Below are 137,051 nucleotides of genomic sequence, written 5' to 3'. Positions count from 1 at the left end.
TACATAAAATTTAGGATAAAAAGAAAAATGGAAATGGGATAATAAATTTAATTATTTCATTCGTCCAGTGGCTCAAAACTTTCCGGTACGAGAATTAAAGAGAATGTGTAGATTGGTTAAAAATAGTAGGACTTAAGGGTTAAATATTTCTATTTGTGAAAATAGGCTACTTATAGTGGGACGTTCCAAAATAGAATACAGGTCACTTATAGTGGGACAAATGAAGTATTATTTTTTAAATAAAAAATTTGTAGTTGTTGAGAAAAATGGGGCACACCATTTCACGTGTGTGTCTTCGTATAATCGACATCTATTAAAATATTTGATGTAATATGATCTCTACATCCCTTCATCACTACACTTCCTTCATCTCTGCTGCCAAAAAGAAGAAATGAAGAAGATTGCTAAATGCGTTATGGGTTGGAACGGTTTGGACGCTTTGGGAAAAAAGAAACGACAGTCGCTTTCAAGGAAAGATTTGGGATATTGAGAGACTTGTTTTACAGATCAAGGGTAGACTTTGGAGTTGGAATGAGGTTTATAAAGTTTTGGAGTTGAGAATCCCTTTCACCATGTGGTGCTCAAAGGGTTTCAATCTTTCATTCTTGTTTTGATTGGCATCTCTTGTGCCTTGCTTTTTATCTCAATAAAAATTTAATTTTACTGATCAAAAAAAATGATCTCCACATCCCTTGTTTTCTGGCAAGGTATTATTTAGTAAGTTTAAGAAATTAAAAAAAAAAAGTCCATCATTCAGATCTATGATTAATATTTTTTTCTACATATAATATATCCTATTTTTTCTTTTTGGGACGTCCCCAAATAAGTTCATCTTTCTTTCTTTCCATTTTTGGACAACTACCCCACCACTAATAATACTTTATTTATTCTTATTTTTCACCACTCTTAATACTAATTATAATACTTTTTTCACTTTTTCACCACTCTCAATACTAATTATAACAGTATTTTTTTTTACTATCAATACACTTTACCATTTTTCCTTAAAACTCGTGTCGTTCTCAAAGAGGAATTTATTTCAGGGACGTAGGGAGTATGTTTCAATAATAATTTTTGGTGATATCAGATTTATATATATTAATAGGCAAAGATTTGATATGGTGATCAATTTGAAGATACAATACATGCGCACGTGGTGGCCAGAAAATTTTGGACTGTTTTAGAGTGACAATTCATCACAACATTAGAAATGCTGTAGGAAATTGGCACAATTTGATTGCAACAGCTGCAACATAATTATCATTCACTTCTCTTGTGAAATATATATCTCCTCACATTCAATTATGTCTACTTTTTTTTATTCTGCGAGCAATCAAAAAAGGAAATGCTAAAAAAAGTAGAAAGTAAAAAAAAGAAGAAAGTTAAAAAAAAGAAGAAAAAAAGAAGTAAAAGTGAGAAATGCTACCATGTTTTTCATAAACCCCTCTCTCTCTCTCACTTAGCCATTTGGCCCCATTTTCACTGATGGAATACAAATATAGGATTCTCAAGTAACAATCAGCTTTTTAAATAGGAGTTCTCTCTCTCTATATATATAGGGAGAGAGAGAATGGAATTATGGAATATATAAAGAGAATGAACATACGAGAAGGATCCTTAAAAAATAAAAAAATAAGATCATATTTAAAATGTTAGATATTAAAATTCCATGATTGAGATTAACGAAACAAGGTAATAAAACACATAAATAACATTTGATTCTGGGTTCAAATGGCTAAGGATGCGAAATTTTATCATATTAATTTAATACGGGTATTCGTATGTTTAATTGATTTGTTCATAAATTTCAATGACTTTGTTTGTTGATTTCATTAACTCTGTTCGTTATATATATATTTTCCAAATCTTATACTTGAACCGTAAATATAATGATCATATGATCTATAGTACTCCCTATGTCCCACGAATCTTGACACGTTTCCATTTTGGGTAATAATTATTACCTTCTCTCTTCTACTTTATCACTTTTATTACTCTCTCTCATATTTTATCACTTTTAAATTTTATTAACTACACACTTAAAACACTAATCTATAACTCCTTAATTCTCGTGCCGAATCCAAACGTGTCAAGATTCGTGGGATGGAGGGAGTATATCATTAATTTTGCTCATTCATTTACCAAACTCTTATAAATTACAATCATTTGACGCAGCAAATCGAATCATATACAACCGCAAGCTCCAATTCTAACAAATTCCAAATGAATGATGATGTTTGGGACTCTAAGCAAGCTCCATATAAAAAGTGTTCAAATTTTAGTCCCAAAGCAATTAGCTTTGAATAAAGATTCAATTTTTAATTATACAAAAACAGAGGAATGAAGATCTTGGAAGAACTAACAATCATGTTGGACCTACAACCGCAACCAACATCAAGATTTCTTCCTAAAAAGATCTGTTTACACCAATTTTAAAAAAATATAATCCCACCAGTTGCTTTCAGTGCTAGACAAGAGCCAAGAACATGGGCTGGAAAAATAAATCTCAAAAGATGAGAGAGAGAGAGAGAGAGAGAGAGAGATGGCCCCATCATGTTAGTCCCTTAAGTCAACTTTTCCAATCAAGGTTCCTCATCATCACTAGAGTGCCTTCCTACTACTTTTACTTATCCCCACCACTATCAAATCCCATCCCACAATTTGGCAAAAACACTAATGTGCCAAAGTTTCATTTCTACCCACAAATTTCCAATTACTTCATTAATTTGGATCTAAGAATAGTGTCATTATTACAAACATCACCATCCAATCCATTGAACTTTCCAAAATTCAAATGGAGGATTATAAGAGCTTAAAAAAGAAAAAAGAAGTTTTCCATCAATGTATGATGCAAAAATGAAGCATCATTCAACCTTAAATAATGCACCAAAAGAAACAAAAAAAAATAGCTTAACCTAAAGCAAGAATGCTCTGAATCTGGCTACTAATTCACAAGTTACAGAAAGCCCACAGCACAAAAAACAAGAAAAAAACAACTTCCCATACCCTACATTAGCCAACATGTAACAGTACTAACTAAAACCCTCCAAAAATGAAATAAAAATTTCCTTTTCATGGTAAAATTGCACTAACATCATTGGAATAATGTGAATTAGGGAATTTACCTTTCTTGCTCCACAGCCAAATCTTGGAAACAGAAAAGCTCTCACCTTTAACCCTACTGTTAATCTTCTTCCCATCCTCACCACCATCATCATCACCACCACCACCTGTGAAATTCCAATTCTGCCCTCCCCCTCTCACCCTCACTGGCCTGCTCATCACATCACCAACATTCCCATCCACAATCCCATGTTGTCTCCCTCTCTCCCCCCCTCTCCCACTGGGGCAGAATGCAACCTGCAGCTCAGAATCAGCCACCACATACTGAAATGATCCCATTGAGTAGCATCTCCTCCCATCAAGATTGCTGCAGCTGGTCTCCCCCACCTCATGATTCTCTTTCTCTCCCACCACAACTCCATTGCTGCACCTCAATTTCCCAAGCCTCACTGAAAAAACCCTCCTCCCACTAACCACAGAGCTGTTCTCATCCTCACCACACTTCACATCCTCCACCTCCTTGGAATCATCGAACACGAACACCGGGTTCTCGAACGAGAACCCGGGGCTCAAGATCACCCCCCTGCAGAGGGGGCAGGTGGAATTCGACAGCAGCCATGTATCAATGCAGTCAATGTGGAATGCGTGGCTGCAGAGGGGCAGCAGCCTCAGCTTATCCAATTCGGAGAATTCGCATAAGCAGACGGCGCAATCGAAGGGCTCCTTCAACCCCATGATCTCCTTGTACAAGAAGACCGGGAGCGCGTCGATTTGGGACTGGTCCAAGCCCGAATCGTGGAGGTGGAAGAGCTGCTGCAGCTGCCTCTGGAACGCGCCCGAGCCCGGCATTTCGGGCCGGCTGCGGGCCTGCGCGGATCTCCGCTTCACGAGGAAGCGGATGAGGAGGTGGAGGAGGGCGGCGATGAAGAAAATCACGGCCAAAACTACGATTATGAAGAGGATTACGGGGCTGATTCTGCTCCCGAAAGCTGATTGAATCCAAGACATTATGGATTTTTGTATCTTCCCCTACCACCACATCTGAATCGAAGCGGAGAATTCTTGTAATTTGGAGTAAAAATCTAATCTTTAGCAGAATTGGGTGAAGGTCATTTGGTCGAACACTTGGTGGGGAGGAATGGCGGAACCCTTTCTGTCGTGTTCTGTAAATGTGATTACGAGGTTGGAAGTGACTGTGGCTAGCTCTGCTGCTGCTTCATGAGAGAGCTTGTCTGAGTTAATCATGGAGTAGAGAGAGAGAGAGAGAGAGGAAATTGGAAATTGGGATTTTGTTTTAAAACTGGTGAAGAAAAGCAGAGGCCCAAATTGGGAAAGAAGAATTTTTACACTCAAAACCATGAGCTCTAGCTTTGTCGACGCTATTTCATAGACACACTAAATTTTAAGATAAAAGAATATTTTTTGTTTTTGTTTTTGTTTTTTAAAGATAATTAAAGTACTACTTTTATTCAGAATAATTTTAGTACTTTTATGTGTTCAAACAGCACATCCTTCTGCACATAATTTTTTTGCAAATATACAATTTAATTTAGCTCTAGTATTTTTGTGCTCGCATGCATTTGCTATAAATTTTCTGTCCCTTTTCTTTTACTGCTATCAACTTTACTATTTCAATAATTTTTTTTATTAAATAATAAAATTACCATGGTATAATAAATTCATACATATATATATATATATATATATGAGGAGTGGTTATTATAAATACCACATTTATTGTATAAAATGAGTCTATTCAGTGTGAAACATTGTCGTAAAAATTATGAATCCAAAAAAATAAAATTTTCGCCGCTCACGAGTTACGAGATTCAAACCTTAGCATGAATTTATTAAGCAAAATCATGAATTCATAGTAAATTTTACTATATAAGGACTGAAAATGATTTTTATTTTATACGATAAATATCTGAACTCGTTATTTGAATCACTCTATTCGTATATATTGAAAACAGAAAGATGGTTATTATCTATTATTAAATTAAAATATAAATTTAAAAAGTAAAAAAAAAATTGAAATTTAAAATGCTCGTGATTCATAATTATGAAACGTTTACTAGAAATTTAAAGTAAATTGTAAAGTTTTTGTTTACTGTATTTTTGATAGCGGTAAATAAATAGGGAATTACACGTGTACTGAATGCGACCTTACAGGACAAAATAAATAAAAAATGAATTATTCTTTGATATTATTATAGGAAACCTATTTAAAATCTTCAAGTAAAGAATCGTGAAACTTCGATTGATCAAATGTTTATTCTTAGCATTAATGTCTTCAACACGTAAAGTATTGGACAAATTAATAAAACCAACGCATAATTCTCATTTCTTTTTTTCTTTTTCAATTTGTTTGATAATTACAAGTGAATTATAAAGAACAACACACGCAAAAATTTACGCCGTTCGATCATAAAAATATTTATTTAATTATAATAGATCAACATAGAAATTCACTATCATCGGCAAAAACTACAATTCCAAGATCGAATGATAATAATCTCTCAATTATAAAGAGCTATTACTCCCTCCGTTCCACTGTATCTGAGACTCTTTCTATTTAATAGTTGCAGATTACAATTACTATAGATATTCTTCATAAACTTTTCACCAAATTTATATATTTATGCACTACCTATAAGAATGATTTGGGCCGTATCCAATTCTAACGTGGTTAATCAGAATTGGGCCTTTAGCCTAAACTTCTTAGCCCATGCTTCTTGTTAGCCCATCTCCTTCATTCAAAGTTTTACCAAAACTCAATATACTAATTGATTTAATTATTAAACTATTTTTTCCTTGAATTATTATTTAATTGTGCGTGGATCTTTTTCGACCTGGTTCCAACTTCCAAGTCGAGTCCGACGCATTCATAAGTAGACCTTTTTTTAAAGAAAAAGTGTGACTTTAAATTAATCAAGAAAATTTGTCAGTTTAAATTAATAATAAGAACTGTAATTATTATTCGGAACAATTGTGCTTTCCTTAATAAGAATTGTCATTTTTTTTTATAATTGAAATATGAAATTCAAAGATCGCATCATAATGGATTCAAATTCGAGACTTTTGATCTTAGTCATTAGACAATCGCTAAGAGCCTAAGATACACGGCGGCTCGATGAAGGCGTTACCGCGTTAGATCTGCACAAATAGTAAGAACGAGCTACACACAAGTTTTTATCTTTTTTTTTTCTTTATGTGTTTTGTTTTTGTTTTAATTCTTTTATATTTGTTTAAAGTTGAATTCCGTTTTAAAATTGCAATAATAATAATAATAATAATAATAATAATAATAATAATAATAATAATAATAATAATAATAATAATAATAATAATAATGATTGTTGTCATTATTATTGTTATTATTATTATTATTATGGATCGAGAGGGAGCCGCGGTAATAGAGTTTGAATTTCAAATTAAAACTTCCCCTTCATAGAAAGAGGTTAACTCAAATACTCAATGTGTGTTGATTATTTTCGAAAATACTTAATTATTCCCAATATATATTACTCCTCCATCCCAAGAAAATCATTCATTTATTTCTTTTCGGATATTTTAAAATATATTACTCCTCCATCCCAAATGACCTTACTCATTATTTGTGAAAAAAAGATATGCGTTTGCTAGTCTAGTAGTAGTGGTTAATATCGTAAAGCCAAATGTCTCGAATTTTAGTTTAGTGTGGCATGATTTTTAATTTTAAATGTTAACTTATGAAAAAGGAAAAAGAAAAAGAGACAAAACCCCAAATTCTCACAATTCATCGTTAATACTCCCTCCGTCCCATGAAGCATGACCCAGTTTCCTTTTTAGTTTGTTCCACGAAGCTTGATCTGTTTCTAAAAATGGCAAAAAGTTTACCCTTTATTCACCTTTTCACTTTTTCACTTACCACATTTAACACATAAAATACCAATTTCTTAATTCTCGTGCCGAAAAGAAATGAGTCGTGCTTCATGGGACGGAGGGAATATATATAAAGCTTAACAATTCCAATAATCATTAATGAAAGAAAAACTACAACATATTCAGATATTCTAAGTAAATATATAGTAGTAATAAAAACATAAAGAAAAAAAATACAGTGAATTAGGGTTCTTACGATCCCTTCTACACGATCAATAATCGAAATAGAGCAACATCCCTGGATTTACCTCATAACAATACTTCTTCATATCTATATATAAATATATAAAAGCTAAACATAAGGAAAAGAGAGAGAGAGAGAGAGAGAGGCTGCATCTGCATGAAATCAAGAAAATAGTCATATTGGAGTATGCAACTCAGAAAGAATCTGCAAAACCTTAATCTTGAGCCTGAGAAGCAATATATAATCCGCCGTTCTAAGCAAAAGTTCGTCGGAATCCAATCCTCCGCCGCCGGGGACGATTTTCTGCAGCTTCTTCACCTTCACATGGCCCGCCGCGCCTCCCATTTTCCGACCACATTCACCTCTTCCTCTTCTTGAGCTCAAGATTCCTCGTCCACGCCTCATGATTCTAGAGTAGTATGTCTGAAATAAAATAAAATATAATGATGTGTAGTTAATTAACTTGAGCATGAAAATATTGCAGAAAATGTTGAGGTATAAAATGAGTGTGGTACTAGGGAGTTGGGTGGGTGGGTGGGGGGGGGGGTGGCCATGTGGGTTTAGCCAAATTTGGTTATGTGACTTTAATTTGGAAACACTTGAGCTGTTTCAGTTAATAAACCCTTTTGTCGTTTTATTTTATTTTATTTTCTAAAAAATGGTTAATTATTTTTTGTGTCGATCTCGAATTTATAGCGTTTTTCAAAAAAATGTTCCTAATTTTCATTTTATATATTAAAAGACTCTCAACTTTTAGCACTTTAAAAAAATAGTACTCCCTCCGTCCCACGAATCTTGACACGTATTCCTGTTTGGGCCGTCCCACGAATCTTGACACATTTCCAAATAAGGTAATAATTATTACATTCGCTCTCCTACTTTATCACTTTTATACTTTATTACCTACACACTTAAAACACTAATCTACAACTCCTTAATTCTCGTGCCAAAATCAAACCTGTCATGATTCATGGGACGGAGGGAGTATCACAGTATATAAAATTTGGCGACGGAATGACGAGTCAATTCGTCTGATTCTTAGATGGAACAACGTTGTTTTACTGGGGTGCAGGGACGGACCTAGAAATTTAATAATGACCGGGCAAGATTTCACCGGATGATTCTAATAAAGTTTTAGTAAAGAAAACGAGTTGAATCTTGAATAATTATTTGAAATGACACAATTATGACCGGGCGAGATTAACATACATAGATAAAAAAAATTAAAATCATACATTTATAGGTAACAAAAAAAAAATTGACCGGGCGACGGCCGGGGTGGCCTGGCCTTTAGATCCGTCTCTGCTGGGGTGGTGGAAAAAAAATCACTTAAGAATTCGGCGAAGTGACTCATCATTCTATCGCCGGATTTTGTACTAATATATGATATTTTTAAGAAAATAATGAAAGTTGGGAATTTTAAATAGAAGATGAAAATTGGGGTGTCTTTAAAAAAAAAATTTTTTGGTGTTATTATTATTTTTATATATAGTAATAGTACGATATCTGACAGCTTTAAAATTGTTTGTGGTATGACAACGATGTCTGAAACTGCAACTAGTTTCGACTGTTGCAAAAGCGCTGAACACATTGCTGCAGCCGACGTTGCTAATCAGTTGAAGTAGTTTCCCACTTTAATTTCGTCGGCAATAAATATATTATTTCTTTCGTTCCACTTCATTTAGTCTAGTTCTCTTCGATATAATTATTTAACAAAATGAGATTATAGTAAGTAGTGTAAATTATGTGGATCCATACTTATTATAATAAATTATGTAAATATATATATTTTTCGAAAAATATAATTTAAATCAAGATTTGGGCGAATTTTAGACTAATCCAAGAAATTATAGTATACGAAGGCATAATATGATTTGATCAACCTATATATAATCTTAAAAAATGAAATAATGTAGGCAAATTAGTACTCTTTCATTTTATTTTATTTTGAAACGATCGTGACCATCAATTTAGAACAATTAATACTCCCTCCGTCTCACTGTAAATGAGACATTTTTTTGGCACGAGAATTAAGAAAGATGTATTTTGTATGTAGGTGAAGAAGTGAAAAGATGTTTAAAGGAAAAAAAATTTACCAAAAAAAAAAAATAGTCTCACTTACCGTGAGACGCCCAAAATAGAAAGAGTCTCAGATACAGTGGGACGGAGGAAGTATATTGATTTTCGATTTGGACCGACTATTTTATTAGGATTCTAACTTATTATGAGTCCAAATATAGAGGTTTGTGATTAATGTAGACTTTATATGTGGATAAATTTATAGTTGGAAGGGCTACTGTGAGAGTACCTCTTAAAATAAAAAATAAAAATTAAGTAAAATGTAGTATGTATTTTATGTAGAACTCGTATGAATTTGCTGTATAAAGGTATGAATTGCGAAAAATAAATTTTTGTTACCATTGAGATTCGAACTCAGGACCATAAATTCATCCAACAGGATGATGAATCAACCGTAAATCTCGATGATCTAAAGACTGAAAATAATTTTTATTTTATATTTTAAGAAGTGTACTTATTTAGCTCTCCCTATTCTTGTATACACATAAATATAGTTATTCTCAATAAGGAAATTAATGTATTAAATTACTTTCAAGATAGATAGGGCCAATGATTTTATGTAGGTGGCAAAACCACATGTCACAGCTAAGAGCTACGAAATAAATTTGGAATGCTATATTTATTTATTTTCACATCCCTATATATCGTGATCGTTACAGGATTAATGTGGTAAATCTTGCAAGTCTGGCATAGCAAATTCATATCTTCTTTAAAATTCAAGTACTCATATTAAATCAATACTTTATAAAACACACACAATAACGGTTTTTTTTTTAATCGTATATTGATTTCACATATCAGAATATCACTTTAGTTAAATAGACCAATGATATACACGTTGTGTATTTTTTTTTCCCTTTTAGTATTTTCTCTAGATTTTTTTTACCCCAAAATATTAGTGGTGCTATATACTACATGCATTAATCGGCTAGGGCGTTTACACGATTTATTGAAAAATCATAAACGAATTTGAATACATAGGTGTTACCATTGATCGATCTTTGTATAGCCTTCGATTTTGATAAGAAGAATTATTTTGTAATTTATAAAAAGAACTATCATAAAAGATTATATATTATACATATAGGGGCATTTACTTTGCATGATTGAGTATTTTTTTTTTTAATCTCGAAAATAGGATTTTTTTTTCAATCTCGCATTTTCAATGAGATATGAGTCAAGTAAAACTAGCTTAAACGATAGAAATAACCAAAAGGGTCTTGAAATATCCTAAAGTTTCAATTCATCTAAGTAAACAAATGATTAACCTTACTATTTTTATTTATCCAGACTAATCCTCCAAAGTAAACGTCCTCATATAAAAGTATGATACTGCGAGGAGAATGTTTTTATGCAAAATAACCACCCACATAGGATATTGTTCAAATGAGAACCCCCTTATTGTGAAAACTATGGGCATCGTGCAACAAATTAACTTCGCGATGTGCACAATACGTACATTTACTACATTGAACGTTAAGTTACTGCAATTTTCACAATATGTATGTATGAGAGAGAGAGAGAGAGAGAGAGATTGCATGATGTGGAAAAGGAATTGTGAAGCAATAGGAAGATGATGAGATGGGTATGAAAGCGTTTGGATGATAATAAGGAAAGAGATTGATGAGAGAGTTATTCGATCATGTGCATGCATTGCATTGTGTGGTGAACAAAGAGAAGAAAATGAACTAAGCAATATCCCCACAAACAAAGAGTTGCTAGACATTCCAACACAATCCCATGTGACTCTTCATTTCAGGTTTTGATAGCTTGGACCAATATGTTGTGAATAGTAGTTTAATTAGTCAATTCTATGCTAATTCGGAATACATGTTAGATTTCAGTCAAATATATTAATGATTTAATTAATTTTAAGTTGTGCAACATGTATCATATAGGTTTAGATAACTTAATGCAATATATCCGTCTTATATGAATTGCTACAAAACACACCTAGATTTATGTGGGGTTGTGCAAATAAATCAATGTAACATATGAATAGACATTTTCGTCTAGGCTGAAATCATGAAGGGGGTGAGATTTTCACCATATTAACTGGATACGTTTATTCGTGAGTTATATTAATTTATTCGTAGATTTTATTGATTTTATTGATTTTAAATCAATAAAATCTACGAATAAATTAATATAACTCACGAATAGACGTATCCAGTTAATATGGTGAAAATCTCACCCCCTTCATGATTTCAGCCTAGACGAAAATGTCTATTCATGTGTTACATTGATTTATTTGCAGAAATTATTGACGTGTTCTCAATTCTCACAACATTTAACATTCTCAATAGAATCCCCCCCCCCACCTCTCTCTCTCTAAATGGAGAATACGTGCGAATAAGTCAATAGTTTTTTCGAATAAAACAACGTTCTGTATGAACAGATATTTTTACCTGAGTTCAAATCCTAGAGAGAGCAAGATTTTTACCATATTAAATAGACATGGGTTATATTGATTTATTCATAGAATTTATTGATTAATTTATTCGTTATTTGTAAGTGTAGATACAAATTTTTCTTTTTCCAAAAATAAAATGTCATAAAAAATTCAGACCACAAAATTTATAAATAGAATATTCATGAAAGTGAGGACATTGATATAGATTTAGGGGCACACACAATAAATGGTAATAATAGGAAAGTCGTGTGTCCATGCGTGCGTGTTTTCTATAATAATTGATAAAAGCGCACACCTCGTGAACACGTTTTAATGCGTAGCGGTGACAATTATATAACACAACACCTCACCCCAAAATAATTGTTCTATGCTCGTCCAAAAATAGAAAAAGAAAAAAATTAATTAGTTCTATAATTTGGGTATACATATATGAACTTCAAATCACATAAACTTTGAATATATATAAACTGATCAATAATCATTTTCATATAAATTAGCTTGCCCATCTACTTGGCAAATATCTATATAAAATTGTTGATTATCAATTCTTGGTATTCTTAGGAGTAGAACTCTTTTATGTTCAACAAGAATTAGCTCAATAAAATAAAAGGTTTTAATTAACTTTCACATACAATTATAGCTAACACATTGGGTAAATATCACTTTAAACCCCGAACTATTTTCACACTATCAATTATATCCTGAACTATCGAAAATGATTTTTTAAACATTGAACTATCAATTTGTATCAATTGTACCATTGTTTCATTTTTTTTAGCTTCAAAAATTTGACGTGGCTCACCGGATACCACAATATATTTAGAATCATTCTTTTTTTGACCTATATTATATCAAACGACGTGATTATATACATTACTCATTAAAAATTCAAAGGATGAAAAATGGATAAAGGGTACAATTGATACAAAATTGATAGTTCAAGGTTTAAAAAATTATTTTCAATAATTCAGGATATAATTGATAGTGCAAAAATAGTTTGGGGTTTAAAGTGATATTTACCCTTTTTTTTTTTAGTTGATATTGAAGAATAGGATCATCGAAACTCTTAATATTTGAGAAAGAAACCCTAACTAGACATAGCTAGTAAATAGTTTATAACTATTTAATTTCTTGCTTGAATCAATCACTATTATTTTATTTTATTTTGGATGGATTGTTTGTGGGTCAGTTTCCGCATCGCACGCACACTAGCTCTACTCTATGATATGATTTGTAGTGGTTGTATTGATCACGTCTTGAATTTTATAACTTAAGATAATATTATAAGAATATAGATAGTCTTGAATCTTGATTGATATTTATAAGAGCTACGTCGGGGAGGATAAAAAAGACATTTCAATTATATTCACATACTCCTCATGCATGGACTAGGATTACAATCACTAATATCAAATATTCCTCTGAATTAATAACTAATTTGCAGCTTTTGTCTCATACTCGGGAAAGTCCCTAAGATAATTGCGGTAAATCTAAATATTTCTTGCACTGGGATAATTACTTAAACAATTACAATAATGTAAATTGAAATGGGGTAACTAATAATTAAAAATAAACTTCTAAGATATTCAGCGCTGACGTAGGAATTACTCCTCATCAGATTTTTAAAATGCTAATAAATCCTTTCAAAAATATGCCGCACGAACTTAATTTAGCTAATACATGAATTGCATATGAATTTTAATTTTGATATAATACATAAATTTTCAATTTATTATGATTTTATCATTGAAACAAAAATTTCTAAATTTTCGAAGAGAGTGGTGCATTAATTTCATTGTTTTGCATCGTTTTAGTTCAAATTTGTGCAGTGTTTTAGCTCGTTTCTTTAAATCTTTTCAAATCCTGAATTTGAGCTTAATTGACTTTGAAATAAAATTAAAAAAAATATTAAGATTTTAGTTTCATGGTCAAATTATACTAACAAACTAAAAATTTATATGTTATCGTAACAAAATTAAAATTTATATGCACGTCATGAATTAATTAAAATTTTGTGTATATATAAGCCAATATCCCATTAAATTAAAATATTTTGAAGCCATTGATTTTAGCTAGGTTATATGATAGTAAGAGATTTACCGACTACGGTTATTATTTGTGAATGAATTTGGCCTTCATGTGCAGTATTTCACAAAATACATGGAAACAATAGTGAAACTTTAAATATATCTATTAATTTTGAAACTTTAAATATATCTATTAATTTTGAATTTGTTTGTTGCAGAAGTCGCTCTTTGCATTGACCCACTATTCAATTATGTTGATTATTACACCTTTCAGCCCATACCGGAGCATGTGGTATGCCAACTAGATACATTACATAAAATAAAAAATTATATTAATATATAAATTAGAAATTATTTGCAGCAGTTATTCATCATTTTTCTGAATGAATTCGTGGTTCAAGATTCACAATATTTCATAATATTTCACATTTCGTAATTTATATACTTAATTTCTAGCATAATCTTACCCTATATAAATCGAGTGATCATATTTTATAATTTTGCGTGAGTATTTCTGAGCACCTTGATGTGGACTAAAGTGCGCAATAGCCTTAATTTGAAAAAAATATATATATAAAATAAAGAATATGCATCGTGACCAAAGTGGAAAAAAAAAATTGACATCGTTTATTATCAACATTTTCAAATTTTGATCCCTATTTCTTAGTGGCAATGATTATTTTACATGGAATTAATTACCTATAAATTATTGAACTTTTATCAAATTTTGATTTTGCATATAAACTTTAAAATTTGGTACGGTAATTATTAAATTCTTCATTTAATTTGATTTTGCACAACTTCAAGGTTTGGTAAATTAGCATGGTAATTATTGAAAGTATTGATTTAATCTGATTTTGCTAACAATTTGAATTTCAACCAAATTTATTCTTAACATGGCTAGTCGAATAATTGATGTTATGCTAACCGATTATCACGCGAGAATGATTATATCACATCATTTATTCTGCTAGTTATATCAGTAGTAAATTTGGATCGAATTCTAATTAGTAGTAAAATCAGATTAAATCAATACTTTAATAGTTATCATGCCAAATATTAAAATTTGTATACAAAATTAAAATTTAATGAAAATTCAGTAATGTTCAGGCAATTAGCCCTTGTACATATATACATATAAAGTATGGTCTACAACCTATGGTTTTGGCCCATGACTAATGGATCAGGCCCATTCTTCATTTTCAGTTGATGGGCCTTTCTTATGCTTCTTCGTAAACATATTTTTACGATTTTTGTGTGTATACTATAAAGGCTTCAATAGGAGTAGCTTAAAAAAAAAAAGGGATTATGGTAAAAAAAAATATACGAACTTTGAAAAAAATTGTATTTTTTAATTAAGCCAAAAATTACATGAATTTATATTTTTATTGTAATTTTCACCTAAGTTTAACTTTCAACTAATTTGAATTTAATTGACAGTCGAAAATTCATCTGATGTTAATTTAACTTCTAATGACGATGAATATTTAGAAGGCTCAGAAGTCTAAAAAGACAAAAATTAATATATGTGATTTAATTTTGACTGTCAATTAAGCTCTAATTTCGTTGAAAGTCAAACTTAGGTGAAAATTACAACAAAAATATAAATTCATGTATTTTGGGGTTTAATTGAAAGTTCAAGTGAAAATTACAACTTTTTTCAAATTTCATGTATTTTTTTGCCATAACCTCAAAAAAAATAAAAATAAAGAACAATTGGGCCATTATTATTTTAGACAATTTTTGCATTTTTTGTTAATTTCTGTATGTATACGAGATCCTCTATCCTATAATTTGGATGTCTTATTTCTCACAAGTGTACCACTTTAAAATTTAATATTTAATTATTATTATTATTATTATTATTATTATTATTATTATTATTATTATTATTATTATTATTATTATAACATAAAATTTGAATAATCAATACTAATTAACATTTGACGATCAATAATCAAAGTTAAAGAACATTATAAATCCGAAATAATCAGTCCTAATAATACATTATTAATTAAAAAAAAAACTAAAAGCTAATAATTTAAAAATAATCAAAGGTCATGAACTAAGACACTTAAGCTTCACGATGACAAGAAGAGCGGCGCGGCGGAGCCGCCAATTCCACTATCGCCGCCGCACTTTTCCTCCTCCACCTCCGCGGGCCCACCTCCGCTAAAAGGCGGTGCCGACGGCGGCTTTACCGAAGGCAATTTTGAGAGGAGGGCTTCGAGGCTGGCCATGGATGGAGCTATTTTCATGGGGAAATGATTAATGTGACAAATTCCATTTGAGATAAATGAATCATTATTATTTATGTGGAATTCATTTGATTTTGATCCATTAATTGCATCGATATTCTTCAAATTTGATGAAGATGGATGTGGCAGTAGAAATCCTGGGATTTTTTCCATGTAGCTCAACTTCTTTCTCACTAGCATAACATAGCTCAACTCCTCGTTTATCTGAAATTACATTAAAACATATTATCAACTGAGTTATGTTTCGTTGTCCCACTTAAATAGATAATTAGCGTATTAATTAAGAACCTTGTGAGCAGCTCCTAACTGAAGAACACCTTCTCTAACAGCAATCAAGGCAATAGTCTGCAATATAATCGAATCAAAATATGATTAAATTATCTAAAATTATAGATATTAAATTTGGATTAATGTAATATAATTTGATGTGGGAATTAATTACCTCCAGACCAGACTGAAACTGAGCTTCCCAAGTCCTAGGGTGCTATGTTTTGACAACAAAAATAACAACATTAAAGAACTAAATAAAAAACACATTAATTATAATAATTAATTGGTAAGTGAAACATAAATTAAAATTCATATTTCACTTACTGAATCTAGTAAGTTATGCCATGCACATGAATTCTTTTCCTCATCATTTTGGCCTTTATAAATCCATTTGTGGCTCTGATTAGCAGCTACTTTACCAATCAAACTGAAATTGCAACAAAAAAAAATCCATTAAAATAAGTTCTTCTTCTTTTTTTTTTTTAACTCTTTTATATATATATATATTTTTTTTTCAACGAGAAACTCGTAAACATATATATATAGTAGGTCTTACCCTTCACCATAATTGTGAATTTCATGTGACATTTTGAAGAAGACTTCCGGCTTAAGACGACGATCGCCGCCGTATATCGACGGCGGGGAGCTCTCGCCGGAGTTCATCACAGCCGTTGAAGCTGCAAAATTACAGAAACCATCTTCCCAAGCCAATATCCTAACCCCAAAAAAAAAACATATAATTTGAAATTAGAAATATTTTATGTAATAAATATCTTGTGTTACATAACAATGTTGCAAGATTTTATGTATGGACATAAATATGCATGATTTATTAAAACATACCAATTTCTCCTATTCCCTTTAGACCTGTCATGCACTTCTATTTCACTATCCCACCTATTATAAGAAAAAAAAAATCAAATAAGATGATCACACACACACACACACATATATATAATGAATAAATAAATAAATAAATACATGGGAGGTGGAAAATTTCTTGGGAGAATCCTCCAAAAAACAGCATAGACCCATTGAGAGTTTTGATGAATGCAGAAGCTTCTGAGGGTATGTTGAAGAAGATGAGTTGCAGCCAAAGGATTGAGATGATGATGTTCTTCCATTTTTTATTTTTTTTAATTCTTTATAAGAAAATCTAATGTGATAGTATCTCTTTCTACTCTTCCTTCAATAATTTTCTAAATATGTGAAGCCCAACATGTGTCACGCCATTATATAAGGTCGCAATATTGATGAATTTTTGTAATTTAATTTTACACCGTACCCGTTTGTATATATAACTTCTGCCAAAATTATTTCACGACATATACATTTTTATTGTCTACTTACCTATATATAGTTGTTCTTGGTTTTTGTTTTTTTTGCGAAAAGCCCCTAATTATTATTTGGCCTTTAACGAAAAATGTTCGAACTATGCATAATTATAATTAAATACTCGAGCTATTACACGACAGATAAAAATGTTCCAAAATATAATTTCTGATCACTATAAAATTTAAAATTACTTGACTCGTCATAAATTATTATTATTATTATTATTATTATTATTATTATTATTATTATTATTATTATTATTATAATTATTATTATTATTATTATTATTATTATTATTATTATTATTATTATTATTATTATAGAGTAGTAAGTACATTGCTTTTATGCTGATCACGTTTTGCCACTCATTTCAGCTAGAAAAAATAAATTCTGACCTCTGACTTTCTTTATTTTCTCTTCCACATTTGATTACACAAGGTCAAAAAAAAATTAAGCACCCTATAAAATATGAATTATTTTCAATACTTAGATCATCAAGATTTACGATTGATTCATCATCTCGTTAGATGAATTTATGGTCTTGAGTTCGAATCTCATAAATAGCAAAAAAATTATTTTTCACAATTCATACAGTTCCACAACAAATTCATACGAATTCTACATAGAATTCATACATTTTAGCTAGTTTGTATTTTATATGTTAAATAGTGTTTATACCCTATTCTTCCCCCTATATATATATATAATATTTTCACAACACATGGTCAAAAAAAGATTGAGCAGTGTACTCCCAATATATGTGTATAACATTCATCCTCATAAAATGTATTCAATCTATTTTTTGTAAGTTTTTCACTAACAATAAAGTGAGACCCTTATTCACAATAAAGTCGTGCCATTTAAAAATAAATATTTTTTTTTATAAAGACGGAGGGAATAATTCACCACACATTGCACCTATATATACATATTTTTAGCAATACGCCACGTCCAATCCATATTAAACACGATGTGTATATAAATTGCGATTGTATATTTATTTTCTTAGAGTTACACACTCACGCACACTAAATGATGATTCGAATCTCTCAATTTATTAATATGAGATATAAAAGTGACTTACCTCAGTTGATGAAATGGATGTTCATATGTTTCCTAATTTAGTAGAACAAGACACTTAGATTTGTAAAAGAAACTAAAAACATAAAAATGAAAATGATGCAATAGGATTTCCTTTGTTGACCAATCTAGGTTTCCTGTCGCCGAACTCCTAATTAACACGATTTCAGTTATAAGACATTGGAAAACAAAAATAAAATAAAATCCAAGAAACCTACAATATTTATATAGATGGGATGGAACAATGAAAAGGAAAAGATGATCGTGAATAAATACAAGTATTGAAATATCAAATATATCAAGTCTTTTCAATTTTGTACTATTTCAACAGTTCATGCATCACTCTCAAATCAAAGTTACTGACGTTTCGAGTGTACAAAACCTAGACAGCTTTCAATTGGAGAGTGGTCAATTTCTTTTATGTTTTACTTAGGGGTGGGAAGATAGGGTTCGGGTTATAGGGTAGCCGATACTTGTCTTGAAAAAATCGAGTATAGGGTACGTACCCGATACCCGAAAAATTAAGGTTCGGAATTGGGTTCGGGAATTTAGGGTATAAAAAAATCGGGTATTAGGTATACTCGAAATACCCGAATTTTTAATTGAATATATTTTAAATTATTTAATTAAATTTAATTAATTAAAAATATGAAATTAATTAATTAAGTTTGAAAATGAATTGAATTCAACATTCAACCCTAGTCTCCCGGCCCTAATGTGAGCACTCCCGAATAGGGGATACATTTTCGAATTCAAGGTATAAGGGATGCATTTTTGAATTTTTTTTTAGAAAATCAGGTATTAGGGTACCCGAATACCCTATTTAATTACCCGAATTCAAAGTTTGACTTTTGAAACTTCTAAACTTGACCGGGTAATTTAGGGTACCCGAATACCCGACTCGAGTCAGGTATTATGGTACTCGATTAAGATATCGGGTTCAGGGTCGGGTAATGATTTTCCATCTTATTCAGGATCGGGTACCCGATTTTTTCGAGTAGGGTACCCGATCCCAACCCAATTTCCAGCCCTAGTTTTCCTCCTTCCTTGCCCTAGTTTTGCAGCCCGATGATCGATCAATTTTACTAAGATAGAATAAGATTCGAATCCAAATATTATCAAACATCAATAAAAAATACTCTTCTAGATATGAGTTTAGATGTGAATATTAACTCGTCTCAAGAATTTTAATCGGTAGGATGATATCAATTTCTCACATGTGTTGTTTTTTTTTTTTTTTTTTGTGTATATGATATATCAATTTTATAGAGATAGATTAATATTCAAATTCATATTCTATCAAACACCCAAAAAATTACAAATAATCTACTAGATATAAATTTGGATGTGAATATTAACTTGTCTCAAGAATTTTGATCGATAAAGATATATAACATCAATTTCTCACACAAATTATTATGTTGTTTTTTGTTTGTGTATATATGTGATATATCAATTTTTTTGAGATAAGTTAAGATTCAGATCCAAATATTATCAAACACAATAAAATTACAAATACTAATCACATCAATTTATCACACAAATTCTTGTATTGTTTTTTGTTTATCTATATGATATATCGAATAGACATATATTATTAGGTTTCGAGTGATTTATTCGTTACTCTTGATAATGTAGTAAGTTTACCAACTATAGGTCATACAATGTTTTATGTTGTCTTTTATATGTATTTTTTTTCTTCAAAGGTTAGTTATTCATTATCCACATTAATTATGTTCACTATTATGTGGCGAAATCTCTTATATCACTTCTATAAAAGCAATAGTCAGAGATGAGCTATGATGATAGAATAGACATAAATTTAAAATATAAGATAAATTTGATAAGTTTTAAAAGTTGAAATATGATTTGATAAAACAAATCAAAGTTGTAACATGCTCCAAAACAATTTTATTCATACATAGGCTTTGACAACGGGCAAAATCTTTAATCAAGGATAAAATTTCGATCCCCAAACAATTTGATTCATACAACTTTTAACAATACTGTATGCACTCTGTGCAATGCACATAAAATTCTTTTATATTTTATATAAAATTGATATCAACTCAATTATCATATTGATAAATATAATAAAAAATTAATTTTAACTGAATATATTTGAGGTGAATATTGAAAAAAAAATCACAATAATAAAAACTGATAACTATGAAAAGGAAAAAAGATAGTATTTAAGTTTTAAAAAATGAAAATAAAAATAATAAATAAAATAGATTTATTCAAAAGAAAGATGAGAGATGAAAGATGAGAGATAATTTTTTAAAATTTTAATCTTTAAATAAATATCAATTTTACATTATACTCCAAATTAAAGCACTTATCGTGATCTTTAATTTAATATGCATATTAAATATTTTATAGATAGTCAAATTTCATATTTTAGAAAAAAATAAAATAAAAAATAAAAAGATAAAGAAAAAAATAAAAAAAATATAGTTTATAAATAAACTTTCATTTTTATTTATTTTTTTTCGGAAAAATAGAGACACTTTTATTGAACACAAGAACATGGTATGTGGAGATGACCCACCACAGCAATCAGGGGTTCATTCCAAACATGATGTGTTAAAATATCTCTCGCAGCCTTTGCTAAATAATGAGCGACGACGTTTCAATCACGTCTAACATGTTGAACACAAAAATCCGGCAACTGCAACAACTCTCCACAACAAAAGGAGGCAATAATGCCTAGCTCCAGAATATTTCTCTCCTTTGAATTTACAGCATCACACGCCCTCTTGTTATCCGATTCCACAACACCCTTCGTGTAGCCAAGTTCTTTAATCCAAGAAAGGGCTTCCTTGATTCCGAGCAGCTCTCCTTCCTCAACACTATAACAGCCCCGGAGCTTAAGAGATTTCCCAACCACAAAATCCCCATCATGATTCCGAATAGCGATGCCAACTCCCGTAGCATGATCAGCTTCAAAAAAACGCAGCATCGACGTTGCATTTAATGGATATCCAACAAGAATGGGATGCCATCTAACACAGGCAGCAAAAGGCGACATTCGAGAAATTTGTTGAGCAGCAAGGGTCCGAGCCAAACTCCAATCCGACCACGCATTAGCAGCGACCACCACCGACTGAGCAAGAACCGGAATACAATCTTTCCACACAACCACGTTTCGATCTTTCCATATTTGCCAAAGGAGCATGCAAACTTTTACTTTAACAACGCTATCATCACTGTCCAAAATCTAGAACAAAGCAAACTCAAAAGACTCACTTTGGTGAGGCAATATTGCTGATGAAAAACTGAACATTACTAAGTCTACAGCAGTCTTCCGCGAAAGGACAATGAATGAATGTGTGCCATAGATTCTCGAAACCCCTTTTGCATATAGGACATTCACCACCCACCCCTACACCTCGAGCCATAAGACGCTCCTTAGGGAGATTATTACGAGCCACCCGCCAGAGAAAGTTTTTGACCTTCGGCGGAATCTCCATCTTCCAAATGCTACCCCAAACCATCTTGTCGGGGCCAGAGTTGGTATGTTTTTTTTATCCCTAACTTTCAATTTTATTATAACAATAAAATTGTCACTTAATTTTAAAATTGATTTAAAGTTAATTTTCAATTGAAAGTTGTATTTTTAATATATTATAAATAGATTAGCTAAACAATCAATGAACAACATTATTAATTGATCTAAACATATCGAAAACTCTTACCCCAAAATTCTTATTATTTTTAGAGAGACAAAATCCTTATAAAAAAGCTCCATAGCGCTTGATGACATATTATTATTATTATTATTATTATTATTATTATTATTATTATTATTATTGGATCTTAATTTCTGTGATGTGACGCTTTGATGGCAATAATTGGACCAGAATAAATGTGAATCTTTTTTTGTTACATCTTGAAAATGAATGGATTTTTAAGCTGAACCTCTTAGAGCATCACCAACGCTGGGTGCGAAGGCCGGATCGAACCCGGCCTATCGCACCCAGCGCCGTTGCTGCACCCGGGTGTGAAGCGGGGGGGCGATGGATCGCACTCGGCGTTTGTGGGAGCGAAGGAGGGGGCGTGTTCACACGCGCCCCTTTTCAAACCAAAAAAAAAAAGGAAAATTGAAAAACAAAATTTAAAATCGGCAGTAGCCGTTTTTTCTATCCGTTTTTTTTTCCCGTTGGTTTTTTTTTTTTTTAATTCTATAGCACCTCTATATATACATCAACAAATACCTCATTTTCTTCTTCATCCTCAGACATTCATCATTCTCCTCATTTTATAATTTTATCTTCTACATTATTTCAACAAATAGCAATGGAAGGCGATTGAAGCAACTATTGGCGTGAACACCCTCAAAATCCATCCCCCGGCGAATCAAATGCTTCCAGGCAAGGATTCTCGCCGTTCACACAAGAATCGAATGCCTTTCAAGCGGCGGCCACCAATTTGAACCCCCGCTTTGCCGCCGTTGCCGACCCTGAGCCCGACGTGGAGGAGATTGCTTCTATGCCGGCGGCCAAACGTAGCAACTATTATCCGCCAGAAACGGTGCTAATTTGCCGTTTGTATTGCGAGCACACCCACGACTCTGTGGTGGGTGTCGACCAAAAATGGGCGAAGTTTTGGGGCTCCCTCTGCACCCAATACAACACTGAAAAGCCCCGAGGATCTATTTCACGCGACGTCACGCAAATCAAATCTCACTTTCAACGGGTGGCGAAGGATTCGAAGAGGTTTGAGGCCATGCACAAATAATGTCACGATCAATGGAAATCAGGCATGAGTGATGGTCAAATCCTGGAGCAAGCAGAGGCAATGTGGCTAGCCGAGTACCGTGTTCCGTTCCGGTATCCGCATGCATGGAAGATCTTGCGCGAGTCCAAGAAATTTGCAAGTCTCGGCGAGGATGTTCACTCCGATGTCCATTCGGACAAACGATCAAAGGGCTCCGACGGTCTTCCCACAACGACTTCTAGCGACGCGAGTATCTCCACCCGGCCCCAAGGGCAAAAGGCGGCCAAGAGAGACAAACGGAAAGGCAAGAAAAAGGCCGAAGAGACGTCGGAGGATAACCAAAAAGCTCTCGGGTACATGGCGAATATGGTGACTGCAATGGAAACGTTCTCCCAAGTTCAACGTGACCTCGCCGATAGCATGTTGATGAGCCGGGACACCTCTCAAATGAATCCCGACGAATTGGCGTTTCACATGTGCAAGGTGGCGGAGATCAAGCAACGAAACAACATCCCCTAGATTTTTAGGATTTTTTATTTTATGTTTGTTTTAATTTAAGTAATTTAGGATTTTAATTTCTTGTATTGTAACTTTATTTCAATCAATGTAGGATTTGAATTTTAATTCAATGAAATTTTAATTTATCAATTATTGTAAATTTATGATGGAAACTAGAATAAAACTAATTCAAAAATAAAATAAAATCTATTGCACCCAAGTGAGTGCAATACTATTGTTGGAGTGGGTGCAATAGAAATGAGACCACTCCTATTGCACCCACTATAGGTGCAAGCGTTGGTGATGCTCTTACGTGAATCGCATCCAATGAAATCTAGATACTTACATTTATTCATTCCTCAAATAAAAAACAAAAAGTATTACTAGTAATAATAAAAACGTTTTTTAAAAGTAAAATATTACAAAAAAAAAACGCAAGCTCAATCCCCATAGCATCAGCGGAGTCAACGCGAGTAAGCAGCTCGCGGTCAAAGATTGGGGCGGAGGCGGCGGAGATGGGGCTGCCGGAGCACGCTGCGACACCGTATTTGGGGATGGTGCTGGCTTCAACGGCGCAAGTAGGGCTGATTATCATCAGCAAAAGCGCTCTGGCTTCCGGAATGACTAATTACACCTTCGTAGCTTACTCCAATGCCCTCGCCGCCCTAATTCTTCTTCCTTTATCTCTCCTCGTTCACAGGCACCACTCATCTTCTCTCCCTCTCTCAATTGGGTGTGTGTGTGTGTCTTTTTTTGTGTGTGAAAAGGGGGAGTTTTTGCAGGTCATCAAATCGGCCGCCGCTGACATTCCTGCTTGTTTGTGGGTTTTTTTCGTTAGGAGTTCTTGGGTATGTTTTTTCACCCCTTCTTCGCATTAAATTGACAATGCAACGCGATTTATGAAGGAAAGATTATATCTTTGAGGAATTTTCTTGTAATAGATGTATGTAGAGAGAGGTTTTAGTTCAAGACTCCATCCAATTAGGAGAGAATGCTGTTGTAGTGAGGCGTTTTGCAATTTATTTTTTAATATGAGATGCTGTGATTACTGGATGTGGGTTGAGATTTTAGTTTAGGTTGTGTTGAATTATGAAAGAATGAGGTTCTGATTAAGTTCTTGCACCATTTCTCTTGGATAGTTCATGTGCAAAACCAGAATTGGGCGAAAGTTCGTGTATTTACAATTATCTCTTGAATAAATTGAGAACAACGAGATTTATGAAGGAAAGGTCGCATCTTTGAGAGATTTTCTTTGAATAGATGTTTGTAGAGAGAGATTTTAGTTCAAAACTCCGTCCAATTTGAAGAGAGTGATGCTTTAATGAAGCTTTTGCATCTCTTTTTTAAGATGGCATGCTGTGGATTGGGATTTTAGTTTAGGTTGTATTGAATTCGGAAAGAATGAGGTTCTGATTAAGTTCTTGCACCATTTCTTTTGGACTTAGTTGAGTTTGGTGAAAATCTTGATTTGTGTTTATTTCATGTTTTTGTGTAATAACATCGTAGGTGTTTGGCTCAGCTGACTGGATACACTGGAATCAGTTATACTTCTGCTGAATTCGCTTCAGCAATGCTTAATCTCATCCCCGGATTCACCTTTGTGCTTGCTGTCATATTCAGGTTCTTGATCGTGCCAAACGTCGTGCTTTACATTGATCTGTGGCTTCTCTTTTACGAGAGGGAATTGTCAGTTTGCTTAAACTTTGACTTTGTGGTGCTTACTGTTTAGGATGGAAGTGCTAAACTGTAGAAACTCGAGTTTTCTGGCAAAAACATTTGGAACGGTCGTCTCCATTTCTGGCGCCTTTGTTGTCACTCTGTACAAAGGCCCCGAAATCTTCACTCATCTGTTGTCTGCTAATGTGGTAGCGCAGTCAAGATGGGTTATCGGAGGATTATTCCTTACTGCAGACTGTGTCGTTGCTTCAGCCTACATAATTGTACAGGTATAATGAAGACATGAAGAGAAACTAGACAAGATAGGAATGAAATTGATTTTTTTAATGTATATATATATATATATATATATATATATTTATTTATTTATTTATTTATTTCTTTTGCAGGCATCGATTCTTAAGAAATACCCAGCAGAGCTGGTTGTAGTATTCTTTTACTGCTTCTTTGCTGCCATTCTGTCCACATTCGTGTCTCTGATTACTGACCGAGACCTAAGTGCTTGGTCGTTGCAGCCTAATATCCGACTGATTGCTGTTCTGTATTCGGTAGGTGAATAGACGAGCTGTTTCATAACTATAAACACAATTGATAATGTTAGGCAATGCAATTAGATCAAGATGAGTTTGTTACATTGGGAATAATGTCAGGCAAAATGCAATTCCTCTTCTTCGTAGGGAGTGTTTGGTTCTGCATTCCAAGTCGGTGTAACTTCATGGTGTCTGCGCAAAAAGGGTCCTCTTTTCGTTGCAATGTTTCATCCATTGGGAATCGTGATATCTGCTGTGCTCGGTCTTATCTTCTTGGGTGATATACTGTATCTTGGAAGGTGAGAGGTGGTGTGTGTCAACATTTTTTGAAGTTATTTAATTGTAAGTGATTTTACCACAACTATATTTGCTATCAATGGTTAAGTCATAGCTAAGTTGATGACTTCAGAAATATGACTAAAATTTCTAATTTGCACAAGAGTTTGGATTCTTTTGTACAGTGTGTTGGGGTCAATTGTCATCGTTATCGGGTTCTACTCGGTGATGTGGGGAAAGGCAAAAGAAGTTAAGGGGACTGAGAACAGCAACGATGGAAGCTCTGCAACCAATACTGCGAAAGCCCCTCTTCTGCCAGTCGAGGATGAACAGACAACAGTTTAGTGTCGATAGACAGAGCTTGATTCCATTCACTTGCTAATATAAGGAGGTCTCTCTCTCTCTGTCTCTCTCTCTCTATATATATATATATATATATTTTGATATTTTGAGATGGAAGTTTACATGGTCAGCAACAAGAATTCATTTTCTAGGTTCAAGAGCTACATTTTATTCAACTCCCGCCTCACTACGCTGTTCAAAGATCACATTTCTGTTTATTTCTTCCATTTATTTATTTTGCCTGGTTCTTTTATTTGACTTCTTGAAACAAATAAACTAAGTGTCGTACTGATAAAAGCCGTTGGCTCTTTCAGCATAACTCATTATCTTCTAAAAAAGTCAGTCGTATATTATTCGGATGAAGGAATGATGACCTAAGATATAGTATTACAGCAGTTTAGACATCCTAACCTATACTTGCAATATTTCGTGTTGTTTTTGTCGTGCTCAACCGTTGCTGTTATCATATTTTCCTTGTTATCGTTACAATTGTATCTTAAGAAACGAGCACAACAAAAGGCCTCTGACATTATACATTAGATGTCACAAAAGTGAAAACCATTAAGAAGTCTTAGCATCACCAAAGAGTGGTATATAACACAAGTCGACTTTTATCCTCATCGACACCATCACTGCAACATATGATTTACTTCCTCTTGTTCTTATAGATAGGATACAATATGGTTAGAACACATGAAAAAATTTTGAATTTTTATTTAGGAGACGAAGTTGTTCTTTAAGCACCACGGAAGCCACATTCATTTTCTGCCCTTTCTTGTAGAGGGTCAACAGCCCAAAGCTGGAGAGAGTCGACGTCTCTGTGAAGGAGGAGACATGTTTGACAAGTATTTCCCTTTCCTATCCTTTCACACACATGAAGTGTCATGCCTCATCATGTATACTATATGCTTTTTTTTTTCTCTTGTACTCTGTCAAACCTCTCTCGAACATTCGCGGATGAACTGCATCTTGTTCTACATGATATGACTATTTTTGGTGAATAACTCAGTCTTGGCTGCAGGTGGAAGAAGTCAGAATAGTGAGACATATTGTCTAAACATGGGAAGCATGATCTTGAAACTCTTTGTTTTGAATGGATTCAAATCTTTGTAGTATTTTATTGTTGAAGATTTTACACCTATGTATGTTATTTACTTTCAAGAGTATCTGTGACTCTGAAAATTCTAAGCAGTAGTGGTGGTGGGAAGTTTTTATCTCTGTAAAATGTGTGTAAAGCTTGAATTTTTATCTTTTGAAATCTATATACTATGATTTTTACCTGATACATTTTTCCTAATAATGTTTTTTTTTTAATAATGTTTTGTTTTTTTTTTTTTTGGATTTATTACTGCAAGATGAAACATGAGGTTTAATTTTAGTTGCTTAAGCCAGATTAGAGTGTCTGAAAATTATGGTGACTTTTGTATCTTGCTGCCATTTAATTGTTACTACTATTTTGTTTTTGTACTAAAAAAAATATTGTTCATTATTTTCCCTTTTTATTGACATATACCAGTTTATGTGTTAAATTTATATTGAATATTATACCAGTGTGAATCTATCCCTACAGAGAAGAGCTTTAATTTGTTTTACAAAAATTAGTTTTCCTATTACATCAGTATTATATACTCCCTCCCATTTTTAATCTAAGTCGTTTAAGTGTTTTGCACAATTATTAAGAAAAAAAATACTTTTTACCTATATTAACCTTATTTAATGTTAATTTTCACAATAATTATACCTATATTAACCTTATTTAATGTTAATCTTCACAATGATTATGGAGAAGTTTGATTGGAAAAAGAAAAGAAGAAGTATGAAGAGGAAGAGAAGAAGCAAGCCGTATAATGTGATTCATTAATTGTAATATTTGTACCTATAAATTGTAGTAATACCTATATTAATATCTTTACTTATTTAAATTTTCAAGGATAGTTTAGCAATACCACAAACATATAGTCTAGTGTTTATTGCATTTTATAACTCTTCAAAATTGTGAATCTATTTTTTACATGTAAATTTTAATCTCTAAATTCAATAATTTTACGCGCGTCGGCACGTATGTTAAAAAATTTTAAACTCTAGAATGAATTGTGTTTAATTAGCATAATTTAAGTCTAAGGAGAGTGACTAATGACGATATAAGATATAATAATACTTGAGGTAATTTACAAACATGATCACACTCTATAATCTATATCATTAACAAAAGCACAAAAACTTGGGTACAACTGGGTTAACCCACACCCAGATCCTAACCCGTATTCTGACCAAAATCGTGTAAATGACATTATTCGATTATACAAATGACACCGCCTACAATTGATACTATTCGGATATATAAATGACGCTATAATTTTTTCTATCTTATAGTGTCATTTAAAATATTATACTGCCATTTACAATATTATAATGTCAATTACAGAAAGTGTCATTTAGATTTCTAAACAGTGTCATTTATACACAATATCATTTGTATAACCGAATACTGTCATCTACACGATTTTGGTCAAAATGCGAGTTAGGGTCTAAATGCGGGTACACCCGATTGTACCTAAGACCAACTCCAACAAAAGTATCCCCTTATAACTTATCATCAAATTTCATGAGCTCACCAAAAGCTTAGATCATCAATTAAACAATAAATTAATTAAGCACTAATCCACGTAGCCAAAGACGTGACGGAAACCAATTCTGCTGATGCAAAACAAAAGGACATAACAAATGAAGATTAAAATTTGACTAATCACTCACTAATTAAGTATGTTTTGTTCTTGAAAATCACTAAAATTAAGTATGTTAAACAAACTATTGTCCAACAACCATCGGATTACCAATCAAGGGGTAGAAACATATTGCGATTGCGTACTTAATTATTTAATTAGTAACTAGATTATCTATACATGGTTGAAATTAACTGTTGTTTGTTGCGAAGATTTGTGAGACACATAATCATAATTAGAGAGGGGGCCCTTAAATTAATTATGATTATTGGTGGGCTCTCAATTGATATCAACCACGAAGTTGAAAACCAGATTTTTCTGTCATTGTTATATAAAAATATCCCTTTTTAAATTGGGATATATTAAGCCAACCTAAATTCAGACAAGAGTAGTATGTGCTCGCCACTTTTCAAAGAATAGGACTTATATCTCGATTTTACTACTATTAATTTTATTATTTTAATATTTTTTATTACTAATAAAATCTATTTATTAATATTTATTAAAATTTTGCAAATTAAATGTTAAAAGATAATATAATACTATATTTTATCGTTGAAAAAAATCGATTTTAGCTCCTTCAAAACTAATTTTTTGCGTTAGCCCTAACTCTACCACTGTAAATTGCCTGTGTGGGTCAGACACAATACACACACACACGCACACATATATATAAGGGTGTGTTAAAATAAAAACACCTCTTAAAATATAAAATAGGAACCATTTGCAGATCTACGGTCAATTCATTACCTTGTTGGATGAATTCATGATCCTGAGTTCGAATCTCATATATAACAAAAAACTTATTTTACGTAATTCGTACCTTTATACAACAAATTCATACGTGTTCCAACATAAAATTCATACATTTTTATTGGTTCGTATTTTTTATTTTAAGAACTATTTTTATCGTAGCCCCTCCCTATATATATATATAACTTGTATGAATATGTGTATGCATATACATATATATTTAATAAATAAAAAATTTGTGAATATATGGTCTTCCCTAAGTATGCATGGGGCACCACACGAGTTGCTCAGTCCCCTTTAAGTAGCTTCACACTTTCATGAAAGGTTATGCTTCATTTTTCTTCTCTCTCTCCCTTTCTCTCTCATCCTATTTTGAAATCACCGATATTTCAACAATAAATATACAGCAATTGAGATTGAGAGGGAAGAAATTAAAACTGAAACACGACACAAGTGGAAATATCTAGAGAGAGAGAAGAGAGAGATGGGCGGCAGCGGCAGCACGAAGGCGGCGATGGTGGAGGCGGCGCCCTGCGCCGCCATGGTGTTGGTGGAGGGCTCCATTATAGCATTGACTATAATGGCTAGCACCGCCATGGCTCGAGGAATGAGCCCTTTTGTGTTTGTGGTCTACACCAATATTCTTGGATCAATTATTCTACTCCCTTATTGCTTCTTCTATGAGAGAGAGAGGTATGCATCTCTCTATCTCTTTCTATACATACCTCGTACGTATGAAATAAGAACCATTTTCAATTCTTAAGTCGTGAAAAATGAATTCTTGATTCAGGGTTCGAATTTCATATATTTTTTTAAAAAATTTCTATGTGTTGCATGTAATAATTATTCACACTAAGAAATTATATTGATTTAATTGTTTTTGTTAGGTCGGAGGAGGCGATCTTGACCTTCAAGTTTCTGGTGCGAGTGTTCTTGCTTGGCTTTATAGGGTTTGTTTTCGAATTTCTTCTTAATTATAAATTGATTAATTTAATGTAATACTTGTTTAAGGTTGTAATATATTTTTGGTGTGTAATAAACATTTATTTGCAGGATAACTATAGCTCAGAATCTAGCATATGTTGGTTTGAGCTACAGTTCTCCCATTGTGGCGTGTGGCATGGCCAACCAGATTCCTGCTTTCTCTTTCATTCTAGGAATCATCCTAAGGTTCTCCTCAATCTCTCTCTCTCTCTCTCTCTCTATATATATATATAAATTCATTTTAATGTACAAACTACAAATAGCTTGCACTCAACTTATAAAATAATTACACTTCACCTATAAAGTATTTGTACTTTAGTGGTCTTGGGTTCGATTCCCAAAAGGAGCATAATTACGGTGCAATTTATTACTACGAAAATGCAGATACTTCATACGTTAAGTGCAGTAACTTTGTTGATTAAGTGCAAGGCTTTTAATTTTTATATTAAATGGGCTTGTACTGGAACTCAACCCTATAGTTAATAATCAAATTAAATAATTAATAGTTTAGTTTTTAATTATTAGTTCATCCCACTTGCACCAAATTTAATTAGCTACCCAACATATATATATGATGACTCAAAATGAAATTAAAGTCCAAGTTCATCAATGATTCATTGATTAATAGTAGTTGAAATGACATATAGATAATATGTATATGCAATAAAATAATTTTTAATTTATTCTAGCACACGAGACATATATAGTCAGAAATAGTAATACTAACTAATATACGAGAAGATACCTTTATTATTTTTATGAGTATTTCTATCATATCATTCATTTTTCGTATAGGGTGTAATTGAATCGAGTCGAATGGAATAATGGTGTGCCAAAATTTAATTTATTTAATATCGAGTCAAACTTTGTTTACCGAATATTTTGAGGTTCACAAACTTAATCAAACTTATACGAATTTTTTGAATTTGTATTTATATTCAAAATGTTAATTAGTATTTTCTTGAGAATAAATTAAATTATCTCATTCAAAATAATAAATATATTAAATATTTTTTATAACAAACATAGTTAATTAGAGATTTAATACAAATTGTTAGTATTAATTTTAGTAGATAAATACAAGTTGTACCTACTAATAATTTATATTTTTCAAGCTAAATCATTTAATTAACAAACTTGTTCACTAGCTAATGAGTCGAATACTACCAAGTTCGACTTTGATTTATTTATTTATCTAACTTTTCTAAATGAATTTGAATAAATTTTTTTTCGAACCGAATTCTGAATAGTTTGTGAGCGACTTGGATGACTTGTAATCCTATTTTTTTGGGTTTAATTGTTGACTATACGTATGCAAGATATCACGTGTGTGAAAACATTAAAAAAATAAAAATATTGTTATAATTTGGGAGTGTGATTGAAAACGTCATGATAACTTGTTAACAATATTGATAGCTTCACACATACGTTGAGGTATAAAATAGAACTAATATTTAGTGATATAAGAATAAAATATTTTATAAATATATTTTGCATCTACTAGAATGAAGTATATGTTGAGTATCTTGGAGCCACACGAGGGAATCAATTATGATTCCAATTTTCCAAAGTGTGTATGCCACAAATATATATATATATATATATATATATATATATATATATATATATATATTAATTAATTATGGTTCATAATTAGGTTGGACCACTAGTATCTACTGGTATCTTGGGATTTTTCTATTTAATTAAATAAATTAGTTATACACAGCTAATATATTGGTGGCCATATTATTTCAAACATATGGCACATATCAATAATATTGAAATAAGAAATTTATTAAATTTACCATAATTCAAAATTCTAGTGGATTGGGATATTTCTATAATTAAGAGCCCCTAGTGGAATCATAATTGATTTTCAAAGTATGTGAGCCACATATTTTGATGGCAATAAGTTGAAAATCTATATGTATCTTGGGTGTGGCTGCTCTTTTTTTTTTTTTTTTTTTTGCAATCTTTTGCTTTTCTTACTTTTTTAGATTTAAAACTATTTGATATGTTGTCCCTTTCACTAGGGCTGCTTCTTTTAATAAAAGAAGAAAATAATTCCTCTTTTTATATATCAAGAAGTTATATGGTGATATTTCTAGTTACTCGACCAAATTAATATTTTTGAAATATTTATATATTTATTATCTTACAAATATTGGGCTATGAAACAATCATTGTTTGAGTAAGTTGAATGATATTTATTACATGTATCATGCATGTCGGTCAGTGGGGGTAAGATTTTAAAGTTGATTAAGTAATTAATGATTTGATACATATTGTTGTTTCTATCTTAAAAGGGCCAGTTTAATTTCCTTTTGTCTAGACTTAATTTGGACTATATACATATTCTTGGAATTTCACCTACTTATTAATTAATAGTAGAAGTATACATACATAAATATTCAATCACTATTTTGTACCATCAATTTAAATCGGGTTCCTATTCATTTTGCTTTCTTGACTTCATCGTTTACTAAGTCATATAGTAATTAATTAGATGAATAATATATTATATGCGTCAAAAATAAATTATAACTCGATAATAGGATTTCACTACTTAAATATTTCTTAATTTAATTAGTAAAGCTATATCTAACTCCGGTGATTGGATGAATTTTATAGTGAAATGTCACGATTATAAATTAACAATAAAAAAATGAGCGGGCCAAAAAGCCCAAAACTTCGGACTTTTTTGCCTCAAAGTCTGATAAGTCCGGCGGACCATCTGAGCAGGTTTGTTAGGCCTAATTTTTTTTAGCCTCAATTTTATCGAGCTGAACCAATCCTAAATTCGGGTGGATCGGGTCGAGCCGACCCAATTTTACCAGCTCAAGGACTCATAAGTTCAATTCTGTATCTTACCCGAAAAATATAAATAACACTTCTAAAATATATTTCAGGACCATAAAATTCAATTGGAAAAGCTCAGGCAGCCAAGCAAGAGTATTAGGCACCTTGATATCTTTCGCCGGAGCAATTTTAGTCACTCTCTACAGAGGGCCCACCATAAAAAACCACTCATTTCCCTCTCTATCTTTTTCGGCGTCAGCAGTGGCACCGCCACGTCTATTCGTCTTCTTAGCACCGCATGAAAACTGGGTTCTTGGCTGCATTTTATTCGCAGCTTCGTCATTCACTCTAGCCATTTGGAACATTGTTCAGGTATCAGTCATTTGAACCTCGTCCTATATATATATGACAAATAGTAATGTCTCGACGTTTAATAAGTTATAAATTGATACACAACTTTTCAATATTTTCATACTTGCATCACAAGGTAACACTTCTAGCACCTGAGATTGATTTTCAGGTGCCAGATGTGAAATGTATCACCTTGTAGCGTGATTATAAAAATGTTGAAAATGTATTATATATTGGAACATTTTTGCAAAAATGCTAAAATTGGGACATAAACTGGTATTTAACCTGTAAAAACATATATTTTATATAGTTTAAATTTCCACTTCAGCTTATCAATTAGTGTAAAATTTGAAACAACTATTGAGTAATCTTATTGTTATTTATTGTTGAGTCAGGTAGGGACAGTGAAAATGTGCCCAAACATTATGAAAATCATCTCTTTTTATAGCTTATTTGGGACGATGCAATCAGCTGCGGTTGCCCTTTTCCTAGAGAGAAATCCTAGTGCGTGGAGACTCGACCTCAATTTTGAACTCTTAGTCATCGTGCTCACGGTAAAATCTATTTATAATTCATGAGTTATTATTAAAAAATATTTCAAACTATAACTTTTTATCTGAATTTACAAATTGTAACTATAACTTGAGCTTATCTATGTCGTTCAGTTTATAGTCTAACTTGAAATTTCGGCTAACTATGAGATGACGTGGCTCGTCAAAATTGACTTAGCAATTAAAAAAAAAACAATTAATTACATCGGATTTTTTAATCTCTACATCACCTCCCAAACGTCAGATTTCACATCAAATTAAAACACGAACTCTTAAAGTGAAACGGTGACGTTTGGGAGCTGAGATATGCAGAGATAAAAAATCTGATGTAATTTTTTTTAATTGTCAAGTCAGCTTCTGACGTTCATGTTACCCCTTAGTTGGCCGAGATTTTTGACACGGACTATAACTAAACAATGAAAATAAGTTCAGCCTAAATTTATAATTTTAGTAAACTCGGATTAAAAAGTCAATATGAGATCAAAATTCGATCTATTTTTTAATAATAATTTTTAATACATTTGTTTTGACATTAGTGTTGTGTGTTTTTTGAATTTGAATAGGCAATTTTCAGCAGTTTGATCCGTACAAAAGTATTGATATGGTGCACGAGATGGAAGGGCCCTTATTTCGTGCCTGCATTCAAACCCTTTGGAATTCCATATGCAAGCACCTTCGGTTGCTTGCTCTTTGCGGATACTTTCCATTTTGGGAGGTATGTTTTTCGACACGATTTTATTCATACTGCATCTCGTGAAATATAGTACACTCTCCGTTTACAAAAAAAAAATTATCACTTCATTTATAGTAGTAGGGTCCACACGATTCCGTTCATATTCAAAAGTAGGTCCCTTCATCCATTAATAATTCTGTTAATATTTTATTAAAACTCGTGTTATTCACGATGTGGTAATTTTTTATGGACGAAGGGAATATTTCGAAAACACTTATTTCTAAATTTAGAGAATGGGAACATCTACTGATTTCTTGTTGTCGAAGTTAATTGAAATTGTGATCTCAAACAAAGAAATTGTGATTAATGTAGCATGTTGGGAGCGTTCGTGTGTGGCGTGGGCTACTACACCGTGTTATGGGGAGAGGTCAAAGATGGCGAGACGCAGCGGTTAGATGATAGGCGCAGCGATTCATCTACGGCTGAGAAGGTCCCTCTTCTTCAAGATAGAGATGACTGCGAAGTATGAGATTACGATATCAAATCAAAGAAGATGGATTTTTTGTTTTTTGGCTTCTTCCTTTTTTGTGAATTAATGTTCACGATGAGTTTCTGGGATTCTGGATTGTATATACATTTGGAAGGGTTAGTTTTTTAGGATCCTCCATATTTTTTTATATGAAATGATCCTTTTTTTTTATTGTATAGTAGTATAATATCACACGTTGATATCATTGTAGTGCTTGAAAATAATATTCCAATCATGAGTTGTATATTGTAAATCAGATACTCTATTGTAATTTTGGATATTATTTTATATCAATAGTGAGTTGTGATTGCAAGTTGTATAGAATTATTGGCATTTAAATATATCAATTTTAGGTGTAGCTAGTTTATTTTTGGAGTCAGGGGATTTTTTAGGACAATAACTTATGTTGATTTGAAAATTAGGACAAAAACTTTTGGATTTGTAAAAATAGGACACTAATTTTTTTTTGAGTAAAAATAGGACACTAATTAATAAGTGTCGTAAAAATAGGACATTTCTCGGCCAATAATTGGCCGAAAAATGTCCTGCGGATGCAACACTTATTAATTAGTGTCCTATTTTACTCTTAAAAAAAATTAATGTCCTAATTTTACAAGTCCGAAAGTTATTGTCCTAATTTCCAAATCAATCTAAGTTACTGTCCTAAAAAACCCTCGAACTCTTATTTTTGCATATGAACTTTGAGATGAGTAAAATAAATAAATGAATTTTAATATTATAATAATTTTACCACAAATTCAATTTCAATAAATTTATAGAAATCCTCTCAAAACAATGTCGTTTAGAGATGACCTACACATCGACATTCCGACTTATCAAATCAGCTTTAATTTGAGCCAAAAATAAATTGTGGTAGAATTGCAATATTAAATTCATGTATTTTTTTTATTCATTTCAAAGTTCATGTGCAAAACCAAATTACCCCAAAATTGATGTATTTATTTGAATTTTTTCTCTCTCTCTCTCTCTCTTATATCTCATGAATTATGATCAGAATCATGATCAAACTTACAAAATCATATAAAAACCATCTTTTCCTCTTTAACATCAAAGTGAGGAATTAATAAAATCAATAAATTAAACTTTGATTTTTATATAATTTGCAAATCGACGATCCTCGTCATAATTCATGAGACACGAGTAAAAAATAATATAACGAAAATTTATTACTGGCATGACTAGCTACATGTCAACACTGTTAATGAAATCTTGAATAATTCATGCCTTGAGAAGATAAGTATCCATATCCTCAAAAATCTTAGCAACAAAACCTTTGAAAAAATCAGGATCTCCAACTTCTGCATTTGCCTTCTCAAATTCAACTGAATATTTAACCAAAGCCCCATCACTTTTGCTGCTGTTGCTCACACATAACATGGACTTGAAACTCTTGTAATTTTTCAAGATTTCACCTTCGATAAAACTGTAACTTAGTAATTTCTTATCTTCATCCACCATTTCAACCCTCTCCTTAGTGGGGGCCATCTCTGCATATAGGGACGGAGTTAGGATTTTAAAAATGGACGGACAAAATTATAATTTCATATATAAAGAATCGGAAAAAAAAAGATTAGGGTTTACAAATAATGCAATTGAGTTCGAGTTTGAGTCGAGCTTGAGCTTTATTTACCTGGCGACTTAAAAGTACACACGAAGATTGATCCGGCCGAACTTCCGTCACCCTCGATCACATCGATCTTTTCGTAAATATGTGGCAAAGCTTTGGGGAAGAATGTAATGAATTCTTTTAGGTTTTTCCATAGCTTTTCTGCTGAGGTTTTCAACTCAATATCTAGTTCAAGTTTGGAAACAGCCATTGTTGCAATTAGTGTTTAATTTTTTGAGAAAGAAAATGTGATGCTGGTGATCATGTAGAAGGCATCTATATATAGGCTAATCCAATTCTGGAATTGATGAAACATAGGTTGATTGCTTTATTTTATTAGTAGGCACTATCACATATGTAGCTAGCTTGGATGAATAATGTAATCTACATTTTAGGTGGGAAGAAATATTTAAATCTTAATTGATTAACTGGCGGCTTTTAGGCTTAATTATGCTCAACTGGTCTACAGTGATAGCTATGGAAAATCAATTTAAATTTATTAAATATTAGGGTTTTTTTTTTTATGGGTTATGGTATTAAGGATGCATTTTGTGTAGCTCAACTTTGAAGATTTAATTTGGAAGATAGAAAAATGATTGATTAATTGTTACTATTATTTTTGTCATGCTAGAAGAGATGCTAATATAGCAGCACATGTTTTGGCTACTTTCGCTATTGAGTCTCAAAGCGACGTTATTTGGAAATCAGATTATCTTTCTTGGCTTCTGAAGATTGTAAACTCCGATTTATCTTAATATAAGTTACGTTTGGCCCAATAAAAAATGTTACTATTATTTTTGTTTTTTGAACGAGAGATATATATAACACAACTAGAATGAATAATATATATATTCTACCTTTTAGGTGAGAACTTTTTTTTTAATAATAATTAGGGGTGCAAATTTGGGTACCCGCGGGTACCCTACCCGCAAAATGCGGATATCCGTGGGACAAAATCGTCCGAAACCCCCACCCTCACCCCTCCCGCCTACATGTTGCGGGTACTCGAATACCCGCAGCGAGTATCCGCTGTGGGTATGAGGGTACCCTCATTTTCCGCAAGTTCTTGATTGTTTTTAATTTTGCGGGTTTTTTTGTCCCGCTGGAGGGTATTTTGTCCCGCCGGAGGGTATTCTTGTCCCGCAATGTGCAGATACCCACTTTACCCGCGGGTATTTTAGAAAAAAATTGAAAATATCATTTCTTTTTCATCGATTATCCATAAAACCTGTGATGGAGAAATAATAATTTAATTATTAATTAGAATTTTTTTTGAAAATATCCTTTCTATTTCATATTTCCAAAAAATTAATTAATAATTATAAAAATTATTTATTTAATTAAAAATTACATGCGAGTACCCGCGGGCATACTCGTAGTTTTTAAGAAAACAATACCCGCACTCTATCCTCTTCCTTGATTTCACCGGTATCAGGTACTCGATACCCACGCGGGTATCGAGGCGGGTGAGGGTATAACCGATACCCGCAACCCGAATTTACACCCATAATAATAATTATTGCGAAATGCGGCTGAGGAGAGTATATTTAATTGAGGAGCGATTATGCTTCTGACCATTGACCAATAGGAGTGCCGTAACGTAGAGGGGAATTATTCTAACTATACTAGATTATAAACTTTAAATAAAAAAAATATAAATGGAAAATAATTATTAAAATAATTATTAGAGAGATCAAATAAAAATATCTTACTATTTAAATGTAAAATATTATAATAAAAATTAAGCATATGATTAAAAAGACTGAAATATAAAATAATGAATTCTACAAAAATAAACTATATTTTGTTTTTTCTTTCAAAAAAAAAAAAAAACTATTTTGCATAATACGTAGTAGATATACATATACTTCTACTTCTGTATATTATTTTCGCTTTTTACATACTTCAACTATTAACTGATCATAAGTACACATTTGGATAAATCGAATTAACAAGTATAAATTGTCACAATCTAAATCCAAAATTGCAAGGTGTGATTGCGATTCATCAATAATCATCGGTAGCTAGATAACGATTGCGATCCTCTATCCACAATATTTATCGATTATAGCATCGTATCTTAATTATTATTAATTGCAAAATACATAATATTTCACACATAAATGAATAAATATTGTACATAAAAATACAATGTATTATGTGACTAATCAGGTATCCCGTCTTAACCATGCATAAAATGCATGTATTTTTGTGTGTAATGTTATGCATATTTGTATTTATACATATGTATTTTTGTATGTAAAGTTATGCGAAAAAAAAAACCCCCCACCACGATATGAACCATGCAAAATATGCATGCATTTTTGTGTACAAATTTATGCATAAAAAATGTCAGTTTAAAAAAATTAAAATAAAAAATCGAGGGTGGGTGGGGGAATGGGGGGTCAACGATGATAGATATTTGATACAGTACAAAATGCAATGCATCATTTTGTGTACAATGTTAGCAAACTTATGCATCAAAAACATGTCAGCTTAGAAAAAATGATTTGTTAATATCTGAAATTTTATTCCGATTTTACCCTTGCGCGAATTTTGACGTAGAATGCCTTGTAAGTCTCATGCCACTAGTCGCGTTTTTGGAGCGCCACATAAATTTTGAAAACTCAATAAAATTTCAAGACGTGTCGCGCTTTCTTAATGTGTGAAAATACATAAAATAATTTATTATTATACAATTAGTATAGAAGATTATAATTTCAATATAATTATGGAATGAAGACTAATTGATAATTAATGAAGACTAATTGATAATTAATTTAGGAATTAATATTTTATTTAATATTCTCGTCCAAGGTGAAAAATCCTCCTCTTTCCATCATACCTCACTAACCCATGTTTTAGATCATGCAACTGGAATATGCAAAACTCATTTGAAGATCATGAATATTAATTGTTGGGGGACGAAAAGAAAATAAATCTCTTAAAAAGTCTTATTAGATATGCCTATATATAAATGGTTACCAAAAAAAAAGATATGCCTATATAAATACAAAATCAAGTGCCCCATATATCTTTTTTCTTGGTAATCCATGATTCATGCCACACATATCTTTACTACATTATATATACTTCTACTTCCAACTTCCATCAACCCACCATCCAATCCACAAATACAAACAACCAATTAATTAAATCCTAATTCTTATTGCACATTTCAATACGAAAGCCTACCACTACTTACATGCTCTTTGCACTAATAAAATAGAACACATATTAAAATCTCAACCAAAAAAATACAAGACCTAGTCTAGATTCAAATGAAAAATAACCCTAATCAAGAAATCACGATCCTAGTCTCTTGATCAAATCCGATCTCATCTAAAAAAAAAAAAACCTAATCAATCAAGAAATCACGATCTCAACCTCTTTATCAATTCCAACAAAATCTCATTCCACGCGTCAATTGGGCCGGGCAGGCACCAATGCACGCAGTCGTTCTGCACGCGCTCGCCCACCCCGTTGGCAAACGGGTACGGGTTCATATACGGGCCGGGATGCCCGTCGGGGCGGAGCAACGCCATCTTCGAGACATCCAAAGCCTCAAACCTCACCTCCAAATTCCCCAACTCCCTAGCCCTAACCCTAGCCTCCTCCACCCTCTCCACCCCAACCCTCCTCATCTCCTCATTCATCCCTTCTAGAACCTTCTCCCCCTCCCTAAACGGCGTCGTCCTCGCGCACGCCCCGACCCTGTCCCAATCCCCCTCGAAATGCGCCGGCGTAAACGTCGTCAAGATCACATCCGTTTTCCCCCCTCTCTCCGTTACGGTATCAAACGCCGTCTGCAAAGCCCTTCCGAAAACGCCGTAGAATCCGATCTCGGTGTGGTTCTCGCAGTAGTGGCAGCCCAAAACGACGTCGTTTTGATAGTAAACCGCCGTGTGCAGGAACCAGTGCCCCGCCGAGAAAATGATAACATCCAAATCCTTCAAATCCGCCGCCCAAATCTCGTTGGCGGAATCCAAGAACAGCTCGTTGAAGTTTCTCTCAGCCGATTTCTCAACCCCCCTCACTAGAAAAGGCGACCAATAAATCGAGAATGTGGCGTTGTGCGATGCGATCCGCCACCGCCGGAACTTGTTGTCCTCGCCGTCGGCGTAGACGAGGCGCGGCCTCGCGGCGGCGGCCGTCATGCAGAGGAGGGACTCCAGCTGGTTGCGGGCGAGGGAGTCGCCCACGAAGGCCACGTGCTTGTTCGCGACGAGCTCGAGGAAGGCGGCCGGGTCGAACCCCGGGAGCTCGCACCGGCTCGGCCGCCACCTCCAGAAGAGGAAGCCCCGGTCGGGCCGGCCTCGCGCCATGCAGTTCTGGCCGGGTTTGATCGTGTCGCACGTCGTCCCGTTGTAGAGCGGGGCCGTCTCGCTTGGGACCCACTCCCCCTCGGCGTAGTCGCATGGCGGTGCTTTTCTAGAAACTTCTGCAAGGAAATGATCAGTATGGTCTGATAGATGCTACATCTGATGAAATATGAAAAAAAAAAATATATGTATATATACCTTGAGGGGTAGGGGTAGGGGTAGGGGGAGGGGGTGGGATGTGGTTGGAAGGAGGGAATTGATTGATTGTGGGAGAAGAGAAAGAAAAGGGATCCAAATAAAAGTGAATTAGGAGAATGGGGAAGATGACATACAATGGATAACACAATAATTTCTTTAGCAAGGAGTGGTGCACTTCCTCAATGGGAGAAGGATTGTTTGATGATCCCATTTGCCTTCTCTTTACAAAAAATCTTTCCAATCCATCATCAAGAACAAGAGAGAGAGAGAGAGAGGGAGAGAGAGAGATTTCGTCAAGGTGATCTAAGGGAATCCCATAATGCATGGATGGCCAAGTGATGCTTTTAAATAGTATCCTTTGATATTTGAGATTTTTTAAGGTTGAAAGAAAGAAGGAAAGAAAATCTTGATATAATCTATATATATATATATGTGTGTGTGTGTGTGTGTGAAATAATGTGATGTTTTTTTTTTATGGGATATAATGTGATGTGGGTTAAAATGAGAGACAAAAACATGTTTAAAATTAAAGAATTCGGTGTGGGCTGAAGATTTTTTGAGTGGTCATAGGTAACATGTGATGAAATGTATCTTTTTTGGGCCTTTTGATTGGTTGGTGTTGTTGGACTTATTTAATAATTTCACTTCGTAGGGTTCACGAAAACTTAAAAGAAGTCTTTCAACAATTGCTTTTTTTTTTTAGGGAAAGAAAAGAAACGATTTTTTTTATGTCCACGTACATCTGTTAAATTAATGGTATTTCTCATTACTTCCCAATTAACAAATCATGTGTTAATTTTATAAAATATATATAAAATTTTAATATGTGTCAATTTTATATTGTATTACCGCTCCACTTATCATATATAATTATATATTATCAACTATGTATATATCGTATTTGGAGGAAAATTAAGGATTCATGTTTACTCATACATACTAATTCTTTTTCTTTTTTTTTAAATGGGTTCATGAATCAATTTTATACTTTCAAAGATAAATTTTTAGGATTAACTATTGAATCTATCTCAAACTTTATCAATTCTATATATCAATCTTCAAAGTTTATCAATTCTATATCAATCTTTAACGACTATATGAGTTTATCATCAGAATTCACTGGAACGATTATTTGTGACACGACATGTCAGACGATGACCCATTATTATTACTCTTTTTTCGAAAAACAAGTTTATACAAGGATCTTAATATTCTACTACTATCTTCGTTCCTCAAATATGTTCCTTTATTTTTTTTGTCTATTTTCAACACATTTTTCTAACTTATTTTTAAAAATAATACTACTAACTATTTATCTTTACAATCTTCACTTAATATGGAACTTATTCTCCACTCATCAAATACACAACTAATTTTTATTAAAATTTGTATCACCCTCTTTAGAAAGATATTTGAGCAACGGAGAGAGTATTTTTTTATTATTATTATTATTTGACTTAATTAATAAAGTTGATACAAATTGAAAAGATTGAGATACACTTGATAAGTTTAAAAGATTGAGATATAATTAATACAATTGCTAAACATTGTAATAAAATCGATAAATTTCAAAACATTTATCCTCATTGACTACATAACTCTAATGTCGCTACTACATATTAGCGCTTTTAACTACTTCAAAACCACCTTAAAGAATTAAAGATTCTCTCTCTCTCTCTGCGCAATACAAAGAAGAGAAAAAATCAATCGCGAAAAACATTGCAAAATTTCAGTGGTGCAGCAATGGAAGCTCAAGGTCAAGGCGACGAATTTGCAATTGGCTGCATACTATCAATCAAAACGACTCTCGGCGAAGAATTCCAAGCACAAGTCATCTCTTTTGACCGCCCTTCCAACCTCCTCATCCTTCATATCCTTTGCCAAAAAAAAAATAAAAAAAATTACAATATTTAAATAATTCAGACTCCTATTTATGCATCTACGCATGTTTGTTTTCTGTCTAATTTTTCAAAAAAAGTTCTTTAACTTTGAAAATTTACAAGAGGAATCGAAATCTGGGGCAGGGCCGAAGAGGAATATTAGGTTGCTGAAGGCTAATTACATTAAAGAATTCAATTTTTTAGGTCAAGGCGACGACCCACTTGATGTGAAGAAGTGTTTTCTCGATCTCAATACTCTTCAGTCCAAAGAAGAGTCTGCTATTAGGTAATGGCATCAATTCAGCTTTTGGGTATGCAGGTTTTGGGATTTTCTTGAATTTTTTTGAACTATTTAGGGTTTCTGGGTGTGGTTGATGTACAGTGGATTTGGGGGTTTTTAAAATTTTGATTTAGTGTTTTTTTAATTTTATTTTTTGTGGGTTTTGTGATTGTAGACAAGCGGAGGCTGAGGCCGAGAGGATTGGTGTGGGTGTTACAGCTCAAGCTCAGAGCCTCTTTGATGCTTTGTCCAAAACGTAATGTGCCCTTTTTTTCCCTAATTTGAAATTTAACTTTTGATTGCTCAATTATTGGAGATTAGCTCTTCTGTTAAATTCATTACCTTTTTCTTGGTCAATGTTGTATCTTTGTTCAAGGCTTTGAGATAGTATATTGTTTATAGATATGTTAGCCATTAGAAATCTGTAGATATAGATGATTATATCAAAATGCAGATATAGATATGTTTTTTTAAGCACATTTGATATAGATGATATGTTAGCCATTAGAAATCTGTAGATATAGATATGTTTTTTTAAGCACATTTGATATAGTCTTGCCCTATTTCTGATTTGCATTCTCTGGTTTGTTGATTGTTGAGTTTTGTCGGCTAGACGTAGCTACAGTTTGGTATTTACATTCAGATGAGTGTGTCTTCGTGTTGTCTAGTAAGATGTTAACCCGTGGCACGTCTGAGGAAAAAAGTTATGCTCTTCCTTAGCAAGAGTTATATAGGAAAGTGTGTCGGTCTGTAGGTAGCCGGACCTATTGGAATATGTCCAACGAAGTAACACGATACGTGCTGAGGTGGTGATGGATACCGCTAAATTTTGGATGAAAAACAGCCTTTTCGTTCGTTAACTGTATCGTGTATATGAATCTTCTCATGGTCCACTCAAATTCGACTGATGGAATATCGAATAGTGAATTTTCTCTGATCTCTTTAGGCCAAGTTTAGAAAATCCGGAGATTGTTGATCTTTAGAAGAAAAATTCTTTACTTTTGTCATCTAAAGAGAGTTCTGCACAATTCCAAGACTTCAGAGCTAAGTGCTTCCATCTTAATAATTTCAATAAATCAAATGAAACTATGTTTTTCTTCGTTTTTCCTTTGGATGAATGCACTTTCCCCCGATTTTCTCCATGTTGATCTATGTAAGCACGAGCTGTAGAGAGCGTATCTTGGCACGTTCCACAGACTGTAGATGAACTCTCTCTTACACTAATGTCGTTTTTATGTGTGCAGACTCCCGGTTCGCTGGGATAAAAGCACGATTGTTGTGATGAACGAAGTGCGAGTGAGCAGCCCTTATCTCCCCGAATCAGTTACTGGAGGAACTGCTGCTGCCAATGAACGGGTGCGAAAAGTGGTAAGGAGCTTCGGAATGTGTCAAGATTTTGATTTTGGAAATGCCTTTTTTTTGGTCGGATTATGCTACGTTCGCCTCTCTTATACCCACGCCTCTTTCCGTTCAGGTCGAGTTTGAGAAGAAGAGACTGCAATCTCGCTATGGCAGTCAATGAAGGAATTTTGTTAAGGTAATTCTAGTTTCTGTGAACCTAGAGAGAGAGCATGACATATGAGGTAAGATGGTGTAACAATTATATCAATTCTCTCTGATTTTTCACTTTTATAAGATTATTATTCTGAAGATTTTGCCCATGTTTTTTTAGAGTTACAACTCACATACACGTCGTGATTATACATACGAACGTAATTAGCATAAATGATACTCCCTCCGTTATTATTGTCCAAAAACTTTTGAAAAAGATGTAAATTGATTAAAAATGGTAGGACCATCACCTTTTGAATAATAATGAGACAATTCAAAATGGTAAGTGAGACAATAATAATTGGATGGAAAGAGTAGTATGTATTTTAATTATATTCTCTATCCGTGAAACATCTTTCTAGGGGAGGCGACACGAATTTTAATAAAAATTAGTTGTGTATTTGATGAATAGAGAAGAGGTTCCACAAATTAGAAAAAGTAATGATATACAAAGCGATGATTGTGACTAATGGATCAATTAAAATTAAAAATGGCGAGTCCATTAGTGGCAAGTGGTGTAAATATGTTATAACTGTAAGGATAATAGCTAGTGAAATTGTTTTAAAAAATGAACTAGGAAGATGTTTTGGAGACGGACAGAAATAAAAACAAAGTATGATGTTTTAGGACCGAGGGAGTATAATATCTATGTGCATTTATGTATTTTAATGTGTTGAAATTGGGGGAGTAATCGAATCGAGTCGAATCGAATAGTAGTGTGCTCAAGTTTGTTTTGTTTAGTATCGAGTCGAATTTCGAACTTTGTTTATCGAAAATTTTTAGGCTCACGAACTTAATTGAGCTTATATGAACTTTCTAAATTTATAATTATATTAAAAAAATTATTGATTATTTTCTTTTGAGAACAAATTATTTTATTACAAATAATAAATATATAAAATTTTCAATTAGAGATAAAATACAACTTGAAGCCCACAACTAGTAGGCTTTTGCTTAAGTGTATATGGGCCAAGTCTCAAGCATTTGAAAAAGAAATCTATAAAATTTGATGGGCTTATGGGCCGATGGGAAATGATTAGCCCAATTAGCATGAATTAACATGGATTTACTCTATTTCTGTATACGTCTCCATTTTAATGGGTCAAAATTGGAATTCAAATTTATGAAATTTTTTTGACTTACCTCACGTTGAGATGGTTTCATATAAATTTTTGTGTAATTTTTAATTGTGACATCTAGGGAAATTTCAGTAACATATTCAAATTATTATTTAACAATTTCACTTAAATTATCATCCAAATCCACATCATGCAAAAATTGATTAAAAAAAATGGGCGAATCAACCAAACAGACACCAACCATGTTGCATGAAAAGGACATTACGACTAAATTAGGCATACTTGAAAAAAAAAAAAAAAAAAGAATGTTTTAATTATTACACTTGACTGTCTGAAAATTTTAAGGCAAGAAGTGAAAATTGCCATGAAATCATCCTTGTCATTTAGCAGGCAAAGAAAACCGACTGTCCACGTGTCGTCTCCTGATTGGTTGAGTCCATAGTCATGTTCCTTGCCTAACCAATAATTTTGATTCCTCAAAACCACTTTATCTCACCTGCATGTAATTGGAATATCAATATCAATATCACACATCTAAAAGGTGATCAAAATATGTCACCTTTAAATTCTCATTAGTTCGTGCAATTTTTTTTACCACTTAAAAATTTGAAAAACCCGCAATCACTATCTGAATGTATACGCGATAAATTATCATTATATCGAAATAATTTCTACGACATACTTGATTTAGAAGAATAAATTATTAGAGCACTCACAATGGTTACACGATAGCCCTATCGTGTAAATGTGCTATCGTGTAACCATTGCGGGAGAACATTACACGAGGGCTACACGTTCTATCGTGTAGCCCATTTGTTCATTGCGTGTTTCACACGCGCCATTATCATGTAAGTTATCGTGTAACTCCACTGCAGCATCTTTACACCATGTGGTCCCCCATCATAAAGTAGGCTATCATGTAACCCCATTGCGGATGCTCTTATTGTATCGAAGATTATTTATACGTCAGACTCAATTTAAAAAGGTGGTGATGAAATTTATGCGTTCATTCGACAATTGGCCACTAGAAGCCAATGTTGCCTATGTGGAATGGTGCTTTTTGAGTGGGTAAGTAGGGTGAAATTTTGGAAAAGAGATGTCGAGTTGTCCCATGCTTTTTACACTTTTAAATTTTGGTTGCAAATGTGGTTGATGGACTATGTTTTCAACATGAAAGATGGGGTTGTGTTTGTAGCAACATATGACATGTGGATAGGTTCATGTTGATGTCTTATCGAGTATGCTTTAGAATAATACTCCACAAATATGTGTTGTCACGTGCAGCAATAGATGTACAAATTTTTAATAGAAGAGACTATAGTTTGAGTTTCATATATAAGTATAGAGTGAAAATAAAAAGAATTAATCAAGTATACAAAGAGCAAATCGTGTGAAAATTATAAAAAAAAATGAAAGTTTGTATTCATAGAGATAAAATTTTTAGTTCATGAGTAAAATGAGGGTAGATTAAAGTTGAGGCATTTGCAAAAATGCCCTTTTCTTATAAACACTTGTAAAAATGCCCTTTTTCATAAGTGAAAAAGGACATTTTTACAAGTGTTTATAAGAAAAGGGCATTTTTGCCTATTAACACATTAAAGTTTGTGTATTTAGACGAGTATATGTAGGGTTAAGTTATAGTGATATTGATTATTTTTGTGAGAAAAGAGAATAACGGATAAGCTAGTGTATAGAGTTGAATAAGTTGCTTGTAATGCAAATAACTGTAATTCAGTTAACTAGTGAATTTTTGCCTCTTCTAGGATTTGAACCCAAGGTGAATGATTATTCGTGGATTACAAGCAGCTTATTCGATCCTATATATTGACTTATTTATTCAATTTTCATTGCATCATTTCTCTCTCTCTCTCTCTCTCTCTCTCTCTATATATATATATATATATATATATATATATATATACAAGTCCGTACCTAACACATGATCAACATGTTGCTGCCTAGGGCCCCAAATTTTTGGGGGCCCATTATATGGGCTAAAATGAAAACACTTCTTAAAATATAAATAATTTTAAGCCCTTAGATCATCAAGATCTATGGTGGATTCGTAACCCTGTTGGATGAATTTGTGGTCCTGAGTTCGAATCCCAAAGGTAGCAAAAATTTATTTTTCACAATTCATAACCCTGCTGGATGAATTCATACGTGTTCGACATAGAATTCGTACATTGAAAAACGTTTTTATTTTTATTTTTATTTTAAGAAGTGTTTTCACGGCAGCCCTTCCCTATATATAACAATAAAATAGAATTCCAAAACATATGCTAATATGCAAAATGTAAACTCTTTTGAATAATTGGCTAAAAACGATTGTGTTAATATATCATTATTATATCGTCAATATAAAAGAAAATTATAAGGGTCCATTTTTTAATTTATACTTAGGACCTTGTGAGATACAGGGTTGGCCCTGTATATATATCTACACACATAATTTTTTTGTAAACTCATCTTACATATCAAGATTCATAAGATGATTATATTTGGATCTAACACCAACAAATTGATTATAAATATGCCACAATATATGTGAGTTTGAATTCAAATTACAAAAACATAATCGATTATGAATTTAAATTGTTGCTTCTTGCTATATTTGTTTACTTGGACAATGATAAAGTTTTGGATCGTTTTCTCGAGCTGATCGCCTGCTAGTTGACCAGTAACATAATGATTACAAAGTAATCGTAGATATTTTTTCTTAAATCAGAAGATAATCATAACTTGGTCAAAAGAAATAGAAGAAGAATTCCATAAACTTATACACACTTAATAGTGTATAATTTTACTTCATGGACCCAAGTCTCTTTCCAATAATTAATCAATTATTTTATGTCACGCGAGAGATGATCGACATAATTAAAGATAGATTCTTTGTGGATTAGTTTATATATTGTTTTTTCTCAACAAGAAATACAAACATCCTGTATTTTATATTATATATCTTGGCATATGCTTGGATAATTTAGTGCAAAATAGAATTGCTTTATTATTATTATTATTATTAGTGCAAATTATATACATGAGATGAAGTAGGAAAAAGAAAGGGAAAATTACAATTATTTTGAGAAATTTTTGTTACATATACATGACATTTCCAAGTATTAAGTGTGATTTTCCAAAAATAACCAATACCACATAAATGCATGTAGACAATTAAATTTGTCGTCGAATTAAATCATGCCACGTGTAAATTCATGAATTAAATATTCAATTATATTTTCTATTTTATTAAATGGGATTTTATTCCTAAATTAAATAGATATATAATTAATATTTAATATAAATGAATTAATGGGCTTATGGACACCTAAAGCCCTAAGGCCCATGCATGAAGGCCCAAAGCCCATAAAGCCCACGAAGCCCATCTCTAAAATCTATAAATAGAGGTGTTGGGGTGCTCATTATCAGAACGTGAAGGAGCGGAAGATCGAAGAGCATAAGGAATTCTCTCTAGTATCACAAGTTGAAGTGGAAGATTGAGGAGTTCAAGAATTCTATCAAGTCTTCAAGTATTCATCAAGTATCCTTCAAATCTTCAAGATCTTCAAGGCAACATTCAAGTCTCCTTCGAATCTTCAAGTATTTGAGCATTCAAATCTTCAAGTATCCTTCGAATCTTCAAGTGTTTGAGCATTCAAAATCTTCAAGTATTCAATTATCTTCAAATCTTCAAGTATTTCTTCAAATCTTCAAGTGATCAAGGCGTTCTTACAAATTCCAAGAACGATCTTCCTCAAATCAAATCAACCAAGTCCCAAAGCTTCAAGGCGTTCTTACAAATTCTAAGGACGTTCTTCTCAAATCAAATCAAGTTCAACGTTCAATCCAAAATCATGACTTAAGTCCCTTGGATTGGCGTCATCAAATCAAGTATTTCAATAACCTTCGAGCTTGTTCAAGAATCAAATGGAAGAGAAGAATCAGAGGATTAACTAGAGATTGCAACTCGCATAAATCTATTCTCAAATCTATCAAATTATCTTTGTAACGCGTTTTGTATTTTATCAAATTGAAATACAAAAATTTGTGTTTACAAATTTTGGCACGCCCGGTGGGACTTCTCTACCTCTCATCTCTACTCTTCACCAAAAATCTTGAACGATGTCTACTCAATCAAATGCAGCTGCTCCAGCTTCATCCAAAGCTTCTTCGGCAAGTGTGGGTATGATTATGCGAAGCAAATCGAAATCGATGCAAGGAGTGTCCAAGCCGATCTTCCATCTTCCATCTATCCATGAAGAAGATAACAACTCTGAGAGAAGCTTCACATTCCCCACTGAAAATTATCAACTCCATGCAAGTGTCATGATGACAAACACTTCCACCATGGAGGAACAACTCTTGAACTTAACAAAGATGGTTGAATCTCTAACCAAGCACATCCAAGAGCAAGATGCCCAGATTGCAAAGCTTAAAGGAGAAAAAGGAGATTCAAGCCACGCCAACAACGATAGGGAAGGCGAAGAAAGCGAAGAAGATGGAGAGAATAACGATGAAGAAATCTCCAAAGACAAATCAAAGAGTGATGGAAAAAGGCCTTCAGGAAAAGACATTCTCTTCTCGTCTAGTGGCCTCATTCCCATTGACCAACTCAAAGAGTTCATCGAAGCAACAATGAAGAATAACTCCGATGGAAGCTCCAAGTCATCGTTAACTTACTCCAAGCCATATACTCGGCGAATTGACAGTATGAGGATGCCTCTTGGCTATCAACCACCAAAATTTCAACAGTTTGATGGCAAAGGAAATCCAAGACAACATGTGGCTCATTTCATTGAAACATGCAACAACGCTGGTACTTATGGAGATCATTTGGTCAAACAGTTTGTTCGCTCATTGAAAGGTAATGCCTTTGATTGGTACACCGACTTAGAATCAAACTCAATTGATAGTTGGGAACAACTGGAGCATGAGTTCCTCAACCGCTTCTATAGCACTAGAAGAACTGTCAGCATGGTGGAGCTCACAAGTTCACGTCAATTCAAAGAAGAGCCAGTCATTGACTACATCAACCGATGGAGAAACCTTTGTCTCAACTGCAAGGATCGATTGTCTTAATCATCTGCCATCGAAATGTGTATTCAAGGGATGCATTGGGGCTTGCAATACATCCTGCGAGGAATCCAGCCTAGAACATTTGAAGAACTTGCTACAAGAGCTCATGACATGGAGTTGAGCATGATGGCAAGCGGGATCGAAGAACCACCCATCCGAGAACCTCGTAAATTCAAGCCAGAATTCAAGAAAGGAAGCAAACCATCCGATGAAACACCAAAGAAAGAATCCATGGCGATTAAGGCAACTTCGGTGAAATTCTTAAAGAGAGAAGCTGGTCAAGAAGGCAACCAGAATATTCCACGAGACAATCAGAACTCTTCCCGAGACGTGGGGCAAGGAAGACCTACCTTGAAAGAAATGCAACAAAAACAATATCCATTCTTAGACTCTGATGTTTCAGGAATTTTTGATGACCTGCTAAAAGAAAAGCTTATCGAGTTGCCAGAAATGAAGCGACCAAATGAAGCAGGGAGGACAGACGATCCAAGTTACTGCAAATACCATCGTCTGGTTGGGCACCCCATACATGATTGCTTCATCTTCAAAGACAGGGTCATGAGGTTAGCTCGAGAAGGGAAAATATCTCTTGAAGAAGATGATACTGCTGTAAATATGGTCTCCACCGACTTGAATGACATAATAGAAGGTATTGGAGCTCTGTATGATACATCCAATCAAGTAGATGAAGAACCTGAGCTAAATATGGATGAAGACGATGATGCATTGGCAATCACATTGTCCAATGAAGACTTGCAGCTTGGATCTGAACCTCATAACAGGCCATTGTTCGTGAGTTGTTATACACAGGAGCAAAAGGTCAATCGAATTCTCATCGATGGAGGCTCGGCGGTCAATATTTTGCCACTAAGGACTTTGAAGCAATTGGGAATCCAAGTAGATGAGTTGTCAAACAGTCGATTGATGATCCAAGGTTTCAACCATGAAGGGCAAAGAGCTCTTGGAACTATAAGGCTGCGATTGCTGATGCAGGACATGGATTCGACGGCGTTGCTTCATGTTATCGATGCTAAGACGTCCTACAATATGCTTCTGGGTCGACCATGGCTTCATGAAAATGGTGTTATTCCTTCTACATTGCACCAATGCTTCAAGTACTATCAAAATGGCACCGTAAGAAAAATGGTTGGTGATCAAAAGCCGTTTACGGAAGCAGAGTCACATTTTGCTGATGCTAAGTTCTATTTGGAAAGAACCAAAGTCTCAATGGTGAAAGATGATACATCACATGACGAGTTGAGATCTTGCCAGGAGAAAAAGAAGGAAGAATCTTTTCTGAAGATGGAAGGATTCACCATGCCTTTAACGAAGATTGATGCCAAGAAGCCAATTCTCCAACCATTTGATGGGTTTGTCCGACCAAAGCGAAGTGGCATCACAGAGCATGAAGATCTCTCAAACAAAGAACTCTCAAAGCACTTTGGTCCGAAGGCATATAAACTCCTCGTGAATGCTGGATACAATCCCCAAGAAAACTCTATGTCAAGGTCTCATTTGGAAAAGACTGATAACGCAGGCCAAAACTCCAAAGCAGGTTTGGGATATACAGTGCAGAGTCCCGTTCGTATCGCCATCAAAAGAGCTGCCACTAACTATACTAGCACCCAACAAACCCTGGAATCTTCAAACATTCAAACGGTTTCTGTTTTCAAAAGGATGGGTAGAGGAGAAGCTCAACGAGTATCTGTCTTTAAAAGACTTGGCAAAGGTACATCATGGAAACGAAGCAAGACAAAAGGGAGTGATGAACTGCACATAACAGAGAAATGGAGAAGTTTGATCCCTCCTCGAATGAAGAGATACACCACTTTGATTATGTCATGTGGGAAAGAAATGAAAGCTCGAATGAAGACCACCATCTTCACACGAGATGCCATAGATCAAGAAGATAGAGAAAGTGTGACTTCCTCTTACTACACTACTAATAGTGCTAGTAATCCAGTTTCTCTTCCTCATACTACTCAAAGTCAAGTGCGTCGTGAAATTGCAAGTCTCGTTAGAAGTGGTGTTATCACAACAAGCGTTGCAGAGAATATAGCCTTCATACGCCAGAGAAATGAAAGCATAATGACGTGTTTTGATTGCAAAGATCCTCGCCGAAAAGATGAAGACGATGTCACAGCAAACCATATCACCTTCTGCGAGAAAATGGTCGTTGGAGAAGAGAATTCGCACTTAAGCCCCAAAGAACTGGAAACTCTGGATGAAGAGAGACTAGAAGTCCAGCAAAAATTGGAATACTATCAAGCTCTTCCTTCAAGATCCTTCAACAAAGCAGTGCGAGCGCCCTCTTTTCAAATTGGAGACATGACCCTCGCTGCAAGGAGGCCAATTGTTATCACTCTCAACGGAAAGTTCTTGAAGTACTACTATCCTTGAAGGGTGGTAGAATAGAAGTTGAAGCATGTGCATATGTATATAGTTCAAAAAAAAAAAAAATAGAAAAGCAAAAAAAAAAAAGCCAAAAAAAAAATAGAAAAGCAGAAAAGCCAAAAAAGATGAGTTAGATGAAAAGCCACAAAACAATGAAGAAAAACAACAAAATGGAGCATATGAAGACAGCTCCTTGACGCACGAGCCTAAACTGCATGTTACTCCTGGCCCGTATGAGTATAAACTGTGCACGGCACCCAATCTCAAACACTTGTTGATCCTATGAACTACGTTTTGACTTGATCCCTTTCAAAAGGGTACGTAGGTAGCTTAGATAATTTCTAAGTTCAGTCATAAGTTGTGTTTGACTCTTTTCAATTTATATCATCAAGTTATGATTTAAGTTGATTATGTGAAGCCGAATATATCTCAAATTGGGAAGAAAATCAAGCCATCAAAAGAAGCACAAGCATTTGGAGAAGATGACAAAATATCCATCACAAACCAAATAAGAATCATCAAGAGAGAAATGATAGAAACTGCGGTTTGCACCAATACTAAGCAAATGGGTCTTGATCCTCCAAAGTTATCTGAGCAGAGATCAAAAGTGACTCTGAAGTCTTCAAAATTCCGCAGCATTTCCTCATCAATAGGTGCAACTTTATATTTGTCAAACTCTCTTTTGAATTCTTGGATTGCACCTCAGACAATATGAAAGGAGGCACTATCTTGGTTGAAGAACAACATCATCTCCATCTCCCACATCTCTATCATAACAAGCTCTTCCTTAATCAAAGCAATTCTGACGATGGCTTCATTCTCCTTGGCTTAAGCATCAAGAAGAGAAGACTCAATCTTCTCGAGCCGTTGTGCAGAATTCTCCCAACTTCGTGAGATGCCAAACATAACAACAACCTCACTCAAACCAGATTCAAACAATCCCAGGCCTGAGCGCACCCAAGACCTGTCAAAGAATTGAGTCATCTGGCGTTGAGGTCAGCTATGCATCAACAACTTCACTTCTCTAAAGTTGAAACTATTTGTGGAGTGGAAATACACGTTCACACCTTTGAGTCATCTAGCCTGCTCGAATGCGCGCAAAGAGAAGATGTAACCAGCAATCTTCAAAGGTTGGACTCACAATGGCCCAGATCCGAGCGCACCCGAAATCTGATTAAAAGCCAATTGAACCACCTGAAGTGCAAAGTAAACATCACTCAAATAAGGTCTTAGATGAGCTGCCGCCAGATTTTGGATAAACTCTCTGAGGATGGTCTTTAGTCGGGCTAATGGAGATGTCAAGACGGGAAGAAAAATAACAATAGATTCCAAACTTTGCAAATACTCAAAGCATCTCGTTTGGGACAAAATCCGCCATGAAGTTGGTTGATAAGACTGCGCCAATCTTGAACATAACCCTCCAAAATCGCCATCACCAAGCTTTCGCTGCTACCAGCTGCAAAAAAAAAAAAAAAAAAAAAAAAAAAAAAAAAAGTGAATACAAATTATTGAATAACAATAAATGGTTTGATTAAAAAAAAATCAATTCAAAACTTGGGCCATACTTTGTTTCCAAAATTGGGCCCGATTTATTTGATTTATAGAAATGGGCTTAGTGTAATTTAAGATGGCCTTTCTACAAATTAAAGAAGCCCAGCAATGAAGCCCAAAGCCCCACCAAAAGAAGGCCCAACACAAATCCAACCAAAGGCTGATTTGTGAATTCCCTCTTCTCCTCGGACGAAATCCGCAGCCTACACTTCTCAACGGCACTGCCTGCTGCGCTGCACCCAACTCAAAGAGGCATTGCGTCTTTCTCTCTCACTTCACAGCTTCAGGAGAACGGAACATGGCAACTGCAAGGCTTCCCACAGTTGCCATCTTTGGAAGTGCGCCTCGATGCCAAACCACAAGCGCCTTTGTCAAGATACCGTCATCTCTGGGTTCCGTAAAGAGCACCTCTAGAATCTTTGGCTTGAAGGCAAAGCCGGATTTCAAGGCAACTGCCATGGCTGTGTACAAGGTGAAATTGGTTGGGCCGGATGGTGCTGAGTGCGAGTTTGAGGCACCCGACGACTGCTACATCCTCGACTCTGCTGAGTCAGCTGGAGTTGAACTCCCATACTCATGCAGGGCTGGAGCATGCTCCACCTGTGCTGGGAAAATGGTGTCGGGGGCTGTCGACCAGTCCGATGGCTCGTTCCTAGACGACAAACAGATGCAGGAGGGCTACCTGCTGACCTGCGTTTCCTACCCGACTTCAGACTGTGTGATTCACACACACAAGGAGAGTGATCTGTACTGATTACCATCATCTCTCTCTTCTCCGGCAACCGAGCGCCACTGCGGACCTCCTCTGGATCTCCGGCGAACGGCGGCGAAAAGACCAACTCGCTGTGTACACACTCAAAATCTCGCCTCTGAAAACGGTCCGCTGCCTTCCAACTCAGCCCCACCGAAGGAGCCACTCCCGCTGCCGTCCTCTCAGTCTCTGAAATCCGGCGAAGTCGCGTCCCGGTTGTTGGCGCCGCCGCTGCGCAGTTACATCCCCTCTGTCATCACTGTATGCCGCCGTTGAAGTCTGAAATCGCCCATGAATTGTCGCTCGATGCCGCCCTTCTCTCCCTAAAAACCCGCTGCTACGCCCGCTGAGAAGAAGCTGGAGACTACTACAAAGCCGAAGCCAAATACCGCCTTAGACAATAACGTCATCGCGTCCAAGCCCGTTACAGCAGCTGCCGCGCCCGCTAAAAGAAGCCAACGACTGTGCAAAACTGAAGGCGAGACTGCATAGAAGCGTACCTCGAGGGAGCACAGCCCCGTCGTTGCCGATATGGCTCCTTCGCCGTCCCGAAACTCACGCCTTTTCCACCACCGATACTGTGCCGGTTTGCCCCTTCTGCAGGAGCAACATAGTCAAGCTTGTCGTGATTAAGCTCAGAGTCGAGAATGATATTGAGCGTGACCTCAAACTCCTCAAAGCCACGCAAGTCTTGGAGGTCGCGCAATTTGAGTGAGGGAAGCAGCAGCTTCAAGAGCCTATCAACAGTTGGCTCGTTTGGCAAGATGAGCCGTGGATCAGGCAGGTTTGCTGCTGAGGACGAGCTTCTTGATAAGCCATTGAGCCTTGAGACGTAGATACGGGGATCAAGAACTTCGACTGGGCAAAACAAGCTTCGAATCCGAGGGCCAGGGGTTCCAAAACTGCCATGAAGAAAGGTATACATAGCTTTCTCTGCATCTGCTTTGTAAGATTTCAAGAAAATTGAGCAAATGCAAGTTTGCAACTTTGCATGTTTTTGAGTAAAGGAGTATTTGCTACTGCTAAGGGAATTGGTGAATGAGGAAGAGTGGCAATATTGTCTCTATTTATAGGCAAACTTCTCACCAAAAATCCTAGCTACCAAATCCCTAAATCTAGCTGCCAGTGTACGAAGAGTGGAGTTCCAGCTATTCTTCCAACTATGAACGGCCCTTCAAAACAAGCTGTTAAAGCTTAAAAGGGACTACATTTAAAGTTGGCCAAAAGTAGAACTCAACCTTGCAGTAGCCAGCAAATTCTCAAATTAAAGCTAATAAAGAAAACACAAGCACATGTATGAGAATGAAGCTAAAAGTGGAACGCAGCCAGCTTGGGAGAAGTGGTCAAATGATAGTACAGAACGACAGGTTGCTAAGCTTATGGAAGAAAATGTGGGTGCTGCAATGCAATTTCTTCAATCCAAGGCACTCTGCCTTATGCCAATATCACTCGCCTCCGCAATCTACCACGCTCAGTCTCCGGACACCGTTCCACTCGTGAAACCGGAGTCTAACCCCCCATCGTAAAATCCGATCCAAACTTTGTAATTTTCATTCCATTTCGATTAGTGGAGCTGGAGTAAAGGTAAAAATGTCAAAATATGCGATGCTTTCCCGTATCATATGGGTTAGTGATGTGATGAAAGCAATTTAGTGGTGGGGATATGCTAATTTTGGTAGTGGATTTGGGGACCCTTTTTTTCATGGGGCTAGTGTGTATATATAATGTAATCTATTTTTGTGCCAGTGGAAGCGAATGGTTAGAAAGCTGGATAATGGTTATTATATTTTTCCAAAAAAAAAAAAAAAAAAGTTTAATCCAACGCAAAAAAAAAAAAAAGAAATTCAAGAACTCCTAAATACGAGTATAAACTGTTTATAAATTCAAAGAAATTCAAGAACTCCTAAATACGAGTATAAACTATTTACAAAGTTCAAGAAATTGAAGAACTCCTAAATACGAGTATAAACTGTTTATAAATTCAAAGAAATTCAAGCACTCCTAAATACGAGTATAAACTATTTACAAAGTTCAAGAAATTCAAGAACTCCTAAATACGAGTATAAACTATTTACAAAGTTCAAGAAATTCAAGAACTCCTAAATACGAGTATAAACTATTTATAAATTCAAAAGAAATTCAAGAACTCCTAAATACGAGTATAAACTATTTATAAATTCAAAAGAAATTCAAGAACTCCTAAATACGAGTATAAACTGTTTATAAATTCAAAGAAATTCAAGAACTCCTAAATACGAGTATAAACTATTTACAAAATTCAAATCATTCAAGAACTCCTAAATACGAGTATAAATTATTTATAAATTCAAAGAAATTCAAGAACTCCTAAATACGAGTATAAACTATTTAAAATTCCAAAATCAAATGAAGAACTCCTAAATACGAGTATAAACTATTTACAAAATTCAAATCATGCAAGAACTCCTCGATAAGAGTTTAAACTATCAAAATAAATTTCGAGACTCGTCTATTACCAAAGGCATTTCGTCTATAAACAAGTCTCGATGGGGCAATTTGTAGACAATTAAATTTGTCGTCGAATTAAATCATGCCACGTGTAAATTCATGAATTAAATATTCAATTATATTTTCTATTTTATTAAATGGGATTTTATTCCTAAATTAAATAGATATATAATTAATATTTAATATAAATGAATTAATGGGCTTATGGACACCTAAAGCCCTAAGGCCCATGCATGAAGGCCCAAAGCCCATAAAGCCCACGAAGCCCATCTCTAAAATCTATAAATAGAGGTGTTGGGGTGCTCATTATCAGAACGTGAAGGAGCGGAAGATCGAAGAGCATAAGGAATTCTCTCTAGTATCACAAGTTGAAGTGGAAGATTGAGGAGTTCAAGAATTCTATCAAGTCTTCAAGTATTCATCAAGTATCCTTCAAATCTTCAAGATTTTCAAGGCAACATTCAAGTCTCCTTCGAATCTTCAAGTATTTGAGCATTCAAATCTTCAAGTATCCTTCGAATCTTCAAGTGTTTGAGCATTCAAAATCTTCAAGTATTCAATTATCTTCAAATCTTCAAGTATTTCTTCAAATCTTCAAGTGATCAAGGCGTTCTTACAAATTCCAAGAACGATTTTCCTCAAATCAAATCAACCAAGTCCCAAAGCTTCAAGGCGTTCTTACAAATTCTAAGGACGTTCTTCTCAAATCAAATCAAGTTCAACGTTCAATCCAAAATCATGACTTAAGTCCCTTGGATTGGCGTCATCAAATCAAGTATTTCAATAACCTTCGAGCTTGTTCAAGAATCAAATGGAAGAGAAGAATCAGAGGATTAACTAGAGATTGCAACTCGCATAAATCTATTCTCAAATCTATCAAATTATCTTTGTAACGCGTTTTGTATTTTATCAAATTGAAATACAATGCATAACAATACTTTAATTGGTGGATTATAAAGTTGGGCTTAATGTCACTTTCATGATTAGGGTTATACCATTATTTTTAAAAGAAAATCCATTACAATTTCATTTCATTATTTAGAGTCAAGAAACTAAGATATTTTAAAGTTAACAAAAAGCAGTTGAAATACATTTCTATTGTTATTATTGTGCGTCACGTATTGGAAATAAAATAAAACCTCACTTTAATTATAAATAGTAGTATAAAGCTATACTTAGTCTAAATGCACATAATTTTTTTCTTCACAACAAATCCAAATGATACCAAACTTCTTGTCATCTTCTTCCTTCGTTAACAAAACATTTGAATTTATTAATGTTTTGTGTTTGGACATTCATTGAGATACACTGAACAAAAGAAAAAGAATGTAAAGAAAGCTACTTTGAAATCTATCTTAAAATAGCCATCAACCTCCATTTGTTAGGTGCAAAGAAGCAAACCATAAATTAGAATGATTTTTAAATTCCACAAACAAACAAACAAGTCATAACAATTTATGTTATGCCCATATCCATAGCCATAGGTCAAAATTAGTCCCTGAGACTCTCAGGCCGAATGTCTCACGTTCAAATAACATCAGCGCTTTTTAAATCGAGTCTATTGTACCTGGTTCTCAAAGTGAAATTTTACCATTAGTGTGTTATTATTAATTTGCAAGTTCTTGCACAAAAATACATCAGAGTTTATCCAATACACATCGAAGACGACGATTGTCGAATTTTCTCGTTATAAAAATAGTTTGATGAATTAATTGGACGAAATTCAAATATATGAATTTATAAAATACTAACAAGGGAAAAGGGACGTTTTTTTGGGGGAATCCCCCTATATTTATAATGTGTCCCAACAGTAGAAAAATGAGGCTCTCAGCATTTAATATGAATTTGCTGGTCACTAGAAAATAAGAATATTTCATTGAATATAAAATGTTTGTTGTCCCAATTAAGGCCATGTTTGGACCGTAGATTGTCAAATTCATCATTTAATGTTTTTGGAAGTGAGATCCCAACATCCCACATGGCTTACATATTCAATATTTCACCCAATTCTTTTGTTATTTGTTTACACATGTGAATTAACACACACACACACACTTATATATACATACTCGGAACTCATCACCTAGCAATAATAACGTGCCCATCACTCATGTGGCAATGTTAATTAGAAAGAAAAATTAATAAATATTACTCTAATTAAAATTATCTTACTCTAATTGTCACATCAGTGGTAGGCACGTTATTCTTGCCCACGATGGGTAGATGATCGGTTATGTATACATACTACTTCGAGAAAATTTAATTGATAACATGCAATTTTATACTTTACTAGTTTTCAATTCCTATCTCAACGATATACGTGTGTGAGAGAGATATATTTGAAGATAAATTATAGTATATATATATATGTTATGTGTGTTTGTGAAAATAGTCGAAGATCTTTTAACCAACAGTTGAAATCAATTAATTTATAGAACCAATCAGAACTATTCATAAATTTGAATTACTCTCATATTTCCAACAATGTTGATATAAAAACAACAATCAATACCAATTCAATATAAAATCTAATTAATAATTACGTTAAATTTGACCCCCAATGAAATCTTATAGGTGTGTGAATAAACTAGAAAATCATGTTAACCTTTGGTGCACACTTAGGAGCTCATTTGCTGCACCGGATGTTAAATACTCCCTTCGTCCCAATATAAATGTCTCACTTTTCATAATGGGACGTCCCAAATTCCAATATAAATTTCTTATTCTTTTTTTGGCAATATATTATTTCTCTATACCTAATATTTAAATAATTTTCATTAACCACTTTATCTACTTTCTACATATTTCTTAATCTTCGTGTCCAAAAGCTATGAGACATTTATATTGGAACGGAGGGAGTACTAGTTAGGTGGGGATTAAGTATTAGTACCTAAAAATAATAGGGATAATAAATATTAATATTTTTCCATCCAAATTAGGATTATACATTTTCGCACGCTACACTATCAACTTTTTTTTTTCAACGTATAATCTTTTTTAAGTTTGCAAGTTGCAACATAACAGTTGTAGAATTATTTTAGAGTTTAATTACATACCAAGTTTTAGTTTCTACAAAAAGATTAAATAAATAAATAAATATTTAAAATATGTAACATGTAAGATTTAAGATTGTTTGTGTATACACTATACAATCTCAATTTATTAGAGTATCCACATTGGGGTTACATGATAACTTACTTGATGAGGGAGGACCACATTGTGTAAAGAGACTGCATTGGGATTACATGATAGCCTACATAATTTTTTTTAGTTTTGATTTTTATGTTTTTCACTTAAATTTAATTGATCAAATTTAAATAACACATTTTACTAATAATTAAAATTCCATTAAACTAAAAAGCCTAAAAATTACATAAAAAAATTTAAAAAATTAAAAACATAATTAAAATTACATAAATTAAAATCTTACTCTAGATAAGTCCACGACGCTTGAGCATTTCTTGGACCATGTGCTCGTGGGTCATCCTTTGTGCATCGCTCATATGCGTCGTTTCCAAACTGAGGAGCTGCATATCGAGCTCCCTCTCCATGAGCTCGTTCTTCTTGGCGTACTCGGCGGTGATTTTTTTCAAGTTCTGGTCGGACCGCTCCAATGCCTCTTTGTATTCCGATGATTGCTCGGAGCTTGCCGCCTTCTCCTTCCTCCTCCTCCTCCTCCTCCGCCACCGGCGCCTGCCTGTCATGCCGGATCTTGTGGGCGATTTCCTTCCTCCGGCTGCCTTTCTTCGGTTTGGCGGAACTATGGGCTGCCGAAGGTGTCTCCTCGCCGGTTGGAGGATCATCCCCCAAGTTACATTACATCCCTCCAAATCGGGATGATAGTCGCCGGATAGATCGGGGCACCAATTTAAATCATAGTAATTTGGGTTGTGTGGATCCATGAAAATTGTAGAAAGAGGAAGAAAGGAAGAAAGTGAGGAAGAAGAAGAAGGAAAAGAGAAGATAAAGAAGAGGGAAAAAAAAATCGAACTGTCAAAAAATGGCACGCAAACCGAGACAGTCAAAGCTGCCAATTAATTCAAATTCGAATTTATTTTATTTTTATTTTTTTAATTCACACGCGCCTGATTTTAAGGGGCTATCGGGCTACACGTTAGAACGTGTAGCCCTTGTGTAAAGGGGGGCTGCATCGCCCTACACGATGCCGCCTCTACTCGAGTAGGCCGCATCGCTATCGTGTAAAGCGATGCGGATGCTCTAACATAGATAATAAACACATAATTCGTACACTTCGAAGCTGTAGACTTTTTGTGAACTCAAATAATAGTAAAATAATACTAATCTTTATAGTAAATCCCAACTTATGACAACAGCAGAGGTTTTGCTTTGCGTTTAAGCTCTCTTAGGTATTGAAATTAGGGCTTAATTACCTAAAAAAGGAAAGAGGAAATTAACTGAGAATGGTGGCCGACATCAGAGTTTATTCTCCACATTATAGGCAATTTATAAATTAATATTAACTCTTTAAATAATTATTCCACACATAAAAAGGAGTATTAATGGAGCATGTTAAAAAAGTCATAATCTCTTAATTATGCTTAATATTTTAGTGGATCATCTTATGCATAAATCTATACGCTGATTATAGATCCCACTTTTTAGCTTACCACAGATTTCACTTTAATGTTTATCATCATAATTTTTGACAATTTTAAGAAAAGAAAAATGGGAAAAGCTCTTGATAGCCAATGATAATTGTGCAAGTATTGATTGCTTTATGAGTTTGAATCTTAATTACTACTAACAATTATGCAGTGCATATACCACTAGACGTTGCTGTTCTTGGCCTACATTTGGAAACATCTAATTGTAAGTTTTTCAATAATAATTGGCTAAAATATATCTTAAACTACTACCACCTTTTTAATTATTTTCCAAATTATCAACTTTGATCAATTATCACCTTTTTGTACATTAAATTCATGTCTGAAACTCTTTTATGAATAATTCCTCCATCTACATGATGATAATTCAATAGTGTGGGCTCAGTTATATATTTTTTACATGTTATTTTGTGAGATTATATTTCCTCTAAAACACCTAAACCAGATTCAAGTACTCAATTTACAAACATTATTCAGCATTTACAAAATGCAATATCATGAATTTGAATTACATCAGTATGTTTTAAGTAGTCAGGTGGTCTCCTGTAAAATCGGTTTTATGGTGAAACTGGCTTTCCAATGACATTACTTCAACATACAAATAACACTTTAAAGTGTCATTTGTATGTTGAAATAGTGTCATTGAAAAGTCGATTTCACTATGAAACTGGTTTCACAGGAATTTTTATGTTAAGTAGTTAGGTAGGTAGAGGGGAAAAAATAACTAAAGGGAAAAATACATCAAAGAGTTGACTTAGATGTTTCCAATGTCTAGAACTAAGATTTTATTATGGGAACTCAACGTCAATTATTTGGGAAAAATAAAATAAAAAATTAGAATAGACATACGTAGAGAACACAACTATTAGGCCGGTTGTAAACAAATGTAAAAATAAAGAGTATTGCTATTTGGACAAAATTTGTCCGGACAAAAATAAGATTAATTTTTTTTAAAAATCAATTTATTTATAAATTTTGATTCAAGTTTGAAAGGATTTAATTAGTTTTATTGTTTTTTCTATATTGTAATTTTTTCATAATTTTTTAACATTTTTTTTATTTTTTGTTATTTTATTTGTAATTTGTGTACTTTAAAAATAATAATAATTAAAAAGGTAATTAAAAAATTACAAAAAAAATTACAATATAAAGAAAACAATAAAACTAACTAAATCCTATTTTATTTTGAATCAAAACTTTTAAATAAATTTATTTTATAAAGTATTTAACTATATTTTGTCCGGACAAATTTTGTCCAAATAGCATTATTGAAAAATAAACCCATATCTTTAAATACCATCGATATTGTCAACACCATGTTTTCAGCTAAATAATTATCTCCTCCATCTGTAAAAACTCTGTTTTATGGAATATAAAAATTAGAATAAATTAATTAAAATAAATAAATGAAGCAAGTGGGCTTCAAACATACACTCCATTTCTTTGACTACGACTAATGTTGATGAAGCCAAGAAAGAAACAAACTGATCCGTCAAAAGTGGTCGTGTTCAAGAATACTATTATCCAACTTTTTTTATTACCAACATTTTATGAAAAATAATCGGCTAAAAATCATCTCTTTTCACCTCTCTCGATTCTTGACCAAAAATCACCACCATTGGCGGCCGGCCACGTGGCTTGATTAAAATCACTGCCGGCGCCCATGATCACTATAGTATGTAGTCATAATAATAATAGCATAATAACAATAATAATCAATGCATTATTCCTAGATTTAAATTTTAAATTTAAAGTCACATATATAAGTCTGCTGTGAAGGGAGGAAGGTTAGCATTTTGTGAAGAACCAATCTTTGAATAGTGGTGGGTGCTAAGAAAGGGACCATTTGCTTCTCTCACTTCCTTCTCTCCTTATCTCTATCTCTCTCTCTCTCTCTCACTTCCTCACAAACATTCCAAACTGCAAGAGAGAGACACAGAGATGGGGAATTGCCAAGCAGTAGATGCAGCAGCATTGGTGATACAACATCCTAGTGGGAAGCAGGAGAGGATGTACTGGCCTATCCCAGCCAGCGAAGTAATGAAGACGAACCCAGGGCACTACGTCTCTCTCATAATCCCTCTACCCTTCCCCGGTGGTGGGCAGGAGAGCTCAGACGAGCAGAGGACCGTTAGGTACACGCGTGTTAAGCTTCTACGCCCGACTGATACTCTAGTTCTGGGCAGAGCTTACCGGCTTGTCACTACTCAAGGTTTGCCTTTTCTTGCATGCTCAGCTTCCTAGTTTTCGAAAAAAAATTAGGTCTAGTCTCTTTCCTAAATTAGGCAAGACTTTTTGTTGCAGAGGTTGTGAAAGTGATCAGAGCAAAAAAGCACGCACGAAGCAAGAGAAACCAGTCGGAATCAGATCAAAACACGGAGGCGAATTCAGAGAAGCACGTTACCAGTTCTGAGCACGAGGCGGGAGCATCTGCAATGGCGAAGAAGAACAATCAGGTAATGACCTCAGCTACTTTCTGCAAAATATCAAAACAAAGCATATAAGCTCGGGAGCAACGGATAAAAATATGTTGAACGTGTTAGTATTCCTCATTTCTCGACCAGGGCAGATAGAAAAACACGAAAACAAGCAACTAAATTCATAGTTCTGCATCATAATAATTTGTGCATTGCTACTTTTTCAGGCAAGAAGATCCGACAGACACAAACAACGATCAGGGTCGACAAATCCTGCTGCAGGACGGCCCAAATCATGGCAGCCATCTCTACAGAGCATTTCTGAGTTCGGGAGCTAAAGTAATAATCCACAGAAGATGATGGGAACACAACTCAATCATGAAATCATGAAATCTTGAAACTCAAAAAATTTGTGGAGCAACAATCCTTTTGTATAGCTAAAAGAGACTGTTGAAGTAGAGCCTCTTTCTTGACTAGTACAGCTTAAGTAGCGAACAATTTCAACACCCCGATTCATCCCTCTTTGCATTGTAAAACTAACCAAACATCATGTGCCACAAAATGGAGATAGGTGGGGAAGATTTGTAACTCATTCGTGTGATTTGGAGTTCCAATCTTCCCAATCCCGATCGACATAGTTCTGTGCCCACAATAACGAGGCTCGAGCAGCCAATGCTGCTCCAGCCAGATTTTTATCCTTTAGTGCCAACATCATATCTGTGAAAGGCTCAATCAATAATGTTCCAGGCCCTCCATAATCTTTATGTAGGAATTCACCGAATATCTGATATCACGATAAACAGGCTGATTTCAGACAAATCAACAAACAATATCTTAGCACTGTTCTTACTTTTATCAAACACTGTAAAAGCACCAAGAAAACTTCACACGTAGCAAAACAGTTAATGAAATCGCTCTGTTTTAAGAAGACATGTTCCCATAGAAACTGCCATCGAAATTATTTGCCCTAATTTGACACGATGATGATCACATGATCCGTTTCCTGCTTCCAACGAGATCGAGTAAATTATAAGATGCAGTCAGTCACATGCAATAACTAAAACAGATGAAATCAGCCTTTTTCCTAGTTAAGGAATACAAACACCTTCTCTGATTTCACATGATCAGCAAATGCAGGCATTATACACCAAGAAATCGAAAAAAATCAGTGATGATTTGCTAATATTTGCTAAGAAACCAAATAGGTTGAAATTTTCAATCATCAAAGTAATTCAGAAAGAGGCAGCAACGCAACACACACACACACACTTGCCATATTACTGCCTATTTAAAGCAACATTAACTAGGGTTCCAAAATAAACTCATCAAGTGATTAACAGTGATGATTAAAGCAGAAAACTTCATAACCAAAGGCTATTGCATAATTTCATACCTAAATTCAATGATAATCGCAAAAAAAAAAAAAAATCTCAACTGATTAATCAGAAACGCCGCAACTTTACCTCTGCACAAACATCGACAACCATTCGAAGATCGTTGCCGAAGGTTTCCTTCTGCTTCGACAGCTTCTTCAGCAATTCAGCTTTGAACTTCTCCGTCTCCTACAAATCACAAGCAATCTTCAACAAAAAATATTGTTTCTAAGAGAGAGAACACTGTTTGGACTTACGGCAGCTGCAAATTCAGGGATGGGGTCAGGATAGACGTACTTCTCCCGACTCTGAGATTGGATAGCTTTCCGAATTACTGAAGAGAGTTTTCTCGCGGCGAGGAATTGCGGAGGAGTGCGCAGGATAGCAGCGCCGCCGGCGACTGGCTTTTTGGCGGGAAACGACGCGGGCGGGAGGATGGCGAGATTGCAGAGGGACGCCATTCTGGATTTCTGAGGGGTAAAGGCTCTGCTAATGTGCGCCGTGAAATATTTTAAATGGGCTGCCTAAGTTGGGCCGGATAATGGGCTGCTTAATAACTTGGGCCAAATTTTAGCGGTTTTGGAGTTTAAAGGGCCGACTTATTAAATCTGCTAAGAAATTTATTTGCACCTTTTCTTTTTGGTTATGAGCTTAGATACGAATATGAGTATTTCTCTATTTAATTAAAAATTATTTGTCTTTTTTTTTAATCTTGTAATAATCCGTTAAAATCCGAGAAAGAAAAATTATTAGAATAATTTTCTAGCAATTTAAATGACAAATTTTATTAACAAAAAAAGAAAAAAAAAACTCGAGATTTTATTTAATTTAAAATTATTTATAAAAATATAACAGAAAATAATAAAATTTCTTGAGATGTATGAGTATAATTTATAGGGTAATAAAAATTAAGAATAAGTTGATAACAATTTGTTGGGCCTAGAGCTGTTTTGGGCCCTAGTCATCAAGCCCAAATAACATGTCATGATTTCGGATGGATATAAAGATTTATTTATTTATTTTCTATGTTATTTATTTATTTTCACACATTGAGTGTACAACTTGTGTACTACTCTAAGGTTTCTTTAGGTTTTCTTTCTTCTTTTATTTCATTATACATTTATTTGCCGTTTTTGTCTAATAATGATTAATGGTTACATTTGTGACAATCACCTAATTAATGGCACTATAATCCTCATTAATCATGACCTACTTAACTCCCCCACAAAGTGACAATTTCTTGCAACAAAAAGTTTTCCAAATTGCTTTTTTTCCCCCCTTTTATTTTCTGATTAAGACAAGAAAAACAATGTGCATCAAACATATGCATGGTTAAGTTGATGATTGAAGAGATGACTCTTTTGTCTCCACAAACACTATCATGCACAAAGCAATAATAAAAAAGAAGGAAATAAAACCTTTGCATTTCGACGCTCCCCTCCATTTCTTTGTTGCCAATTTTGCCTTTGCACTTCTCTTTCTTTCATCTACTTTTCATGTTTGCGAAATGGCATCCAAAGAGAAAAATGTGAGTTGTAAAGGGAGGGAAAAGGGATAGTTTTCGTGACGTCTTTTTTCGTGTTTCAGTCTCGTGTTACTTAATTTTATTGATATCTGATATTATTGTGTGTGTGTGCGCGCGCGCGCGTGTGTATATATATAGTCCTTAGATCTATAAAATCTAAGGTGAATCCATCATTTCACTTAATGAATTCGAAGTCATGGGTTTGAATCTCATGGAGGCAAAAATATCATTTTATTTGATTAATCATTTTTTCTAACGGCGAATTCATGATGTTTCACAGAAAATTCATGTGTTATATTTTAAAATGAGTTTCTAACCTAACTCCATAGGCTAATTAGTATGCACCAAGAAAATTATAATCACTAGTTGGGATATAATGATAAATTCTCTCAATATGCAAATAATCAATTGCTTCTTCCATCTTCTTGGTTAAAAGTAACATTTTTCTTTCACTTTACAACTTGCGTTGTAGATCATATATCAAATTGTTAAGTGTCATAACACATTATCTCTTTTGTGTGTGTCGTCTCACACAATTGTTTTAGTCCCTTTTATATTTGAATAAAGAAAACTATATATCTCTCTCCACATACATATTGAACATTAGTATAAGAGTCGTACACATGCATTATTTTTTCTATCTCCACATATGTACTCATAGTTGAACATTAGTATAAAAGAGGCCCAAAATTTAAATACACCTAAAGAGCTTACAATTGCATGCTATAATAAAATGTCAATATTAATTAAGTATAGTAAATAATTAAATAAAAAAATAAAAACTTATTTATAATAGATGGCCTGTGGGGGGCAATGGGATGACTGTGTTGCTGTCTTGCATTCAGCATAAAATCTCAGCTATATCTGCAAATTGAATGATTCCAACTTTTGAATTCTTTTTTAAGTGGAGATAGAGGGTCCAAGCAATACTCTTTTTGGGTTTTTTACAACACAAATATTGGGATCAAAAGCTGAGTTCATGTGTTCTCTTTTATCTTTTGGGCACATGCCCAAAAGTTTGGTGAAAATCATTTTTTTCTGTTTCATCAATTCAAGAACGCTCCTAAATTTATTTTAAGTCATTTTGGGTTTTAGTTAGGGTTTTATTTTTATTATTTATTTGGGTGAAGGAAAGAGACTTTTACGTTTTATATAAAGGGAGATCGATGTACTTGAAGAGACTTAGCTGCATATAGGCGGTTTTGAGGGGGGTATGACGGGTGATCGAATAGGACCCTAAAGAAACAAGGGTTTGGAATAGCCGTGGCATAAAGAAATAGGTCGAATCGACTGGAATGGAGAGAATACTGTTTATTAATTAAGTAAGAATGTAACATGTACATGCATGGTCATCGTTCATCTCTTTTGCTTCAACATGATTAAGTGAATAGTGTTGTGGATATTCTATATTCACTAGCCGTATCTCGTGCAATGCACGATATGAATATTTTTTTCATTATTTATATACTTAAAAGTAATCTATAAAAATCAAAATACAGATTAAATACTACCACTTATTTCCCTAATATTTGAATATTTTATCTCTCTCTCACACACATCTCACAAGAATGCAAAGCACATGCCTAGTTGTGATTCATCATTCATGTACATTGTCACATTTTGACTAGAAAACAGCAAATAAATGTACAAAAAGTACATCTATAAAACCAAATATGGATGATGATTGAACAATACACAAGCAATAACATATATATATATATAAAGCTGATCAACCATTTTTAGTGATCGAAATTTTCCCTTGTCACTCATCAACAAATTAAGGAAAAAAACCCCCAAATTAATGAAGGTCCTAAGAGAAAATGTCATTAATTAGGCGGTAATTAATAATGCTCTAACAACCCAAATAAATCAATTTGATGTATCCTTTGAATGAGGAAACTTAATTATATGTCGGCTCTATCTTAATTAATAGTAAATAGCTAGACACAATTTTCCTACACTTTGAATTATATTAATTGAAAGAAGACACATGGTAGATAACGATCTTGTCTCATCTCTCATATGCATTAATGTGATAGATATAGGTTCTATTTGAATACTATTATCGAATATCCTAAATTAGTTAATTATTACCCACATTTATAAATTTATAACACCCTACATTTTCTACAATATAATAAGCGGGAAATTATAAGTTTAATTTTGCCTTTAATACTTCAGTACGTTGGTATTGGTGATTATGGTGTATAATATACATATGACACCCTAATATCTTGTTTGGTAAGAAGTAATACGAAACATACAACCCTTTATAAATTAAAAGCCCAAAATATTATACTGACTTGAGGGATTCCGTATACCACCTACGAATGTGGTATACGTAATACAAATCTTATTCCATACCGAGTATCAAACGAGCCCTTACAGCCTCAATATTCTATCACAGTAAAGGAATTTAACATATCACAGTAGCTTGGTGTACGAGATGCGAGTCCAACAAGGTAATATACAAATTGTACTAAGAAATTTTTGTCACAATCTATTTTATTTTATTTTCAAAGTGGACCAGAGAAAACAGCTGTTTGATGTCCAAAATACACATGAATCTGATTGACTAATCTCCAAAAAAAAATTCATGTTGTGACAGCTTCTAATTATGACACGGGTTTTACATAGTACTATTTTGAATGTGATCAAGTTTTAATTTTATTTTTGGCATACTAGAAGTAGATTCATATTAAATGGGACAAAGTTTTTATGCGTATGGCTAATTTACGTCTAGTTAAATGGAGTACCTAATTGCATATATATGGCGCCTATAATTAAAAAAAAAAATTATAATTAATGGCCACACATAAAATTCTATGAAGTTGAGCTGCATGGGTGCCAGAAAGAAAGATTTTGTTATGCAAGAAAAAAAAATACTTCTTTTAAAAAAACTTAGAAGAAAGACTTTCTGCTAAATACTCACTCTGTCCGCCAAGATTATGTCACAGTTATTATATCAGGCGTCTGCCAAGATTATGTCACTTTCCGTTTAATGCAATGGTTCCACCATCCTCTTTAATATTTTATCCTTACTAGCACTCTTTATTTAAAAAAAAAAAACCTACCCAAAATTCAATCTCAACCACATATCTCATAAAGTGGTGGGACCTTTTCTCCACTATATCAAAATCATCACCAATTTTATTAGTAATAAGTAGCTAGTAAGGGGAGTGATAATTTTATGATTAAAAACTTTTTGGTTCAAATTATACTAATATGATAAAATGTTCATAAATATAGTCAAGCTATCTAATTGGGATGGCTTATTGGTCATGTTACACAAAATTTACTTAGTGCCATTTCTTAATTTTTATAGTGGATTTCGTATTGATTATCGCATTATAGTGGAACAGGGGTAGATGCATTGTGAATTTCAACTCGTCACCTTAAAATTACTAAATATTTTGAATAGGGATGAGATTCAATGTTTCATAGTATTGTGTGTTATTGTGTCTCACTATTATTTATACTTGACTTTTATTTACAAAATATAAAATTTTTAAAAATTATATACCCTAATTTTTTATTTATCATCCTTAATATTGAATAAAAGTAAAATTAAATAATTATAAAACAATCATATACCGTAATTGAATAGAATGAACACTAGTTAATAATCATAAATTAAATTAAAGCATACAAAATTAAAATTGAAGAAAAGCATAAAATGAGACATAAAAATTAAAATGAGATATAAAATTGAAGAAAAAATTAAAAATTCTCAAGTATATTTTGGATATAATCTCGTCGGAATTTGAATGTAATATATAGTTGGGAAAGTAATTAGTTTCCAAAGACATGAGTAAACACTACTGCATTTATTTTGATGGATAAATTTATCTATGGAAAAAGATGGATAACACAAATTTATACCTTTAAATGTTTCATTTCTTTTCTAACACTTGACACAAAAGAGATGCTCACAATTTTTCCTTCCTTATTTTCACTTCAAAGATGAAGGGATAATATTATCACACCAAAAATGGAGGGATAATATTATCCATCTTTGAAGTGAAAATAAGGAAGGAAAAATGGCGAGCATCTCTTTTGTGTCAAATATTGGAAAATGAATGAGAGATTTAAAGGCATAAATTTGTGTGTGTGTGAGTGTGTTTTTTTATCAGAAAAGGGAATTTTATTAACCATCCCATAGGTACCAAAGGTACCCCCAACATTGAGAACATGAAAAACAACAGCCTTTAGAGAAGGCCGAAAGATGAGGAAACAAATGGGAGACATAAATTTGTGTTATCCATCATTTTCCATGGATAAATTTATCCATCAAAGTAAATGCAAGTTTGGTATATAATTTGATTAATTTCATTATCGACAACCTAGATAGTTTTCGCATTATTGATCCATATATATATATATATATATATATATATATATACACTAGCTAGTTGTACCCACACATTATCCACTTTTGGGAATATTGATGAAAGGATACAGGTTTTGAAGATTGAATTGCAAGCTCTTGACCAGAAAGATGAAGAGCATGGAATTGAGGAGTCTGAAATCATTCGAAGAAATGAAATCCAAGCGAATATTTTCCTACAGCTGAAAGACAAACAATGGGTCTTGCAACAGCAAGCAAAGGTTCGGTGGCTCAAAAACGGTGATCTTAACACGGGATTCTATCACCGAGCGATTCTTGGGAGAAGGAAAAAGAATGAAATCTTGGGATTATACTTTGGAAATCAGTGGGTGTCTAATCCAGGGGAGGTCAAATCCAAAGTCCGGGAACACTTCGAAGTCTTCTTCAAAAAAAGGACACGGAATCTGCCAAACCTCCCCAATGATTTCCTCAAGAAAAAACTCTCCGATGAGGAGCGCAACTGGCTGTGTAGGGAGTTCGATTTGGAGGAGATCAAGGAGGCGGTGTGGAGCTGTGGTGGCGACAAGAGTCCGGGTCCAGATGGGTTCACGTTCTCCTTCTGGAAGAATGCATGGTCGACAGTAAAGGATGATCTTCTCCAAGTTCTGAAAGAGTTTTTCGAGAACGGGAGGATCCCCAAAGGAAGCAATACTTCGTTCATTGTTCTTATTCCGAAGAAGGAAGGGGCAGAGAAGCTGGATGAGTTCCGACCGATCTCCCTGATCAATAGCTTATACAAAATCATTGCAAAAATCCTTGCAGGGAGGCTGAAAATGGTGATGGGGTCTATTATCTCGGACAAACAGTGCGCTTTTATCAAAGGTCGGTTCATTCTTGATGGAGTGGTTATTCTCAACGAAGCAATTGCGGAAGCAAAGAAAAAGAAGATTGGTCGTATTTTCTTCAAGATCGACTTTGCTAAAGCTTACGACTCCGTTCAATGGGATTTTCTTGATGCTTTATTAGGTCGTATGAACTTCGATCAGAAATGGCGGAATTGGGTGAAGGGATGCCTCGATTCGGCGTCAGGCAGCGTGCTGGTGAACGGATCATCCACAGGTGTCTTCAAAATGGAACGAGGTCTTAGGCAGGGGGATCCGTTGTCCCCTTTCCTCTTTTTAGTCATCGCCGAAGGGTTAAATGCCCTGATGGAGAGAGCTACTGATCTCCAGCTCGTGGCTCCGGCTGTTCTGGGGATGGAAAAAATTTCTGTGTCGCATCTTCAATATGCAGATGACACAATCTTCCTGTTGGCAGCTAACGAGGAGAATGTGACTTTAATTAAAAGGATCCTTCTTCTCTTCCAATTCCTTTCAGGGCTCAAAATCAACTTCGACAAGAGCAACTTGATGGCAGTTGGTGTCGAGAATGCGTGTTTAAGGAGGTGGGCAGGTTATCTCAATTGTAAGGAGGGATCTCTTCCTTTCAATTATCTCGGTATCAAGGTGGGGGGACGGATGAATAGCAGTGTGGAATGGAGTTGCGTAGTGGAAAAAGTGTTGAGGAAAATCAGAGGTTGGAAGAAGAAATCTCTTTCTTTGGCAGGGCGTATCGTTCTTGTGAAGTCGGTCCTTCAAGCCATCTCAGTGTTTCAATTGTCTTTTTCCTTCATTCCTAAATCGGTAATTCACGACCTCAACTCCGTTTTTGGAAAATTTTTGTGGGGGGGAAGTGGCGTGTCTAGGTCTATTGCTTGGTTCAAATGGAAAGACATGTGTGTCGACAAGTTTCAAGGGGGATTGGGCTTTCGAAACATTGAATGGTTTAACAAGGTCTTGGTGTTTAAATGGGTGTGGAGGTACTTGGTCGAGAGGGAGGCGCTGTGGGTCAGGGTGATTAAATCCTTGTACGGGGATTTGTCAAGAGGGGTGGGAGGGGAGTGGAGGGTGGAGAAAAGGGGTGGGATGAAGGGATGGTGGTCGAAAATTGTTAGGAGAGCAAGGAGGGAGGAAGAAAAGTGGTTTAGTGGCAATATTCAAAGGATTATGGGGAATGGTAGAGAGGTCAGTTTTTGGGGTGAGACGTGGGTGGGAAACAGCCACCTCAAGATCCTCTTCCCTAAACTTTTTAATCTTAGTCTCTTTAAAGATGGTAATGTGCAGGAGGCTGGGGAATGGACGGAGGAAGGATGGGTGTGGGATCTCAAGTGGCGAAGGGAGCTGAGGGAGAGGGAGAAGGAGATGGAGGAAAATTTGAGGTCAGTCATCGGGGCGCTTTCTCCTTGCCTAGAACTTTTGGACGGCTGGAGCTGGAAGAACGCAGCGGGGGGGAACTTCTCGACTAAAGCGGCCTATGAGGAGTGCGCAAAGGCGGAAGGTGATCATTTTGGGAGACACATTGAAGCTAGTGCCCAAATGTGGACGGCACCGGCTCCTCACAAAGCCAGAGTGACAGCTTGGAGAAGCATTTGTAACAGGCTGCCAACCTGCGAAAACCTTCTCAAAAGGAATGTCCTCATCCCAGCCGAAGAACAGTGGTGCAATGCATGTGTGTGGAGGGAGGAAACAGCTGAACATTCTTTTCTCCATTGTTCGAAAGTCGATCGCGTGTGGGACAAAATCCATCAATGGATTGGAATGGAAACGGCTAAACCACAAAAAGTCGAAGATCATTTCATATCTTTCATTGGAGGAGGAAGAGGTAAAAGAAACAAGAACTTTCTTAAAGCTCTTTGGATTGGGACTGTTTGGCTAATCTGGAAGTATAGGAATGAGAGTAGGTTTGAGAACAAGAATTGGGAGGTGCCCAATCTTGTTAATGAGGTCAAAGGGAGGCTTTGGAGCTGGAACAAAATCTTCCATGTTGTCGAGTTCAATGTTTCTTTTACTTTGTGGTGCTCTAACGAGTTCGCACCACTTGTTTGATGTTTTTGGTACTCCTAGTACCACCCCAGTTTTTTAATGAATTTTTTATTGATCAAAAAAAAAAAGTTGTACCCACACATTATACCAATTCGTTATCTATGATTATACATGCACCACGTACGTATAATTGATTGAGACATTCTACTAGCTAGTCAAATCCCCATATAATAATTCATATAGTTTAGCTTCTTCTTTTTTATATATAAATTAACAATTAATTTTAAAAATCATGCTACGATATATTCAAGATTTAACACTTTTGACAACCTCAGCCAACACACACATACATTATAGTTTCGCTTTTATTGATGTTGGGTGCACCTAAACATGGCAATGGGTACATAATATGCTTCATTAACTATTTTGGCGCATTCAGTAAAATTATCGTCGTATTCGGACCGGTCAAATATTCATTCTCCATTCTTTCTATATTTAGCATTCTCTATTGATCTTTTCTCGACCAATTAATACATTACTCTTTTAAATCACAGTCACTTCACACCTCAATATGCCCTTCCATTATACACAATCAACGACGCACATACCCATGAGCGTAAGAATCCAAATTCTAATCGAACCGACTCCATATGCAATCAGTAGTATCCGACCCGACGACAACCCTAAATACGAAAGGCTATGCCTATAGGAGGAGGCATAAGTGTCCGAAATCTAGGGAAAGACGAGACATGCGATGGGGTCCCGTCTACAAGAAAAGCACCGGTACGTTATTGGCTAAGGATCACAAAATTCCTACCTATCTTTATAAATCAACAATAATAAATAACAATAAATAAATAAAAAATCCTTTTTCTATAATTGGCGATAAAAAAACAAATGGGAATGCTACAAAATCTTCATTGTCAATCACATGGGCGTTGCACAGCCCCGCAAAAAATGGGGTCTCACAAAGGAAAAGAGACTATCGTAAAAATTTAATGCCCGACATCTTATTACAAGGAAAAAAATCAAAAAACCTTTGTATATTCAAACAAATCCACGTCGCTGTCCTTTTCGGCACAAAAATAATTAAAAAAGAAAAAAGAAAATCCAAATATTACACCATACACACGTGTACCCCTACACGCGCGCAAGTCCGCGAGGACTTTGTTCAAAAAATATATATATATTCAAAAAAGGAAAAAGAAAAAAAAAGAGCATTTCCCGCCAAAACATTCATACGCGTATTACACGTGGACTATCTGTACACGCTCACACTCATTCATCACTCAAAAAAAAAAAAAAAAAGAGTAAATTAATTAATTCTTCAAAGGAGCCATGAAACTTAAATAGTTGCAGCAGCCTCCCTCAAATTTCTGCCAACTCCATTGATTTCCACAGCCATTTTTGGTCCCACACCAATCTCTCTTCCTCTTTAGTAATCAATGTTACAATTGAATTCAATTCAATTCATTCATACCCCATGTATGACTCCTTCCCACTAAAGTACTTGAACATATTCATAAGCTCACTCACATACACTATATATATAATTATTCCAATTTTTTAATCTCCATCGTTCGTCTCCACCTATACACGTCATGTGTATACGTATGTACGTCTCTAATTTAGGCACTACAAGACTCTCCCTCCCGACCAAGAAGAGGTTAGAATTAAATCTCACAAGACTATTCAAATTTCAAACTTCCTTTTTTTTTTTCATTTTGTACACATTATTGCTAATTAATTAACCTATGCATGCACTCTTCAAATTTTATCATGATTTTTAACCCTCTTAACCAAAGCCCCTTCATTTTCATCTATCCAAGAGCTGTTGCTCAATTTCTTTCTCTTCAGAGATGGAGACGAAGACGAAGAAGACGAAGAATCAGTCGAGGTAATACTTGCCCGGTACGTGATCACTCGAAGCTTCTTTGGCTTGATTTTGAATACTTCTTGCCTAATCAGCTGGTGACAACTCTGTATCTCATCCTGAAATAAATCATGTATATATGATTCATACTTCTACATAAGTTGGCAAATTAATATGGAGTTTTGGTGACAATTTATTGTTTTCTTACTTTGTGGAGTCCCTCACACCATGACTCAGCATGTTGAGCTGTGATGAGAGAGAATTTTGGCAGATCATTTGCTGCACACAGTATTGTTGCAGCAGCAATGCAAGATGGCCTACACTCAAGGAAGCTGGTCTCTGTTGGTATAGAAATTAACAAGAGAAATTAAATTAAATATTTCACGTCAAAATTCCCTTTTCATATTTTGGAAATTTGGATTTCAACTAGCATAAATTAAGTGTTAAGTTAAAATTAAAATACCTTGAATTGTTGAGAAGATGATTTCCTTGGCCCTTGTAGTGAGGAAGTCGGTACAAGTTCCAGATGGGTCGATCTTGAGCGCGAAGAAAGGGAGATAACAAAATGGGGAGATGGATCGAAGTCTCCAATCCAAGACTCTTAGAACTAGAAGCTCCATTCTTTGGATTGTTCTTGGTTCGAAAATAAACTTTGCATCTTCAACCTAATTAATCATACCATAAATTAATTTATTCCAATAACTGCGACGGTTTAATAAAAGGGGCAAAATAGTATATACTCATTCTGGAAATGCTCGATTGCTCGACTTGCAATGATAGATCGAGCATTAGTGTAATTACTATTAATGTTGGACTTGCAGAGGTCGGACATTAATGTACTTACCGCATATACAGTAGTGCTCGACATACTCCGACTCGCAATAGTCGAGCATTAGTGCATTTACCACTAATGCTTGACATGCTCGACTGGTCGAGCGTGTCAGAGAAAGTTTGCGCTTTTAGCAAAGTTTGCAATTAAGTAACGACAACTTTGTCATTAATTTCAAACTCAAAATGAGTAGTTTTTATAGTTATCTTTATAGCGAGTATTCTTTATTTTTTGTCTTTGAAAATGAGTAAAAGCGACCATTAACCTTTAATAAAACTTAATAAAATGGAAAATTAATATTGAGATGAGACAGTACCTGAAGATCCAAAAGAGAAGGAACAAGACGTTCCTCCATCTTCGCAGCTAGAGACAAACATGCAACGGAGAGTAGTTGCAGCGGCCATCCATTCATTTTCTGGGTGTTACAGAAAAATATAAATTATTTATACTGAAATATATAAAAATAGTTTCGAAAAGGTAAATCTTTAATGCGTCATTTCAATAACTGGATATATTAGAGGTGAGTTTACGTCAACTTATTTAGTCCAACATATAATTAATTATATATGCAACACCTTTATTCAATTATATACCAAATACTTGCATTATATTAAATGAACTTTAATTGGGTGGGCAGATTATAGGCGCATAGAATTAAACAAAAAGACAAAGACGATAATTAAAGCTTACTATCAAATATTTATTGAGTTACCAATCAAAGCGAACGTCTATTAATGGTGAATACAATAAGCAGACACACATATAATTTGCAATCAACACATCAAATGCAAAAAATTAAGTGGCAACATTAGAGTTCACCAAATTGGTTACTATGCTCAACTTTCTTTTCTTTTTTGATTAGATATATATACGTCCAATTTTATAAAAGGTTTACGGAAACTATTAAAAGATATATTGCATCTCATTTGCTTTTAAAAGTCAAAATATGTTCAATAAAAATGATTATCAAATTACTATAGTGGTAAAAACTAAAAAGAAAAAGAAATTTTATGTAATCTTTGTCCATATTAGAAGGCTGGATCTGACATGCATTTTGGGGGATAAAAAAATAAAAAAATAAATAAAATACTTTTCTGTCTATTATCTCAAATAAACTTTTCTAAGCCAAAAAGTTTTGAAAAATATGGATGAAAAGCTAATAGTTATTTACTAATCATGAAAAAAAAAGAGAAACTTAAAAACAAAAAGTGAATATATATAAAAACTACTTAACGGTAACGTGGTTTTTACCGGCAACTGATGGCAGTAAAGGAAGCGATCAAAATAGTTAACGGAGAGATACCCCGTTAACGGCTGAAAACCGTAATAGCATTGCACCTGCACAGCACAATGAACCACGCAAGGCATCGGTCAACCATCCACAAAAGATAAAATGCGCCTTAAAGTGCGCAGTGCGCCAAAAAAAAAAAAATCACTGTTCCATCGCCTCCTACGACGCATACTAGATAAAGTGCGCCGCTGCGCGCCATTTACAATCGATTAACAGTAAGGTGGAGCTAGGCACCCGCGCAGGATAGCAGGAATCGCGAACCTGAATCTGGAAAAAGGAAAAGAGGTATACCTTGAGAATCCATGCAACAAATTCAGCTCTAACCGACGCGTCGATGGGCCGATCGACGGCGCGGCCGCGCACGATAGCTAGATCTCTCTCGTCTTCTAGCAGCCCGGCGATGGACTCCTCGGCGTCCGGCGGCCGAGAATCGAAGTCCGATGAGTATTCCGGCGAGAAATCTCCGCCGACGGAGGAGATAATACTACTGGAGTCCTCGCCGCAGAGGAGGTCGGAGAAGCAGTCTGAGCACGACGACAGTGACATGGCGAATTCGACCGCCGGAGACGACTCGTCATTCTCTTCGAATCATGTTTTACGGGAATTTAGCTTTGTCTCGCCGGATTGGCCGGTATATATATCCGCCGGAAAACGTGAGGGAGAGGAGAGAGAAAGAGAGTGGAGAGAGAGAGAGAGAGAGAGTGAGAGGGGAGACTGTAGGTTTTTGGTCAGTTTAGATTCACTTCTCTACATGTGATGCTTCGGATATATAAATAGCTAAAAAACAAGGCTTATTTTTTTATTTTTTTTATATAGTTTCTTCGACTTTATTTTTTGTATGCTAAAAAATATCAGGAGACTGTTGAGCAAAAGGGAACAAAAAAACTCCAATAATTTCAAAATTATAAAATAATAAAATATGACAATACTAATATTTCAGTATTAATTTCACTTTTTATGTGTGTGCGCCATTTTCTTACAATTAACATAAAAACAATGGTGTCAAATGGCCACATTGAACATGCAAACACAATATTTGACCACTAATTGAAAAAACACAAATTATGGCCATTAATTAGGCAATATGCCTAATATACCCCTAATTGGGCGGACTGGGTAGGGTCAGGAGCGCGGGTCGCGTGCCGGGTAGGATCAGGCACGCGGGTCGGGTTAGACACTTATGGCACTATTAGTGCCATAAGTGCCAACGAAATTTTTTTTTTACTTCCCCTGCCATGTCTACCCCCCAGACCCCCGACCCCACCCACCCCCAAGCCAAAAGGAACTTTTTAAACACTTCCCCTAGGGTTTAGATATTCCATTTAGGGTTTAAATTATCCATTTAGGGTTTAAATGTTCCATTTAGGGTTTAGATGATGCTGTTGTTTTTATATTTGTTCTGCATGTTTGGCACTTATGGCACTAATAGTGCCATAAGTGCTAAAAAGACCATTTTATTTTATTTTATTTTGGATTTTCGTTGGCACTTATGGCACTAAAATAAAATAACAAAAGTAAAATTTGATTTATTTTTATCTAGGGGGAGTAATTTTTTTTTTTTTTTTGGCTTGGGGTGGGTGGGGTTGGGGGTCTGCGGGGGTAGACAAGGCAGGGGGAGTAAAAAAAAATTTTCGTTGGCACTTATGGCACTAATAGTGCCATAAGTGCCTAACCCGACCCGCGTGCCTGATCCTACCCGGCACGCGACCCGCGCTCCTGACCCTACCCAGTCCGCCCAATTAAGGGTAAAAACATCCCAAAGCTATAAAAATGGCCAAAATTTATGTTTTTTCAATGAGTGGCCATAATTTGTGTTTTATGATCCATTTTGGCTATTCCAAAATTTTACTCAAAATACCCTTACAAGTCATCTTGAACTTGAATATTAGCATTGTAAAACTAGTTTATTTCGCTTAATCAGACTGATTGTTAAATTGAATAATTTAATTATTTCTCTTAGGAGGGTTGAATAATTTAATTGATTAATTGGTCTTATCGGAAATTTGTTCGTACCACCATATTTGAAACCTTAAATATAAAAGGGGGAAATAAATATGTTCACACAAATCCAAATTTTCGATAGTGATTTTTGATAATCTCAACTTGTACCTAACTTTGCTACACTACACATAGATATAATTAGATAAATATAGTGAAGACAAAACATAAAATAGTCATGTAATTAATGAAGCATCTACAAACATTGCTACAACCTTTTTGGTGGAGCGTGAACACTGAACATGATTTGACTAATTGAACTCATCTCTCAATTAAATAAATATTTAATAAAGTGGTAAATAGTTTATCGATTTAATTAATATTAATCTTACAACGTTGTGTATCACCTCCTCCTTTTGCGTAAATATGACTAGATTATGTTGTCCAAATACAGACAATTACTGGAATTATTGCAAAGTAATTGAGATAGTTTAAATCCACCACTCACACTATACAATTTTACTAATGAAATTATTCTTAAAATATATAACTATTACAAAAATAGTTGCAGATCTCGTGATTTATTTTTATATGATCTAATTTTTGAAGTTAGAGATTCAAAAGGTTCGAATTTTGCTAATTATTTTTAACTCGAGCTACTCGAATGGTACTATTTAGGTGGTTGAGACACATAAATAAACATATAAATATTTGAAATAAATAAATATAAATATATAGTCAGGATGGCCGAGTGGTCTAAGGCGCCAGACTCAAGTTCTGGTCCTCTTACGAGGGCGTGGGTTCAAATCCCACTTCTGACATTTTTTTTCCTATTTTAAATGTTTAAATATCAAATTATAACTTTATTGAATTGAATATATATTTACTTAGTCGAACTCAACCATATAATTTGATATATTATATTCCTTTTTGCTGTTTTTTTTATATATTTTTTTTCCTATTTTAAATGTTTAAATATCAAATTATAACTTTATTGAATTGATTATTTACTAAGTCGAACTCAACCATATAATTTGATATATTATATTCCTTTTTGCTGTTTTTTAGATATGGAGTTGGGTTTCAAATTTCATGGCACATAAACTTATTTGATCGATGGTTGAGTGTATCCAAATAATTAGTTATCATTAATTTTGAGGTGTATATATGTGAAAGAAATAGTGATAATTTGGCCAAATACATATCAATATGGTGCCCTCCCCACCAACAACTATAAGTTGATATATCAACAAACCTACTATTGAAAGTTGCCCCTTCAAATAGAGACACTATCCACAAATATTTCTCATCATAAAATCAATTCAATAAATACTCATAGCAATTGTCAACATTCTAGCTAGTACCTATTTTGTCACATATCATTTAATTAATTTTAAAAAATAAAGTTATCTACCTCATATAATATATTGTATGATCTTGAATCATATCAAATGGAATAATGATCACAAACCTTAAAATATAACATAAAGGAAGTATGCTCAAATAAAAAAGAGACACTATATATGTTGAGACTTTTGATTTCTTATCATTTATAGGAAGATGTTTTTAGAAGAACCGAGGTCTAAAATCTAAAGAAAAATTTCGCTATGGTATATATGAAAAGTGTTCACGGACATTTTAAATTTTTATTCATATGAATACATACATATATATGACAAATAATTAAGAATTTATATCACACAAACCCACTAAATTAGATTATGCAGTTCAAATATTTTAATTCCTCGAGATCCGGCCTAGCCTAGTTCTTATATTCTTTTGTGCACAGAGAGAATATAATTATGAAGCTTAATTAGAATTAATGGAGCTAAATGTTAAAACAGAATTGTAATTTTCTGTGTTTTTCAAGAAATAGGACTATATGTTACGACATTTGATAATGATGACTATAGCTTCCATCACGGCCCGAAATAGGTGTATAAATGTAAAAAATAAAAACTATAGTCCCCCCATTTTCAAATTCTGTAACATATAGTTCTCTTTCTGAAAACATTGAAAATTACGGTATTGTTTAACAATTAGCTCGAATTAATGATTGTTTTTACATTCATCCCAAACTCTAAGTAATAGGTAGCTAGTAATTAAGATTGCAGGCTCCTACATCGTTCAAGGTATCTTCCACATTATAGATGCACCATTTTTATTTTTATTTTTCTACTTGCTACTTACAACTAGATGTATACAAAAGAAATTATGACTTTGGATTTTTATATTTTTGTTTATATTTTTAACAAGATGTGATCATGTGTATCTTCCAAAATTTACATATATAGACAACCTAAATCTTTTCGACGATACAGTTAGCTGACTCAAAATTCATATACATATATATATGTTTTTTCCTCTTTGAATAATTATAAGATTATATATTATTGAACAATAACCAAATAAGACGAAAACAAAATTGCAGTCTTGATTTTCTGTTTTGGCACAACACAACGTTGTTTTAACTCTCAACCTCATGCAGAAAGTGTCAATGAAATCTTCAATTTATCTCGATTTTTTTTTGTTGGTTAGAGCCAAAATGCCAACATTAATGCATCCATAAAAATTCCCCTAAAATAAATGCATCCATAAAAATTTGAAAATAATATTAATTGATGCAACATCAATATGCAAATATTCTTATAAAGTATATTCTAATTTCAATATCTATATTCACCACACAAAAAAAATCTTTCTTAAAGAAAAAAAAGAATTTAGAATTAATTAACATTGTTAAATATATTTCAGAAGCGATGGCCTAAAAGGACCCATTATTTTCCTTAATTAATTGTAATTTTCACACACAAAAAGGTGGGATCAAAATAGTTTCCGAGTCAACGAAAACTGAACTTTCCAAAGCGACGAGTCAATAATCTGCAGTAGAAAATGAAATAAAAATAAAAATGATGAGACTGTTTAATACCTAACAGTATAGTTGTGAGTGATGTATATATAGTAAAGAATGTCGAGGTAAGTTTAAAATATTTCTTGAGTTATAAAAAATGGGGTTTTTGCAAATAAAATCACGAACAATTTTGAATTTGCAATTTTAACGCGACTTTTGAAGTGTGGTGAATTAAATCATAACCTTTTCAATTTTTGCAATTTCATCCCCTCAGTTTTTTCCGACCACCGGAGTGATGAGTTGGAGCTTATGTGGATTATTTATTTCCACTTAATTAATTTCTGACTAAGATTAAATTGCTGACTAAGATTAAAACAAAATCAAAATCTAATTATTTTATTTTACTTCTTTTCCGTCTATAATAAAAATATATTTCATGTGTATCTTAAGTTAAAGATCATGACAAGATCTTCAATTTGATTTAAAATTCATTAAATATGAATTTGAAATAAATAATTTATTATAATTTAAAATTTTAAAGTGATTATTTTTCTTTCTCCTATCTCTTTTACAATATTCTTTATTTTTTAATCTTTCTCCTTATTTTGTTATTATATTATTTGTATTTGTATCTCTTTCTCCTGCAAAATTTATATATCTTCTCTTCTCTTTTGATTAAAAAAACATAATATTTGTTGAATTATTTTATCAAAGCATAGATAAAAATATTAATTAAAAAATATAATGCACAATTATCAACAAATATCGAGACAATATTATAAAAGTATTTATTAATTTTAATTTTAATAGAAAATAATAATCAATAACAAAAAACTTTCGGTAAATTTAATTATTATTATACAATACTCACTGAACTTAATATTATACTCCTACTCATTAAGTTGATAAAATTATTACTATACACTATTTTAAATCAAATACTAATTTTTAAATTAATATATTTTTTGTTATTAATTAATTTGATTCATAAATAATAGTAATATTTTTACATAATTTCAAATTTTAAAAATAAATAAATATATCGTGACCGTGCATCGCACGGGAGGGCGTACTAGTTTAAGAAAAATGGGGGATACTGAAATAAGTTCGACGAAAAAGAAGAAAAATAAAAGAATTAGGTTTTGATTTTATTTTAATCTTAGTCAGCAATTTAATCTTAGTCAGAAATTAATTACGTGGAAAAAAATAATCCACATAAGCTCCAACTCATCACTCCGGTGGCCGGAAAAAATTGAGGGGACGAAATTGCAAAAATTGAAAAGGTTATGATTTAATTCGCCACACTTCAAAAGTCGCGTTAAAATTGCAAATTCAAAATTGTTCGTGATTTTATTTGCAAAAACCCCATAAAAAATTGATAATGACCGTTGTCTTATTGAAATGACAATTCCACTTTTAACACATCGAAACACGTCAATAAAATAAAAAAAATAAAAAAAGAAAAAAGATAAAGACTTATTGTTAATATTTTCACTTTTTTTCTATAGACAAATTTAAATTGCATGCATGATAAAATTTGATACTACTTAAATACACCTATCTGAAAAAAGGTAGGTTGTATATTTGAAATTCCCTAATATTAACCTACGAAACAAAATTTAGTTGATAATACGTTTCTAAACTAATAGGTCGAGGGTTTAAATCATCTGACGTTAATTATTAATTAATCGTATAAAAAGTATAGCCTCTTTATAAGTGGGCTCGAGTCTCTTTATAAGTGGGCTCGAGTTAAAGGCCCATTCCAAACTATCCGCTTTCATTAATTTCATAATTGGGCTAAATATAACCCCAAAGGCCCCATCTCAAAATCCAAAACAAAAGCCCTAAAATGAATTTGAAAAAAATATCTAGAGAGAGAGAGTGAGAGAGAGGGAGGAGAGCTAATCAGCTAACAGTTGGAGGAAGGGTTTTGCAGGTGGTGGAGGTTTAGTGTTAATTTATGGATTTAATTTATCATTCTTCTCTGTGAATTGAGTTCCTCTGATGAATGCGTTTACGTTTTCACTATTATCCAGCTCAGCTGATTGGAGTGTGGATGCTATTAATGGATTGATTGAATTTTAATTCGATTGTTTACGTCTATGGAATTGTGGAATTGAACATAATCTGCAAACGTCCTATATTGCTGAATGCGTTTGTTCTGTGCAATTTAACCATTTCTTCTGCATTTTACTTGAACGGTTGTGCTTTTAGGTGCATTGTGTTTTTTCATGAATGACTCAGTTTTATGCTTGTGTGTGTGTGTGTTTTTTCTCTGTTGGTGAGAGTATGTATATAGATATACATCTGTTTTGTTGATTATTGTATCGATTTTTGTCAATTCAGATTTGCTTGAAAATAGGGAGGATATTAACTCTGTAATGATCAGTTTGTTTCATGCGCGTTGCTCAACAATACTATCAAGGGCTGGCAATCTTGTTTTGCATAGCCATTCTTGCGTATTTCTCGATCCTTCATGGAAAGCAGGCTTCCGAATTTCGGGTGTTAGGACAGTGAACTTGGGATTTCTTTTGACAAGAAGTCGAGTTCGGTGCTACGCTTCAAAAAAACCTGGTGGAGCTAGCTCTCGTCGAAAAGGTGATCCTAAACAACTTGTGATGGACAAGGAAGAGTTTTTTGTTGTCCGTAAAGGTGACTTTGTTGGTGTTTACAGAAGCTTGAGCGATTGTCAGGCTCAAGCTGGAACCTCGGTAGTCACTTGTTTCTAGTTTTGATATGTGATCTTGTTTGCATTGTCTGACCGACCCCCTTTCGAAATGACAAAATAACTAGGTCGACACTAACATTTTGTTATTGATTATGTTATCTTGATTGGTGCATCGGGCTTGTAATTTGTAATGGTATTGGTTAATCGTGTTACTTGACTGTTGTTTTTTTATCCTGGCAGATTTGTGACCCTCCAGTCAGTGTGTATAAAGGCTGTTCCATGCCTAAGGATACAGAGAACTATCTCCGAATTCATGGTCTAAAAAATGCTCTGTACTCTATCCGAGCTTCGGATCTCACTGATGATCTGTTTGGAACTCTTGTGGCATGCCCTTTTCAGGTTATATTTTCGTATACTGCACCTTTCTGTATATATTGGTTTTAGGTTAGAAATATAGGCTAATTGTTCCCTTCTTTTGGATCTTAAGATGGTCTTTATAGGACATGACTGTGAGTGATTTTGTTTCATAATTTAGCATTTTTCATGCTAGATTAGTGATGAAATTTATCTTTGATGCCAGCCTTCTTCTAGAGAAGGTGAAGCGCCTTGCCAGCCAGCAAAAAAGAAGTTGGACAAAGATTCACATTCAAATTATGGGGTAAGATAATCGTGAGTGTCGTCTCTTTCATTTCAGTTGAATAAAGTTTTTCACACGAGATCGTTTCTTGATGCTTCAGAGTGAAGTTTAGTATGCACAAAAATTGGATGAGGATGAGGGTAGATTTCCTAGTATTTCCTTTTTTGGACTCACACACTAGTGCAAAATTGCACGTAGGAGATTATTTCCTCTCGAACTGTGACTCTTTCCAAATCCAAGGAGCGAACCTGCACTCTTGAGTTTGATGGTGCTTCAAAGGGAAATCCCGGACAAGCTGGTGCTGGAGCTATACTCCGATATGATGATGGAACTGTGGTGAGCAAGCCTATATTAGTTATTCTTTCCTATTGTCGTAACATGAATCTCTGGAATCTAATATGCCATACAATTTCAGATTTGTAGATTGTCCGAAGGTATAGGGATAGCAACCTGTAATTTTGCTGAATACCGGGGTGTTATATTAGGACTGAGATACGCAGCTGATAAAGGTTTTACAAATATTCGAGTTCAAGGTGACTCCTAACTCGTGTGCATGCAGGTACATTTCTTGGCATCTATCCATTTCAAAAAAAATTATACTTTCTTGAACAACACCGTTGCAGATTCAGGGTCTATGGAAGGTTAAAAGCGAAAACCTCTTGAATCTGTACAAGGAGGCAAAGGAATTGGTGGATAGATTCCGTTCGTTCCAAATTGTGCATGTCCTCAGGGTAAGCTTGCGCCCGGCTTAACCTAAGATATCATGCGTCTCTCTTGATTTATCAGAGGCTGATTTTTACTATGTTATCATGTGGAAGGACTTGAATTCCGAGGCTGATGCTCAGGCTAACATAGGCGCGCAACTTGCCGGTTAGGGCTTCTCCTTATTACTATTTGATCACCAAATCTGTATATATCAATTCATCTATATCTATATGCGACTGCAGAAGGAGAAGTTCAGGAGGATTTCGACTAGTAGTTGGGCGCGGTAGATTCTCAGGCCGATGAAGTTTTAGTCGAGAACCGGTATGATTCCGGTAGCTCTAAATTAAGGTGTTCATATATATATTTATGTATGTATATTGTGCTACATTCTTTTTAGCTACGGAATTTGCAGGTAACATTGAGTCATTGACACCTACTGAAATTTGGAACTTGTGATTTTTTGTTGAATCTTTCTGTAAATTTGTATAGGCGTTTTGGAATTTTGGTGCTGGAAATAGTGAATTTTGATTTAGTTTTGAGAAATACTAATTCAACTTTGGCCATTTTCTGTGTGTTAAGTGGTTTCCCAGTTTTGTTCAGACTATTTTATTATCGTATTTTAAGGAATGGAAATACGAACAAATGTGAACTTGCAAAGGATACGACTAGAACATTAGTAGACTTGTTCAATCTCATTTATGGTCCGTTTAAAAGAAATAAATATGTAGATTATATTTATATTAATAATTTGAAATATTTTATATATACATAGGGAGGAGCTATACAGAAAATGGTTCTTAGGGCGTGTTTGATGAGGTATATTAGGGTGGATAAATTGTATTTCTAATGTTTGATGAGGTATATTATTAATAAGTGAAACCCGCAATAAACTGGCGACCCGGCCTAATATCACTGTAGAGAAGACATAATTGATCCAGCCCCCATGGTGAGATTCTTAATATCGATATTACTATGTCTGAGATTATAATTCAAGAAGTCCAAATTGTCCCTTGCTTCATTTCAGATTCAACCCTCCTGTCCTAGTGTTCTTCCCTAAAAGCTCGCAGGTAAGAGGGTGAGACTCCCAAATCTTCACCATTCCTCAAATCAAGGTAAATAATGTCATATTTCGAATCGATTTTATCCAAATCGTCGTCGTCTCCCAAGTATTCTGGAAGATGTCAATTTTAAATTGCTATGTATAAGATTTCGAGTAGATTTTGAAAAGATTTCGAAATTTTGATTTGGATTCCTTAGATTTCTTAAATTTCGAAATTTGGATTTGGATTCCTTAGATTTCGAAATTGCTATGTTGAACGAAAAGATTATGAAATTTCTTGAAAACTCTTCCTAATTTTTGAGTAGTTTGTCCAGCCTCTAGTTTCCATAAACATTTGCAAGTCAATTTGTGTTGCATTTGGATTCCTTAGCATAAACACCTATGGATTCAAATTTTTCTCAAATTCGAAGTTTGTATGTATTGCAGCAGATCTGGAGTTCTTAAGGTTCAACAGCTTGTGATTTCTTGGAGTTTTTCACCGCCACCGTTAGCGAATAACATCGAGGTAGTTTTCTGTATGTTCGTATTCAAACGAGTGAGAATGAGAATATGGTACCTAATATTGCAGTTGATTAGGTTATTTTCGTGGCTCATTTTGTGTCTGCTTTCGTCATTTTTAGCTTGTGATTTCTTCAACTTGTTAAGGTCTTTCACCATCTGGATATTTTCAGTACAAACATTATTATTTTGTTTGTTACCATCTATCTGTTGCTCAGGATCCAATAGGTAACAAGATGGTATTTCTACTACTTCACAACCTAATTCAGCTTGTTTTGCCAATATTTTCTTGAGTTGCTGCAAACAAGTTTCATCATTTGTTATCAAAACTTGAATTGAGAATAAAGCAATCTCCATATGTATGGGAAACAAAAAAAAGTCAGATACACTAACAAAGAACAGCTGAATTCGTGATAAATCTTGATTGGCAAGCTTTTTAAAATTATGCAATTCATATGTTGTCTCGTGGGTGTAGTTGATATTGATTGGTATCTATGTGATAGATTTTGGTATTTTTGCTTCACTTAAGTCATGTTATGATATTACTTGTGATTCTTGTGCAGCCACTTGTTTTCAATTTGTTGGACTAGAATTGAAATGCCGACTAACGACGTTACCACAGTATGCATTTACTTGTTGATGGAAGAAATTTTCCATCAACACTTAATTCTTATGGTTGTTGCTTATCGTGTCATGCTTAAGATGAGATCCCGTAAACGAAAAAGAGCTTCTAATGCAACAACTTTTAGGATGATAGAACGTATTCCCGATCAGAATACTCACATGAATAGGCTTGTTGGTGTTAGTGATTTTGATTGCCTAGCAAACTTGCGAATGGATCGCAATACATTTGGTAGATTATGCATTTTGTTGCGTGATATGGGGGGGTTAACTAATGGGAGATACATTGAGGTTGAGGAGCAAGTTGCAATGTTTCTGTCTGTCCTAGCACACCATAAAAAAAATCGGGTTGTTAAGTTTGATTTCTGGAGGTCCGGTCAAACTGTTTCCAAGTTTGTGCACCTGGTTCTTAAGGCAATATTGAAATTGCACACCATTTTACTTGTGAAACCAGCTCCTGTCCCAGATGATAGTACAAACAACACGTGGTGTTGGTTCAAGGTAAGCTCCATCTCCATTTTTGCAGATTGCCACTTTATTCCAATATTGTAATTTTGTTACATTAACACAAACAATTTAGCGAATTTATTAAACTGAATCTGATGTATATTTCAATTATGAGTTTTGTGTAGGGTTGTTTGGGTGCTCTTGATGGTAGTTACATTAATTTAATGGTCAGTAACGTTGACAAGCCGAAATACCGCACCCGTAAAGGGCAGATTGCAACAAATACCCTTGCCGTTTGTGACCGCAATATGCAGTTTGTCTACGTGTTACCCGGATGGGAAGGCTCAGCCGCGGATTTGAGGATTTTGCGCGACGCCCTGCAACGTGCAAATGGATTTAGGGTGCCCAAAGGTAATCCATTAGAAATATTATTGCAGATTGTATTGATGTAAGTAGATTGTATTCTCAAGTGTTAAGTGTCCATTACAGGAAACTACTATCTATGCGACAATGGGTATGCGAACAGCGAGGGTTTCCTTGCACCATATAAAGGGATACGTTACCATTTGAAGGAATGGGGACCGGCAGCAAATAGGCCTCAAAATGCAATGGAGCTGTTCAATTTGCGCCATTCGAAGGCCCGCAATGTTATTGAGCGAGCGTTTGGGATCATGAAAATGCGCAGGGGCATTTTGAGGAGCAGTACCTTTTACCCCGTTAAGACCCAAATTCGGCTAATTATGGCGTGCTTCATATTGAATAATTTTATCCGATCTGAGATGCCCGATGATCCTATAGAGCGAGAGTTTGATACCGCACCTGGAAATGATCAGGCAGGAGTAGAGATCGATGGTGATTTCATTGATAGTATCGAATCTTCTCCCCAATGGAATGCAGAACGAGATGCCCTTGCCCAAGCGATGTGGTTGTCCTATATCACCAATAATTGATGTTGCTCTTGTCAAGAAGTGGCTGTTATTTTAGACTTCAATTCTCTTGTGTTGGAAAACATTAATGCGTCCAATGTAGTGTAGTAGTTAATTAACCTTTTTCTATTCTTGGCATTGCTTGATTATTGGAAAGTGCAGACTTTGTGATTAATTGTTGCTGTCAGTGATGAACTTCATTGATGTTTATTTGGGTTAGTTATTAGCATTTGGGCAGTTGATGCTCTCTCTATATTGATCTGATTCTATAATCGATGTATAGGGGCCCTGGGTATACTTGCAGTTATGGATATTGATTAGTTCTTAGCATATATATTGAACTGATTTATGATCTTCTCAGGTAACCACAGATCATGGAAAGGCGACTTGCCCCTCAATGCAGTTGCAGACGTGGTCAGATGGTGCTTAAGTGTGCCGGGCCAAAAGCTTATCATACTGGCAGGTGGTATTACAAGTGTCCGTTAGGACAAGATCACGAAGGGGGATTCATATGGTATGACGAGTACCATCCACCATGGCTTGGAACCAGTGAGAATTCGTCGTATTGCTCTGCTTCAAATTATCAAGGACAATTTTCAGATCATGCGTCTACTTCAAATTATAGATTCTCAACCTTCCACGTCCCAAGCTCCGATACGAGCTTACCGGGATAACGACGTCCACATCCCATTGTACTTCTTGTTGGCTATCACCATAGTCTTTGGTGTGGTGCTTGGCAAGCTCATTTAAGTAATGCTCTGTTAAATTATATAAATTAGATGAATTTTTAGATCTGGAAATTTAGTGGTGACTGTAGTTTCAAGCATTTTGCAATGGTTGTAGGCCTTCATGACTGTGCTTGTCTTATTTTTGGAATTGGTGATCATGTAATTAGCAAACTTGGCCCTTAATGCAGTTTGCATAACTTAAATTAGTTGCATGATAGTTTTTATTAAAATATTGATTGAATTTTGTGATATTGCAATTGTGTATATGCAACCATGCTCTCTTGCTCTCATGGGATAGTTCGAACTCCTTCAAGTCATGGGATAGTTCGAACTCATTCATCATCAGTTCGAACTCCCACTCAAACACCATGAACATACTTGATATGAAAATTCCACATAACTAATATTGTTCAAGCAAAATATATACTGAAATGATGAACACATAATTTCCAAGTACTATATAAAAGTGATAGCATCAAAATATTTGGTTTAACCAATACGGACCACTAGATTCCCAACAAGCTATATTACCAAAACAAAATACTAAAACTTAACTACAAATATTGCAGCAGCATATCACACCAAAATAAACCGCTGTCAATATTTCCCATGTCTAGAGTTTCCTAGACATTAGTATGTGTAAGACATACTGTAGTTTCGCCTCAACGGGGAGTCCCATAAAGAGCTCGAGACCCTGCTTGTCACCTGCCAACATTTGATACGCATCAAATTTATCTACCATTGTCAAGGTAGGCATGCTATTGATTTGATCAAACACTTCCTTTCTAGCTTTCACCAAATCTTGCTTGTAACCAAGCTTCGAAGCTATGCAATCCATCCTCGCATTAGCGTTGCTGCTCATCTCTTTGAACAGATTGAACCATTTCTCATCGTCGTCGTTTGCTTTTATCTTCTTACCCGAGACTCGTGGAGCACGTTCTGCCTTCTCGGGTTGACACACACTGTCAGCGGGGCCCTCGGTCTCTGTATCGGCAGTAAACACATGAACATAATCACCATACGCTCCATCATTCTCGTCGTCTTCAACAATGTTCCTCATTTCGTCTACTGCATCAGTAACATCTTCTGCTGTTGTCCCAGTTGCTCGATCCTTTCCAAATATCTCCTTCCACTCTTCCAAATGAGGCCAACCTTTTTTTTTTCATCCCACGTGCAGAAGGATCACCCTACACAAATAAACAGAGCGAACGTCCAACGGAATTAGATACACAGGATAGGTAACATAGTGGTAACAAAAAAAATGCAAATACCTTTACAATATCATCCCATTGTTCGAGAGTGCAATCAATCATAAACTTTCCGTTGACGTTAAAGCCAATACCGCTATCCCTCAACATCAGTGACAATGAGTAATAGTTCCTCTTCCACATGGAGATTTTTGAGTGAATATGTGGGATACCCTTGAGATCAGTCCCTGGAAATGCAATCTTCATGGCTTCTTCAAGTTTCCCAAGGTAACCCGCTCTAAAGCCATTATCTGATCTCCATCCATTAACTACTATTTCCTTCAATGCGGCAATCAACTGTTCCTCCTCCCTTAGTGACCATGAACGTCGTGTCTTTTCGGATTTATTGGGCTGTACGCGGCCTGCGTCATTGCTCGCCGAGTCTAACCATACACACAAAACCCAAACAGCCGCACCACAATTAGATAAGACCAGCTATACAATGCCGCAATTATAATCAATCCAATGTTGCAAAATAATGGTAATATGAATAAAATGGAAACTCGACAAAACGATCAAAAGCTTGGTAATATGAATGCAGCAAGTCAACCGAGCTAAATGGAATGGAATCATATTTCCACCTCGTTGAAAGCAAGGTGTGCCCGAAAAAAATCAATCACCAAATTATACATATGCTGAAAAGTTATTGAAACATACAAAATACACAAGTGTTGGTTGGGTGAAGGCCAGAGAAAAATCTGAAATACACGCCCAAATAACGTTGTTTCCGATTATCACAGAACACTCACCCAAATCGATTTAATCCAACAATAACTAAGGATCCTCAACAATTGATTTCAAATATTAAAAAAAAAGGCTAGAACAAATTATTACCTTGTTGGAAGGCAGACATTGAGACTTTTTCAAAATGAAAAACTCGAACTCAGCAAACACCCTTGAAGAGTTGGTGTTCTAATTTTTCGGGAGCCCTATGTTTGGAATGGTAAATGAAATCTGCAATTGTAGATGTGAATCGATGGGTTTCTCTTTTTATTGTGAGAACCCGCGCCCAAGTTCCCAAATTTGGCGCTAAAACTATTATCTCCATCTTTTATAGTTGAGGGTATATGTTTGTAAATTTAATATTTAAGTGGAGGGTAAGGTGGTAATTTCACAATATAAGCTATAATATCAAACACTATCAAACACGTGAGTTCTTATATCAAACAATAATTCCTATTAACTAGTGCTTATCTAGGAAATATCAAACAATGATAGTTAATCTCAATAAATATGTATTAGATATCTAGAAGTAATTAATCTCTATATTACCATCAAACACGCCCTTATGCATTCGCCAATCCTAATGCACGACCAACTAATTGATAGTAATAATTTATGGAAATAAATGTACATTTTACACACTGATAAAATTGAATGATAGAAAAATCACATGGTTTGCCCACATAAACAGCTCATAAGTTCCGTGGACCAGAGTATACTATACTAGTAATTATTAAGACATTCAAAATTTAAAAAGTTAAACCCACTACATAAGGTTAATAAAAATCTCAAATTTTTAATCCAAAAGGTAGTGAATATTAAAAAGTCAATAGTGTTTTATGCAATAATTGGTTCTTTGGTAGTGGGTAGTTAGTGGAGTCTTAGTTAATTAATTAGGAGTCGAATACAATCATAGAGAATAAAGCGACTACATGTAAGAAACAATTACATTGATATGATATCCACCCCAAAGTTGACTAAATTGATATGATCATCACTACTTTTAAGCTCCATTTCTCAACATCGATCTTGATGCTAATTATTCGATCTTGTGATTGTTAATTACAAGCTTTCCTTTCCTTTTGTTTTGTTTTGTTTATTTTTGGAGTGAGAAGAGATCTGAAAAATGGCTTACAATCTTCAATCCCTCATCACCATCCTCCAAGGGATTCTTGATCCCCAACAAACACACTGGATTCTTGGACCTGAGAAACCACAACTCCAATCCCTCCTCCAAAAAGCTTCTTACCTGCAGCAACAGATTCTCCAAAAAACTCCAATCCTCACCAAAATACCAAGCTTGGAGTGCCAAATCAGAGACGTAGCAAATGAAGCAGAAGATATCGTTGAATCTCACATGGTTAAACGAATTTTCTCGATGCATTTGGACTGCCACGTAGCAAATGAATCTTACATGCTTGAACGACTGTTTTCGATGCCAGAAGAAGAAGAAGAAGAAGAAGAAGAAGAAGAAGAAGAAGAAGAAGAAGAAGAAGAAGAAGAAGAAGACACGACACCAGATGTGCTGACACCAGATGTGCTGCTACTGACACAAAAACTTGATTCTGTGATCGAACAAGTTGTGGAGGTGGAGAGAAACAAGAAGCCGACTGGCAGCTCAGTGAGTGGAGCTTCTTTCTCGAGTTCGAAGAGCGTAGTGGTGGGAGTTGATGAAGATCTGATGCAGCTGAAGGATCGGCTGACCGGGAATCAGACCAAGCTGGAGATCCTGCCCATCGTGGGTATGGGTGGTATAGGTAAAACCACTCTTGCTCGAACACTTTATCAAGATTCACTCATTCTTGACCACTTTAGCCATCGTGCTTGGACCACAATTTCACAAGATTACAATATGAGGTCAATTCTACTAAGCCTTATTCAGTGCATAATTGGAAAAGAAGAATGTGACAAACATAATGGAAAGAGAGATGGTGAGTTAAAAGATATTTTGTATAGGAGCTTGTATGGTAGAAGATACATGGTTGTATTAGATGATATTTGGAGCACCAAATTCTGGGATGAGATAAGGAGTTACTTCCCGGACTACAATAACGGGAGTCGGATTGTGATCACCACTAGGGAATCAGATGTCGCCAAATATGCAGACTCCAAGAGTCTGCATCATAAGGTGCAGTTGCTGAGCGAGTCTAAAAGTTGGGATCTTCTTAGCCAAATTGTGTTTGGAGAAGAGGAATGCCCTCATGAATTACAAGGGATCGGAGAGAAGATTGCTAGTGATTGCGGTGGGCTTCCTCTAGCTATCAATGTGATTGGAGGGCTGTTGTCAAAGGTGGAAAGATTGAAAGGTGTTTGGGAGAATATTGGGAACGACGTAAGAGCTGCAATTGGTGAATCAGACAAGCAATTCTCCAATATACTATCATTAAGTTATAACCATTTGCCGCTTCACTTGAAACCATGTTTCCTCTATATGGCAGCATTCCCCGAAGATTATCAGATAAAGGCCTCAAGACTCAAAAGGATGTGGGTAGCAGAAGGATTTGTGAAATCGAATGGAGATAAAAGTTTGGAGGAAGAGGCAGAGGATTATTTAAAGTCACTTGTAGAAAGGAATCTAGTTTCAGTTATTACAAGTTATTATTTGTTTGGAGAAGCAAAGAGGTACATCATGCATGATCTTTTGAGAGATTTATGCATTAGGAAAGCTGACGATGAGAAGTTTCTACATGTCAAGAAGTCCACCGAGCTCACATTCTCTAACCAGCTGCGTCGTGTGAGTATTCACACATCATATGGAATGGAAGATGATGAGTATGCTTCTTCATCAGAGATGTCACTTGTTCGATCATTTCTACTATTTGTCGAGTTGGATAGGAATGTTCTTCCCATGGTTTCCACATTAAGCTTGCTTAGGGTGTTGGATTTATTGGAAATGAATGAGTATGATGATATTGAGTTCCCGGAAGAAATATTACAACTTGTGAACTTACGCTACTTATCTATCCATTGCGAGTCATTGCCAAGAAGTGGAATATCTAGATTGTGTAATTTGCAAACCTTGATTGCTAAGCTACCCTACCATAGCTGTTGCCCTGCTGAGTTGTGGGAGATGTCTGAGTTAAGACATCTCATCATATTGCGTGAAGATCTCAGGATAGAAGATGATTACATGAAAAAAATTGTTCTGAAGAAGCTGCAGACGATACGGAATGTGAAACTAACTCCGTTAGTGATTAGAAGGGGTTTCTTGGAAAGCATTCCAAATATAAAAAGCTTGGAAATCGAGTATGAGGTTGAAGGTTCATCATGGGTGAGTGAAGTAGTTGATCTGAGTCATCTTCACAAACTCCAAACATTAAGCTGGAGTTCATCAGGGGATCAATATCTGCACGGACTCAAATTTCCATCTACTCTTAGAGAATTAAGTATGGCTTTTTGTGTAATAACTCCGGCAGCGACGACGGCTCTGTGTGCACTACCGAATCTGGAAGTGCTCAAGATATACAGTTGTACCTTCAAAAGCAATGAGACAGAAGAAGAAGAAGAAGAAGAAGAAGAAGAAGAAGAAGAAGAAGAAGAAGCAAATGGAGAGTGGGAAATAGCAGAAGGAGATGAATTCAGCTCATTGCAGATTCTACATCTCGATTATTTAGATCTGGTGCGTTGGAGAGCTGATGAAACCAACTTCCCTAGACTCCGCCATCTCTTTATAGAATATTGTAGGAAGCTAGAGGAAATCCCTGCCGGCATTGGAGAAATCCCAACCCTCCAATCAATCCAGTTGGTAGAGTGTGGTGATTCTGTGGTGGCCTCAGCGAAACAGATTCAGGAGGAGCAGCAATTTGAATACGAGAACTACCAACTCCAACTTCGTATCATCTATTTATACAATGGTGTGAGAAGCTAGAGGAAATCCCCGCCGGCATTGGAGAAATCCCAATCCTCCAATTAATCCACTTAGCATATTGCAGCCCTTCTGCAGAGACCTCAGCGAAATAGATTCAAGAGGAGCAGCAATCCGAATACGAAAACTACGACCTCCAACTTCGTATCGTCTCATATGATGATTTGGTCAGTCTTATAGAGCACATATAGAGGAAGAGAAAATAAAGGAAGATGAAGATGACTCAAAGTGGCCACATTTGAAACTCATTTGATTTCCCTTCTCTTGTCTTGTCTGCTATTGCTTCACAATTTGCTTTGTTTTTCACTTTTGGTGTTTTTTTTACTGGCTTGTTTTTTCCTTATTTGAAAAAGTCTTTTTTATCAATTTTAAATTGCCCCATTGTTTTTTTTTTTTTTCTCGCAAGTTGTCCTCCCCTCCTATTTTTTCTCCTTTAATTTCTTTATATATGTAAGTTTCTTGGTTTGATGCAACTTTAAAATCCAAAGAAACCCAAGTATATTAAAGCATGTACAAGTCTTGAAGAATCAATCTTCAACAAAAATGAAAATTTTGTCAATTTTTTTAAAAAGGCTAACAACACAACCTACAAACTTTTATGTTTGGTGATATTCTTCAGAACCGTGTATTTTATTTAGAATGTCAAGGTTCAATATTGACTTGATTATGTCACATTATCTTTAGTAGAATAAGCTCGTGATTTCCGGAACAATAAGAAAAACATTATGTTGGTCATTTTGAGACAAATTTATGTAATGTATAACATCATTATGTGAATTACATATGATCTTTATGGTAATAATAAATTAATAAACACAATCTTGTCATTTGTGATTGTGCTAATTGTGTCACAATCATGTTGTGGTTCTTGGAACATGATCATGTAAAGAAAAGCATTACCGTGTGAATTTTAAAACGATCGTAAAGAATTGCATTTTATGTTAAAGTTTGCACAATTGTAATGTAATAAACTTGTGACAGAAGAAGAGATCGTATAGTACAAGCAAGTCGCCAAGTGGAGGCAAGTGTTTCAACGGTGTTGATGAATTTTTCCAATGCCTTTGATCCTTATGAGGCTTTAAGCACGCCTCTATATCAAACAGCAACTTTCAAGCAGGTGAGTTCTAGCTTTGATGTTTTGAGAGGTTTCCTGTAAAGTGAGAGATTAGAAGAAGCCTTCTGGGGGTCATGGTGTTTATTGAAGCTCTTCTTGAAAATCGAGGAATGTCTCTGAACATTGCAGTAACTTTAGTTTTCCTTTTGCAACTGATTCTGTTGTTCTGCAGCTATACAAGAAGTGGAAATCTTTTTACTACTCTTTCGTTCACAATATCGTCGTCACTTTTTCTGGTTTGGTCTGTACACAATATGTTTGTCACTTCCATTTGTAGCAATAGGATCCTCAAATTCCACTCACAACAATATTTTTGTTCATATTTTTAACAAGATGTGATCATGTGTATCTTCCAAAATTTACATATATAGACAACCTAAATCTTTTCGACAATACAGTTAGCTGACTCAAAATTCATATACATACATATATGTTTTTTCCTCTTTGAATAAGATTATAATATATTGTTGAACAATAACCAAATAAGACGAAAACAAAATTGCAGTCTTGATTTTCTGTTTTGGCACAACACAACGTTGTTTTAACTCTCAACCTCATGCAGAAGGTGTCAATGAAATCTTCAATTTATCTCGATTTTTTTTTTGTTGGTTAGAGCCAAAATGCCAACATTAATGCATCCATAAAAATTCCTCTAAAATAAATGCATCCATAAAATTTTGAAAATAATATTAATTGATGCAACATTAATATGCAAATATTCTTATAAAGTATATTCTAATTTCGATATCTATATTCACCACAAAAAAAAGCTTTCTTAAAGAAAAAAAACAGAATTGACTTTCAAAAAGAAAAAAAAAATTAGAATTAATTAACATTGTTAAATATATTTCAGAAGCGATGGGCCGATGGCCTACAAGGACCCATTATTTTCCTTAATTAATTGTAATTTTCACACACAAAAAGGTAGGATCAAAATAGTTTCCGAGTCAACGAAAACTGAACTTTCCAAAGCGACGAGTCAATAATCTGCAGTAGAAAATGAAATAAAAATGAAAATGTTGAGACTGTTTAATACCTAACTAAATATAGTTGTGAGTGATGTATATATAGTAAAGAATGTTGACCTAAGTTTAAAATATTTCTTGCGTTATAAAAAATTGATAATGACCTTTGTCTTATTGAGATGACAATTCCACTTTTAACACATAGAAACACGTCAAAAAAAAAAAAAAAGATAAAGACTTATTGTTAATAGTTTCACTTTTTTCTATAGACAAATTTAAAATGCATGCATGATAAAATTTGATACTACTCAAATACACCTATCTGAAAAAAGGTAGGTTGTATATTTGAAATTCCCTAATATTAACCCTACGAAACACAATTTAGTTGATAAGTCGAGGGTTTAAATCATGTGACGTTAATTATGCATTAATCGTATAAAAAGTATAGCCTCTTTATAAGTGGGCTCGAGTTAAGGCCCATTCCAAACTATCCGCTTTCATTAATTTCATAGTTGGGCTAAATATAACCCCAAAGGCCCCATCTCAAAATCCAAAACAAAGCCCTAAAATGAATTTTAAAAAAATATCTAGAGAGAGAGAGAGTGAGAGAGAGAGGGAGGAGAGCTAATCAGCTAACAGTTGGAGGAAGGGTTTTGCAGGTGGTGGAGGTTTAGTGTTAATTTATGGATTTAATTTATCATTCCTCTCTGTGAATTGAGTTCCTCTGATGAATGCGTTTACGTTTTCACTCTTATCCAGCTCAGCTGATTGGAGTGTGGATGCTATTAATGGATTGATTGAATTTTAATTCGATTGTTTACGTCTATGGAATTGTGGAATTGAACATAATCTGCAAACTTCCTATATTGCTGAATGCGTTTGTTCTGTGCAATTTAACCATTTCTTCTGCATTTTACTTGAACGGTTGTGCATTTTTAGGTGCATTGTGTTTTTTCATGAATGACTCAGTTTTATGTTTGTGTGTGTGTGTGTTTTTTCTCTGTTGGTGAGAGTATGTATATAGATATACATCTGTTTTGTTGATTATTGTATCGATTTTTGTCAATTCAGATTTGCTTGAAAATAGGGAGGATATTAACTCTGTAATGATCAGTTTGTTTCATGCGCGTTGCTCAACAATACTATCAAGGGCTGGCAATCATGTTTTGCATAGCCATTCTTGCGTATTTCTCGATCCTTCATGGAAAGCAAGCTTCCGAATTTCGGGTGTTAGGACAGTGAGCTTGGGATTTCTTTTGACAAGAAGTCGAGTTCGGTGCTACGCTTCAAAAAAACCTGGTGGAGCTAGCTCTCGTCGAAAAGGTGATCCTAAACAACTTGTGATGGACAAGGAAGAGTTTTTTGTTGTCCGTAAAGGTGACCTTGTTGGTGTTTACAGAAGCTTGAGCGATTGTCAGGCTCAAGCTGGAACCTCGGTAGCCACTTGTTTCTAGTTTTGATATGTGATCTTGTTTGCATTGTCTGACCGACCCCCTTTCGAAATGACAAAATAACTAAGTCAACACTAACATTTTGTTATTGATTATGTTATCTTGATTGGTGCATCGGGCTTGTAATTTGTAATGGTATTGGTTAATCGTGTTACTTGACTGTTGTTTTTTTTATCCTGGCAGATTTGTGACCCTCCAGTCAGTGTGTATAAAGGCTGTTCCATGCCTAAGGATACAGAGAACTATCTCCGAATTCATGGTCTAAAAAATGCTCTGTACTCTATCCGAGCTTCGGATCTCACTGATGATCTGTTTGGAACTCTTGTGGCATGCCCTTTTCAGGTTATATTTTCGTATACTGCACCTTTCTGTATATATTGGTTTTAGGTTAGAAATATAGGCTAATTGTTCCCTTGTTTTGGATCTTAAGATGGTCTTTATAGGACATGACTGTGAGTGATTTTGTTTCATAATTTAGCATTTTTCATGCTAGATTAGTGATGAAATTTATCTTTGATGACAGCCTTCTTCTAGAGAAGGTGAAGCGCCTTGCCAGCCAGCAAAAAAGAAGTTGGACAAAGATTCACATTCAAATTATGGGGTAAGATAATCGTGAGTGTCGTCTCTTTCATTTCAGTTGAATAAAGTTTTTCACAGGAGATCGTTTCTTGATGCTTCAGAGTGAGGTTTAGTATGCACAAAAATTGGATGAGGATGAGGGTAGATTTCCTAGTATTTCCTTTTTTGGACTCTCACACACTAGTGCAAAATTGCACGTAGGAGATTATTTCCTCTCGAACTGTGACTCTTTCCAAATCCAAGGAGCGAACCTGCACTCTTGAGTTTGATGGTGCTTCAAAGGGAAATCCCGGACAAGCTGGTGCTGGAGCTATACTCCGATATGATGATGGAAGTGTGGTGAGCAAGCCTATATTAGTTATTCTTTCCTACTGTCGTAACATGAATATCTGGAATCTAATATGCTATACAATTTCAGATTTGTAGATTGTCCGAAGGTATAGGGATAGCAACCTGTAATTTTGCTGAATACCGGGGTGTTATATTAGGACTGAGATACGCAGCTGATAAAGGTTTTACAAATATTCGAGTTCAAGGTGACTCCAAACTCGTGTGCATGCAGGTACATTTCTTGGCATCTATCCATTTCAAACAAAATTATACTTTCTTGAACAACAACACCGTTGCAGATTCAGGGTCTATGGAAGGTTAAAAGCGAAAACCTCTTGAATCTGTACAAGGAGGCAAAGGAATTGGTGGATAGATTCCGTTCGTTCCAAATTGTGCATGTCCTCAGGGTAAGCTTGCGCCCGGCTTAACCTAAGATTTCATGTGCCTCTCTTGATTTATCCGAGGCTGATTTTGACTATGTTATCATGTGGAAGGACTTGAATTCCGAGGCTGATGCTCAGGCTAACATAGGCGCCCAACTTGCCGGTTAGGGCTTCTCCTTATGACTATTTGATCACCAAATCTGTATATATCAATTCATCTATATCTATATGCGACTGCAGAAGGAGAAATTCAGGAGGATTTCGACTAGTAGTTGGGCGCGGTAGATTCTCAGGCCGATGAAGTTTTAGTCGAGAACCGGTATGATTCTGGTAGCTCTAAATTAAGGTGTTCATATATATATATTTATGTATGTATATTGTGCTACATTCTTTTTAGCTACGGAATTTGCAGGTAACATTGACACCTACTGAAATTTGGAACTTGTGATTTTTTGTTGAATCTTTCTGTAAATTTGTATAGGCTTTTTGGAATTTTCGTGCTGGAAATAGTGAATTTTGATTTTGTTTTCTGTGTGTTTAAGTGGTTACCCAGTTTTGTTCAGACTATTTTATTATCGTATTTTAAGGAATGGAAATACGAACAAATGTGAACTTGCAAAGGCATGCACCATGCCCAAAGGATACGACTAGAACATTAGTAGACTTGTTCAATCTCATTTATGGTCCGTTTAAAAGAAATAAATATGTAGATTATATTTATTTTAATAATTTGAAATATTTTATATATATATATAGGGAGGAGCTATACAGAAAACGGTTATGATTAAAAAGTCAATTGCCACTTTAGTTCGTTGTATTCCTTCTTCAAATGCAGATATTAATATGTTCAAGGGTAAAATTGGTAATGGCTTGCGATCTTCCATATATCCAATTAATCTGTTTTGATTGGTGCGCTGTTTAATTGTAGAATTAAGATCAAATTTGATTGAATTATGTGATTATACTGTATGAACTAGCATTAGATATAAATAATTCACATGTTTATACTAACTTCATATTGTAATGGATGAGTATGAATTTAATGTTGAAACTATATGAATAATTCATACAGTGTTGCATATTAGGTAATTAATTTATAATCCAATAATTCATACATTGATAATGCAAAATTCGTACAAAGTTGCATTTTAATTAATTCATAATCCAATAATTCATTCATTGTTAATGCAAAATTCGTACATAAGTTGAAGAACTGACTTATTTATTTATTTATTTATTTATTTTGGACTTAATAATTCATACACATTAATTCACGTCTAATGAATAACTAATGCATATTAATGTGTAATTCATACACGGCATCATCACAATTTAGATTCAAACATGGAAAAACCCATGTTACAACAGTGGATGAATAATAAATATGTGGTGAACTAATTAACAATAATGATATGTGAATTGATAGTTCCAATTTACAAATTCGTAATTAATAATATAAATGTTAATGAATCAATAAAATTATTTTATTATGGCACGTAAATGAATGTTAATGTATTGGATTTAATTTGTTTAAATAAATGTTAATATATTGGATTTAATAATGGAAATAATATCAGTATTAAATATTGTGATCCCTTACATCTTGGAGTAATTGAATCTTGAAATGTAAAATTACTTAATAACCCTAAACTAAATTGACGTGTAGTTTACAGCTGAAAAAATGGATTAAATCTGGGTCCCGAGTTCGAATCTTATAGGTAGCAAAAAAGTTATTTTTCACAATTCATACAGTCACACAATGAATTCATATTTGTTCAACATAGAATTCATGCATTTCAACTAGTTTATATTTTATATGTTGAGAAGTGTTTATACCGGAGCCCTGCCCTACAAACTTATATATTCTACATATATTAAAAAAATAATATGAAAATAAAATACTATCCAAGAGTAAAATATAAAAGTTCCTTTTAGTCTTTGTGTTTTTTGTATTTAAATCTCTTGTTTATATTCTATCAGGCTCCCACGATCATATTCCACGGCGATTAAATAAATAAGTCAACTCCTCTACCACCCAATCTCATCTCAAACCTCATCAAACAAATAATTAAAATTAAATAATTATTTACGGTAACACAATTATTACACATATAATTTAAATTTATATAATGAAATATAAATCGAAAATTGTACATTGTATGTTCACATATACACTCTTTACAAAAGTATTTAAAGAAAGGACATATTCAGTATATATATATATATACCTATATATATATATAATAATAAAATAAAATAAAAAAGATTTCAACTATACAAAATTCCGAAAAATGGCCATAATTTTGCATCAAGAGCCTCCTTTGACTTAATACATTATTTGTGGGAAAAAAAAAAAAACTAAAGTAAACGGGACGTGGTTGAATAGTACAAGGTACAACTTGATATTTGGGTAGTACGTTTATTAATTTAATAGCAAAATCTGCAAATAAATAGATTTCAATGCAACACTTTTGTCCCAAGGCAAGAAATATTCAAGAAGTGAGGATAGGATCATATTAATTTCTATGGCTTTCCGATTCATAGCATGTTTGGCTTACTTGATCGTCGTTCTTGCTTTTGTCGCCTCCGGCCACGACGGCCACGACCACGCGATGGGCCCCGGCATGGCTCCGATGGCGCCGCATGCGCCTGCGCCGCCTAGCGCCGCCACCTTTGGTTCTTCGCCGTCGACGCCGATGGCAATATTGGCCGTGATAGTTTCTTTCATGGCTATGATGGGGAGGAGGGTTTGAGATTGATTTATTGCTCTTTGAGATTTATCTTGTGTTTTGTATTTTATTATTCACTTTTTTATTTATGCATATATCGTGTTCTTTATTTTTTTTTTCTTTTTCTTTTTCTTTTTGAGATGTTGCATTGCTAATACGTCGACATGGGCAAAAATTATTCCGAGTAGGAATAATTCACGCCCTTTCAAATTACTATGTGGAAATAAAAGAAGTGAAAAGAAGCAAACTCTAGTAGGTGTTTGGTTTGAGTGATTGATTGATAAAATAATTCATCTTAATCAAGTGTTTGGTTTGTATGATTGGTCCGTGATTGATATTTTGGCTCGCATCTAATCAACTAATTAAATGATTATTTATCATCTCAAAGTTGGGTGGATATATTATTTAATCACTCCTCCGATTCTATCAATCTTGTCAGCCCTATCTATCCCATCCACCAAACCAAACTTTGCATGATTGATAAGATATATGATCTAATATTTTTATCCTCAAGAAGAAGATTTCTCCAATCTCACTCTTTCAATAGAATATACGAATCAAGCAAAACTAGCTCAAATTGTAGAAATTATATCAAACTAAAAGCCTTAACAACTTCTTATTAATACTTTATCTTAGTTTTTTGTTTTGTTTGTTTTTTTTTTTTTTGTACGTAGCAGAAGACATCTCCAATAACTGAAAACCTTTACAACTTTTACTCATGCAGATTGAAGGGTTCCTATCTTAGTTAATCCACATTATAGAAGAAGGGGCAATAAAAATCATTGCTAAATAGTTACAAGTTAAATTTCCATCATACTTGTATACATGATTTCAACAATAAAAAAAATAGAAATGAAAAACATGAGGCAATTATGAATAATACCAAATGAGAAAACATGCTTTTTACATGCAGCAACAAGTGTTAATTAGAGTATATATGTTCAAATAAGAAGAAACACATTGAGATACCCAAAGACAAACATAACCCACACTATGCCAAAGAAAGCTAATAATTCGCCTCATCTTGAATCTTGAAGGACTCTAGGAGACAAATATTGGCCAGACACATTAGTTTCTTCATGTAGATTATTTGATATTTTACATCCAACTGAAACGTAATTCATTCTTGTTCATTTTATACAACATAATTTTGTTTTGACTAACTATCGATTTTTTTAAAAAATTAATAATAATTATAATTTATATATATATATATGTATATAATTATTAATTAAATAAAAATCAGTTATTCGGTTATCAGGTTAACCGATACCCGAAATTTTTGAAAATCTAATAATCGAAACCAATACAATAACAAAAAAAAAAATCGGCTATGGGATAACCCAACCCCAATGATTCGGTTCGATTATCGGGTTATCCAATACCCGCTATTCGTTTAGACAACCTACTTGTATATTTTTTTTAATTTTTTTTTGAAACAAAATGGAAATCTCACGAAATTAAAAGGAGAAGGTACTCATGAAACAAAGAAAACCCACGAAACCAGCCAACAAAAAAGCTGTAGCATTCGGTTGATTATCTCCTTTTTCTTCGATGAAGACTAAATATCTCTCAAGAAGACCGGCTATTTAATCGAATTTTGAGAAGTCGGCATTCATATGCAACAACTTTAACATGGGAAAAGGTGAAACCAAACATGTCCTTCTCCACAGACTCATCCTTTTCCGAGTACTTGACCATGAGAGAAGACGATTAATTCAAGCATATCCTTATCAATCACCCCAGCGCCAGTTTCCACCAATCCGTTGATAATGCGACACTTTCAACATATTGAATGGTTGGAAGAATTCGCCCCAATGTTTATTCAATCATTGTGGCCACTATTTCATCGAAATGGAAGGACAAGTACGTATGTCCACAACCTACTTGTTTATGTTATCGAAATTGTTAACAAAATAAAATTAAGAATAAGATTTATCGATGTAACATTAAATATAAAATTGAGTATATTCTACTAAAATAATTAATCAACAAAAAGCTAAATTAATGAATTTTTATATTGTGAATGGATTTTTGTATTATATCAAATAGTTATAATCAATATAGTAATGTTAAAATAAAGATGAATTCATCTTATAATTGGAGGTGTATCAAATGAATGACCAAGATCTTAAAAAAACTTTTTTTTATTTTTTTTTATCTAATGATCATTATTATCTATTTAAAATTTCCACCAAAATATTTAGATATTTTTTCTTTCAGATTTTCTATTAGTCTAAAAAGAGTTTGTAGAACTTTTAATTGACTTTTTATAGATTTGTATTTCATAACCTACTAATACGACCGCCCGTACGAAGAATGACAAGCATAGAAATTAAATGACATATTTAAATAAATAAATATAAATATTAAATATAATTAAAATATAAACAAATACAAAATATGTTTTAAAATAAAAAATCAATCCACATCAATTAGTCAATAAAAACCTAAATTTGAAAACGTAAATAAGCGTCATGATAATTATAATTGTTAAACAATTGAAAATGATTTAATGAAAATTATCATTACACATTATTATAGAGTATTACACATCATAATAAATTAATAAAAAGTCACGTTTAAATTAATACAAAAAAATATTTCTAAAAAAGTGTCTTAAAATAAACCAATATATCTTCCTCTACCTTTGTTACATTCTAAACTATTATAATTAAAAACTACGTAAAACAAAAATGTGATATCTACTTATTTTCCATTAAAAACACAAAATTAAATATATACATAGAAATACAGTTACATTTTTTATAAATAAATACAAATATTAAACAAAAAAGTAAAAAAAAAAACTAAAATTATTATTAATTGGGTTAATTGCATCAAAATATCTGACCTTATTCCAAAATTTAGTTTTTTGACAAACTTTTTAATTGTAGCAAAAATTTAAACGAGCTTTCAATTGATAGCAATGTCCGTCCGGAGTAATTTTTCGGCCAAACTATATCTGAGTTGGCAGCCGGAATGCCAATGTGGCATCAGAAATGCCAAATCACACCCCCTCCCCCTCCCCCTCCCACGTCACCTCTCTTTCTCTCTTCCCCCATCCCCCCCCAACCCGGCGCCGCCGCGTCTTCTCTAGCCGGCGAACCTTCCACAGCAACGGCCGCCGCCCCCAAATTCTCAACAACTCGCCGGACTTCCTCCGTCCACCGCCAAGATATCCAACAACCCGCTGCCCCCAAATCAGAAATTGAAGAATGAATAAAAACTTCAAATTCTAGAAAAAACTTAAAAAAAACGCTCCTAAATCAAGGAAAATTGGGGATTTCAGGGGTGGCCTCAGAGATATTATCATCATCAACCTTTTTTCCGACGAGGATTTCAAGGAAAATCGAGGTTTCAGGGGTGGTTCGCGGCGAGTAGGGTTTTTCCCGTCGCCGCCTCCCCCAACGCTCAAATACATCATGGCAGCGAGGGGTGGCGTGGGAGAATGCTACCGCCGCTCGGAGGAGCCAAAATAGGGAGCGACGCTTGGTTAGGGTTCGCAGAGGGGCGGCGCTTAGTTAGGGTTTGCAGAGGGGCCGCACCCCAAATACCTTCAACCCCGTCGCGGCAGTCCCAGGAAGTCCGTGACAACCACCCGCGTTGGAGGAGGGTTCGTCGGCCAAAGAAGACGCGGCAGCGCCGGGGTGGAGAAGGGGGAGGGTTCTGTGCAGGGGGAAGATGACCGATGTTTTCTGAGGAAAGAGAGAGAGAGCCGACGGGGAGATGGGGAGATGGGGGGAAGGGGGATGTGGGATGAGAGAGAGTGATAAAGGGTGACGTGGGAGGAGGAGGGGGTGTGATTTGACATTTTTAAATTTGAGTTGACATTCTGGCTGCCAACTCAAATTTAGTTTGGCCGGAAAATTACTCTGGACGGACATTGCTATTAATTGAAAGCTCATTTAAATTTTTGCTACAGTTAAAAAGTTTGTCAAAAAGCCAAATTTTGGAATAAAGTCAGGTATTTTGATGCAATTAATCCTTATTAATTTAACATAAAAGGCATAATATCATATATTTATGAATATTTTATTATTTACAATACCCGTTATAATATTGCTACCATTATTTCTATCATCCATACAAATAACATAATTTAATTTTAATTAGCAGCGATCACATTTGATATAGCAACGTGCATTTAAAATTAAAGAAATCTAAAGTGAATAAATATAATTTATTTATCCTTAATAGCACTAAAATTATTATAATTAAAAAAATATATGTATACAAAATCACAAATATTAATTGCTAACAAAATATATAAAATAAAACAAAATTATTATTTAAATCAATCAAAGCGAAAATAATAGATTTCAACATTAAGGAGTTATGAAGAGGAGAGAAAAAAGGTTTATTCATAAATATTATACCTTATTTGTTCTCAATATATTTTTTTATTAAATTTACACCAAATTATAGATTTTATTATTGTTAGGTCTGGAGGGTCTCGAATAGGTGTATGGGGGGAATACACATATAGGCTATTTTTGACTTTAAACAGAGTCAAAACGAAGCGTCAAACACAAACTCACACAACATGTTTTATTGAAAAGAATTTTGACCAAAATAGGGTTGACGACTGATACTGAATACTCTTCAGTAAGGAGTTATCAGTTAAGTCAAAAGACCGTAATTGATACACAAAAGGCTTCGGTCGAGTTTGATAAAAAGAGATGTTATGAATCTTACTGACTATCAGAAGATAGATCAGTTAAACTGATAACACACGCAGCGAAAAACTTTTATTTCGTAAAAGCCTGTGAGTTAAGCACGTTGTTAGTCTTTAGGTTACTCTTTGCAATTAATCAGTTTTCAGTTTACGAAGGGAAGAACACAAGTAAGAAAGTAAATATTGAAAGCTGTAAATGACACATAGATTTTTACGTGGTTCGGAAAACACTTCCTACATCCACGGTCGGTTGATCAGACCAACAACTTCACTGGGCAAGTGCTTACGGGTGCACTGCAAATCGATGCTCGTACTTACGGGTGCACAGCAAACTTGAACGTGTGCTTACGGGTGCACACAACCGAAACAACTGAAGATCTAATCTTCAGTACCTACACACCTTGTTGGATTTCTCACTCCTAGCACGCACTGGGCACTAGGATCTCACGGAGACAGAACACCTTTCTGAACTCCTTAGCAACACAAACACTCAATTTTGTCGGTTGAAGGGAGGTTTGAAAACCTGTCAACTAAACTACAAAGAACAAGTTCTTAGCAGTTAGTTTGACCTAGGCTTTGGATAAACAAGGTTTGCCTAAGGTCTAAGAGAATATGTGTAATCAGCAGTGACTGATTTTTGGCTTTGGGATTCTCTTCTTCGATTCAAACTTTGGAGAGTCTGGGCTTCAGTTGAGTAGCAATTTTGACAGCGTTTCAGCTTATGTTGTTGAATCGGTGAAGATTGAAGTGATCCTCGAGCGCTATTTATAGGAGGCGTCTTGAATAGATCCGTTGGCGGAGATGGTCTTCAAGATTTCTTCCGTTAGAGAGTAATTTGAACTTGGGCTAAGGCTTCAATCTTCGAGGTTCCTTGTTTGGTGAGAACGACTATGTTGAAGAGCAGGAGATGCGACATCTCTGAAAAAGGTAATCACCAAAGAGGAATGACCTATGTAGAGAAAGGACGATCCTGAGATCTCTGCATTTAATGCGGCTGTACTTCTGGAGTGCGTGGCTTCCTTTGAACGTTGGAGGTTCAGTCCAAGGAAGAATGTTTAACGGATACTTGACTTTAGTATCAGTCCGCTGATTTCACGTGGCTCGCATTAAGTAATCAGTTCTAAACTGATTTTTCGTCTGATGCTTCAGTCGGCAACTTCAGTCTTCAGTCTTCAGTCCTTCGTTCTTCAGTCTTCAGAACAGCAACTAAACTAGAAAGAGAACTCTAATACTTGAGTTCAAACAGTTCTAGTCTATTACAAAAGAAACCTATTGATTTTGGTATCACCAAAACAAGGATTATGATATTTCACTAAGTTCCCAACAATTATGATTTTCAATATAATATGGATATTGAATAGTTTTTCTAGAGTAAAAAGATGACAATTAATTTTTAAGAAATAAATGATGTAATAATATTTTTTTGAAAAATAATCTTATTCTGGTCCATATAAGATATTTGTATCAGTACATAATTTTTATTCATAAAAAATATTCTGCATACATCTTAAAAAAAGAATATTATTACATCTTTAAGCACTAGTATTTTTTTGGGGGGAGGGGGGCAGTGAAGTTCGATCCCTAGAACTCACTGTTCGCAGATAGGAGTTCGCACCGCTTAATATCCCCTTGGAGACATCTTTAAGAACTCTTTAATTTAGTGTAAAATAATAAAAACATAGAATATAAATAAATACTATAATATAATTATTCAAAATTTTCACAATAATTGTTTTTTTTTTTTCTCTTTTCTCTCTTCTTTCATTTGTCCTCTCTTTAATTGTGGGTGTGATTGTTAGATTGATTTATCATTTTCTCTCTCTCTTGTAAATTGACTTATAAGACAATTATAATTACTGAAATTGTCATTAAATTGGTGGGAAAAAAATTGCTTAAAAATTGCATTTCAATATAATATATAGATTTTTAAGAATTTCGATATTTATCCAACTCTACAAAATTACCACGTAAATAAATAAATATTATAGTTCATTTCAAAGTGCATAAACTTTGAATTAGGAGGGTTGTGATGCTCACAAATGCGATGTCAATATGAGAGCTTTAAAAATTGAGACGATTGAGAATATTGCATAACACGGATTATGAACGAAGCATGGAATAATAAAGAATAAAGAATACAAATTTATACTCCCTCCGTCCCATTAAAGTTGGTCACATTTCCTTTTTGGTTTGTCCCACTAAAGTTGGCTACTTTCTAAAAGTAGAAATTTTTAGTTTAGTTAAGTGCAATTAGTTCATTTAATTAAAATTTTCTAATTAAATCTAAATCTTATTTATTTAAAAACACACACACACACACTAACACACGCACACAACCAACCCGGCCTCTCCCCAGCGCCCCACCCCCCCTTCTCTCTTCTTCTCCGGCGGCCGCCCCGTCCCCTGACCTCCCTCTCACTCTCCCTCGCCTCTGCTCTGTCCCTATGTCTCTCTTGTTGCACACACGCACACACACACCGGAAGATCACCATGGGAGATCTGGCTGTCGACTTTGGCCCGGACCCTAGCCGCACTGAGATGGGTCGCCAACGACGCCGCTGCCGTCGATAGCAGGAGTGGCGACGTCCTTTTTCCCTCACCGCGCGATTTTGGGGACTAGGGCTCATCCGATTGGCGATTTTGGGAGTTAGGGCTCCGACGACGTCCCTGCAAGCTACAATCTCTGATTTGGGTGTCTGATTTTGGGGGTAGGGCTGGGGCTTTTGGCTTCTGGCGGCGGAGACAGAGGGCTAGGGATGTGATTTGGGGGTTTCCAATTTCGTCAAAATACCCATTTTTCAACAGCTTCTCCATCAAGTACACTCATTCGCGCCATGGATGTGAAATCTGGTGCTTGGAAGAACTGCTTGCTGTTGCTGCTTCTGCGGCGAAGACACTTCTTCTCATTCCTTCTGAACAGGATAGCTGCGCTGGGATTGGGGCGATTGTCGCCGTCGGCGGCCGAAAAATGGAGAAGAAGACACAGATTTAGGTTCAAGAAAGACTTAATTAATTCTTTAATTTTGGTGGACCACACTTAATCTCCACTAACTATCCTTTTCTTAATTTCGGTGCCGAAAAGAATGTGGCCAACTTTAATGGGACGGAGGGAGTATTATTTAATTTGAGGTTATGAACTATAAAGTAAAATAGTAAATTTATAGCTATTTATTACTTCCCCCGTCCCGCGAAACTTGAACAATTTCTTTTTGACACGTGTTTTAAAGAGTTATTAGTAATTTGTATACTAAATATGATAGGTGAAAAAGCGAAAATATGAATAAAAGAAAAAAAAAATTGCCATATAAAAAAGTGTTCAAATTTCGCGGGTCAATTCGAAAATGAATACTGATCAGGTTTCATAGGGATTGGAACAGAGGGAGTATTAGATTATTTTAGATTGGGATTATACTGATCAATATAGGGTTTATAGATAAAATTTACTCCTTGATAGGGGTGAGCATCGGTTCGGTTCGATGCAAAACCGAACCAAAAACTTAAAATCAAAAATCGAACTGCACCAATTGGGGGTCCGGAACCGAACCGACGGTTCGGTTCGCCGAACCGAACAATGCAATTTTTTTTATTTTTATTTTTTGAAAATACCAATTAAAAATTATAAAATAATGTAAAATGCACAAATTTCAAATGTCAAATCCCCACAACATGAACATGATAAATAATTATATATTATAATTGTGAATTAGGGTTTTAGTTTTAGGTTAAAAAATTAGAAAAATAATTATATATAATAAAATATTAATATGTATCGGTTCGGTTCGGTTCGGTTTAAAACCGAACCAAAAAATGAAAACCGACACCAAACCGAAAATTTTCGATTTTTACTTTTCAAAACCGAACCAAAAACCGAACCAATAGAATTGGGACCGAACCGCACCAATCCAGTTCGGTTCGGTTCGATTTTCAGTGTCGATTCGGTTTCTGCTCACCCCTACTCTTTGAACATTGAGATGCAAAGCCCAATAGGCTTAAATATTTCGGCCATTCTAATTAAGCCCAAGATTAACATTTTTCTATTAAAAATGATTTTCAAAATTTTCTTCCCCGAAAAAATGCTTTTGTTGTGGAATTTGTTCGGGAAAACAATCAACGCAGCAAGAACATAAAAGAACACGAAGGCGATTTACGTGGTTCGGATTTTCAATCCTACATCCACGGTGCAGAACAATCAATTCTATTTCACTATGAACACTCAAGAACTTTACAATTACAATTGAGAACACTCAACACTAGAAGAAGTGTATAGCCTACAAATCTATCAAGATTGCTATAATTCCTCACTCTCAACTAGTTTACAGTAATGGAAATTCTTAAACTTCGACTCAACAACTAATCTAGGTATTTAAACAAAAGAAATAGCAGTTGAGAAGATTTGAGATACGCGCCGACTTCTGGAATGAAGGAACACAGATCCGTTGGATCTGTTGTAACTAACCTAAAACTGAATTCCCTTAACTCTTGCATATTTGCTAACAGATCCCTCAGCAATAGATTAAACACCCATGCATATTTTACCCGTCAGAGGAATTGAACTCCGGACCAGAGAAATCAAGATACCAGAGGAATCAATATGTCCGCGGAGTCAAAGTCAGAGAAATCATGCCAGAGGAATCGAATGCCCGAATGCCAGAGCAGCGAAGTCACATCACCAGAGAACTCAGGTTCAGAAGAATCAAGTCCAGAGCAGTGCAAAGCATCACCAGAGAAATCAAAAAACTAGAGCAGCGAAATCCACATTCCGCTGGTGGCCCATTTCTCTGGCGAGATCAGAGAAACCGTGTAGACTAATTATATGTAGATACTTTACTCACAGCTTTTGAAAAAGAATTTTTGAAGCTATAAATTCATAATTTATCATTATGTAAAGGAATCCTGCATTTTTTTTTTCTACAAATTACACGTTACAAAATAATTAAAATAATCTTTCAAAAAAAAAAATTTAAAACAGTAAATTTTAAAAAAAATGGGAGAAGATGAACACCTAGGCATTAACGGCGCACCTTCGAAGACTATTTCAGCAGCTAAACCCCTCCCAAATTTTCAACACTAATTCCTCCCAAACTCAAAATCCCCACAGATTTCTCTGCTCTTTTGATCTCTACGAATTCAGGTTTTCGCAATTGATTGTTTTAAGTTTTGAATCATTTCCTAATGTCTTGATCTGCATGAATTGGATCACTTGTTCTTGCATAGATTGGAATTAGCTGAATTCCCTCTTATTGCAATTGGGTTAAAGATCGGGTTTTGTGGAGGCCCGCGCGCCTTAATTTATTTTATTTTGTTAATTTTTGTAAGGGTCACAGAATTGATTTATGCCTTTCATATAGAGCGCATTAGATTTCGTTTTGAAGTTCTGGATTGCACCATTATTAATCTAGTTGTAGGGATTAGGTCAAGATAAATTGAATCTGGACTTTTATTCTGTTTAAATGTATTTGTGAAGTGAAATTGGAGATCTTCACCTCTTTGCAGATCAATCTTGTTAGGTTTTTGTTTGTAATCCTCTAATCTATTGTCATTTTAGATCTTGTTTGATGAAATTGTATTTAGTGTTTCATTCTTAACTTGATTGGATATCGTTCAGATCAAAATATCAAGGCATTATCAGAAATGGCTGATCAGAAAAAGCAGTTCACCAAGGTCAACCAGCTGCGCCCGTTGGACACCGGGCTCAATCTAACCGTAAATGTTATCAGTGCAAAGATGGTAGCACAGAGAGGCCGGAATCAAGGCCGGTTTTCCGAGTGCTTGGTTGGAGATGAGACAGGAATCATCATTTTCTCTGCGAGAAACGATCAAGGTGAGCATCTCCTCACCATTTTTGAGCTGTAGGTTTGCAAAGATTGATTTCTTTGTTATATGGTGATGGTTGAGATGATGGAGATTGGGGTGAGGCTATAGTTCAAAATGCCTTAGTTTTTGAATTGATATTTTGTTATTCTTCTGCGAGAAACGTTAAAGATGAGCATATCTTCACCATTTTGAGCTGTGGATTTGCGGAGTATGTCATTACAAGTTTATCATATTGCGTTATTGTGGTAATGGCTTATTCGTAGCTTGCTTTTCGAGAGGATGGGGATTGGGGGGTTAGGTTATAGTTCAAAATGCCCTAGATTTCGCATTTTATTCTATAAACGTTGAGCTTCTTTCAAATGCAATGTTGGCTTAAAACTCTGAATTTGAAATCTGAATTTCGGAAGCAGACAATGCTGTTCTCTTGACATGATTTTGTATTAGAGGAATGTGAACTAGTGAGATTTGTTTTAAGTTTACATTTCAACACTCATTGCTCGTTGATCGCCTACTTTATATAAAACATGTGCTATCTAGGCTTAAGGGGTAAATTTGCAGGCTGCATAGATTAGTTTACGGGTTCTTATTATGAGGAGAGAGATGCATATGCTCAGAATTTTCCCGTGGCTTGGATGCAAGTTCACGCTTGTCCACTTTCAAACTTGCTCGACATTGACATTATTCGAAACAAATGTGTTTGAATGATCACTACAAGGGCCATTAGTGATCACGCCCTCGCACATAAGAATGCTAATGAAATCCCGACTTGGCATCACACGATGTTTTGTTCTGTGTGCATTATTTTGGCTTGAATGCTACTGTATTTTTGTTGTGCATTCCACTTTAAGCTGTTTTTGTAATTTATTATCGTTGGATTTGGACACTAATTAATTCTTGCATTGATAACATTGGTTTATGTTAGTGGATCTGGCGAAGGAGGGCAACACCCTCGTCCTCACGAACGCAAAGATCGACATGTTCAAGGGGTCGATGAGGCTAGCCGTGGACCGCAGTGGCCGTGTTGAAGTTGGGGAGGCTGCCGGCTTCTCCGTGGACAAGAGCAACAACCTGTCGTTGATCGAGTTCGAACGGATCGATGTCGTTGTCTGAGAGACAGTTTGTAGGTGCAGTCTTTCAATTTAGAAGCTCTGCTTGTGCGAGACATTTTTGCCTACAACTTGTACCGCCGGAGACATGTTTTTATTCTCTCAAAACTATGAGCTCATATTTATTGCGTTGTGTTTTTATCATTTTTGTAGTGCCTTTTCTTTTTAAATAAGTTTATTTCCAGTGAATATACGAAGTATATCCAAATTTTTATTTAGGATAAATATCATGAAAACTCCCGAAGTATATCCGCTTTATAAAAAATACTCTGAAACTTTCAAAATGTTTTCTAAACCCTCAAACTATCAGGTTTTTATTAAATACATCTTGCATCTATTTTTCGGTCACAAAAAATGTGATGTGGCTCGCCGGATGCCACAATGTAATTTATATTTTATTTTTTTAAAAATGACATGGAAAAAACGATTTCGTTTCGTACCATATTCTATCGTGTTTATCTATAATTCTAGGTTATTAGTGTGAATTTCAAACAAGATAGGAGTGAATTTTAAATTTCATGGTGGATTTTTTTTTAAATGATATGATATGAAACGACGTCGTTTTTGCCATTTCATTTAAAAGAAAATAGAATATAAATTACATTGTGGCATCCAACGAGCCACATCACGTTTTTGGTGACCGAAAAGTAGATGCGGGATGTATTTGATAAAAACCTGATAGTTTGAAGGTTTAGAGAACATTTTGAAAGTTTCAGGGTATTTTTTATAAAGCGGGTATACTTCAGAGGTTTTCATGATATTTACCCTTTTATTTATAACCAATATTATTTTTTAATAAAAAATATATAAATTTTTAATTTTTTGAAATTAGGTTTGAATTTGAATTTTGGCCATAATATTAGGTGGAAGTCGGAAACTAATTACATGTATTAATCATCGAAAGAGGTCGGAAAATGGCCTGAAAGTAAATGTCATGAAACTTTATTTTTTCTTTTGTCTAATCAGTTTTGCTTGTCAAAACCTAACAATATTGGTAGCATTAGAAAGCTATCATCAAGAGGTTTCAACGGTAACTTCGAATTGCTCATTGGACTTCAGACAATCAAGTTATTTAGCAGCGAACTTTTGGATTCAAGCCAAATTCTAAAAAATAAAAAAATTATGTATTTTTTTACCAAGAAATAAATCTGATTTAAAATCAAAATTTAGGTATAATTCGTGTATTTATAGACAATTAATCCAAATTAAAAATAAAGATATCGTGGAATTAGTTGGTATGTTATGGCCCAAGAAAATCAGCCCAAGTCAAACTCATTGGAAAAGTTTTTCCTTATAGTTGGCCCATTAACAATGCTTTATTTTAAAACGAAGTTTATTTAAAAAAATAGATTCCTATTCTAGAATAAAATGGCCATGAATCCAAATTATTCCAAGATAGAAGTTGAATCGAGATTCAAATCACATAATTACAAAGATTTTAATCAAGAAAAAGATAGACACTTTATAAATTATAACAAATATAAGGAATGATTAATAACCATCCTTTCTTCATACAGTTAATTTGAAGACAAATTCGAATAAACAAATAAATAAAATATCACAAATTAACCTAACCCTAATTGAAGATCTAACTCTAACCCTTTTCTAGAACAAATCCTCTTTGACTCAGGTGTAGAGGGAGACGAATTCCTTCTAGAACCTTCCACTTGCGTTACACTAAACCTATGCTTATTTTGCTGCATATAATAATTATTACATCTATAAATCTTATGATCATAGTTAATCATGTCCGAACCAAAATTAATCTGAACCTCCTTGTTGAACAAAGCAGGTTTTGTAGGCCCACAAAAATTGACAAGATTTTCACTATTTTTGTCACAAAATTTGTTGAAAATTGGATTATTGATGTAATAATAATTGAGGTTGTTGGTGGCCTTTCTTTCTTGAAGTTGAAGCTGCAGCTGCAGCCTTTTCTGCCTCATTCTTTCATTCTTGTGAGCATTTTGATGGCCTCCCAATGCTTGTGAGTTTGCAAACACCTTCAAACAACAAGGGCACTTGAACTTCTTCGGCGGCCGAGGCGGGGACGGGGGCGGGGGCTCCTCGCGGAAGCCCCGAGTTTCCCCGACAAACGGTTTCTCCGATACGGTGGAGGAAGGCGACGAGGAGCTGACGCTCTCGTCGCCATCTTCCACCGACGCTCGATCCGTCGATTGAGGTCGAGAGGGATCGAGCTCGACTCCGAATAGCTTGAGCTTCTTCTCACTATTTGAAATTGAAACACTATTTTTTCCCATTTTTTGTTTTCTTGAATTGGAGATGTGTGATGTGATGATGCGTAGATTTGTGTTGTGCCACTCTTCTTTATATAGATTTTTTTTAATTTATTGTTTTTTTTTTTTTTTTGACTATGCATTGAAACTTATAACAAGAATAGTGGTACGATCACGAACACTGTATAATTAATAATGCCACAAGGTCAATAAAATAATTTAAAATAGCATAAAAGATAGTAATTAAATAAAATTATCCTCGTGCAGTATTATTTTTTAAACCCCTTTTGTAGAAATGTCGTGGCTGCACCACAAATTTTTCGGTATATATCATAATCAAACGAGATTTTGACTATTTACAATATTTTAATTTCGTATTTTATTTTATATATCATTTCATGTGAGTTTATAAATTGTGAGATTCATATTGGAATGAGAATATATATATCAATACAATTTTATATTTAACAAAAACTAGAATATTACTTTCTCAAAAAAAAAAAAACTCGAATATTCAAATTCCGTGATAATTAAAAACAAATATTTCACAAATTGCGATTAATATTATTCCACTTGAGCAATTTATTTAATACTTATGTTCATGCTTAGAAAGGGGGGAACGTGATATGTATCATTTATTATAATACTATAATATTATATATAATGGGGGATGATAAAAGTCAAAAGCAAAAAATAAAAAAAGATGGATGTATCTGGAACTCGAAGGAAGATGATATAATGGTAAAATTCATCTCTAATAATTAATTTGAGGAATAATGGTTACTTTAAGTTGAATGAACCAACTATAGTGGATTAATCATATAAATAAAAAATGATATCTGGTATTACTTTAGATCATGTTCATACAATTTTTTAATTATTTAGTCTTGTTAGAATTCTGATTACACATCACTTGATTTTGAAGATTCGCCGTAATAACATGCAAAACCCCACATTAATTAATATTTAGCAAATAAAAAAAATAAAAAAATAAAGAGAGATTTATAACAACATTTACATTGACCATGCTTAAATTTGGGATGATTAAAAAATTATAATTAGTGAGATTAGTTGCTACACAACGAATATTAAGAAGTGGGCAGTGACGCAAGCAAATATACTAATTGTAATTATGGTGTTAATTAAGCAAAAGATCTTAGCATAGCCTCTTAGAGCAAGCAATGTGTGCCACAAAAGCTTATATGTTGAAAGTGAAATTAAATTATCTAATTAAGTCACCATTTAGTATTTAAAATTAAATAGAAGGATCTGTTTTTGGACCGGTGTTAATATCCTTTTGTATACCATTCTTAGTATTTATTGGTTTATGCCATAATTGTGTAAAGATATAAAATACATTTATATTGATGTCGTACAAGTTCGGTGAAATTAAATTGGATTTTTTTGGGTCATAATTAAAGGAGTTGATTTCTAGATATACGAAAACACTATATAAAAAGAATTCTATTACCTACAAAATAAATTCACCAAGTGTAATATCTACCATCTTTTTTAGAAAAAGAAAGTGATACTATTGGACTAGTCTCGTACACGTGTTGAAGTGGTGGACTATTTTTCCACCATATTTATTAATTCTTGATTTCTGCTATATTCCAATAATTTTCTTGCTTTTGAAAAAGAATTCCAAATGGGCATGCTAGCTATCCTCAAACATTTCATTTTAAAACTATTACTACTATATATATTGGGTGGTGGATAAGACTTCGAACTTGTCTAGAATATATATTAGTTAGGGCAAAACATTTTTTTATTTTGTGACACTATATATATATATATATATATATATATATATATAGAAGATCAAATGAGAATGAGCAAATATGGTGAAAAATTAATGGATATGTAATATAATATTTTCAAATTCCATAACTGATATTTACCTAGAGGGAAGGAACTTTTACTTGGGTTCAAATCCTAAAGGAATTTTATCAATAAATTGTATATTGTTATTCAGTTATTACAAACAGTTGATGCAATACGATATACCGACTTATTAAATATATATGTGCGCGCGCGCGTGTGTTTAAATAAAAACCATTCTCACTCTATTAATTAGGTATCAATATCCATAGTTGATTTTTGTACAATATGCTCATATATTATTAAAATATGGCTATTATTACGAAAAAAGAAACAAACGAATCTAAGAACACCCTTGACTACACAAGAACGCAGACTAGGGCCGAGCCTCGTTAAACCCCTTTTACAAAAAATCTAGAGGAAAAACCCGTAAAGGGGAAAAAGAGTGTTCGTCTAAGAAAAAACCAACAAACTGAAAGAGACAAAGAACAAACAAACCAATCAAGAGTGGGAAAGCTTCGGAAATTAACTCGGGCCTAACTATCGCCCCCAAGCCACCCCGGGCACTTGGATGGAGAAACCACAAATCGTAAAAACCGAAAAAGTCACGCTCAAGATGAAAACATCAACCCGGAGGGCGCAACAACGACATGCATGTGGTAATTAAAGCATATATAATTAATACATATATAAAGATCAATTGCATAAGGTGAACATGCATGTGGTAATAATACAATGTTAACAATAATAAAACGGACATTATATTGTGTAAGTTTGTTAGACGATGATCGCTTAAATATTCAAAATAAATTGATTGGATAAGTTAACTAATTAAGTTGAGAAGAAATATTAAAAAGGAGTAGATGCCTATAGCAAGACAAGACGTGAAACTAAACATATAATTATATATAATAATTCTTATCAAAATGAGTACTTGGTGGGTGGTTTAATTAATTGGTTTGTTGATTTCTAATCTATTTAATTTCATCTACTGTATTTCACCTACCAATCTACTATAGTCATAATCACACAACAAACTTGAGTAAATTAAATATCACATTTCCGATGTTATATATTTTGGGAAATTATTTTTCGGTTACACCTAGCTAGATTTGACGTGAAAATAGTTATTTGAATGTAAAAAAAATAAATCCTCCATATTCATAAATTAAATCGTCTTAGATTAATTAAGTATTATATAAACCGATTCGTGGATTTTATCAAGCATGAAATCTTTCGAAAGCAATTGACTTAATACCTATGTTGCAGAGGTGCGAGGGGCTGGTGCGGGAGCGATACAATTCGGATGCAGGGATACGGATTTTCAAAAATTATAGGGTGTGATTCGTGAATGATACGTCTGTTATCTTTATATATATTTTATTATATGTGACCAATCAAATTGAAAAAAGAAAAGAACATTTATAAATTAAATATTGCATTGCAAATATAAGTCAAAGTAAAAGTTTCAATGATAAAGTTCTTCAAAAATTGCAAAAGAGCCCAAAAATAATGAAAAAAAAATTGCATTGCAAATATAAGTCAAAGTAAAAATTTCAATAAATTGCATTTAAAAATTTCAAATTGCATGCAAATATAGCTCAAAAATTACAAAAGAGCCCAAAAATAATTAAAAATTTGCAAAAGAGCCCAAAACGCACCCTATTCGTGGGTGCATGCACCCGATTCGCGAATCCTTTTTTTTTTTTTGGAAGATTCGCCACCTGGCGAATCACACGCGAATCGCACCCGCACCTTGCGCGTATCCAATACTGCATTGTGCTATTTTTTGAAGAATCCGTGCATCATAGCTTAATAGTACTAGCTAATTAAATATATTTTATTTTCGAAAGATCTACATTTGTGCCGACTTTATATATATCAATTTTTTTTAATACAAGTGTATACTATACAATATTAACTGCAAATAAGAATATATGTATATATATGACCAAATTGAAAAGTTAAAATTACAAAACCCAAAAATATATGGGTTCCTCGACACTTTTAGATAAACTTTTATTTTTTGCAATTAGGTACAGTGCTATTTACGTGTCTACGCGGCTTATTTTAATAATGACTATCGGTTGTATTAATTGATTTGATGTACTAATTTATATTTATATTTATATTTATAGGGGCCACTCCAATGAGACCCCCTAATTTTAGTGAGATCTAGGGCACGATCTGGTGCGTTTATTTTATCAATCCTATGGCTGATATTGTATTTGGAGGGTGATTTTTTTTTTTTTTTTGCAGTGTTCAAATCCTGGAGGGAGCATAATATTTTAAATTTTGTTATTCATCAGTATATACTGCATTGTTCATCAGTATATACGGCCCTATTCATCAGTTTATGTATCTTATTCATTACGAATTTTTTAAATTTTATTTTTCTTCAATATATACATCTTGTTCATTAGATATACGTTTTGTTCATTAGTATTATATGTCTTATTCATTGTACTCATATTACACGAAAAATAGAGGATCTCACTGGAGCGCGCCCCTATATATATATTACTAAGTTTTGATGTACTAATTAAACAAATATATATTAAAATGTAGCATTCACAGTAAATAACAATATATGCATGTATAATTTGATAGTCATTTTAATAATGACTATCTGATCCGGAAACCGCTCGAAAATATATATATTCTGGTAAATTTTAATTTATCATTTGCACCATGATATATCTAATCTAACAACAATAATAGCTCTAGATAGAAACTAATTAAAGAAATGTGATAGATGTAATTATTTTTTCTTACAAAGATATTATCCTTTATAAATTATTGAACTTTCATTAAATTATAATTTTACATACAATTTTTAAATATAGGGTAGTAACTCTAAATTTTTTGATTTAATATCTAATTTTTAACAATCGAGATTTCAGAAATAATTATTAATGTGGCATAATTGGCAAGGGAATAAAACGATGTCATTTTACTTACCAAACTGTTATTTGTAATTTACTGAACTTTGACCAAATTCTGATTTTGCACACCGGACTTAAAAATTTATCTAATTTTGCAAACAAACTTAGTACTTTCTTGATAATTAACTGAACTTCTAAATTCATCAAATTTTACTAACAAGTTGAATTCCAACCAATTTGAATTAGCGTGCAAAATCAAAATTTGGTCAAAGTTTAACAATTCACATACTATTATCCCTGGTTTTAATATCACGTGTGTGCCACAGGCCCATAATATGACACATTAGCGCTATGTTAATTATTTTATGATTTGGCCGAAATCCGACCTTATTATAGTAAAATCAGATTAAATTAAAATTTCAATAATTACTATGTTATATTTTAAAGTTTATATGTAAATTTAATTAGAATTTTGTTGAAAAATCAATAAATTATAGAAAATTAACCATTTTCTAAAATTCATTACATATAAATTTTAGTGCCAATTAATAATTATCTAAATCTTTAAATATTACTGAAGAAAGTCGTTAGCTCATTAGAAAATGGGTAAAATTGGCCACATATGCAACTTGTTGATTAAGGGCCATAAAAAAGTTTAGCGGGACAAACAACTCAAAAATAGAATACGAGTAATAGATAATTAACTTACAAGAAATCTACAAAAACTAGGAGACTTATAAAATAGATTAAATAATATAAAATTCATAAACCACATGCAATAGAAAACTAACCCAACAACTCAAAAAAAAAACTACTATATAAATAAAAATAAAAAGATTGATGAATAAAAGAAAGATGGCAACAACTGAAATTAAATATAGTACCCTTTTTCAATTTCACAATTATTACAATGATTGTATATAATCAGCGTATATATATAATGCTTATTAATTAACTATTAGGGTGTGTGCTTTTTCTATTTCTAAGTATAGGGATAATATTATGAGGTATATATAAATTTATCATTTAAAGTAGGAATCAAACTTTTTATATTTTATTTAGTTTAAATGATATACTAATATATTTATTATCAAACTTTTTATATTATGAGATATAAATTTATCACTTAAGATAAATGCTAGCTGTGCATTCTCTTGCTGGTAATATATACTAGTATCATGAATTGAACTGCAAAAAATTAAAAATTATTATCTTTTTCTTTTGAATGACGATGAAAAGTCTATATATATATAGGCTATTTAGCAAACCCTAAAACACGTTTAAGTTAATTTTTGGTTATGTGATTGAGAATTTTTGGAAGTAGTACATGCAGAATAATTAACTGATTATTTCAGTCATAAATAATTAAATAGCATATGTCTATCTATATAGGGTGTATATATATATAGGAGGCACAATCATTTGCTCATGGAAATTTTTAGGGCAATTGACCCTACAGCATTATCAAAGAGACGACAACATAATTTAGCCATTTGAACTTGTTAATTTAGATGCATATATGCTTCTAGAAAACCTTGAATTTTTTTTTCTGAAACAAAAAAATAAATGAAAAGGAAAAAATAATAAAATATGCGCGAGCTAGTGCAATTCAAAATTTTGAATTGTTATGCATTCATTTCCCCAAGCATAAATTTAAATATTGATCTTTTTGTTTCTTCAAATTAATTATCTTAACGCATGTTTAATCCAAATTAATTTTTTCCCACCTCCGAAAACACAGCGTTTTTCTTGATGTTTAAGTTCATACACAATCTCAAGTTCTTGACTGCAGAGTTTAAATTGTCATCAGAATTAATAATTTCATATATATATATATATATATATATATATATATATATATATATTAAAAAAATTAAATCAAGAAAAATGAACCCTAGCTAGCCAGATCAAACCATAAACTCAACTAAAAAAATGATTTATTTCATATATATCACTGTGTTTTCAAGATCCACAATCGCATCATACAAAACAAAACTCAAAAATATTCATACAACACAAAGCACAAAACATTATAAACAATATGAAAGAAAAATACCAAACAAAAAAAAAATTAATCTTGATGAACTAAAGTTGAAGATCGGACCGTTGTGCTTCGATTCCCATAGAGGCAAGAACAAGGAAGAAAATCACATGAAATTGCAGCTCCTTTTCCCAAAGAGATGATCATGAGCTAGCTAGGGTTTTCTTCTTGGGTGTGATTATATATATATATTTCTTTTCCTTCTTTTTCTGGGTTTGATGTTTGAGATTGAAGATGAGGATGGTAGAGAGAGAAAGAGAGCCATGTATGTAGTGACGTGATGATGAATTAAGGTGATGAGGGACTAATCATCAACTTCTTGGGGTTGGTTTCCCCCACACTATATCATTGCATCAACTGTGTGTTTTTGTGTGCTTCACACACACACACACACATATATATATATATATCATAGTATATAATATTATGTATAGGAAAAGGTTCAAATGAGAGACATTATTTAAAATATGAGCGTGACAACAATTATTAATCCTTCAATCGTAAATATGAATGCATGATCCTGGTGGATGAATGCAACACTTAGATTCGAATCGTATTAGGAACGAAAAATTCAATTCTTTTTAGTGCGGTAAATTCACCATGAATGCAGTGACTTTATACGTTTAGTACAGTATTTTTAATTTTCACAATAATAAACATTTATATACATAATTAATTATTGTGAAGATGGAACCATTCTGATCAGCTCTTCGATCGTGAAGATATATATATGGTGAATGCAATTGCTACATGAATGTATCACCTAAATTTGAATCTCATAAAGGGATGATTTTTTTATTTTTTTTATGTGCAATTAAGTTAATTTCAATTCAGTGAATACAATAATTTTATACATGTAATATAATGTTTTCAAGTTCTTATAAATAATAATCAACTCCATATATATGTATATGCAAAGTGAAAATTCATTGTGTTGGCATGGAAACCGAAAATGAAAATCTTCTACCTTTTCTACTAGTTTCTCTTTTGGAATTTCAAGAACAAAATATGTCTTTTTTAACTCTTTTTTTTTTGAATAGATATCTTTTAACTGTTCGATTCTTATATTCAATCTTCGCTTAACTATATATTTTTTGGGAGAATATATATATATATATATATATATATATATATATATATATATATATATATATGGGCGCGCTCCAGTGAGACCCCCTATTTTTCGTGTAATATGAGTACAATGAATAAGACATATAATACTAATGAACAAAACGTATATCTAATGAACAAGATGTATATACTGGTGAAAAATAAAATTTAAAAAATTCGTAATGAATAAGACATATATACTGATGAACAGTGCCGTATATACTGATGAATAACAAAATTTAAAATATTCTGCTCCCTCCAGGATTCGAACCCTGCGAAAAAAAATCACCCTCCAGATACAATATCAGTCATAGGATTGATAAAATAAACGCATCAGATCGTGCCCTAGATCTCACTAAAATTAGGGGGTCTCATTAGAGCGGCCCCCTATATATATATATATGTATGTATATATATATATATGTATGTATGTATGTATGTGGAGTATATGTGTAGTTTTTTTTTTTTTTTGTCACCACAAATTACGGAGAGATTTTTTTAGTTCGGACCAAATTCGAGATGCAAAAGTCTGGATCACAAATGAGTTTCATGATAGCATTTGCATTTCGAAATTTGGCAAATATTTTAGTATTTTCAAATTATAACAACAATATGAATTTATTGTCTTAATTCTCAAAATTATTAGATCAATAGTAGTAATAATTATGTGTTATCTAACCACATGTAAAAGAATACGAAATTAAAAATAATGATGTACGTAGTATTACAACAAAGTAAATTAAAGTAGCTAGTATAATGCATGCATGATTAATCGATTTTCTAAGAAAATACCAACTCTAGATTTAGATTATAAAAAATTTAAAATTTAAAAACAAGTAGTATTAGATTATTTTATCACATACAACATCTTGTAAAATAGCTTAATTAGCTTATCTTCACTAATATTTGATATATTTATACATGTTATATGTAACTAGGTAATAATAAAATTTAATGTAACATGGTACCGCAAATAAAACCTAGCTAACATACAATCGATATGCGACATAAAATTTGAACTGATTGAAATCTGTTACCCAAAAAAAAAAGTCTTCGAAAAGTTTTACCTTTTCGATTTATCCCATAAAATATACTCCTTATAATCCCTTTCTCTATTTTTCGGCTCCTTAAAATTAAATTAAGTAATGTAGCATTCTTCTCTTTATGTTTCTTTGATACTTCTTAATTTTGGTTATAGAATTACAAAATTAAATCCCATAATTCACATGTTTAGAAATATGGAAAACTATATCTTCCAAGTTCCAATAAAAGATGGACAAACATAAATACTTTTAATTAATTTATTCCTGATAATTTAAATAGGAAAATTCAAAAGAGTTTTTAAAAAACATGCTGGCGCATAATAATGATTATTAATTAATTTGTAATTATATATGTATGTACATCATGTTGTGTGGGGTTTAGCAAAGAGAATATAATGTCACATTTTACAAATTGGTTGGGCATATCGAGACATGATCTAGAAAGCATATAGTATATTTCAGATAAGATAAACTTGCAATAGTGATTGTCATTTCTCATTACATTTAGTACATGGAAAATTTATATTTTTTTTTCTGTTCTAAATTAATCATTTCTATTATTATTATTATTATTATCCAAAAAATAAGAAAGAAAGAAAAAAAGATTTATGTAATGTATGTTGTTATGGACCCTGCCATTTTCTCTACGATGCAAGTGGAATTTGGTTATTTTTGTTTTTTTGCATAAGGTCTTTACCTAAGGGTCATTTCCATAAGTAGTTGTCGGAGAAATCATTTTCACTTTTTATTTTTTTTTCCATGAGTACACCTTTTGTATCAGTGGAAGAAATGCATTTCTACATTAAATAAATAAATAAAATCTTTACATTATTTGTTACCAAGAATTTGAATTTATGCCCGTTTCAAAAAAAAAAAAAAGAATTTGAATTTATGCATGTCTACTTCATGCCGACATCTTTATATTTCACCGATATAATTTCTCACTAATTAATACCTACAATTGAACAAAATTCAATAATAAAATGAAACACATAAATCTATATTTAATTGTGTTTTATTTATTTAATTTCTCAATGCTTTCCAGCTCTACTAATTACGCCTCGACGAATCCTAAAATATCAAAATTGGTGCTCAAAAAAGGATTTTCAAAATTGATAGTTGGGCCTCTTGCATCGAATTGGGCCCGATATGTTTATTAATGGGCCTATATTATTTTGAATCTGGGCTTCATAAACCACTATATGAACCAACAATATTTCATTATATATTTAATTTATTGTCTGAAATTAAAGGCATCAAGTTCGAGTTCTTCTGATTTTTTTAAAATTTAATATTATTATTACCAAAAAAATCAACATATTATAAATATTTACAACATACACATAACATCTATTAATGAAATAAATTATACCAGCATATTATAAATATTTACAATACACACAACATACACATGCATATGATATAATCAAATCTAATTCGGTCATATTTGACAAGTCGAATTGAAATGGAATGAATTTGTATTTTTTTTTTATATATAAATCTTCAATGTGAAATTATTTTTGTAAGCAATATTTCGGCTTCATTATTTTTACATATGATTGAAAAATAATAATTTCCAAAAAATAATCACAAAATCTAAGGCGAAGATATCACAAATTAATTGTAGTGCAGCATGGGTATCAAGAAGTCAAACTCTTAAAAATTAATTAATAATTATCGTACTATCTAAAATCTTGCAAGATTTTTCGTGATTATTTTAAATTAAATATATTGAACTTGTTCCTTTCCCATAAAACCACAATTTACTTTTTGCCTACCAAAATTGTCCAAAATCAACGCATCTTCGATTATTTTTTTTAGATAAAAATGCCTAAGGTCTAAATTGATGATGCAATTTGGCCTTTAACATATAAAAGCCATGCATAGATTAGGCAGCACATATATATCTAACCTTTTGTGTTAACACTAATCCAAAATCTTAGGTCAATGATGATCAATTAATGTACTTTTTAACTACCATAGTTTTTTGTTTTTGTTTTTGTTTTTTTGTTTTTTTCACGTGGCTACATTAACCGGATAACACGAGTCCCACGATGTAAATAAAAATTAAATTATCCTAATATTAAAGTATTAAATTAATTTGATAAATCTGTCTCGTGTCTCCTATAGTACTAGAGCACAAAATGAAGAAATACGTAAAAAAAATAATTTAATAAGTGGAGTAGTGGATAATGGTAATAAGCTATGTTGGCAACCGACTTGAATAATTAACTGAATAAATCTGAGAAGGTCGGAATTAATTTAATGGCAGCTATCATACTCCTTATTTAGGCTGATAACTATTGCCACGAAATATAATCCAAGTGGATAAATAATAAATAGAAAGCTTTTCAAAAATAGTATTCCATGTATATGAACAAAATGGAATTATTACTTGTGATCCATATATCTTTAGCAATTAGCACATTTTAAGAGAGGACCGCTACTATTTAATCATATCAATATTTTTATTATTATTGTAAATCATAAATTGTCATTGAAATTTTCAAATTAAAAAATTCAGCTGTATATTTCATGGAACGTGCTCACAATTCACAAAATAATTCAATTGTTGTTAGTTCTATATTTATGCAGATGGGATATATCATCGGTGCCAGAATGTAGTGTGTACCATCGTGTACCACTCTTAATTTCTTTATTTTATAATTTTTTTATAAAAATAAAAATTATTATTATATTATGAAGTCTAATTAATATTTATCACTAAAAATTAGAATTTAAAAAAATTATATATCCTAACTTTGAATTAATGAACCAAAATAATCTATTATTAATTCAAATAAATATAAAAAAATAATTATAAATCCTAATTGGATGAGTGAACCCTTGTTAATTATTATTATATTATATTAAAGCATAATAAATTAAAATTGGATAACAAATAATTAAAAATTATAAAAAAAAAATTAAGAGTAGTACACACTACATTTGGGACAGAGGATCCCATTTGATATTTATGTTATTAAGTTGCGGGAGAGGTTCAAATAAGAACCACTAATAAAATAAGAACGGAGAACCATTTTAAGCCATTCGATCATCAAGATCTACGGTGGATGCATCATCTTGGTGGATGGATGCAGGTGCTGGGTTCGAATCCTGAAGGGAGCAAAAAAATTATTTTTTTCGGATGCATTAAATTTAATAGCGGATGCATTAATTTGTATAGCAGATGCAGTAATTTTATTGGTTCTTATGTTCTCACGATAATTGTGGTTCTCACTATAACCGCACCCATTAAGTTGCACTCGTTATATTCTTTATAACTATCCAATATTGTTAATTTATTTCATATATATAGTTATATTATTGCACAAAAATAAAATTTATTAATTAAGCTCCATTTTTCAGTAATTTTTTCTTTTGTGTCAACCAAAAACAGGGCCATTACATTTACATGTAATCAAAACCAATAACTATCTGCGTACTATCCATCGATTCTAAAAGATTTTATTAGTAATGCTAATTTTAATCATATGTGGTGTACATGAATTGTATCATCAATTATCATTCAAATCACCATTTCATTTTATTCCAAAAATGGTATATTTGATTTTCTGGTATATTTAATCTATGTTTACGTACCATTGATTGTTTATTCCGATACACTAATTAATAATTCACATACGATTAAGTTAATTCGTGTATATTGTCTCAGATGCATGAATGTCACCTTAATTAGTTCTAAGAAATATATAAATGACCATATTATATATAATATAAAATACGAAAGCAAATTATAACGAAACTAGATACTCACGTTCATCATTTTCACAAGCAAAAAAACATTATTAATTAAATAATAACCACAAACAAGCCTTAACCACACAATTAATCAACTCTCAAATCCCATAACCAAAACATAAAAACAAGTCCAATTAATAAAACTATTTCAACAAAAGTGCCTAAATTTTTTCTCTCTATTTACAAAATTACGTCCTCCCTAAAAAAATAATAATCCAAACTTAAAAAAAAATACTACTATAAACTAGGAACCCAAATTTTCCAAACCTTAATATCAAAATCCATACCACCACTATAAACTAAGTAATTATTCCCCAAATCAGCAGTAGCATCATCATTTTTCTTAACCTCACTATAACTACGATCCAAACACGCCACTAAACATTTAACCGGACATTTATGCCCTTCCAATACCGCCACGCAAGAATGGCTATTTCCACTCCCTCTCCGCCACACTCTCACACTCCCATCCGCCGATCCACTGCACAACAGCTCCGCCGCCACCGCCAGGCACAAAATAGACCTCTTGTGGCCCCTCAGCGCTCCCGCCACCACCATTCCGCCGCCTCCCGCGGCGGCGCCGCCCTTCTCCCACACGATGATCGACCGATCGCAGGCGCCGGAGTAGAGAGTATTGCCGTCGGTGCTCAGCGCCAGCGCATTCACGGCGGATTTGTGCCGCTCGAGCGTCGCCACGAGCGAGTGCCGCCGCTCGCCGTCGCGGCGCCGCCACACCTTGATCAGCCGGTCGGCGGAGCCGGTGTAGACGCTGCCGTCGACGGCCGCGGCGACGGCGTTGATCGCGTCGTCGTGCGCGGCCTGCACCGACTCCACGCACCGGAAGTCGGAGCTCCGCCACACCTTCATGCTCCGGTCCCACGACACGGAGTAGAGGAGGGCGCCGTCCGCGGAGGCGGCCAGGGCCGCCACCGCGTCGGCGTGGTGGACCCACGTCCGCCGCCGGTGGCGGCGGACCTCCACGTAGCTCCCCGCCGAGAACAGCCGCATGCAGCGGTCCCCGGCGGTGGGCAGCGTGGCGGCTAACTTAAGCCGCACCGCTGCCGTAGTCACTGGATTATTGCTGTCTGAACCGACAGTTATTATTGAAAAATGTCCTCGATTTTGAGTTTGAGTCTGGTGTAAATGGTCGTTGATCCGCCACACGCGGATTCGGTGGTCCCCGTGGGCCGTGATGATCTTACCCCCGAGGACCGTGATGGACTTCACGGCGGAGCAGCCGCGGGCCGTGGCGGCGTGGCCGAGCGAGCCGCGGTCCCATGCGCGGATTTCGCCGTCGGAGGCGCCGCTGTAGAGGTGTTTTCCGACGAGGGCGAGGGAGAATACGTAGGAGGAGTGGCCCTTGAGGGTGGCTAGGCAGTGGTGGTTTGCGGCGGCGGCGGCGGCGGCGGCGGAGGCGGCGTGTTCGAGGGAAGGAACGGAAGGGAGGCTTGGGTGGGAAGTAAGGGATGAATTGGAAGAAGATGTGTCGGAAATTTGGTTGTTTAATTGAGATTTATGAGAGGATTCTTCATGTTTGTCGCAATTGCAAGGCAATGGGCATGGGAGAAATCTAGTCATAATTTGTAGTTTTTTTTTTTTTTTTTTGAAGAGAGAATCTAGTGAGAGAAGCGTGGGGATTAGTTAGAGGAATGTTTTTTGGGGGAATAGTGTTTGGAAGCTGATGTTTAATTATGAGAGGTGAAAAAACGAATTGAAATGCCAAGTTTATAAAGAATGGATTTCTTCAACTCGTTGTAAATTAATTTGAGGCGCACGTTAGCGTTGTTGCGGCGCATTTTAGCAGGGCGTGGGGAATTTTTTGGCTGGTTTTTTTGTTTGGTTAACTTTTGTGTAGGGTTGTTCCATCTTTTTTGTGGGATTTCTTGGTGGATTTGTTATTTCAATTTTTGTACTTTTTAGCTTAATCGAAAGCTTAGGTGAAAATTACAATTTTTTTTAACCCCTTAAATAAAAAAGTATAATAACTGTTTGAGTATATTTATTATCAACTTCGTCTCACTATTGCATACAAATTGTAAAATTTACGATAATTAAGTATCAATAATTAAGGAGAATTGTTTTTTTTTTAATATATGTGTCCATGCCTCAAACGCTTACATTATGAATGGGGGACTAGGGAGTGTAAAGAATGTTGAATTTTTTGTTGCGTGTGTTCAAGACCTTGAGATTCTAGATTCGAGTCCTCTGTCGCGTGGACTTTAAATTTTTTTATTTACTTTTGTAATTTATCAAAAAAAAAAATGTTGAGTTTGTTGTGAATAATTATGAAATAAAAGATAACTAGTGAGTTCGGATAACGCTATTACTTTCCTTGATGAGAAAAAACCTAGATGCTCCAAGAAAGCACTGGATTCTACTTTAACCCTAATTCTACTTTAATATTGACGAGATAAATAATTTTTTTATTATTCTTTTATCTTGTTCACATCAATTTGGCAATGATATTAGTCACTCCATGTGTTATTATACTTGGACCCTACCACTAATTTCCATTCAAGGGTGATTAGTGAATTTAGCCATGTTAGTTAATATTTCCTTTTATATAGTTATCCTTCGAAGCATTTGAGATCTTTGGTGGTAATTCTAGATTAATTCGCCTAAAAAAAAAATTCTAGATTAATTAACAAACTCAAAAAAGAAAGAAAAAATCTAATTAATTAAAGGGTATTTAAATAAAGTAGCTAGTTTTTGGTTTCTTGTGGTTTATGTGTTGTCGGCCCGCATCACATGTGACTTTATCCAATATTTTGGTTTTGAATTTTAGGATCGTGTATTTATTAATGTATATTAGTTGGTGAAATAAATTAATTAAGAACAATAAATTTGGGTTTGGTATCTTTTGCATTTTTTTTTCTTTTTAATAAAGTAAATAAATTGTCATTGAAGCTCCTTGTGATGTAAGCCCGGGGCCAATACTATTGTGGATAAAATTTGAATTATATATGGAATTATTCCAACAAGTACAATTAGTAGGAATTAAGAAAAATTATGTATGTGCAAATTGATTAGGTGACATGACAGATAAATTTAATTTAAAGTGCAAAAATTGATAGCAGTACTAACAAATATAGATAAATCGTTACTTTATTTTTCTTTTTTCTTTTTCTAATTTCCTGTTCATTAAAAGGAAATTAACATGGCTCTTTGTAGTTATGAAAATCCACGTAAATAGTAACAGGCAAAATCAAAGGGGGGCAACCTGTTTCATACTAAAAATACGTCAGCAATTTCTTTATTATTTTTCAATTATCTGATTTATTAGAGTTAAATAATGCATTAACAACTTATAAGAATAAAAGGCTATTCTTAAATTATAATCCAAATATTGTATCGATCGTAACTTTTTAGTCCGAACTAAAAAATATTTCGAATATAGCATGTACTAATTAGTTAATTTGTTCACATAACAGCTCAAGTTAAAATTTTCGGCCAACTTAAATTGATATGTATATATTTTCAAAAAACATGCATCAATACCAATGATATGCCTGCAGAAATTTAATAAAAACTCTTTTAAGCTATCCAAAAATTATAACTCGAATTATCAAGGGATCGAACAACAGAGATAAATACATGTTGTATTTCTAAGGTCAAAATTCAAGATATAATTCAGAAATAACCCTAAAATAAATAGCAAAATGGAAAATGGGAGATGAAGATGAAGATTTTCTTTTGAATGACAATTAAAGAAATCTACAATTACTACTCGTATATTA

At 33.9% G+C, this 137,051-nt stretch overlaps 20 protein-coding genes and 1 non-coding gene across 44 annotated transcripts; 12 read left to right on the top strand and 9 right to left on the bottom strand.

The window, feature by feature from the left end:
• Positions 1-2,692: 2,692 nt before the first annotated feature.
• On the bottom strand, positions 2,693-4,528 carry LOC131025278 (RING-H2 finger protein ATL47-like). Its single transcript, XM_057954977.1, has one exon. It carries the CDS (start codon positions 4,069-4,071, stop codon positions 3,073-3,075), a length of 999 nt encoding a protein of 332 aa, XP_057810960.1. The 5' UTR covers positions 4,072-4,528; the 3' UTR covers positions 2,693-3,072.
• An 11,164-nt stretch (positions 4,529-15,692) lies between these two features.
• On the bottom strand, positions 15,693-17,416 carry LOC131025277 (protein RICE SALT SENSITIVE 3-like). The gene is made up of 7 exons (XM_057954976.1): positions 17,200-17,416; positions 17,062-17,115; positions 16,775-16,933; positions 16,543-16,645; positions 16,391-16,432; positions 16,237-16,293; positions 15,693-16,152 (listed from the first exon to the last, which is right to left on the bottom strand). Exons 1-7 carry the CDS (start codon positions 17,340-17,342, stop codon positions 15,772-15,774), a joined length of 939 nt encoding a protein of 312 aa, XP_057810959.1. The 5' UTR covers positions 17,343-17,416; the 3' UTR covers positions 15,693-15,771.
• A 6,751-nt stretch (positions 17,417-24,167) lies between these two features.
• On the top strand, positions 24,168-27,958 carry LOC131025276 (WAT1-related protein At3g28050-like). 2 transcript variants are annotated; one of them, XR_009102123.1, is made up of 9 exons: positions 24,168-24,550; positions 24,633-24,698; positions 25,357-25,470; positions 25,580-25,796; positions 25,917-26,075; positions 26,205-26,356; positions 26,519-26,724; positions 27,459-27,520; positions 27,697-27,958. XR_009102123.1 is itself a non-coding variant. In XM_057954975.1 (8 exons), exons 1-7 carry the CDS (start codon positions 24,366-24,368, stop codon positions 26,676-26,678), a joined length of 1,053 nt encoding a protein of 350 aa, XP_057810958.1. In that variant the 5' UTR covers positions 24,168-24,365; the 3' UTR covers positions 26,679-26,724; positions 27,459-27,958. The 2 variants fall into 2 exon arrangements, 1 of the variants encoding a protein (XP_057810958.1); XM_057954975.1 differs by having other exon boundaries at positions 27,459-27,958.
• Positions 27,959-30,455: 2,497 nt separating this feature from the next.
• LOC131025275 (WAT1-related protein At1g70260-like) lies at positions 30,456-36,348 on the top strand. The gene is made up of 7 exons (XM_057954974.1): positions 30,456-30,844; positions 31,039-31,101; positions 31,205-31,321; positions 34,045-34,306; positions 34,681-34,839; positions 35,400-35,551; positions 35,882-36,348. Exons 1-7 carry the CDS (start codon positions 30,636-30,638, stop codon positions 36,036-36,038), a joined length of 1,119 nt encoding a protein of 372 aa, XP_057810957.1. The 5' UTR covers positions 30,456-30,635; the 3' UTR covers positions 36,039-36,348.
• A 775-nt stretch (positions 36,349-37,123) lies between these two features.
• On the bottom strand, positions 37,124-37,922 carry LOC131025274 (MLP-like protein 423). The gene is made up of 2 exons (XM_057954972.1): positions 37,690-37,922; positions 37,124-37,546 (listed from the first exon to the last, which is right to left on the bottom strand). The coding sequence occupies exons 1-2, from the start codon at positions 37,874-37,876 to the stop codon at positions 37,278-37,280; spliced, it is 456 nt and encodes a 151-aa protein (XP_057810955.1). The 5' UTR covers positions 37,877-37,922; the 3' UTR covers positions 37,124-37,277.
• A 2,893-nt stretch (positions 37,923-40,815) lies between these two features.
• LOC131026162 (xyloglucan O-acetyltransferase 2-like) lies at positions 40,816-42,396 on the bottom strand. Its single transcript, XM_057955931.1, has 2 exons — positions 42,361-42,396; positions 40,816-42,140 (listed from the first exon to the last, which is right to left on the bottom strand). The coding sequence occupies exons 1-2, from the start codon at positions 42,394-42,396 to the stop codon at positions 41,040-41,042; spliced, it is 1,137 nt and encodes a 378-aa protein (XP_057811914.1). The 3' UTR covers positions 40,816-41,039.
• A 1,441-nt stretch (positions 42,397-43,837) lies between these two features.
• LOC131025273 (uncharacterized) lies at positions 43,838-45,995 on the top strand. The gene is made up of 5 exons (XM_057954971.1): positions 43,838-44,056; positions 44,187-44,351; positions 44,521-44,601; positions 45,590-45,713; positions 45,820-45,995. The coding sequence occupies exons 1-5, from the start codon at positions 43,929-43,931 to the stop codon at positions 45,865-45,867; spliced, it is 546 nt and encodes a 181-aa protein (XP_057810954.1). The 5' UTR covers positions 43,838-43,928; the 3' UTR covers positions 45,868-45,995.
• A 10,202-nt stretch (positions 45,996-56,197) lies between these two features.
• On the top strand, positions 56,198-56,784 carry LOC131025272 (ferredoxin, root R-B1-like). The gene has a single exon (XM_057954970.1). It carries the CDS (start codon positions 56,295-56,297, stop codon positions 56,748-56,750), a length of 456 nt encoding a protein of 151 aa, XP_057810953.1. The 5' UTR covers positions 56,198-56,294; the 3' UTR covers positions 56,751-56,784.
• A 5,787-nt stretch (positions 56,785-62,571) lies between these two features.
• Positions 62,572-68,197, bottom strand: LOC131025271 (protein PLASTID REDOX INSENSITIVE 2, chloroplastic-like). Of its 8 annotated transcripts, none has more exons than XR_009102122.1 (5): positions 67,907-68,146; positions 67,740-67,838; positions 66,866-67,060; positions 66,264-66,335; positions 65,165-65,217 (listed from the first exon to the last, which is right to left on the bottom strand). XR_009102122.1 is itself a non-coding variant. In XM_057954969.1 (4 exons), the coding sequence occupies exons 1-3, from the start codon at positions 68,108-68,110 to the stop codon at positions 66,312-66,314; spliced, it is 327 nt and encodes a 108-aa protein (XP_057810952.1). In that variant the 5' UTR covers positions 68,111-68,197; the 3' UTR covers positions 62,572-63,625; positions 66,264-66,311. The 8 variants fall into 8 exon arrangements, 6 of the variants coding, with proteins under 6 accessions (XP_057810952.1, XP_057810950.1, XP_057810949.1 ...); XR_009102121.1 differs by lacking the exon at positions 65,165-65,217 and adding an exon at positions 65,563-66,099; XM_057954969.1 differs by lacking the exons at positions 65,165-65,217; positions 66,866-67,060 and adding an exon at positions 62,572-63,625 and having other exon boundaries at positions 67,907-68,197.
• On the top strand, positions 65,655-67,008 carry LOC131025270 (uncharacterized). The gene is made up of 3 exons (XM_057954962.1): positions 65,655-66,071; positions 66,164-66,315; positions 66,504-67,008. The coding sequence occupies exons 1-3, from the start codon at positions 65,801-65,803 to the stop codon at positions 66,612-66,614; spliced, it is 534 nt and encodes a 177-aa protein (XP_057810945.1). The 5' UTR covers positions 65,655-65,800; the 3' UTR covers positions 66,615-67,008.
• Positions 68,198-77,375: 9,178 nt separating the features above from the next.
• Positions 77,376-81,101, bottom strand: LOC131025269 (cyclin-D1-1-like). The gene is made up of 6 exons (XM_057954961.1): positions 80,647-81,101; positions 80,316-80,402; positions 79,381-79,479; positions 78,699-78,900; positions 78,444-78,574; positions 77,376-78,354 (listed from the first exon to the last, which is right to left on the bottom strand). Exons 1-6 carry the CDS (start codon positions 80,899-80,901, stop codon positions 78,130-78,132), a joined length of 999 nt encoding a protein of 332 aa, XP_057810944.1. The 5' UTR covers positions 80,902-81,101; the 3' UTR covers positions 77,376-78,129.
• A 1,929-nt stretch (positions 81,102-83,030) lies between these two features.
• On the top strand, positions 83,031-83,114 carry TRNAL-CAA (transfer RNA leucine (anticodon CAA)). The gene has a single exon. It is a non-coding gene; the product is annotated as a tRNA-Leu (tRNA).
• A 3,914-nt stretch (positions 83,115-87,028) lies between these two features.
• Positions 87,029-88,688, top strand: LOC131025267 (uncharacterized). The gene is made up of 4 exons (XM_057954959.1): positions 87,029-87,855; positions 88,053-88,211; positions 88,393-88,470; positions 88,550-88,688. Exons 1-4 carry the CDS (start codon positions 87,526-87,528, stop codon positions 88,559-88,561), a joined length of 579 nt encoding a protein of 192 aa, XP_057810942.1. The 5' UTR covers positions 87,029-87,525; the 3' UTR covers positions 88,562-88,688.
• Positions 88,584-89,324, top strand: LOC131026161 (uncharacterized). The gene is made up of 4 exons (XM_057955930.1): positions 88,584-88,589; positions 88,648-88,785; positions 89,073-89,180; positions 89,268-89,324. The coding sequence occupies exons 1-4, from the start codon at positions 88,584-88,586 to the stop codon at positions 89,322-89,324; spliced, it is 309 nt and encodes a 102-aa protein (XP_057811913.1).
• On the top strand, positions 89,085-92,916 carry LOC131025265 (uncharacterized). Of its 8 annotated transcripts, XM_057954943.1 has the most exons (8): positions 89,085-89,180; positions 89,268-89,319; positions 89,397-89,475; positions 90,179-90,266; positions 90,641-90,719; positions 91,276-91,834; positions 91,966-92,191; positions 92,270-92,916. In XM_057954943.1, the coding sequence occupies exons 6-8, from the start codon at positions 91,310-91,312 to the stop codon at positions 92,728-92,730; spliced, it is 1,212 nt and encodes a 403-aa protein (XP_057810926.1). In that variant the 5' UTR covers positions 89,085-89,180; positions 89,268-89,319; positions 89,397-89,475; positions 90,179-90,266; positions 90,641-90,719; positions 91,276-91,309; the 3' UTR covers positions 92,731-92,916. The 8 variants fall into 8 exon arrangements, with proteins under 8 accessions (XP_057810926.1, XP_057810932.1, XP_057810931.1 ...); XM_057954949.1 differs by having other exon boundaries at positions 90,179-90,221; positions 90,644-91,834; XM_057954948.1 differs by having other exon boundaries at positions 90,179-90,221; positions 90,641-91,834.
• Positions 92,917-93,869: 953 nt separating this feature from the next.
• Positions 93,870-95,819, bottom strand: LOC131025268 (uncharacterized). The gene is made up of 3 exons (XM_057954960.1): positions 95,516-95,819; positions 94,706-95,064; positions 93,870-94,621 (listed from the first exon to the last, which is right to left on the bottom strand). Exons 1-3 carry the CDS (start codon positions 95,532-95,534, stop codon positions 94,508-94,510), a joined length of 492 nt encoding a protein of 163 aa, XP_057810943.1. The 5' UTR covers positions 95,535-95,819; the 3' UTR covers positions 93,870-94,507.
• A 711-nt stretch (positions 95,820-96,530) lies between these two features.
• Positions 96,531-98,893, top strand: LOC131026160 (late blight resistance protein R1-A-like). The gene is made up of 3 exons (XM_057955928.1): positions 96,531-96,764; positions 96,993-98,675; positions 98,783-98,893. Exons 1-3 carry the CDS (start codon positions 96,531-96,533, stop codon positions 98,891-98,893), a joined length of 2,028 nt encoding a protein of 675 aa, XP_057811911.1.
• A 3,005-nt stretch (positions 98,894-101,898) lies between these two features.
• On the top strand, positions 101,899-104,621 carry LOC131025266 (uncharacterized). 9 transcript variants are annotated; one of them, XR_009102120.1, is made up of 10 exons: positions 101,899-102,007; positions 102,420-102,784; positions 102,983-103,141; positions 103,323-103,400; positions 103,580-103,717; positions 103,797-103,940; positions 104,008-104,115; positions 104,203-104,254; positions 104,332-104,410; positions 104,504-104,621. XR_009102120.1 is itself a non-coding variant. In XM_057954954.1 (10 exons), the coding sequence occupies exons 3-10, from the start codon at positions 102,455-102,457 to the stop codon at positions 104,358-104,360; spliced, it is 1,038 nt and encodes a 345-aa protein (XP_057810937.1). In that variant the 5' UTR covers positions 101,954-102,007; positions 102,108-102,287; positions 102,420-102,454; the 3' UTR covers positions 104,361-104,621. The 9 variants fall into 9 exon arrangements, 7 of the variants coding, with proteins under 7 accessions (XP_057810941.1, XP_057810935.1, XP_057810938.1 ...); XM_057954954.1 differs by adding an exon at positions 102,108-102,287 and having other exon boundaries at positions 101,954-102,007; positions 104,332-104,621; XR_009102119.1 differs by having other exon boundaries at positions 101,958-102,007; positions 102,108-102,784.
• Positions 104,622-116,344: 11,723 nt separating this feature from the next.
• LOC131025264 (uncharacterized protein At4g28440-like) lies at positions 116,345-118,562 on the top strand. Its single transcript, XM_057954941.1, has 3 exons — positions 116,345-116,629; positions 117,104-117,319; positions 118,235-118,562. Exons 2-3 carry the CDS (start codon positions 117,130-117,132, stop codon positions 118,420-118,422), a joined length of 378 nt encoding a protein of 125 aa, XP_057810924.1. The 5' UTR covers positions 116,345-116,629; positions 117,104-117,129; the 3' UTR covers positions 118,423-118,562.
• A 1,421-nt stretch (positions 118,563-119,983) lies between these two features.
• On the bottom strand, positions 119,984-120,676 carry LOC131026159 (zinc finger protein 5-like). Its single transcript, XM_057955927.1, has one exon. It carries the CDS (start codon positions 120,674-120,676, stop codon positions 119,984-119,986), a length of 693 nt encoding a protein of 230 aa, XP_057811910.1.
• A 12,662-nt stretch (positions 120,677-133,338) lies between these two features.
• On the bottom strand, positions 133,339-135,198 carry LOC131025263 (protein JINGUBANG-like). The gene has a single exon (XM_057954940.1). It carries the CDS (start codon positions 134,890-134,892, stop codon positions 133,552-133,554), a length of 1,341 nt encoding a protein of 446 aa, XP_057810923.1. The 5' UTR covers positions 134,893-135,198; the 3' UTR covers positions 133,339-133,551.
• Between the last annotated feature and the right edge of the window lie 1,853 nt (positions 135,199-137,051).

This window comes from Salvia miltiorrhiza, chromosome 5, assembly GCF_028751815.1.
Source record: "Salvia miltiorrhiza cultivar Shanhuang (shh) chromosome 5, IMPLAD_Smil_shh, whole genome shotgun sequence".
NCBI lineage: Eukaryota > Viridiplantae > Streptophyta > Magnoliopsida > Lamiales > Lamiaceae > Salvia > Salvia miltiorrhiza.
This window is presented reverse-complemented; position numbering and strand designations above follow the sequence as displayed.

What these genes read in the sequence shown, in the direction of transcription:
- LOC131026162 (XM_057955931.1), bottom strand. Translation starts at nt 42,396, where the DNA reads ATGGGATCATCAAACAATCCTTCTCCCATTGAGGAA. An exon ending in ATCCTTCTCCCATTGAGGAA is followed by an intron (nt 42,141 to 42,360) that starts GTGCACCACTCC and finishes CATCAGATGTAG; the next exon opens with CATCTATCAGACCATACTGA.
- LOC131025270 (XM_057954962.1), top strand. Translation starts at nt 65,801, where the DNA reads ATGGGGAATTGCCAAGCAGTAGATGCAGCAGCATTGGTGATACAACAT. An exon ending in CCGGCTTGTCACTACTCAAG is followed by an intron (nt 66,072 to 66,163) that starts GTTTGCCTTTTC and finishes TTTTTGTTGCAG; the next exon opens with AGGTTGTGAAAGTGATCAGA. An exon ending in TGGCGAAGAAGAACAATCAG is followed by an intron (nt 66,316 to 66,503) that starts GTAATGACCTCA and finishes CTACTTTTTCAG; the next exon opens with GCAAGAAGATCCGACAGACA.
- LOC131025269 (XM_057954961.1), bottom strand. Translation starts at nt 80,901, where the DNA reads ATGTCACTGTCGTCGTGCTCAGACTGCTTCTCCGACCTCCTCTGCGGC. An exon ending in TTTACTGCCATCAGTTGCCG is followed by an intron (nt 79,480 to 80,315) that starts GTAAAAACCACG and finishes TGTAACACCCAG; the next exon opens with AAAATGAATGGATGGCCGCT. An exon ending in GGTGTGAGGGACTCCACAAA is followed by an intron (nt 78,355 to 78,443) that starts GTAAGAAAACAA and finishes GATTTATTTCAG; the next exon opens with GATGAGATACAGAGTTGTCA.
- LOC131025274 (XM_057954972.1), bottom strand. Translation starts at nt 37,876, where the DNA reads ATGGCTGTTTCCAAACTTGAACTAGATATTGAGTTGAAAACCTCAGCA. An exon ending in GTGTACTTTTAAGTCGCCAG is followed by an intron (nt 37,547 to 37,689) that starts GTAAATAAAGCT and finishes CCCTATATGCAG; the next exon opens with AGATGGCCCCCACTAAGGAG.
- LOC131025263 (XM_057954940.1), bottom strand. Translation starts at nt 134,892, where the DNA reads ATGACTAGATTTCTCCCATGCCCATTGCCTTGCAATTGCGACAAACAT.
- LOC131025271 (XM_057954963.1), bottom strand. Translation starts at nt 68,110, where the DNA reads ATGGCGTCCCTCTGCAATCTCGCCATCCTCCCGCCCGCGTCGTTTCCC. An exon ending in TCCCTGAATTTGCAGCTGCC is followed by an intron (nt 67,839 to 67,906) that starts GTAAGTCCAAAC and finishes TGTGATTTGTAG; the next exon opens with GAGACGGAGAAGTTCAAAGC. An exon ending in TTGTCGATGTTTGTGCAGAG is followed by an intron (nt 67,061 to 67,739) that starts GTAAAGTTGCGG and finishes TCGTGATATCAG; the next exon opens with ATATTCGGTGAATTCCTACA.
- LOC131025277 (XM_057954976.1), bottom strand. Translation starts at nt 17,342, where the DNA reads ATGGAAGAACATCATCATCTCAATCCTTTGGCTGCAACTCATCTTCTT. An exon ending in ATTCACAATTATGGTGAAGG is followed by an intron (nt 16,646 to 16,774) that starts GTAAGACCTACT and finishes TTGCAATTTCAG; the next exon opens with TTTGATTGGTAAAGTAGCTG. An exon ending in GGCATAACTTACTAGATTCA is followed by an intron (nt 16,433 to 16,542) that starts GTAAGTGAAATA and finishes GTCAAAACATAG; the next exon opens with CACCCTAGGACTTGGGAAGC.
- LOC131026161 (XM_057955930.1), top strand. An exon ending in GATATGATGATGGAACTGTG is followed by an intron (nt 88,786 to 89,072) that starts GTGAGCAAGCCT and finishes ACACCGTTGCAG; the next exon opens with ATTCAGGGTCTATGGAAGGT. An exon ending in AAATTGTGCATGTCCTCAGG is followed by an intron (nt 89,181 to 89,267) that starts GTAAGCTTGCGC and finishes ATCATGTGGAAG; the next exon opens with GACTTGAATTCCGAGGCTGA.
- LOC131025265 (XM_057954949.1), top strand. Translation starts at nt 91,310, where the DNA reads ATGCCGACTAACGACGTTACCACAGTATGCATTTACTTGTTGATGGAA. An exon ending in ACACGTGGTGTTGGTTCAAG is followed by an intron (nt 91,835 to 91,965) that starts GTAAGCTCCATC and finishes AGTTTTGTGTAG; the next exon opens with GGTTGTTTGGGTGCTCTTGA. An exon ending in TGGATTTAGGGTGCCCAAAG is followed by an intron (nt 92,192 to 92,269) that starts GTAATCCATTAG and finishes TGTCCATTACAG; the next exon opens with GAAACTACTATCTATGCGAC.
- LOC131025267 (XM_057954959.1), top strand. Translation starts at nt 87,526, where the DNA reads ATGATCAGTTTGTTTCATGCGCGTTGCTCAACAATACTATCAAGGGCT. An exon ending in AGGCTCAAGCTGGAACCTCG is followed by an intron (nt 87,856 to 88,052) that starts GTAGTCACTTGT and finishes TTATCCTGGCAG; the next exon opens with ATTTGTGACCCTCCAGTCAG. An exon ending in TTGTGGCATGCCCTTTTCAG is followed by an intron (nt 88,212 to 88,392) that starts GTTATATTTTCG and finishes CTTTGATGCCAG; the next exon opens with CCTTCTTCTAGAGAAGGTGA.
- LOC131025276 (XM_057954975.1), top strand. Translation starts at nt 24,366, where the DNA reads ATGGGGCTGCCGGAGCACGCTGCGACACCGTATTTGGGGATGGTGCTG. An exon ending in TTTTCGTTAGGAGTTCTTGG is followed by an intron (nt 24,699 to 25,356) that starts GTATGTTTTTTC and finishes ATAACATCGTAG; the next exon opens with GTGTTTGGCTCAGCTGACTG. An exon ending in TGATTGCTGTTCTGTATTCG is followed by an intron (nt 26,076 to 26,204) that starts GTAGGTGAATAG and finishes TCTTCTTCGTAG; the next exon opens with GGAGTGTTTGGTTCTGCATT.
- LOC131025264 (XM_057954941.1), top strand. Translation starts at nt 117,130, where the DNA reads ATGGCTGATCAGAAAAAGCAGTTCACCAAGGTCAACCAGCTGCGCCCG. An exon ending in CTCTGCGAGAAACGATCAAG is followed by an intron (nt 117,320 to 118,234) that starts GTGAGCATCTCC and finishes GGTTTATGTTAG; the next exon opens with TGGATCTGGCGAAGGAGGGC.
- LOC131026159 (XM_057955927.1), bottom strand. Translation starts at nt 120,676, where the DNA reads ATGGGAAAAAATAGTGTTTCAATTTCAAATAGTGAGAAGAAGCTCAAG.
- LOC131025268 (XM_057954960.1), bottom strand. An exon ending in AATGGGATGATATTGTAAAG is followed by an intron (nt 94,622 to 94,705) that starts GTATTTGCATTT and finishes TTATTTGTGTAG; the next exon opens with GGTGATCCTTCTGCACGTGG.
- LOC131025272 (XM_057954970.1), top strand. Translation starts at nt 56,295, where the DNA reads ATGGCAACTGCAAGGCTTCCCACAGTTGCCATCTTTGGAAGTGCGCCT.
- LOC131025275 (XM_057954974.1), top strand. Translation starts at nt 30,636, where the DNA reads ATGGGCGGCAGCGGCAGCACGAAGGCGGCGATGGTGGAGGCGGCGCCC. An exon ending in ATTCTAGGAATCATCCTAAG is followed by an intron (nt 31,322 to 34,044) that starts GTTCTCCTCAAT and finishes AATATATTTCAG; the next exon opens with GACCATAAAATTCAATTGGA. An exon ending in GATACTTTCCATTTTGGGAG is followed by an intron (nt 35,552 to 35,881) that starts GTATGTTTTTCG and finishes TGATTAATGTAG; the next exon opens with CATGTTGGGAGCGTTCGTGT.
- LOC131026160 (XM_057955928.1), top strand. Translation starts at nt 96,531, where the DNA reads ATGGCTTACAATCTTCAATCCCTCATCACCATCCTCCAAGGGATTCTT. An exon ending in ATATCGTTGAATCTCACATG is followed by an intron (nt 96,765 to 96,992) that starts GTTAAACGAATT and finishes CAAGTTGTGGAG; the next exon opens with GTGGAGAGAAACAAGAAGCC. An exon ending in AGGTTGAAGGTTCATCATGG is followed by an intron (nt 98,676 to 98,782) that starts GTGAGTGAAGTA and finishes ATCTACTCTTAG; the next exon opens with AGAATTAAGTATGGCTTTTT.
- LOC131025266 (XM_057954952.1), top strand. Translation starts at nt 102,455, where the DNA reads ATGATCAGTTTGTTTCATGCGCGTTGCTCAACAATACTATCAAGGGCT. An exon ending in AGGCTCAAGCTGGAACCTCG is followed by an intron (nt 102,785 to 102,982) that starts GTAGCCACTTGT and finishes TTATCCTGGCAG; the next exon opens with ATTTGTGACCCTCCAGTCAG. An exon ending in CCAAACTCGTGTGCATGCAG is followed by an intron (nt 103,941 to 104,007) that starts GTACATTTCTTG and finishes ACACCGTTGCAG; the next exon opens with ATTCAGGGTCTATGGAAGGT.
- LOC131025273 (XM_057954971.1), top strand. Translation starts at nt 43,929, where the DNA reads ATGGAAGCTCAAGGTCAAGGCGACGAATTTGCAATTGGCTGCATACTA. An exon ending in TCCAACCTCCTCATCCTTCA is followed by an intron (nt 44,057 to 44,186) that starts TATCCTTTGCCA and finishes TGAAAATTTACA; the next exon opens with AGAGGAATCGAAATCTGGGG. An exon ending in TTTGATGCTTTGTCCAAAAC is followed by an intron (nt 44,602 to 45,589) that starts GTAATGTGCCCT and finishes TTATGTGTGCAG; the next exon opens with ACTCCCGGTTCGCTGGGATA.
- LOC131025278 (XM_057954977.1), bottom strand. Translation starts at nt 4,071, where the DNA reads ATGTCTTGGATTCAATCAGCTTTCGGGAGCAGAATCAGCCCCGTAATC.